The 144,179-nt window shown below is 40.5% G+C and overlaps 1 protein-coding gene and 1 long non-coding RNA gene across 13 annotated transcripts; both read left to right on the top strand.

Moving 5' to 3' along the window:
* The first annotated feature begins 34,817 nt into the window (after positions 1-34,817).
* LOC147138286 (uncharacterized) lies at positions 34,818-41,948 on the top strand. Its single transcript, XR_015088971.1, has 3 exons — positions 34,818-34,900; positions 41,738-41,801; positions 41,873-41,948. It is a non-coding gene; the product is annotated as an uncharacterized LOC147138286 (long non-coding RNA).
* Positions 41,949-58,953: 17,005 nt separating this feature from the next.
* On the top strand, positions 58,954-114,876 carry ephb3b (eph receptor B3b). 12 transcript variants are annotated; one of them, XM_086046396.1, is made up of 17 exons: positions 58,957-59,451; positions 59,524-59,730; positions 86,320-86,384; positions 90,795-91,467; positions 94,749-94,904; positions 95,776-96,111; positions 98,566-98,702; positions 99,322-99,484; positions 99,725-99,833; positions 101,364-101,416; positions 101,747-101,986; positions 104,253-104,500; positions 104,674-104,889; positions 105,588-105,773; positions 106,094-106,293; positions 110,350-110,505; positions 113,341-114,876. In XM_086046396.1, the coding sequence occupies exons 2-17, from the start codon at positions 59,667-59,669 to the stop codon at positions 113,447-113,449; spliced, it is 3,111 nt and encodes a 1,036-aa protein (XP_085902522.1). In that variant the 5' UTR covers positions 58,957-59,451; positions 59,524-59,666; the 3' UTR covers positions 113,450-114,876. The 12 variants fall into 12 exon arrangements, with proteins under 12 accessions (XP_085902531.1, XP_085902524.1, XP_085902522.1 ...); XM_086046398.1 differs by having other exon boundaries at positions 58,956-59,730; positions 101,759-101,986; XM_086046399.1 differs by having other exon boundaries at positions 58,957-59,730; positions 101,747-101,965.
* The last annotated feature ends 29,303 nt before the right edge of the window (positions 114,877-144,179 follow it).

Here is a 144,179-nt window from a genome sequence, read left to right as displayed (position 1 = left end):
TGACACATGAAATGATGAGGGTCTTGCATCATAGAACTGTGCAATAGATTTGGCAAGGTTTGCAAGTGTGTGTGCACACGTAGCGAGTGTTGCTTTTTTGTTAAGGTTCATTCAATGTTGCAAAGAGTTGCAAAGATGTTCACCGGACATTTCCAAACAGTTTTAATGGTTGCAAACAGTTTTTCGTGTCACCATCAAAGGTTGAAAAAACAGTTTGAAACCATTAAAATTGTTGGCAAACGTCTTTGCCACCATTTGCGACCTTGAATGAACCCTGACGGAAAAAAAAAAAACAGTCGCTAGGTGCAAACCTTCGCCGCTCATTGACATACGGCCGTAAGTAACATTTTATCATTCTTATCTGTAATAAAATGGTAAGCACATGATCATCAGTAAAATAAAACTACTTAGAAGTACCATTAGCTTTTCTGATACATGAAGCCAGCAGTGTGAAGCTTGCTAAAGATGAACCCGTTGCATTAATTTTTCATGTTGGTGTAAATAAGGATATAATTACAAGTGTGTGGGAAGTGAGTATCATCAAATTTAGACTAATCAAAGCAGCCTTTGAGTGTGCATTCCATTCTTTTATTATTGATAGTGACTAACAGTTTCTCAAGGTGTATTATACTGAGTAGCCAGGAAACACTTGTGTGTGCCATTTTTTTCCTCTTACAATCTCGTGGTACCCTAATAGGTAGTATCACACACACACACAAAAGAAAAATCGTGTGTGTGTGTGTGCGCGTGTGTGACTAAATTCATGTTGTGTGAGAACTTTGGTGATATCTACTTTGTTGGATAATAGCAACCTGGGGCTATTGGCTCAGTTTTTGAAAGGAAGGAAGGCTATGCCAAAGGATGTAATTGTGTGAGGGTCCTCTGGTTTTGTGCATTGCAATTAAATCTGGTTCCACTTCTTGCACATGTGCAAAACACATTTGCCTAAACAAAGCCAAGGGATGAAAGAAAGTAAGGCGAATGTCACTAATTTTGCAAAGAATTTTAAGCTGCAAGCAGAACATTAGAACAATGAACATGCAAGAAATTCACTATCTTTCTCACACAATTCCCATAGTCTTAAATATTCTTTGGTTGCACTAATCATCATTGACATTCAAAGACACTGCAGAGTTTTTATTAAACTGACAGTTCAGTTCTACTGTGCAGTAATATCTGCATTAACATTAAATTAATACTCCTGCCACTTAAATATCTTGTTCTTATACTTATTGCTCCAGCTCTTATATTGGATCTCATAGTATTGTCATATCATGTGCCTAATGTTTTGTCTGTGCATGTACAGTATGTAGTGCATAAAATTGTGGTCCATCCATCCACTCATCCATCCACTCATCCATCCACCCATCCATCCATTCATCCACCCATCCATCCATCCATCCATCCACCCATCCATCCATTTTTTGTCTTGCTCCCATCCTGTCAGGGTCGTGTCTGAGCTGGAGCCTGTCCCACCAGATTTTAAGTGATAGTTGGGATAAACCTGTACTGGATTGGTCACGAGTCAATTAAAGCATGTGGAGAACATGAGAACTACACACAGCTGATGTTCAAATCCACAATCTTTAACTGTGGGCTAACCACATTGCTGCCTTCTGGTACCCCAAGTGCCTAAATCTACAACTTGAAAAGGTCTTAAAGTGGGTTGTTGTTTGTTTTATACATGACTGTCATTATAAGGTACGCTAGTAGCTTTAGTAGCAGAAGAACCAATTTTTCTTTTGAAAAAGAAATGATAAAAAAGACTACATCAAATCAGTTCTCCCTTGTCTGTTACATGTGATGTTTAATGCTTTTGCATGTTTAATTGAATAATTCATATCTAAGTACATAAAAGAGAGACAATCCTTATTTTTTCAGCTACAGCCTGCAAAATGCAAAACATAATTTCAAAATGTGCTCTGTTTTGTGAACTTGTACACATATGTTGTAACTGTAGTTGCAATTTAAATTAAGTCACGTTTTATTTTGCAGTCTCTCCCCTTCTCGCTCACTCTCCTGCTGCACTGACTCTTGGGCATTGATGATGTGCTGGAAAAGTGACTGCACCTCCCAAAAAGAGTCCTGTGCATAAGGGTCTTGTTGGAAATAATTAAAAGGGGATTTTTGCTGGAGGAGGTTTTGGGGCTGTTATCACTGTGTTTGATTTATCACCTTAAGCTTGTGCAGTGCAGGGTCTCTGTTGCTGCTGTGAGTCAATCATGAATCCCATGTGGACCAGCACCCATCAACGTAAAAAGCAAAGTACACTTACATATCCTAGAAAGACAGTATTATATTAAGAAGTGATGGCACACCCTCAAACGTGCAGGATCTTAAATAAGTGCAGCACAGTGTGAGTGCAGGGAGAAGGGTAATAACACCAAAACCTGGTACAGTAAAAGTTACTCCATAGAAGTAAGCAAAGCCAAAAGAGAAAAGTTTTCGACGACTTCCAAAACTTTTCAATGTTTTAACCTTGGTGCATCCTGCAGTGCTTAACTTGAGTATGTTGAAAGTTTGCGCAACAAACACACCCTTGTATGAATTCACTTTTGCGTCACATTTAGGGGCCTTACATACCTGCTGTATGTATGTACTGTAACCCAACCCTAAACTTTGACCCAAAAACTGGATCTTTTACTTGTTTATTTTCTCCAGACTGAAGTTGATAATAGTTATATTTATGAATGCTCAGTTCATATATGAGTGTTGAAATGTTACTTGACAAAATAGTCTTGGTTATATTTTGTAAATTTCTACAGAAGAATTTTTTATTTTTTAATGTTCTATTAATTTTCAAAACATTTTTTTTCTGGGGTCCCCATGGAACCCTCTCCAGGAGTCCTAGCATGTGGACCTCTACGGACCTCACTGTTGGGTTTATAAGGTCATATTACTTTTAAATATGCATCTAATTAAAACAAAGTGGATGCTAACCTACCTGTTTATTCTCCCTTTTTCCCAAAAAATAAGTAAGAGAATTGATAAACAATTGAGTCGGTAGACAGAACTGAAAATGGAATCAGAATCATAAAAATCATATCAATTACCATCGCAACAAATTATGCAATGATTTTTCAAAACAAATATTCAGATGCTTAAACTACAGGTCATTGACAGTGTTTCAAAGAGAACCCATTCATCCATTATCTATACCGCTTGTCCTCACAAGGTTCGCGGGCGTGCTGGAGCCTATCCCAGTTGTCTTCGGGCAGTAGGCGGGGGACACCCTGAATTGGTTGCCAGCCAATCGCAGGGCACACAGAGACAAACATCCGCACTCACAATCACACCTAAGGGCAATTTAGAGTATCCAATCAACTTACCATGCATGTTTTTGGAATGTGGGAGGAAACCGGAGTTCCCAGAGAAAACCCACGCAGGCACGGGCAAAACATACAAACTCCACACAGGGAGACCGGAGCTGGGATCGAACCGACGACCTCTGAACTGTGAGGCGGACGTGCTAACCAGTCGCCCACCGTGCCGCCCTCAAAGAGAACCCCTTATACTAAAAAAAAACAAGTGTGGTGGAATCTGATATCTGACCATGCTTATCAAAGAGGAAGTCAAGTCCAAATTTTTGTTTACAATAATATGTTATATGCAGCCCGACTAATCTAAAAGTATTCTCATCATTATTGCATTTGTGGAATAGGAATTAAGCAGCAAAATCCCCACGTTTTTTAAATCCATCTCAGAGGGTGGCCATTTTGCCACTTGCTGTCGACTGAAAATGACATGAGGGCATTAGTTGCAATGCCCTGGCAGGCACCTGTTTAATAACTATGGTCTGATTCAGCCACAATGCTAACTCACATGAGTCAGTGCGAAGATATACGTACATATCCATAGCGACAGTGAAACGGTGGTATTGAAGGTCAAATGCTATTGAGAACACCTGAAAACCATAACAGCTTTATTTTAGACCAAAATAAGAGTTATCGGTTGTGTTGTCAAGATTGAATAAATAAAGAGTTCTTTGGTTAGGCTTCAGTTGACTAGTGAATGCTTTTCAAGAGAGATCTTTATTGTACTCCCTCGTGCAATCTCCTTAAAGGATTAAAAATTCTTCTTCTTCACTGATGGGATACTGGGGCAATGTTAAAACCCTTATAGTATGTATATGACTAGTTATATGACAAGAAAAGAAAGAATGGCTTTCCTGGCACAGTTGTTTATTAGGGCTAAACTCAATTATTCAAATTGAACTAACCGTAAATGCAGCAACAAGGAGTTATGTTGTAATACAGGTTATGTATTGAAGTACTTGGGGTCATTTACCGTCATATATCTAGGATGATGGGAAAGGGCTTTGTCCGTATGGCTGTTTAATTAATGCACGGCCCATTACACATTTAGGAAATTAAAACAAAGCTTTCCGTGTTAAAGGCCGTCAGCTAATTCTATGCAAAACATGGCTAATTTTTCATGTCTGTTCCCTTCTTTCTGGGATGAGAGTGAGAAAGAGGGGGTCTGTAAAGTTTTAATGTTCTTTGTGTGTATGCAAGTTTGTAGACAAGCATCAAAGCTAAGCCTCTCAAACCACACAATGACAGCACCCAATGAAGTCTCAGTAAACAGAGAAGCAGGCCTCATTATCACTCATGTGTGCTTTTGGATTTTCCTCACTTGCTCTCTAAGTCCTCTGCTGTTCCTCTGTCAATATTCATGTGACACATCGCAGTGCGAACGTTCATTTACATCCTCAGTCCAGAAGCTCTGAATACAAAGCCTTATATTTGTTAAGAGAAGACCTTGTTTGAAATGACTTATTGCTTGCCAGAAGCAGAAGATATTATACAATGTAGTGATATTCCAAACACTGAGGCCTTCATGTCTAAATAGAGTAAATATAAATAAAGAAAATGCACATTCAAATTAAATTGAAGATACATGCAAATTACAAACCCCAATTCCAATGAAATTGGGATGTTGTGTAAAACACAAGTAAAAACAGAATACCATGATTTGCAAATCCCCGAAAGGCTCACTTGCTCACAATCAACGACCAATTTGTAAGCAACTAGCCGAGCAAATAGGAGCACAGTTTAAGAACAACATTAAGTACAATGGCAAGCAATTTAGGTTTTTCGTCATCTACGGTCCATACTATCATCAAAAGATAAAGAGCAGTTACCTTACATTCCACTCTTTGGGCCATACCGCCACCGACTGGACAGGAACCACAAAGCGTTTCCATATATAGTGAATGCAGTCTGCTCAAAGGAACTACGGTGTATATTCACCCCGCGAATAAACACGCGAGTCAGGCGGGGCGTGCATAAGTTAGTCATCTGCGAAACGGGTCTCCGTTAGTGACGGACAGAGAAGGTCCGTCGGTACTTACTTGGTTAGTGATGATTACATTGACGGATGAAAGCGACTTCCGTCAGTGCTGAGTGCGTCCATTTTTTCAAAGTTTCACATTATTTGTCGGCAAAACGGGCATTCGTCAGTGATAGGTTGATGGAACTTCTGTCAGTACTGACGGAATTCACCCCTCTAAAAATAATCAGGAATTATCATCACATTGTAGTTGTCACTTTCTTTGTCAGATTTACATATGATTTGGGAGGTTAATAAATTCTCCTCCGAAAGCAGCTGGTTAACGCATATTCTTATCTGACTTTGTCAGTGCCAACTGCCAATTTTCAGTTTTCTTGAAAGGCAGGTGCAGATGTAGTCAGGTCAGATGCATTATACACACAAATCACAAGCAGATACTGTATGCAGACACACTTACACACACACACACACACACACACACTCTCTCTCCCTATCATTTTTATGGCATGTATAAAATAGCCTCCAACTCATTTGATCACCACCTCCAATGACTTAAGCTTCAGTCGCCATCCTGCTCATTAGCAACCACTGGGATATGTGGATACAGTAAACACTCCCGGTCATTAGACACTGCAAACAGCACACATGGAATGGCAAATGAGCACAGTAAAAGATTTTGAAGAGTGCAAGTGAACCTATTTAATTACTGCAGCTGCCTGTATGGACGTCTCCAACAAATCATCCAGGCTGTAGGTCTAATTTGTACAAAGACGACAACAACTTAAGTCATATATCGAGTGAGTGAATTGTCAGCTAAACAAGGGCAATTACACTCCCTTGTGATTTAGGCGGCTTAGTGATAATAATGGTTGTCAGGAATTGCAATGGGTTAATTCCTGTCTCTTACGTTTTTAACTCACCAAACAAAAATGTTTGGAAAATTGCATTTGGTAGATACTTTTTTTGTGCTTGCCAATAAGTAGGAAAGAAGCCTAAAAAGAACCCTTTCACCGAGTAGGCTGAGATGAAATTTCGCCGCCTCGCGAGCACCTTACACGCATGAGGGCCGATTAGTGGGCCAGACTAAAATCCACTTCTGGGCATGCTTAGTCCAGCACTTTTTTAAAAATTTGTCAGTCACCACCCCCCGCCCCAAAAATGGGCATCCGGCCGGGCCGCAGGGTTCGACCGGTCCGACCCAGGGACGGACTGCCCAGCTCTGCTTCAAACTATTTATTTTGAAAGGTAAAGTATTATGACTTTGAGCACAATTGACAATAAAGTGGATTGTGTTCTCATTATGGTTTAAACTACATGTATTGATATAGGCAATTATAAACATATGTAGATGGGGCACCAATTAAGTTTTTCAGTAATGGTGGCAGGGCTCGGTCGCTGTTCTACGTAAATGGTGGGACTTTAATGTGGTTCTATTTGTGGTAATAAAGGTGCCAACAATGCAGAAAATAATTTTGTTGTGACAAAAACTACATGAGGAAAAGAAACTATAATTGTTTTGTACAAAAGACAGGTCAAATGGGAAATGACCGCAAAAAAAATGTATAGTTTTAAGCAAACAAAAAAAACATTTTCTTTGTGTGAACCTTATATTGACGTAATTTGGTCACACAGGAAGCTCGACCAGACTATTTAACTTGGAACGGTGAGACCCTGCAAAATGGTCAGAGTCCTCTGGCAAACAGTTCTCAGCCTCACCCGGGATCCAATAAATTCTCACCCTCTACTCTTAACATTTTATTCACATTCAGTGAAGATTACTTTCCCAGCGCAGAACTGTTACTTAATTGGACAGTTTTGCAGGTGTAATGCCAAAGTCTAGCATAAAATACTAAAAACTGACTACTGTACAGGAGCCAGGACATCTGCCTCCAAAATCACTGAATGTCTCTATCTGCATTGTCACACACTACACCATTTATGCATTTCTAGTTTTTTTTGTGCTTTAATTTAAACAAGGGGGCAGTAAAACATGAGCAGTTTCTTACCATTCAAAAGTCTTTATAAAAGGCGTATTGCTTAAATCACTGGCGCTATGCTGGAAAAACAGGACACCCCATAAAACCCTGAAAAGGGGCCTTCTGTTTTAACATACTCCCGGGTAACTGAATCAAACACTTTGTGAAAAGAGCAATTGTGTCAGCCTGAAAGACAATTAAATGTGACAAGCACAAAGTTCACGGACATGTTGTCCTTTTCTGTCTTTTGTCAACCGAGAAGCTCAGTTGAAAGCAGACCCATGAGGGTATTTATGGTAAATGTTGTCCTGAGGCTGAAGACAAACTGAAGTCATCTCCTTTAGAAATATTGCTGCAGTGCTGAAGATAAAATGTGATAGCATATGGGGTCATTAAAGCTTAGACAATCTCTGAGTCAAACTGCAATTTGTTGATTGACAGATGGCCATTGTGTGACCTTTCGATCTTGTTACCAGTGATGGGGAGCCGGAAAGAGGTTGAAGAGGACGGTGAAAGTAGAAGTACATTAGGATGGACAAAATGACATCATTCAAAGGTTGAAGGACAGATCTTTATTATGAAAATCTCAGAGAATGCTTTTGATATTTCCCAGTTCATGACTATTTGTTGGATGCTTTTGTGTGATTTTGGCCTACTGGAAAATGAAGGATTAGACTTCAGATTATAAAGCAGGTGATTTTTTTCATAGGGAGGAAATACAGAGAAAGTGTCCAAGGACAGAGACATATGTTTCTAGCCTTCATAAATAGAATAAATACTGCACAACACGCAGATCCCACTCTTTGATTTTGACTTTTTGGACTCCCGGATGGGAAAAATGATTTATGCACTCGTGCAGACTCCCATAGCTAACATTTTCATAAAACTTGTTTGATTTGAGTTAAAAACGTCTGAAAACACATACCGGTAATTGTTTTATATTTGTAGTGATGGATGAACTAGTGCTCTCACCGCATTGCATTTTATTTTAGTTCATTGAACCACTTTAACAAGCACTGCAATTCCACTACAATATTGTTTGGAAGTGTAAACCCATTAAATACAACAACAAAGAGGAACATTACACAATGAGCAAAGGACCACAGTGGAGGACATCCAGCATTTTCGTGTTTATCCTCTTCTTACCATGTAGCCTTGTGATTGATGAGGGTCCAGTCCAGGGTGCAACCCACCTCTCACCCAAAGTCAGCTTGGATCGGCTTCATCCCACCCAAATGAGGACAAGCGCTATAGAAAATGGATGGATGAGTATACTATACAGAAATACTACAAAATATTTGCATCAAAGTTGGAAGGGCCTGCAATGAACCGCCTTTGCTCAGAGAACTACCGAAAGGCACAATATTGCCATAACTATGAGCTATTCTCCACACAGTGAGCCTGAACTTGAACAAGCCGATGCACACTGGCGTCAGTGCAAACATCTGGTGAGACATTAAGAATATTTTGACATTGCTTTCATTACTTTATTCTCCTCCACTCCAACACTCTCCATTTACACACGCATCAAAGGCTCCGAAGGTGGAATACCGGTCCAACAACTTTCTGTGTCCTTGCACTTTATACAGAATCCAGACGCAAAACAATCAGATAAATTCCAGGAAGTATTAAGTTGTTGTTTTTTTTTTATTAGAAAAAAAAAAGTATTTTAGTTAACTTGTCAAAAAAATTACAAAATTTTATCAAAATAGTATAATACCATTCACAACCAATGAAAATAAAATACAAATATTTGCAGATTTTGAAGGAGTGAAAATCACCTATAGAGCTTTGATAATATGTACTGACTGGTGAAGTGACCTCGGATTTCTGCAAATTTCAAAAGAGCAATGATGAAATGTGACCTGTGGGACAGTGGCAATAAACCTCATCAAAGGTTGTGGGGGCCAAATCCCTTTGTGATGAGCAGAAACCCCAGTAGAGTGCATGACAGTTCATGCTCCAGATCCACAAAAACTGAGTGTAATGAAAAAAGAATGCACAACACAATGTGAGCAACACTTCCCAAGCAATGTTTTATGACAGTATTCCAAACCATTCTACTCCCTTTGGTCTAGGCAGGACTTTGTTCAGCTGTGAGGAGCGGCACCAGACCCGCTGACAGAGACCAAATGCACGTCGCGATTGGGGATTCTGGTTTCATGTGGTAACGATAAAACTTGTGCTAAGCACCATAAACTATTTTGCTCTAAGTTTCACCCGCAGCATTTCCTGTGAAATGCTTAGCAAGGGACAATTACAAACGTGTTATGGCTGTGTGCAGAAGAGGGCTTGTTAGAAGTCAGCTTGCATGATTGTGATATATTGTGATTATTCTAGACACCAGTGGGATGCAATGCAAACTGAGGAAAGCTGTAATGTCTGTCAAGAGTACAGTATGACATAATTTAAAGATACAAAGTGTGGCATACAAATATGAATAAATAGACTGCATTGAAAGTAGCGCTGTGTTCAAAGTGTTCTCTCCTCACTTGAGCTTCAATGCAACTCACTGAGTGTACAACAAGGTCACACAAGATAATCTAATCACTCACTTATCATATTTCCTGACCAGAGGTTCATGCACAGATTATTGATTCCTGTGTGAAATGCAGAAAATCAATGTTTATACTGCTTGTTGACATTATCCTAAGTACATTGAAGAACCAAATACCCCCTCACAAGGATGATATGATTATTGTACATGTTACAGAGATGATTCCCTGGGCATGTTTCCTGGCAGTGGCCTGCAGGTCCCAAACTCACCAATGCTCATTAAGTTATCAGCCATATTTGGTCTTTATCTTATGCTTCATTTACACAATAACTGAGTAAAAACTACATGTGAGTGTTGGGGGTGGGTGTAAGATTCACTTACAGATGACATTATCAAAGTACTCTGTGTTTAATAATAATCTCAAACACTGGAATATACATGTTGGGCCTGTAATTAATTACACTAATTAGTAAGGAAACACCACGCACATGCACCCTAAAGTCTTTTGGACACCGTTGACCTGCAGATACAGTCAAGAATGAGATTATTCATACCCCAGGGGTATGAATAATTTTGGCCTTGAATGTATCTTGTCTATTTGAAACAGGGATAGGCCTACAGCCAAACCCTCAAGGGTATGAATAATTTTGAGCTTGACTGTAGGTGGGTTTAGAATTTTATTGTATTGATGCAACTCAACTGGACAAAGTAGTGGTTTAGCAAGTGTAACAATAAGCGGGAAGCGTCATAAATTTCAAAAGCATTGTGGTCCTCCATTTTTGTTTTGACCATGATGGACTTGGACATGTCCATGTGGCCATTTTCAGCATTTACATTAAAACACCAATGCAGCCATTTTTTTTTTTTAATTTCCATTTTGCGGCTTGTTTTCAAATGTTTCATCAAAATTCCAGACTGCAATATGCACTTGTCATGTAGAAATGAAATCTTATTTCACTTTCAGAAGCATGGCCAGCTGCTATCTTAACTGCTTACTCCATTCTCCATCTTGCCATTTCTATCTTATCATAAAGACACTTCGACCAAGTGTTTTCTCTAAAACAAAATTGAAAACACTTTTTTAACTGTAGGATGATGCGAGTATGCAAATCTATGAAATTTAACAAAGCGAAGTGCAAAGGTGACATTGTGTTCTGCCAATCTTTTTTTAATTTTTTTTATCAGAACCACATTTACAAAACTTACTGTCGTGTATAGAAACACACACTTTGTTCATTTTGAACAATATCTGGCACACTATACCAGAGGAAGTGTGCGCGCACACACACACACGCACACACACACGGACACAGGCTATTTCCATGATGCAGCAGATGCCCAGACTGTGGGAGAGTGCAGAGCCAGTGAGCTACAGAGGCAGCCATGACACTTTGCTTTATTTTTTCCAGCTTGGTCAATCCTGATGTGGCCTGTGAAGCTGTGTCCCAAGGGCCTGGCGGTGAAATAGTAATACGGACCATCTGACACCTGTCAAAACAGCCCTGTTAGTTGAGCGTCAAGCCCTGTCAGTTTGGAGAAGAAATTGCTATGCAGCCTCTCAATTCCCCCCTTTTCTCAACTTCCCTCACTCTTCCTCACTCCTCTTCCTCCAACCCACATTGGCTCCATCTGCATCAATTTCTTTTCACAATGTGATGTCACATTTTCTCTCCCTATTTTTGCCCATCTATCTCCATTTCCCATTTCTTCACACTGTGACAACCATTTATCTTCATCGTTTTCATCCTTTGAATGAAGTCGAAATAAATTGTGACTCTCACACATTACACCTTTTCATCTTCATTTTGTTCAGCCTTTTGTTTTTTGCCCAAGTCAAAATTAATGCTTTTCATGCTAAATTGTGAATTTCAGCTTATATCATTGTCATCTCATATCATTTGCCAACTGAGGCATGAAGCAATTTAGAAGCACTGGTATCCACCCTCAGCTTGTCTGTAAAAAAAATTCTTCCATCAAGCTTTGAACTATCATTCAAAGTTAGGAACAAATCAAAACATTTGTAGAGAGTGTAATCCAACTTTGGTGGTCTTAAAAGACAAATCATACAAGTTGTTTCCACAATTTAAAACAGTTGTGTCTTAATCAAGCTGAATTCATCCCTTGCACATCCTCCGTGTCTGCTTGGTCCTTGTGATGTAACTATTGTTATCCACCCCTGTGCGCGAGGGGTCACCCAAACTGTGTACAACACAGTTTTTGAGACCGCTGTCAGTCTGCTGCAGTACCAATGTCGAGTTTGTTGTATGGGTGGAGAAAGGGGTTTGATGAGGAAAGTGTCCTCTAATTATGGAAGCAAAGCCTAGAGTTGAATACACTTGTCACTTCATGTGCCAATCTGTGCATTTGGCGCATGGCGCAGACACATAGCAAAATAAAAATACACCTCATTGTGTTGACAACTCACACATATGCTAGTTACAAGAAGCGTGCACTTTCAGTTAACGCTAATCTGTGCAAACTCAATGCAACTGTGCTTACGTTTTGGTTTTGACAGTCCTACCAACACGATAGTGTTTCAGACAGTGTAGCCAAGCTGTGGCTTGAAAGTGGCAGCTCTTCACCCAGCCTAGTGTCCAGGTCATGGGTAGAGAAACTCGGTGTTTATTATATCAGTTAGTAGAAATAGACGGATACCAAAAGATTTACTTGTTTAATTTCACACTTGATTGGTGGACAGGCGCTCTGATTTTTATACAAGCAAGTCTTTTTTGTTCATATGTTCACTTTAAGTAGGAGTTAGGTGGGGAAATAGATAATTCATTGATCCTGAATCAAATTCTGTCTGAATATTTTCAGGGGGTGAAAAGTGATGTTGGAATTTAGCCCCATTTTTTGAAGAAAGCAAAATAAATATTACAATCCCCCACCCCGCCTCCCCATACAATCACTCCCCCCTCCACCCTTGTTTCTATGGGCAGCATGTATATGTGCATTTTTTGTTATTTGCACGCCGACACATATATTGTCCTTATTTAAAAAGCCATTGTCATTCAGCTGGTGATAAAGTGTGTGCTCACCCTCTATGTGGCCCCCCAAATAGTGCAGATAAAAAAAAAATGGCCACCTCCATTATTTATGTTACTGATCCCTGATTTACAATGTAAATCTTTCACACTTTTTCCCAGGACAGAAATGGAAACATTTGTTTTGTGAGTGACGGTGATCCAGATGCTTTTGAAGGATTTTTTAAAATGTACTATAGATAGAGATAAATCAGTAGAAGAGCAGCATGCTGCTATGTATTTGACGACAAAACTCTCAAAGATCAGACATTTTCCAACTCTCAACTGTGTGTTAAAGGTAAAGGTCAGTAAAACCTCTGACACAGTAGCGGCCTGGGACAATTCTTTCTGTTTATCACACCTTGGCCTGGTGCCAATGAGGACCAATACTTAACCTGCTTTCAGTCAGTATGTCTTCAAAAAGTCATTTTTTTTAAACATACTGACTCTTGGATCATATTTCATATCCCCACTGTTTCTACTGAAGTGGCACAGTGGGACTGCCAAAAGAAGAACTGAAGGAACATGCTTCCAGAGTAGAACCATTAGTATGTGCAATGAATCTGACTTGGCTGCATCCAATGTGTTTTGTACCTTTTTGAGTAGTCCTTCCAGGCCTGTGGTGATCAGACTCAGCAGTACAAAGCACACTGGACATTCATTTAAGCAGATTCTGTATTTGCACCAATTCCACCCAACAAAAGTGCTAGTATTATTGACCATATCTTGTTTGACCTATTCTGACTTTGGGAATAATATTATGGATTTCACTACTGATCATTACTCACATGAGGCAGGCACATTGGAGGTTTTCTAGAAAAAATTAAATGCTGCCTGAAGGAATAGCAGAAGATGTCCGAGGTCGGATGGGACAAAATCGGGCCCAAAAAAGTCTGATTGTCTTTATGTTTGTACCCTGCCATAGATGTGTTTATCCTCTGTGTGTTGGGAAATCAACAACAAATAAGCTCGGTGAAACAGTTTTTGTCAAGCAAAATTACACACGTTACACAAGTTACAAATTACACAAGTTAGTCTGTTGCTTTTGACTCGCAGGGGCATAACTAAATAAATTAAACTCCTAGGTTTGTTTTCATTATAGTTTTTGTGACATATTTTGTCTCTAAAATAGCTACAAGGGGCTTGATTTGCACAATAGTCATTCAACTGTGGTCATACTACCCTGAGAGCACTCAGTGGGGTCACCCTAATATAGTTTAGTCATAATGTTAGAAGAATGACCACTCTGACTGCAATCGGAGTGACCGCACTGAGCTTGTCAATTTGGGTTGACAGTCAGCTTTGAAGAAATAATACATCGATCACTATCTCGTCATAAAGTTGCTGGAACTTTGGGCTAGCCTAGGAGCAATAAAATTCTAATGTAAAATCAACCTCCGGGTTAGTCATCTCAGCTGTAAAACCACAACGATCCCATGAAATCCCAGCTCTATACATATTATCTTCTGAACGTCCCTAAACCAAATTATCAGCAAAGTAGGCTATTCTCATTTGCATATGTTTAGATGAGGCCACTAAAGTAAAAGAAATACTTAGTAGTTAGTTTGCCAACTTTGGAAAGAAGGTCCCTTCATTATAAGTAGCTGAAGCAGAACACAATAAAGGAAGGGAATTTTTGCTCTGTAGACCTCCAAACTTCCGTTGTCAACCATCATTGCTAATTAAGGGTCTAGTAAACTTTGGTCTAGCACCAGTGCTATGTTACTTCTCACCATCACAAGTCCTGCAAGCTCATAAGCGCTGGGGGGGGGGGGGGGGGGCGTTGCGGGCGTCCATTGTAGAACTGTGCAGCAGTGGAGCATCCTCTGACATATAGAGCTTCATTGTTTTGAAGCAACTGAGCTTTTTAGCTTTTTATCTGCCCTGACAAAAAGGGTCTGTTGGTCACACAAATTTAGGGTCAATTAAGGAATTTAAAAGACACACAAAGATGACTCCTGAAAATGAAACACTCTGGAGAGTTATTAAATCATTTCAAAAAGCGGCATTAGATTGACTTACTATGTTGTTCTCTTTTTCTGCATGAAATATACAGCTAATTGGGTTAATTGGAATTTTTATCAGATGATGACAAAAAGAAAAAAAACAAGAAAAAGTGGTTGTACTTTAATTATTTCTTACTTAGTGCTATGCCATTCACAGGCCAGTTGAACAATTTCTAGCCTCAGGCTACATACTGTAGATTAAAATTGAATTTGCCGTGAGTAATAAAAACTCATTGTATCCAAGCAGAGAAGTGGTGCACCTTCAAAACAATCAGAACAAACAACTCTCATTGTTTAAAACAGTGAGGCTGTCGGATGTTTAGGGATGGGTCTGACTGGATGGAGTAAGAGTCTTGGCTCATGTCATTTGTGTGCCGCTAACTTCCTGACTTCATGTGTTCATGCTTACCGTGAATGAAGCAGTGCATTCTAAGAAGCCAGCCAGGTCTATGTGCAGACATTCACACAATTGCAATTCCATGCGCATCTAAAACAGCTAATATTCCTCGTCTCTGTTCTATTCCCAGCAGTACACCCACCTGCTCTTTCCTATCACTGTCTCTTTAGAAAATAGCAAATGCACGTTATGGCTTTTAATTCCATCTGCAGTTTATTTTTTTAAGTGGTTCATTGTGAGATGACACATTTTCCTTGACGCTACAATTGTTGCCACTTTTCAGGCTGAAATTGAAATGCGTCAGAATCTCCCACAACTTCTGCCTCTGACACCCACAAAGCATATGTTGTACTTTCACATTCAGCAGATGCGCCCGGCCTCACAGTTCTGAGGTCGTGGGTTCAATTCCGGCTCCGGCCTTCCTGTGTTGAGTTTACATGTTCTCCCCGTGCCTGCGTGGGTTTTCTCCGATATATATATATATATATATATATATATATATATATATATATATATATATATATATATATATATATACACACATTGGATTAAATGTTTGAAGTTCGTGTATGTGAATTTGATTTGCATACTCTGTAATGTTTTCAATTGGCTCCTGTCACACCAGACATTCATTTGCAAGCTACGTTGGAAAAACACAACAGGGTAGAGGTTAGATTGGATACAGTGTGAGCCTCATTGCATGAGTTTGCTGAGAATGTTGTTGCCTTTGCGTGTGCAAAACGGTCTTGTGAATACACATTTTGCATGCTCCTCACAGACTCTCCTTACTAAACCTCTGAACTAAACTAGAATTATGGCTTGAAAAGGAATAAATAAGAGACAACTATTGTGATTTATAGGTTGAAATATAAATAATTCAAAGGCTACGATGAGAAATAGCAGAGAGGCTTCCTTAAACAGGTAACCTCTAACCCCCGGTGATATTTTATTGATTGGAATTTCACCATGACTTCTCGCCTGAACATAAATTAGCACTAGTTGATGTGCAGGCCTGATCCTGTTTTGGGATGAAAAACACACATGCTAAGTAACAACAGGACCACAGGAGCCATGTGGAGATGGTACTGTCATCAACACACTAATATTCAAGTGGCAATAGGGAGAGTGAAAGACCTCTAAGCGTTTCCACTTCGGTATTTGTATTGACTTACGGCATGCCTCACCCTCTTCTCAGTGCTATCCTGCGTCAGTGCGAAGAGAAGATCTGATAAGGTGACCCACTCAGGACAAGAAACACAATCCTCAGTTTAACTCATCCATCGACATCTGAGCGGGACAATCAACACAGAAAACAGTTATTTCCAACTATACATTGATATGCTGTCATAATATGAAGACATCTTCAGTCATAGAAAGAAGGTCAGCCACTTTTAAGGTGCTGACATGAATAGAGGGCTTGGAATAAAGATGTTAATGAGGACATCTCACAGACAGGGGATATTTCCAATGACAGGGACCTGTACACTCATCTGACATTAGGTAGACCTGAAAATGAGTTCTACTAACTTATTCAGCAACAGAAAAGTGTCAGACCAACTATAGTGTGCACGTGTACCTCATAATGTGTTCGGTCATTTTGTTAAATACCAAATGAACTTTTTTGCTGGGGCATCAAAGGTAGCAAGTGGATCCTCTAGTATGCCCCTCAACCCCACACCCCGTCCGCCTTAATGTCTGCATCACATGCCTATCCATCTCATTGACAGCTCAGTGGCGTCAAGAGCTGGGGGGGTGACATTGCTGACACAGAAGTGTGCTCGACACACACACACACGCATAGACGCATTAGACATTTCTGAAGTTCCAAGATGGCCCAGACGCACATCTGGAGGAGGGGGTTGGGTGTGGAGGGTGTTGAGGGCGGAACTCGATCTGTGTCCACAGCTTGGGGGGTCGTAACAGGAAGAAGCAAAAAGGCAGGGGAACTTTCACTGCCGCGAAGGGTCCACATACTGTAACTCTGTGGCACTTACATTCGTTTACGGCCGTACGTCACAATGTACACCTGCTTTGGTTGCACTGGCTCTGCAACGCAACTGATTGCATGTGGGCATGAAGTCCACAGCAAGTTGTGGTGTATTGATAAGTTTGTTTGTGCTTACGCAATGATTCAACTTTCATGTTTCCTGTAAAGCATCTGGGGATGTTTATTTACTCAACTACAGAGTGGCATTCGTCAACTAGGGCACGTCTTAGTTTGTAGAAAAATGGAGAACAATATTTGCAGCAATATTTATTTTTAGTAATAAAAATACGAATTAAAATGAAATCCGTAATAGTTGTTAGCAGGGGTCTAACGGTACGATAAATCACATTTCGGTTCGGTTCGTTTTTTTGGAAACTTCGGTTCGGTGTATTTTCGGCACAAAAAAATTATTATTATTATTTTTTAAATGTTTATTAGAAAAAGATGACAAGAAAACTGTACTTTTTTTTTCGAAAAAATAAAAGCGAACCATTCGGGTGATATTCTAAGAAATTACACCAGAATAAAAAATACACTAACAATAAAGATCTCTTAATTTTGTAAATTATTAAGACACTGAAATCTTTAAACACTAAGCAGCAACAGCCTATGACAGATCTAAGTATTCAAGTTAAAGCCAAGGCGTCATTACATTACATACATACACTTTTGTGATGAAAAAAATACATACAATAACAGTTACAATTATTGCTAACTATATTAAAACTATTTTTATAATGAAAACAATACAGTAACTTTAAAAAGTCTTTATGAAATTGTATACACTTTTTAGGAATTGAAATATTTTAATGTTCAACAGCATATTGTAACGAATTGGGTTATACTGTGTTGTGGTCGGATTTGTGTGTTGCTGAGTTGTGATGTTTCCGAGGTTCACGAATGCATCGTAGAGCAAGCGAGTGGAGCAACGGAGAAAGAAGAGCGCGAGCAGTTTTCAAACTACGTCTGAGGGCATGTTCCTGGAAGACGCTACAATATGATAAATCTCACTATTTAAGTTTGATGTTTTTGCTCCCTCGTCTAAGAAACATTCACAGTCGGATGATGCCGTACATGTTAGACGTGCTACCTGTCACCCATCTCATGTAGCAATGTCGGCACACAACTTTCGGACTTAACCACGTACATTTCCCCACCTACGATTTTAACAGGACACCCAGAATCTTTTCTGGCTCTCACTGTTATGCCGCCACTCTCGTCTCCCGCATGCAACTGTCAATAGCACCCGTGTGTAAGCTCGCGCTAATAAGTGGACCGAACCAAACGCAAGTGGACCGAACCGAACATGCCATACCGAAACGTATTAATATACCCACGTGTACCGTTTCACCCCAAGTTGTTAGTCTTCTGAATAATTTCTCATAAATAACACAACCGGCAATTAATTTGGGGCAAAGCCTTTATTAGAGTGGTGTACACAAGTTGAGGAAATAAGGTATCGGTGTCACAGTTTTTGTCCCATTCTTTGTAGTTAAGTACAGGGGTACCTTGATTTACGAGTTTAATTCAGTCAGTGACAAAGCTTGTAAGTCAGTTCACGCATGCATCAAATCAATTTTCCCTATTTAAATGAAATGACATGCAATTAATCCGTTCCAGCAACTCAAACATTTTTGTTTTGTTAAAGGTTTTTAATTAAAGATATAGTCCCATTGTATGAAATGTGATAAAAGCAATGTAATGAAATACATTGGTTTTAAAAAGTATAATAGCTGCATGTTGCAAAAAGCTGAAAATCACCGCTACCAGTGCAGTGTAGTATGTGTCCCTTTGACGGGTGTGGCCTCATGAATGCCGTCAGGAGCTAAAGTCGAGTTGACCGAATTTGGCTTGTGACTCGAGAAATACACAAGTTGGGGCATTTGTAATTCATGGCGTCACCATGAATACAAACTTCCTTTTCCCTTTGCAAAAACATTTTTCGATGGGACAGTTGATGTAAATATTCATGTCTGTGGGTGGCGGTGGAACCAGGAGGAGATCTTGTCAAGCCTCATCTATCCACGTCATGGGGATAGAGCTTCTTTGGCTTGACCCGGTGATGAAAATTGCAGATGGAGCTCAGCAGACATGGTCGATGTTGGCTTTTCATGCTGCTCATCCTGCACTGAAAGGCCACTCACACAAATGCAAAGCCCTTGGAGAAAAGAAATGACAAATGTTTCCCCCTCACCCGTTCCTCTCAGGAGATATAGTGACAGGCTGAAGTGTTTAAGCTCGCACTTCTCTCAAACAATGGTAACTTTTCATAGCACGTCTCTCTAAGCCATTAAAAGTCACCAGAATGCTATTCCAGCTATTGTTGCCCTGGATGTTAAGTTGCGCCACTTTGGACAAAGCCTACCTTTAGCCACACAACTTTTAAAGAAACACAGTGCTTTGTATAAGCATTATTTTAGAAATGTTCAACTATGACTGGTGATAATAATTAGGAATGCTGCAAGATTCATTGCTGACTTTACCTCATTCACTGCCAGACATTTTCAGAACCTCTTTTACCCTAACGTTTCAAAAAATTTGAAAAAAATATACAGTAAATAAATTCCTGGGATTGAATGGCTGGTCTGTGAAAAGACAAGTAAATTCATCAGTGGCTGTGAATGAGTTATTATCGATCAAACTTTGAACTCAACAAAAGCGTACTAAGAACTTTCATTGAACAAACACTTTCGGTTACAATGCTATATACAATTCTGCCGATCAACATTGTATTTTTAGAATACTTGGCAGCTTTTTTCTTCCTCCTCTCGCTCTGTGGTACATTACGCTGCTGGCAGTGGATGGTGATTACAGAATGGGATAGATCTTTAATAGATTTGTCTGGGACGGCACAATGGAGGGGGAATCGGTGTTAACATTATAAAATATCGATCGTTATGACTCCATTTCCCTGGGTCCTGTCAGACAGGAGCCATTACTCACAGCAGTCACGACACACACAAACACACGCACACACACACACACACTGACAGTTTCTGACAACACTTTTCATGTTGATTTCACCTACATAGTCCCTTTGTAACCTGCGCCTCCACAATTTGGTATAGCCCATACTTTCCTTCACCTGCTTCAACAGGTGCTTCTTGTGTGCAGCATTTGATGGATTCCTCTCTAAGCTGACTTCATGTATAAGCTTCTAGTCTGAATACCAGAAGTGGTTGGAGCTTTACTTGTGTAGATATTTAGAGAGGTGTGTAATAGTGAATTACAGGGGCCCAGCATACCGGTCAGCTTTCGTATTTTTATGAGGAAAAGATCACAAAGAATCATGACGCAACCACCAGCATTGGCCACCCATCTAAGTTTATAGTTTGATTCATCTAAAGCTTTTGGAGAATATTGGTGAAAGTTATCACCATACAGTGTACAGTATATATGCCTAGGTTGATATGACATTTATTTCACACAAAAGTCTCACTTGAAAGCTATGCAATAGGCTATAAAACAAGCTGTTAGAATTTAAAGTCACATTTTTAGCTCAAAACGCGATAAGTTAAACCACCTGTCGCTCACAATGCAGCCTATGTAAAGTATTTCCTCCATAAGGTTGGCAATCTTTCCTGGGTGTGTCTAGCGTCTCGCCCAAGTTAGAAACTGTGATCTTACAAATTGTTAAGTGCTATGAAAAATGGGTGAATTCCAAGTATTTTACAACTAATACAGCTGCTTTGGAAATAACTTAACATAGAACAGTTGCTGGGTGGCACTGGGAAAACGTGGTTTGGGAGTCAGAGATACAAGAATAGTGAAAATGATTTCTGGCATCCTCACAGTGTTTTCAGCAAAATGGTATAGGTGCCTTGAATATAATTAAATGTGGACTACCCCAACTTTTAAAAATAAAATCCTCTGGTGCATTAATGGTGGAGATTTGGCGCATTTAACGCCGCAGTCCAGGTTTGATTCGCACGGGGAAGAGCGCTTTGGGGATAGTCGTAGGTCATTTGTATGCTCTGGACTCCGATGCACCATTTCACATACTAGTGACAAAAGGTAACATTTGGAGGCAATGAGAAAAAAACAAAAAAAAATACTGGAGCACTTTTCAGGATGAAATGAGCAAATGATGGGGCTGCAGAAGGGTCACAGACTGCCCGCGCCATGAAAAGCGCATTTAAAGGAAAATACCATACCAAGATTTCTACCTAAGTTACGGGTTCATCACACCAGGTGAGATGATCGACTAGCTAATGAAGCTATGAAAATAAGATCAAAACTGCTTTGTCACACTCATACAGATATCCGTAATTTAAAAGGCATGCAATTGGAATGTTTTGAAAAGACAAATCTGAAAATGAAGGACGAAAACGCATATTGAGGGCCACCACTTCAACACATATGCAGGGCCCTTAGTGCAGACCTCATTCTTACTTGCTATACTGATGAAGCTAAGAAGGCCTTTACTTTGGGGGAATAATTGATTCTGCCTGCTACCAAGAACATTGTGTTTTTGGAGCGGCTGCAGAGGCAAAGACCCTTTTTCCGGCTCCATAACAAGAAGTATAACTGAAATAGTGGAGGAGTTTGAGGCACATTATTTACAGAGGATAAATGAGTCACGAGGCTACGCAAATCAGATGGATGAATCTACTGATGTTGACAACAAGGCAATATACAGCAGCTTGTTTTTGTGTGATGTATTTTTCAAAAGGATGGGCATGAGGATTTGTTACTGCACTATTTTTGCCAACCAACACCACCGCTGCCAAACTGTTTAATGTCATTGAACTTGTGTCAGTGTATGCACGAATGGAGCATCTGCAAGGACTAGGCAAATTTTGTGTCTGTCAGCCCGAATCAAGCTAGTTGCTTTTGAATGTGAATCTACACATCCATAGGGAAACACTGGAGAGCTGAAAACCATCACCTGAGCTTAACTGTGTTTCCCAAGATTGGGTTCAAGTTATTAATCATATCGAAGCAAATGCCCCTAATATACAGTACACCTGTTTGAGTAGCTCTGTGAAGAGATGGATTCTGAACATAGACGGTGCTCTTGTACACAGAAGTTAGATGGCTTTCAAGTGGTAAATTGCTGGCTAGAGTTATGAGAGTTCCTGCAGAGATTTCTTCTCATAAAACTGGGCACTGGCAGAGCCTTTCAGCTTCACTGATCTGCCTCAATATTTGCTTACTTGGGTGACATTTTTAACCTGGTCAAATAACTCAGTCTTTCACTTCAAGAGAAACAACTGTTTTCAAGTTGTCAGATAACATTGCTGCTTTCAAAGACAAACTTGAATTATGGAGACGGAAAGTGACAGGTTTTTTGACTCTGTATGTGTCACACAGAAGCTGGAATTATAGAACAGACTGAAGTCAGAACTTCATTCTCCTAGATGCTCCATGACCACTTGTCAAAACTTTCAAACAAGTTGTGAGCATTACTTTCCAATCACACGACCCCAAAGCTGGGAAAGATCCATAACCCAATTTTTAACAAGCCAGGTGAATATACTCTGTCTCTACTTGAAAAGATTGCTTGAGGGTGCAAATAATGTGAACCTATGATCCATTTCCATCCTCATCTTTGCGAGGCAGAGTTTTCTGCAGTGTCAGTCACCAAGACATGACTACAGGGAAGGTTGGATATATGGAACACAATTGGAGTACCACTGTCATCACCTCCATATGGGACCATCTACATATAGTTGCAGGGAAACCTTTATTTTATGTTGAGTATATTTTACTGTAGAATCATTATAATTGTCCAACATAAAGTCAATGTTTCAGATTACGTGCACTGAATCGTTTTTTTTTTGTTCCTGGAACCAGTGCAGATAATTTACATCTATGGAAAAGAGATTTTGCATGATCAGGACTTTTGGGGCCAATCATCAACCAGAGGTTTTAAAAATCCAAACTGTCCAATATAGCCGCTCAGATCTGTGGAAAGTGTGTCCCTGAAACAAAAGTAGTTGGAGACTGACGTATTATGCTTAAAATATGGCCATTATTTTTTACACATCCAACTTAATGTCCTACATTGTTTTACTAGTTTTTGCTGTCTCCAGCAAACAGCAGTTGATCCATCATGTCTGGTAAATCCTACTGACTTGACCTTTTCAATCTCACCCCATTTGGTGAACTGCTGATGCTTCGTGAGCAGAGAAATCCAGGGTCAGGGAAGACACTGTCTCTTCCCCACCACCATGACAATGAAAGGATGTCTATAATCTTCCAACTGAAACCTATCTTTCCTGTTTTACTGATTCCCCATGTTGAATGCTCGTACGGAAAATTAAAGATGAGGCCAGATACTTAAATATCCATTTTCCAGATGGTCACACATCATTTGCAGGTTATCCATCGTCTGTTCTTCTCAAGAAAATGTATACATTAAACCCTACCACCAAAATACCATATCACTGTTGGTTAGGACTTAATCTTGATTAAAAATACAAATAATAATGTTCAATTGTATCAATGTTAATTGACACCTGGCAAATCGACCATTATAGTTAAAATATTAGCGTTCCAGGCTAATAGCTAAAGAAATAATCTTGTACAACGCAACAAACAAAGTTTGCTGAAGCCCCCAAACACCAAAACCCATGACCAACCAAATAATTTTGGTTACTTGACCATGAAACAGCATCCAGTATTTAAATAATTGTGTATAATGGAGCTTTTGGGTAGTCAGAAAACCTCAGATAAAGACAGTGTTTACATGGAATTAGCAGGCAGTGCTTGAGAAGCAAAGAGCACTACACAACTAGCATTTTGACACATAAGTCTTGAATTAACACAGAAGTGATGTTTAGCTCCACCCACCACTCATGAATTTGACCGTATGCACATCTTTGACCAGTACAACAACAAAATATTGGAAACACCCCAAAATGTCTACTGTCAAAGTGAATGAAAACATATTTCTTCATTGTAATGGGATAGTATTGCACACTACCTTTCCAATCTATCACCCTCGCTGATCTTCCAGAGGAGGCTGCTATTGTCCTTGAACTTGGAGGGGGATGGGTGCCTTAAGAAATTAATTTGTTGTCTGATTTCCAAACTGCCCAGCCCAGTCAGTGGCCTTGACCCTGCACGGTCTGTGGTGAATTTTAATTAGGGGGAAAGCTGGCGTTAAATAATGGTGTGGGTTTGTATGTAAGTATGTGGCATAAATGACTGCCAAGACATGAAGGACAGTTAGTGACGGCTTTCGACCTTATACTGCCAGCTCTGACTGTATCAGAAGGAATAAGAGTGTGTGTACCCCTTTGAGGTTTGGGATATGTTAGAAGGGAGAGAGAAATGTTTTTTTTTTAATTGATTAGAATGTTTACAGTGTGCAATCCCCAAGAGGAAGGAAATTATAAAGCAACTCCTATGTGTTATGTTTGCAGAATTGCATGAGTTTAAGCCAGATGGTGTGTGAGTGTCTTTATACACTCATTGCCCATCAGAGCACTTTATCATGAATAAACAGTGAATAAAACCTCAAATAAAATGTTCATTACTTAAAGTCATTTTTGAGAGTCAGCCCTCCCCCTCGAGTACTGAGGACTGTCATTTAATCAGTGGCTAGCCGCGGCAATTGCGTGTTACTTTACTTTACTTTGTTCAGCATGTAGCTTGCAAGGAAAATATGATAAAAAGGCATTTTCCCTCAAGTGGTATGTGTTCTACCAAGCGACTAGCTAACTTGCTTACTCGGCGACTGGTAGACAGGTGGTGGGCCTGTCCAGTCACCACTGCCTCACTCCATGAACCACCCTGACACTTCAGGGAAAGTTAACTGTTTATTAAAGACAACGATACACACTATTCGAAATAGTCGCTCACACTGCAGACATACTGTATGTGACTACAGACATTTGAGCACATAGCGTGAGAATGTACTACTTGAGTGACTAACAATTGAGCGGTGCATGTTTCCAGCCTATTCAGCGGACACGCCCACAGCATTTGACAGCTGAGGGAATGTCTCAATTTTTCATCATTTTGAAGCCTGATTTCATATGCTTGGTGATTTTTTTTATTCATTCAAATGTGTCAGGATTCTTGGCTTTTCTCTGTGGTGTGTAAATTCATACACTTTTTTTTTTTTTTTTACTTCACAGGCTCTTTAAATGGGTAACATTATTTTTCAGAGCCCATTTGTCCGGCCTTGATGTCACTTATTTCACTTCCCGTGAGAAAGAATTGCAAGTAGGTTTTGGGAATGAAAATGTTTGTTAATTGGGCAAATTAACAAATTAAGCTTGCAAAAGGTATGGAAACACCTGATAAATTATCCCTTATAGTCACCTCCTTAGTTCCAAAGTACACCAAGCTTTTTCTTTTTCCATCCATTCAGTTTAGCCTCCACCCCCTAAACGCTACATCGGGGTTGTGCTTGAGTGAAGCATTATAATAGCTCAAGGAAATGGCCCTTCTTGAGAAACTTTCAGGGAGCTGTCGAAGGGAGAAGATTAATGCCTGCCCAGGCTCTCTCCAGGGGACTGGGACCCCCCTTTCTTCCCTCTCTTACCCTTTTCGTTTACCCCCGCCCCAACAGCCCACATCACCTCCACCCAAACCTTGCACCATCCCCACAAAGCCAACAATGATATGTCTCATGTAAACGCAAGATCCAGTAACAGAATGGCTCTAAATGCCAAGCATTTCGTTGATTCTCATTTTAGTGAAAGAACATTGTTATTTGGCTATTTTCTCCAGGGACAAGAAATTGCTTTAAAGACAAAGGAGCGTTGATAGTCTCATTATCATCTGCTTAATGTCCTCATATTCCTCAGGTTGACATGATGATGCGTGCAAACTTTCACTGGGCGCCATTTAAAAAAAACAACCCCCTTTTAATTGTCTAAAAGTCAGGTATTATGATTTGGAGTCTTACAAGACTATTTCTGCAGGGATAATCAATGTAATGTTCTCTCTCCTATTTAAGTCTGACAAAGTCACACCATTCACCCATTAATGACTCAGTTTCTGCCTTTTATCAAAACTTTACTTCCTAATTTGGGTAATGTTGACAAGGAGGCCTCTTCTCATTCTCTTGAATTGACTTGCCCTTTATTCAACCCTTATAGTGTCCCCCTTTCTGCTCTTTGTCTCCATTCATCCATCTATCCCCAAACTGTCTGTCTCTTGTCAGTTCTACCTATATACCTATTGTACTTGCCATTTGATCTGTTTCTTTCTTATGGCTCCATGTCTGCTTCCACTCCAAACCTCTTGAGACATTTTTTAACTTAAAACAGGTAGAAAAAAAAAGTAGGCTATTATTTTGCATGGCATGGTCACACAAACAAAACCGGGTTTCAAAGTGTACATTTTTCATGAAGCATAAACCTATGAAAAAGAGGATGATGTGAATATGGGTTAAGTGTGCAGTATATGCAGTGGCATTGCGTGGAATGTCAGTCAAGTGTTCACGCCCTCTCATTCATGGAACTGTAACTTTCCCTGTGTCCATCAGTCCAAGGAATTAACCTTTTCTTACATGTACGGGCCACCATAACTCCAGGAATGTGAATCAAGAAATGCCAGCGTCTTTTTCAAGCTATTTACATTGAAATAAATACATACAGTATTTTTGGGGCATTACACATTGTTCACACACATATACAACAGATATAATGTCAGCGTAAGATGTGGAAAAAATCTTCACCTATATCCTATACCTAAAGAGGCCTCACCTTGTTGTGTCATGATGACAGACACGTTTTGGTATGTAAAAAAAAGTTGTACATCAATTAACTCTTTTATATTAAGTTCATCTTTTATTAACTTCACATCATTGGACAGAAGACAATTTTAAACAAAAAAATGAGTTAAAATGCAACCTTATGTTCTTACACCTGAGCCATACTACTATATTTCTGCCTTTCTCCACCGCTTGGTGTCCTGTGTGCTTGAGGTACTGATGCAGGATGAGCGGGGGGCGGGGGTGGGGTGCTTAAAAAAAATGGTACCTTTTGACATGTTCCAAGGTATCACAGGTGTAACAGAGGTGTTACGCCATGAGTGCGTAAGGAGGCCTGTCCTGCTGCACAGCTGTTGAGAAGATGGGAAGATGATCGACTACTCGAGCATTCCTCTCCAGGCTTTTTTGTCACAAGTTCGCCCCCCCCCCCCCTTCTCCCCCCTTAGTTTATGGTTTTCAGATCCGCATGGGAAGGCTCAGTGGGTCGTCCTCCATCTCAGCTCTGTTGTGGAATCAGCCATACTCCTCTGGGAGTGCTCGTTTGAGCTTTCTCAATGAGAATTTGTAATGATTCTGAAAAAAATGCAGATACGGCCATCTGAGAGCTGCATGCATCAGACCACCATGGAGATGGGTGGGATCACACATACCGCAAAGAAAGTAATGATGTCTTATCCACAAAAGTGTGGCTGCATGTGTGACATGCTTTTACCCCTTCAGACCAGCATTTACATAATCAAAGCAGCATAAACCTGCATGTTTTTTGTGTGGCATTATCCCATCCACCCAACAACCCCTTCCATTGACTTCTCTGTGAATGAAGTGGGCCCATGGGCCGCTTGAAATTTTTCAGCTGTATACCCTTTGAATAAAGAAGGCAGACTGTTCCAACTAGGATTTTACAAGCCAAGATTTTTTTTTTAACTAATTTTCCTCTGAACATTTCTGTTGGTGCAGCTGCGGTAGCTGTGCAACAGAGATGACAGAGCTAATTACACAACTGGTAAATGTACACGAAAGAACGAAAACCGTCATGTTTTTGTGAACACAGTGATGAAACAGACAACCGGTGGCACTGACCCCAATATCACACAATATTTATTCGTCTACAAGAAACCAGCACCTCTGAGCTGAGTTTATGCCACGGGGGCTCGTCTGCATTTCTGAGTTCCTGCTGTTCTCAAGCTCTGCCAAGACAAACTTGAAACAAACAGCGTACTCCTATTTAAAGAATAGACTTAAAGGGATGGTTGGGCCGGGATGGCCATGTTTTCACTAACAAGTTCATTTTATGTATTTTTTGATCAGGAAAATAAAAAGAGTTGTCATTTTCTATTTTATCCATTCATTTTGGAGAAATTAGGAAATAAGTGACTCCATGAATAACACCTCTTGTTAATGAGGAGAATGGCAGCACCCCCTACCGTTCTATCCTTGTTTGGTCTGAGTCACTGGAGGAACCAATTACAAACTCTCCATTGGAAATCATTGTACTTTCATTGCTTATAACGTCCAAAAACGGTTATCCCTTGGCACCAAAATGTGTGTGGACATTCCTACTAATGATCACTTCAACATATCAAAAGGATTAACCTCTCCATGGTTGACTTATATGAGAATGAGGAAATGTGGAAGTGAGTAGAGCTACATAGATTTAGGCTGGGATGAGCGCACGCTGCTTCTTTGCTTGAAAAAAAAAAAAAAAAACTGCATCTTTGCTGATCACGGTTAGGACAAGCGCGGCATTTAACATCAGTCAGGATATTTACAGAGACTGAAGTGGGAACGAGGAGACATGTACATTTATTTGGATGAGGAATGGCCCCAGATTTTGACCGACAACACGTCGTCCAACGTAACCTAACAGCCGAAATGGTGCATTCCAATGCAGCCACACTCGGCGGTGGAGCCGGATGCGCACGTTCAAGACACCCCTGGTGTTCGATGAGGTCTTACCTCACTCTGACGCCGCTTCACTCTCGCGGCTGCAAGCGGTGTCGGACAACGCACGCGACTGCTTGGGAGGCAACCCCCGCGACATGAAGACGCGGGTTCATGATCACCTCCACACAGTGGGCGGACAGTAAGGAGCTAATGTTGTTGTGTCAACGCCTTTTGTCTTAACGGCCTGAAGCTTGTTGTTGCTATTAGCTGTACTGTTATTCTACTGTTAGCTGGGGAGGGAAGGGGGTGATGTATAAAGATCCATGCTTGCCTGATTGTTTGCCCGCTGCCAGTCGCCATCTTCAGATAGTCGGGGTTTCCTCCATTGTTAGGTTTAACAAAGACTCTAAATGTCCTTAGGGGTTATTGTGAGTATGAATGGTTGTGCCCTGCCATTGGCTGGCAGATATTCTAGGGTCTATCCTACCTCTTGTCCAGAGTCATTTGGGATAGGCTCTAGCCCGCATCCTAATTAAGTAATAAAAATGGATAGTAGGATGCTTTTAATTAAAGCATTTGTCATGCAGATCTTGCATTACTCTACATTCCATTAATTTTATATTGTACAAGTCTATCTAGTAGAGTTTTCCAGGGATGATACTACACAATGGTTCCTACACTGTTAAGACGCTAACTCATGTTTTACGTTGTACGTTTGGGTCGGTAATGGTCCAATAAAAGCATGTTTGTGACCGCAAAGGAGCCTATTTATGATTCATCAAACAAATTGAAGAAGAAGGCTCACCAGCTGTCTATGGCCTCTATGTTAATACTAAAACTAAACTGGCACCCCTCTATAATAATTTATCATCGCATCTGTGTGAAAAATAAAAAACAGAGATGTTGGTGCATTGAAAGGCAGAGCAGCATAAACCATTCATGTGCAGTGGCTTTTTTGTAATATTTGCAGATCCTTCTTTCTCTGTATTCATTTTTTTTTACTTTGGAAACCAGCTGAAGATAACTATGTTACTTTTCCAGCCTTACCGTGGCCTTCCTACCTGATCGCACCCTCCCTCCCCCACACCTTTGAGAACCTCTGGTTTAGCGTGGGTGTATCTTTTTTACATGAATGTGCACTTATCTGTCGTTGAATTCTTGAAGTGAAGTCAACCTATAAACATTTTTTTTCAATAATATGTTCTATGCAGACCCAGTAGTTAAAACAATACATTCTGAATAATATTGTGTTTGTGGGATATAATTTAAGAAGCAGAAACCACCCATTTTTTGCCATCTCAAGGAGGCAGCCATTTAGTCACTTCTGTCGACTGAAAATGACATCGAAGTGGCTCAGGGCTCTAGTAACAACCAATCACAGCCCATCTGTTTTCTGAAGCTGAGCCATGATTGGTTGTTGGTAACGACCAATCACAGCTCACCTGCTTTCTGAAGCTGAGCCATGATTGGTCATTATCTGAGCCCTGAGCATCTGTGATGTCATTTTCAGTCAACAGAAGTGTCAAAATGGCCGCCACCCGAGATGGCTAAAAATGGGTGGACTTTGCTACTTAACTCATATTCCACAATGCAATATTAATCAGAACGCCTTGTTTCAACTAGTGGGCCTACATAGAACATATTGTCGAAAACAAAGGTCGGGCACTCATTGTAACACGCGGACACTATTATCTTTAAGACAAATAAGCCTCATAGACTGTTTTCATGCACTTACAGGCTTGGTTCCATTTAAAGAATGATGGTTTCAATGTAAACAAACAGTAGTTTCACACTGCAATGTCTTTTAAAAATGTTGTTTCCACCAAGCAGAGTGGGGTCTGTTTGGTAGAATTTCTCTGTCCAACATTTCCATTTTGAAGTGTTCTAAAAATCACACTCCTTAACTGTATCAAGGAATTAAGCACGGTGTGCTTTACCTAGCAGTTTCAAATGTTAAAAGTGTGTGAATTGTTATCCACAGTAGCTCAGTCTGCTCTCCCCAACACAGCTGTGCCCCCATGAACAAACAGGGTCACAGCTTACCTCGCCTTGTGACCAATAGGGGTCACAGGGGAGAGGTTAAAAGATCAAGTCCACTTCCAGAGAAACCGATGTGTTGGGGATGGCGTGATTAATGCAGTTATAGGATTATGGCGCAAATGATCAAGCTGCTGTGCTGCTCTAAAAACAGTACATGGCAGTTTTTCAATATTTTCTTTCAATTCAGAGGTCCACATTTGAACTTTATTGTCATTCTACCAGATACAGTTTGTAGGGCTCTATATTTGTAGACACCGCGGGCGCACTCGAGCATAAAAACGGGCAGATCTTGATTTTAGTGCCAGTGTAAGCCTCATTTAATGTGTTTGGGAATTTGGCAGATGGCTCTGCGCCATGCTGGGCGTTCTGGCAGACTGAGGGTGTTTCCTTTGACATACCACTGGTGCACCTAACAATATGGTGGCTGAAAATAGACGAAACTTTATGCCTGCTGTAACCATGTCTACTATTGGCACAGGCAGTGTAAGGTAATTTTGGTGAATTTGATCGAGGCACAGGCAGAGAGATTCTGAGCTCCACGGATGTGTGATTGATGTCATTGTATTTCATTCACAAATATGACAAAAGCATGCATTGAACAGTTTGAATCATTGTAGAAATCAATTCATTGAATGTGTTATTTTTATTATGATACATTTTTAAATTCACCCCAGTGGCCGTGACAGAGCTGTGGGTGGACAGGGGTGCAAACCTCCCGTTTAACTGTGCCAAGCGGCATGTCTGAAAAAATACCAACAGTTGGTGTATCCTGCATTTCACACCAGACTTGCACTGGGCATAAATATAAAACTCATAGACTTAAATACAAGTTGTTTTATTTCTCACCTCAGTAATGATTGCAGGCAAACGGAATATCCTTTATCATTTACAGTTTGTTTGGGTGTTTCACTATATGGAATCTAAAGTGTTTGAGCAACAGCTGAGAAAATTGGTGTCAAAAAGGACACTTTGAATGACAATTGCTTGTGAGAACATCCCGGTGTAAACATTATTTTCGTAGACCAGGTGCAACAGGGTTCAAATACTCACATACACAAGGAAATTAGTGTTGAAGAAGAGGGTCATACAAGTGTGAACTTTCACTCTCTGTGAAATGTGTTTATTTATTACTTTTAGGGACAGTTCTTTATTTCTTGGCATAATAATGGCATAATGGAGTCTGGAAATGCAAACAATTGAAGAACAGAGAGGAAAAGAAGAATATTTAACTACAATTTCACACACAAATAGGCTATGTGCAATTGCCAAGAGCTGGCAAATATGTTATTCATGCTAATTTGAAAGCAAAATCTTGTTAAAGGAGTCAGCTGTTTCAAAGCTATTGACTATTTGAAGCTATTTGAAGTGCATGACGTGTTATTGAAATTGGTGTCTTTGCATGACACCACAGCTTTCTAACGTTGTCAATTTCAATGACATCCCTGATCTAAATGTGTCTGTGAGATTTTCTATTCTGAGCCACATCATGGCGAAATGAATTACACCTGTACTTGGAAAAATGTTCTATGAAAAATTCTTGAAAAACTCTTACTGCACTGGGGTAACAGACAATAATAATGAGATAATTTATAATCTCATTTTTCTGCAAACGTATTCTTATGATAGGAGTCATTGAATGAGAATCTCAGACATCTTTGGTGAGAGCATTTATCTCACTTTACATAAAAGTGGAGCAGTGACTGACTGTTGATGCCCTCAGGGCGGATGATAATGTATAGGTAATAATGAGGTTAGTTTATGAAAAATGCATTGAGGTTAAGTAAAGTGGGATCAGACACATCAGTTGTAACTGTCACCTCTGGCTGAACAAATACTGCAGCTGAGCAAACGCACACACGCACGCACACACTTCTGTTCTCCTGTACCTCTTGCCTTTCTGCCACCTCCTGACTTCCAGTCTCTGAGAATCCGTTATTTCCCCTGTCCCTCTAACCCAAACACACACTCGCTAATCTCCTTGCCTCACTGATGATCACTTGGTGTGACTTCTCACCCAAAAAAAGGAGGCTGCACACCACCTGTCCTCTACCCCCGCTGCCAACGGGCTACTCGGTCAATCTATATTCCTTACAAGCCCCCTATTGGGCATCCAGAATGCTACTCACATAGGGGCATGTGCTTAAATCAGAAATTACATGCTGCTGTAAAGCAGATTCTCCCATCGATTTAAGTGTGTCACTTACACACCTTCCTGAAATGTATGCAATCTGGGAGTGACCTAGAAACCAGGGCGTTTCCTGTTAAATTTTGCGTTGCGCTATTCTCCCAGAGACTTAAAGTGAAAGTCAACCCAAACATCTTTTTTTAAGAATATGTTCTATGCAGGCCCACTAGTTGAAACACAGCATTCTGATTAATATTGTGTTTATGGAATATGAGTTAAGCAACAAAATCCACCCGTTTTTAGCCATCTCTGGCGGCGGCCATTTTGTCACTTCTGTTGACTGCAAATGACATCACAAACGCTTAGGGCTCAGATAACGACCAATCATAGGTCAGCTTCAGAAAACAGGTGAGTCGTGAGATGGCTCAAAAAGGGTGGATTTTGCTGCTAAACTCATATTTCTTATCAATAAAATATTAATAAATATTGCCTTGTTTCAACTAGTGGGCCTGCATAGAACATATTCTTGAAAAAAATATGTTTGAATTGATTTTTGCCTTTAAGTATCTTTTCTATACCACACACAGAAGGTTGTACTAAGGTCTGACGCTTTTCGAAGGTGAAACATCATATTGCACGTTTTGATTCAACTGACTGCTTCTGTGCTCCATTGGTGACAGCCGCGTGACAGAGCAGCTATTGACTACTGGCGGCACTCCGCTCACAACAACTGCAGTCATTGTAATCGTAGCGACAGTGAGTTAGATTCTGAATCATTTTTAGAAATTTGACATATGCTAGTTGTGAAAGCCATAGAAGTGACGCATTCGTAGGCAGTGCCAAAACAATGGCCAGCTCACGCGCTTTTCTACTAATGGAATAGTTCCAAATATATATTCAGTCATGAGCACAGTCCTCTGCTTAAGTTACTTTTATTGTATTTAAATACAGAATGCTCCTTCAAAGTAGCCTGTTAGATGATCCACGCATGTCACCGAGTACAATCAGTATAACTTCCGGATCTACTCTGCAAGTTCATTTCACATTTCAAGTGTGACATACTTTCCACATGGATTTCTTTGGGAATTCCACAATCCAGAAATTAGGGCCACCCTCAGATTTAACCGAATCACATGGTGGGTGTGTCAGAAGACTATAGGGGAAACTGACGCACCTTGAAAGTGCGCTAGAAAGGTGCGTAAGAAAGTGACTTGAGCGCGAACGGGAGAATATTCCCCTTGTATGACAATCTGTGAAAAGTGTTAACTAGGTTGTGACAAATCAGGGCATCTGATCCTTTGTAATGCAAAGTGAGCATATGTTGTATGGCAGGTAATACAGTACATATCCTTTTTTTTTTTTTTTTACTTTTGCATGTAAATGTTGGTGTGACATTTGTCAAGGATTACTCTCGTAGCTCCAGTCATGAGATTGTTCTTAGTCTTGCCAGCCTAAAGGAATGGTGTGACTTTGAAGTGAGCGTGTACACAATTTCAGAAGCATTTCTGGAAATACTAAAAGAAAATCTATGAAGAAATACATGACTGATAAGTTTCAGTTTTTCATCAATCATACAGAAGATTTGAATGGAATAATCCTTAATCCCACTCATGCCTGGCCACATTTTTTTTTTTTTACACCAAGTCACCTTCACAGTATAAAAAAAATATGGCAGCATCCCACAGACCAAAAATCCCTTGTTGTAAACTTTCAAAGAATTTTTACACCCACAAACTGTGTCTGCAATGTGTAGCTTTGCTATGACAAATAAGCACAAATGGTCAGGGGTAGGAGGTTTTACAATAGCAGACATCCTTTGCTCTGTGAACCAGACAGAGAGAGTGTGTGGCCCTTTTAAAACTAAGGCGACAGATGACCCAGGAAGTGGGAGGGCATCCTGTGTGACTCATTGTCAAAGGGACATTGGCCAAGGTGTTTCTCAATGGTCACGCTGGAGAAAAACTGCTTTACCGCTTGAGAAACTTTGTGCTTTCAGTCTGGTGAGTTGCATGAGAAACAAAGTACCTGAGTATTATGAAAAAGCGTCATTAATAGATTTAATCACTTTCGTTGCAAGTAACAATCTCTCAACTGACTATATTAGCAGGCAAGGTGCTACTTGCAATTTGAGTTCACTTCCAGTCTTGAGCTAAAAATGATTTCACCCAAAATGGAGTTGCCCTTATTGTGATAAATTATTCAGTTTAACTCTTATCCCACACAACATTAATCAGAGTACCAGTGACTAGTGCTGGCACATACAATGTATTCTCGCTTTAAAACATGGGTGGTTCAGTTCCACTTTAACGCCTGTTCACCCGGCACTGTTAAGTGTTTTGTGGTTGCTGCTTTTCAATATCTGGTCCCCCCAGATACAGTTACAGGTCAGGTACATTAATTACTCAGCAAAATTCAGGGATGTAATCTGTAAGGCATCAAAAGACCCCTCACCAGAATCGAAACCCGGCTCTGACTCAAGCAGTCATGAGGCACATGCACATAAACATGAATAATGAATGACTGCATAGTGAATAAGTACATCTCCAATCCTGGCACGTCTGCTGAAAAAGCATTGGTTTTATTTGTTGGAAATCAAAATGTATGTTAATTTTCATCCCTTAGTATAGAGTGCTGCAAGGAAAATGGTTTGCATGTCAATGACAAAACCACACTGAGCCTCCACTTAGAAATTCAAATCTGTAGCTTGCATTTCATTTGGTGTCTTCATCTACTCTACCTGGGTTTGTCCATTTGACTGATATCCATTCTTAATGGAAGTGGTTTCATCACTGGGATGGGTGGACATTACACATAAAACCACTCCATGGTATTGACTTCTGACAATCCCAAAAATATGATACAATACTACATTGGACCCCATCAACTATTTACGTATATTTTACTTTAACGTAAGACGGTGATTGTTTTTTATATATATATATATATATATATATATATATATAATTATATATATTATATACATGCATACACATACGTATACATATACATATATACACATATTTATACATATACATACATACATACACATATATATACATATATATATATATATATATATATATATATATATATATATATATACACACACACACAGAGCGAGAGAGAGAGAGTATGTCGCTATTCACGGGCCAACCAGGTCCCTATACCATGCAGGCATCTTCTGTACACAGAGGCTGTATGACCCTAAACCATAACATTTAGGATTTATAAGTTAAAACTACCAGGAAAACTAATAGAAACACTATTGGCTCAAAATAACAATAGATTGCGACTATGTCCAATAAGTTAATGCAGGGCAGAGTAGTGATGTTATTATCTCTATAATTTCCACCATGTAGACCACACGTCTCTCTTGAACGAGGGGACTCACTTTCATTGGTCAGGAAACAAGCCGACTGTGTTCACTCCCATTACGGTGTAAACGCCTACCTGTGTGAGACTATGAAAATGCCAAAAGAAAGAAAACTCCACCCATGCACACCGTTAGATTGCACTTTGCTGTAGACTTGCATTGGGCCCGAGAATAGGGCCCAGTCGCCCGTAAATTTCGATTTAACATTTAGGTGTAAAATTATATCAAAGTTGACAAATATAGTAAATGTGGAAAAAAGGGACTCATAGAAATCATACCAGTTCTTTAAACTTTGTTTGATGCTATTCTCAACATGACCTGCTTTTCAAACAGCATCCCATTGTTGCATACCATTAAGATGGCCTGGATCAAGTCTTACCCCCTTGTGTTTTAAATGAGGTGAACCTCCACATTACTCCACGGGTCGCCGTCTACAATTATTTTCTTTCATTAGTAACAGACACAACTGTAATGCACATGTAATGCATTTACAACGGGTTTATTTGAGTTGTTCAGGCAGATGCTAGTGTATGTTCATACATCATCGCATATTTAAGAGATGTCAAGCTCATGTTGATGGGGTATTTCCTATCTGTCCATTTATGCTGCAGTTGCATTGACAGATAAAGATCACATTTGTATGCACATTTGGATGAGTCGAGAGTCTGATCTAAGGCTATTTAGACCCATGTTTTTCTTCTTTATGTTACCTTGGCACATAGCAGAATTGTGCCTCTAAACAAAAACAAAAGTAAGAGTTTCACTTGAACCATGCAGTGTAAATCTAGCCTAGATCTAAGCTTGCCACAGAGTATCGATATGAAGAGGTCGATGGGAAATTTTATTCATCTTGTGTTGGCTATGATATTCAGAAATGTGAGAAACTGCAACATTATGTGCCCTAAACCTGCATGATTTGGTGTCATTATAATGCCACTCTCCTAATGATATGTGGGAATCTCTTATTGTTTACTGGATGACCCACAGCAAAAGTATTTGCTGAATCATAAAACACACTACTTGAATCCCATTGTATCCAATTACATATTACACAACTTATTCAATGCAGAGGTGAAGAAAACAGAGTTTTGATCTTGGCTTTTCATGACAATGAACACTTAGTTCTCTATGTCTGATTTTGATATGATTGATTGACGTGAGAGAAGACCAAGACACCCCAAGGCTGATCTGAAGTTCAACAAAAATAATAATGACCACATACGGCTTGGTATTATTAACAACACTGAAGGTACTTTTAACTCTATATTTTCCCAACTCGAGAGTCAGGAAAATAATACCTGTCCAAAATGACACAAAAGAACATCACAGTCACAGTCATCATGCCCAAGCAATCGGTGGTGGTATAACGATCATACCAAATGCCACATTAGTCAAACCATTTGCAGAAAAGGCACCAGGGCTGCTGTGTTAAATTTGTTGATGAAAAAAGATTCACATTTTACTGTTACTGTAATTTGTTGACAAACCACCTCATGATACGGACAGGAAAATACAACACTGCATAGCACAAAGAAATAAACTAATAAAAAAGTAGAAATGTGAACAGAGGACCAAAAAAAGTAGACATTTGAACAGAGGACAATCTCCTTAGAAAAACAATGGGCATGATATACTGTAGGATTTACAGTGCAGTCTTTTACACGTCCTACTAGGAAACAAACAAAATAAATTCAAAGAAATTTAAGGTGTAATAAAAATGGCCTGTCAATTGTCATGGTATGACATGTACAATATATAAATCTGGTGAGTGGCATATGATCACACATGAATCTAAAATAAACACATGCAGTGAAACTGCTATTTATTTAAAGAAACACTCTACCGCATTGCAGTCAAATCAGCCACCCTACAATGATTAAGTGCATGCACATTCTGATCTGGGAGATAAAGAATGTTGGGAAATTAAGTGACTTGAAAGCAGAAATAGTGCAATATGAGAAGAGCCTTTCCAAACACTCTACTGGCCTGCTGCCATAGTGCCCACTGTGTGTTAGGTATTTTGTTAATAAGAATGGGATGGCTCTCGCCATTCACTCTAAGCTTTGGCCCACTCATGCAAGTTGCATTATGAACAAATTCATTCTGCTCAAGAACACATATTTGCGTGCTTGGACATATTGTCCGAGCACTACTATTCTAAATTAAATAGACCTTTTACATTTTGGGGGGGCAACACCAAAAAAGCTAGGTTTACATTTATCCCAGAGTATTTGCTATGGAAATTGTAAATTTGACCATGCGCTGACTTATAGACATTACCGGTGGTACCAAATCACTGTTTTTGGAAGCTGATGAGACCCATAAAGATGGACGGAGGTAAATAAGCCAAAAGAAAGGAATGAGGTCATTAAAGTACTGCTGATTTCTGCGATTAGATTTTGGCAGTTGGTCTTGTTTGTAAGGTAACTACAGGCAACACTCACCACATTTGCCAATGATCGATGTCATGGAATTTCACCTAGACCGCGACAACATGGGTTGCAGGTTTCCCAAAGAAAGATCTTTCAAACATTATCATCAATGTAATTGTGTGGAAAACATGAGCTTTGTACATGGGTCTGTTTTGCAGTCTAAGTTAGATACATAGCTTGATGGACAGAGGGCTAGATGTAACTACTGTGGCCATGCAAGTGGCATATAGGTATTTGTAGTCATAATGAATGATGATGAATAAAAGAAAAAAATATATATCTCAGATTTGTACATGGCCAATGTGTTCTTTAAAAAGGTAAGCAAACATGCTCCCCACCTTTCAAACAACACAAGTGATGATGATTAGATTAGGATAGATAGATAGATAGATAGATAGATAGATAGATAGATAGATAGATAGATAGATAGATAGATAGATAGATAGATAGATAGATAGATAGATAGATAGATAGATAGATAGATAGATAGATAGATAGATATTTTCATTTCTGAATGGGGGTTGACTGATAAAAATGAATTTGTACCTTCACAACTTCATCACATACAAGGCCTGCGTGTACATTACAACTTTAAACAAGGCGTGGAGGAAAGGAGATTGAATCAGAGGAGCCAAGAATTCATTTATTTTTCCACATTTGATGCATCAAAAGTCACATGCCACACCTGTACCCCCACAGATCTGTGAGAGTACCTTTCAATTTGCCAGATTACCTGACCCACAGTACCTCTGGTATGTTCTGGAGATATGCAAAGGGACTATAACCCAATAAAAACACTCCCCGTCTCCCAAGTCTTATTAAGCTAATTAACTCATCCACCTCTCCCCAATTCAATTCCATCAAATCTAGTTCCATCGACAATTTCAATCTTAATCATGTCGAAAGGTACTCACTCTCGTGTATGTTTGTGTGTGTGGGTATGTGTACTTTTCTGTGATGTATAATGTTTGTGTTTTTTGTGTACAGTCTGCGGAAACGAATTTCCCCACGGGGACCAATAAATCTAAATCTAAAATAAATGTAAAAATCACTGTAGAAACAGGAGAAAAAGAAAGGACTTAACTCTAAACAATGGCCTGCAAAAAGGCAAATAATAATAACATTATAGCTAGGATTGGCCCCAGCTCACCCCTGACCCCTATGAGAGCTCACCCCTTCTCACACACTCAGTGAAACAAATGGATACACAGGATATTTTTGTAAACGTGCGGTTTTATCCTTTGGCCCTGTGATTTACCTCACAATGGACAATGTCCCTGACATTGACGAACGCGATCAGCATGACTTTGGACTTCGACTGATTTGTCTTCTTCAGCCTAGGCAACGTTGGACTCTTCCTCTGAAGGCCCTGGTATTAGGTCTCAAGGTCATACTCGAATATAGCTAGTTCTGGTCTCATTGGTATCATCACACATTCTACTCATTGCTTGACAACCTGACACAGTGGTTATGCAAAGCATGGGGAAAAAAGCTCAATGGCTGCAGAAAGCTGAGGTCATAGTTATATACTCAAGGGAGATTTCATTGAAGGGGAACAACTCAGAGTTTGTAGTTTGTATCTTTTGTGACAGCTGGAACTTTCCTGGCACACCTCATCTGTCTAAATATTTCTGCTGTGTCCAGGAAAACACAACAGTTTTCAACCACCCGAAAAACAAGAACCTTAATTTAGCTGTTTTACAGTCCTTATTCTAAAACATATTATGGAATACAGCATGACTTAAGAAAAAACATCAAGCATGAGGTAGCTTTAATCTTGTCTGTCTCTTGTTGTACACTGACACATGAGCACACTGGGAGAAGAAAGCAACATTCACCTTCTTAGCAGCACGTGTCTCTCTACAGGAAAAGATGTGGCCTTTCCTTTTCAGGAAGGAACACACATCGTGATAAGAGATGTTTTATGACAGTGTTAGTCAAGGGAATCCACATGCCCTACTTTTAAACAACAATTGTGTTTTAGGGTTATTTACTGAAGATTTGCTGTGTTTTACATAAGATTAACAAATCAATACAACCATCTTCCATTTACTGGACTCAACAGAAAACAAGTTGTGTATGGTATAAAGGGGTAATTTACAAGACACCTTTTTCTTTTTTTTAAACTGAGACTCTTATGACTGTTCGTTTACATCAGAACTGCTTTTTGTGGCTGGAAAATGACATTTGGAAACAAATCTCAAAGCAGTGTTTGACAACAACCATTATGAAGTAGTCTCTGAAGTAGTCAAATACAGGCAGGTACATGCAGGAATGTCAACATTCAAGTAAAGTATCAAACAATTAAACATTTACATAACATATTTTAAATCCATCCATGCAACTATTTTCTATACCAAATATCCTGATCAGATCACAGGCAGCTGGAGCATATCCTGGCTAACTTTTGGTTAAAAAAAAAGGTAGACTAGACCCTGCAGTGAACTCCAGTCAATCTCTGAGTATACAGTATTTCATATAATGTCAATGTTTTATTTCGATGTCTATACCTGCTACTTCAGTATCAATTAACATAGTTTAGTGCAAATAATATAATAGAATATAAACATGATTCAAATTAGAAAAGTCAGAAGATTGGAATGGATCTTAGGCCCAGTTAAAAAAGGGATAATTTTGGGGTGTCTTTATGCTTTTGAAAACTTTCACGTAGACACACAACATGGTAAAAAAGATTCCGCTTAAACCGTGACCTGCAAAAATGCCCATGACACTGTAATTGGCATACTGTGTGTTATTGTTTTGAGTTATGTGAGTAATGCATCTCCACTAACAACAGTGAATGTTTACATCACTGGGGATTTTTTTAAATCAAGTTTATCCTTAGTGGTACACACAAATAACAGTGTTATTGTTATTTCTCTATGTGAAAGATTTGTCCTATAGTGCGCATCAAATGCTATTGCAGATGAGCATTTTTGGGCCAAGATATGGGTGTCAGATCGCTGGTGGTTTAAAAAAAATTGCACATGGAGATAAATTCGCTTGCTGAATTTTTTTTAATTTGTTTTTAGTGAATTACCGTCCAGTGAAAATGAAGTCCTTAAGGGTGGCCTAAGGATGTGGCAACAAGGAACGGTAAAAAGGTTTCCTGAATTTTTCCATCCTCCTCAAACCGCAAACTGTGATCATCTTCCCTATGTGAGCAGATTGGCCTGACCTTTGACCACGCTATGTTTTCAACATCAAGTGAAACAACAATGTCCTCTCTCAACTAAACCAACAGACCACCTCAAAAAACGAAACTCCACCCTTGGCACACATCCCTTGACTCATGACCAGTCATCCGGACCCCTGACTTTTCTTTTAACAACGTAAAGAGGTCCCATGATGAATTAAGAAGAGGCTGGAAAGAGACGGAAGGAAGGATGTTAAAGGCTCCCTGAGCGGCAGCTGACAGAAGCCACATTGTCAGTAGGGTGTGAAATTCCTGCTGGGATGAGACCTCTATCTGGTAAATGGCTTAAAGCACAACAAAACGGAGGAAACGCGTCAGCCTGTCTGCCCACACTTACCCCATGAGCCTTCCTTTGCTGCCCTGGGAGAGCAAGGAGGATTTTACCCTCCCCATTGACCTCTTATGGCGATCAGCAGCAGACCAATAACAAGGCAGCTAAGGGCACCAAACACACACAAACATTGTCTCATGTGTGGCCATAAAAAGTCATAAAAGCTGAGATGTCATGCTAATACAAAACTTCATTAATTACCTCAGAATTTCACTTGAAATTTAAGTTGACGCAATGTTAAGAAACATCATTTGTTGATAAAAGGAACTAGATGATCAAATGCGAATACACAGCTGCCGCCACAATATGGTAATGCAAAATAAAAGCACTCACAATGTAATCTGAATAACGCAATGGATGGATACATCATACAGTATAAAACAATAAAAAATAATAACAACAAAAAAACAATAGAGAAAATGCTTCACCTAGTTCACCCCTAGCTATTAGCAAGAATTGTGACCTTTTTGGACCAGGGTCGCTCTACTCTATATGACCTCGCCTCAAACTCGATGACACATTTCTCCAATTACAGCCCAGTAATTAGTTTAGTACATTACACAGTTCAGAGGTAGGACAATTCTTTGCCTGAAGCTGGTCACCCCCATCTCAGATGGATAGGTGCATGCAAATCTGTTTGTTTCATCAAGTGTGAATTCAATTTGCAATTTTCTTTTTAATCTAGAGCATCTTGGCCCCCAGCACATAGGAGGACACCACAGGGCTCCAAATTTGCCAAAGTTTTAAAGAACAACAGAGGAGGAAAGGGCAAAAGGATAAAAAGGGAAGTCAAAGCTTTCTAATAGCAGTCAAACATGCAATGTGCTTTAGGGTGAGAATTGGGAAGGCGTTGAGAAGTCTGTGAAGTTTGAAATGTTGCTAAGATTTAAATGTAGAAAATGTTTTCGACTAAATAATAAACTACAGTGATATTCAGTGGAGCAGAGACCGCTGGCAAGGTTGAATAATTAGCAGAAGTGGGAATACAAATATCTGTGTTTGTCCATTCATATGTAAGGTTAATAACGAACAACATTAGTAACTTTAAAAAAAACAACAACAACAACAACAACTGCAGCCATAAGAATGTTGCACAAAATAAAGAGCGACCATAAAACACAATAGGAAGAAGAAAAAGAATAAATAAAATATTATTTTCTAAATAAAATATACCCCTTTACAAATAAACCCCGTCACAGTCCTTATGTTAACTGATACAATAACACAGCAAATCAGTAAGACAAATCAGGTGCATTGAGGATGACAAGATGATAAGCATTTCTGACACATGATGTCCTCACATTAGAGCAAATTTTAACATAACTAATACCAATTGACTAATGACAACTAATAAAAGCAATTAAAGTAAGTGTACCTGATTTCTTCATGATAACGTTCTGCCATTCATGCAGATGGCTGTGTTATCAATAACACTTGTTCCGTTCACACAGGAATCACAACATAACATTCACAGTGACGTGAACCTATCATTATGGTGTCTTGCGAGTTTACACAACTTATCAACGGCAGTGTGTTGATAAATACAATGACTACATTACCAAAGCCGTATGGAATTTTGCAACAGAGGTGTTTCAACATGTTCATTGTTTTTGAGTGATTTGCTCAGATATTCCGGCTGCCCCACTTCTGCTTATTTCAACACAGCTTTATTACTATCTTGGTAGCCAGCTCATAAGCAGGACTCTTTGTGTAGTTTCCATAGAGAAGTCAGATACATTTATAGCCAAATAGCCTTCATCTAAAACAATTGTGTGGAAGTGACTTAAAAGGCCAAATAGTAAGTAATTTTGTAGTCACTCATTTGTGCTGTCAAACCACAAATGCACACACACAAACTACTGTACAAACAAATTGACTTACTCGGACTATTGATTTGGATGCTTGTGTATCATGGAATGTGTTTAGGAATCCAAAGGCGCTCTTGACTTTCAACCAATGATGCCTCAGTCAGGTTAGAGAGGGTGTGGGCCAGGAAGTGTCAGTGCGTGCTGATGACAGACGGCCAGTGTTCTCCGCTTCACTGTTAAGGATGAGGCATGCAGTAGCATGACAGACTGTTATCACATGAATGTGAATCAGCCCCAAAAGCAACAGACCACAAATCACAACACTGACGGCAACATGAGCACATTTTCCATTTTAGGGAGACATAAGGGTGATGAGTAAAAGGCTCCCTGGGCCAACTGGTGATGTTCTCTCTGGGATATTTTCTTATCTGCAATTCTGTGACAACAGTGATTACATTTATGAGTGTGCTTACAATAGCTGGGTTAGACCTCCTGAATTGACATTTTGGACAGTTCCATGCTACAATTTTGTGGGATCAAGGAGGAGGCCCTTTATTGACTGCCACAGTGCACAAAGCATGCTCGGATAGGTTAAATGTAGAACAACTTGATTGACCAACACAGAACCCCTCCACAAAGTGCATGGAAGCTGTTATAGTTACAAAGACCTCCAGTATTTTATCCCAGTTTCATTTAGATCTTGTAGTCAGGTGTCCCATTAGTCTAGATTTGTGTCTCATACTGCACCAAATAGCCTGCACACACTTAATAAGTACGCAGAATACTCTATGTCCTATTTCTGTCTTGGCAAGTAACACCCAAAAGACAATCAGCAATTATGGTATAACAGCGGACATTGTCCGTTGTGGTAAACCATTTGAGGCATGGTACAAAAATTGCTTGTTAGCCAGTTCAAATAAAAAGCAAGCATGTAAAATGGTTTAAAATCATCAAAAGGAGATGACTGAGTGGGTATGGGTGTCACTTTTTCTATAATAAATCATATCGTCGCTGTCATGGGAAAAACACTTATCTCCATTTTTTTTTCATTTTCTTATTTTTACATGAATCATGTTTCTGTGTTACAGACATTAATGTGACAATTTTAAAAGTTTCCAAAATTGGAGACACGTTTTTTTCACAGGACAGAGACGATATTTTCCATCAGAGAACAAAGCTCTGTCATATGTTCAGCGAAGAAAATGTATTGAACGATAAGTGGCAGTTATTCATATAGTATTAATAGTCCAAAGATGTAGAAATGAAAAAGAGAATGAAATGACAAGAATTTTATATGATATCAATTCATAATACACCTTAATCAACTTTTGATCGCAGCGTAGTATCCAGTTGTAAATTATAATTCATAAGCTGGTTGACACAACTGATACCATTCCATGACGCAATGTTTATTAAGTAGATGTGATTTTAACTTCCGATTAAAGAATAATATTATTGTTGGGATGTGTCATGATTGCATGGTAGAGGACCCAAATGCAAGGAGGCAGAAAAAGCAGGGCGTACTGAACAAAATATTAACAAAAAACAGCAAAAACAAGGTCCTGAAAAATCCAAAACTCAAAGTAACAAAGAAGCTTTAGGAAACAAAACACAACACTGGGAAACACAAAACAACATGACAACAATCCGATGAGGACTGAACGAAAACTAGGAACTTAAATACAGGCATACTGACGAGACAGTGAGAAACACCTGGATGAGACACACAAGGTAGGAGGGAGCTGATTGACTAACACTAGGGGTGGTGGACACAATAATCAATGAGACTGACAGAAATACTGAGAAAACAAAACTAGAGGAGCCCAAACAGTACAGGATGCACTGAATACATAAATCTTCAAAACTAGTTTTTTTTTCAAAGTAAAAGCTTGTTATTGTCAGGAGTAATAAATAATAAATGCTTAAATAATTTCACAAAGCAAAATTCTGTCAGAAATGACTTGATCATTTTACATCAGCATATACTTTTTTTCAATAACAAGTTGGACTTTTTAGTTTCACAATGGATACAACCTGTGATAAAATGTGTTACAACCCGTTTATTTCTCACATAATGAAGAGGAATGTTTGGGATCTGGCTCATCTCTGGCTAAATGTTCTGATGACAAAGCCCAAGCAGCCCACTGGAACAGGGACAGAAAGTCTTGACACATACCCAATGTAATGTAGTGCAGATGAATCACAGTGATCCTACCATATACCATTACATTTCATATAGACTAAACACTAGGCTAGGTGAGAGAATGACAAAGTGTTTGCTGTGTGTGTGTGCATACGTAGTGTGAATATACCAATGTTTCGATGGCGGGGCGTTCAAGTGCTTGTGTGAATGTGCGACATGTGCATGTGTGGGCCTGCTGGCCTGTCTCACCCGTATGTCCCCCACCCCTCCTCCTGTGATATGTTTGGTGGTGAAAAAGGGCGAGTGAGCAACAGCCTGTTTGTGTGGAAGTCTACATAATGCTGAACAGCTTTGTCCCCACCCCGACTTGAAAAAAAGTCCACTTTGAAATACCAGGTGCTCATTTGGCAAATACAGGCAACTGTGGTGTTTACATTTCAGCAACTGAGAGGGGAAAAAGACCAGATGCCCCCTTGTGCACCTCAGCAGCGTGCATACAGAGATCACTCACATCGCAATGGGTGACCGACCTGTGTGTGTGTGGGTGTGTGTGTGTGTGTGTGTGTCAGTCCGGAGGGATGTAGGCAACACTGGGTAAAGTCACTAAACACCCAATGATTTTTTTTTTTTAGCAGCATAGCTGGGCAGTCCGTCCCTGGGCCGGACCGGTCGGACCCTCCGGCCTGGCCGGATGCCCATTTTTGGGGCTTAGGGGTAGGGGCTGACAAATTTTAAAAAAGGGCTGGACTAAGCATGGCCTGAAGTGGATATTAGTCCGGCCCACTAATCGGCCCCCATGCGTGTGACGTGCGCGCGAGGTGACCAAATTTCATCTCAGCCTACTCGGTAAAAAAAGGCTTCTTTTTAGGCTTCCTTCTACTCCCGCCTCGGCGTAAACAAGAACTGCCGCATTGATTCACATGACCGACGCATTGTGCTGTTGGCGACAGGTCTGCAACACATCCCAGGCACACATCAGGAATTTTTGCTGCTCTGATCGGTTCATTATGTCACATGGTGCGATGACATACAGTTTCCCACACTGAGGAGAGAATGCACAACGCAGCTCGTTGGTGCTGCAAAGTAAAATAGTTTTGAAGCGTGACCAGCGGGTTGGAATTGTAAATTAGCCAGCTAATGATCTTTAAAAAGCCTCTGCTGTTTGCATCCCTCCCGCGGAGACGTCAATCACAGACGCTTTTTTTGGGTGGGGGGTCGGGGGCGGAACGGGGCAATGTTTATGAATATGGCCGGAGGGTCACGGCCGGAAGGGTACCCAGGTCAAGGGTGGAGGGTCGCGGCCGGACCGGCAAAAAAGGGTCAAGTGCCCAGCTCTGTTCAGCGGATTATCATGAAATAATGCAACAATAGTGAAAATTAGCGACTGGGGATGTTTGTTAAGTTGCACAGCGACAATGTTTTGTGCTACTAAAAATGTTTAAAATAACATGTATGCAATGTAACAACAACATATATTTGCTCTTCATACTATGGCTACATTGGTTTAAGAACAAATGAGCAAAAATAGCCATGTTTTTGTCATTCTGTATAGCACTCAAATAATGAGTTTGATTAAGCTTCACCAGTTATGTGTACATTTACTCCGACCACACCGAAACATGGCACTCCCAAAACTGAAATTTTTAACGTGAAAATATGCAGACTAAAGTATGAACGTATTTTTTGGAATATGTGAAAATATAGTAGGATAACCAACTGGTGGTCGGGCACCAACATTGCAGGCGTGCAAGTATGTTATTCAAATGACATTATATTCAGACAGCTGTCTAAAATGGAGATAATTTTTACAATGTTGTGGTCTGACAGATATTTTTCAAAAACTCAAAAGCGGCCTAAAAGTCTCCATGCCTTTTATTTCTTTTTTTCATGTCCTCCTCTGTTTGTGAATACACTATTGTCCTCACAGATGTTGACACAGACTTCAAGTGCTTGAATCGTCAGTTTAAAAAAAAAAAAATAATCTGGTTGGTACATCACACACATACAAACTCATATAAATGAAACGATTGTTCAGGGTGGCAGTACAGGCATTTTTATTGTTACCCGCACCAGAGGAGCTAGATTTGATTTGTTGCTTGTTTTTTTTTTTTGTTTTTTTTTTTCAAGAATTTGCAAAAACTACTCTGCTAACTTCTGCAAGACATAGTGGAGGGATGAGGTATGGGCCAAGGAAGAGCCCATTAAATTTAGATGCAGAAGCGGATGCAGGATTATATAAATGTTAATGGCAAAATGCAGGAGATGGGTATCTACAGTACATAGGTGATCATTGGAATTATTCGGACTTGGCTGCAAGACTGAGTGGCATCCTTGTTTGATTAGGTCTGCAACCACCTTAGCAATTGTAATGTACTATGCCTGATCAAATTCTTCCCATGTCATTCTCACAGAATACCATGAGAATAAATGTGTCTTTCCCTCTGAGTGGATCACGGCAAATTACTTGACACTGATATTTTGTAACACTGGTGATGTCATTTAGAAAGCACAGCAATTCTTGTTACCCTATGTGTGTTGCCGTCATATTCTTGCTGTACACTGTCACTTGTGAATGCGCGCACATGTGGCTGCCGTCATTCCAACTACCAAATGAACACTCATAAGCTTGTCCGGACATGACTGTGTGTTCTTGAATTATGTCCCTCTCTACCAAGGGTGCTGCATTGGGTTATCACGCTTCGCAAGGTTACAGAAATTGAGATGAATTGAGACGAAAAAGGAAAAAAAGAAATAGTCAAAATTTGTCATATTGAATATCAGCTTTTGGTCAGGTGCTTTTGCTTGTTCTCCTTGTGCTTGGATGGTTTACTTGGGGTGCTCTGTATCCTTCTCACATAGAAAAAAAAAACATGCATGATAGGTGAATTGAAGACTCAAAATTGTTCATAGCTGGAATGTAAGAGTTAATGATTGTTTGTCCATAAGTGATTATAGACATAGATAAGTGATTGACTGTGACCAGTCCAGGGTGTACCCCATCTATCGCCCAAAATCAGGTGGGATTGGCTCCAGTTCACTTGTGACCCAGAATAGTGAATGATACAGCAACTCTTTTGTCAACACTTTTATGAAGTTCTTTCACTTACCTGTAAATTCTGCTTGTATACATTTTTACAAGGTAAAGCAGAATTTTGCACTTGACTGTATCGTCAGGATCTTAACAGAAGGTAAACAAACATTCCCCCCACAACAGAGTAAGTGGAAATTAACCTCCAAACCTCTAGGTGGGGGTGGTCCGTATTCGTCAATCAGAAAAACAAGACCGAATGTGGCTGTTGGCCAACATACAAGCAAAGCAAACTTTGCCCGGCATTTTCACACTACGGACGTTCTCTAAAAATGGAAAAAGGCAAAGACCAAACAAGAACATGTCTGACCAAGTGATTGATTTATGTTTTCTGATTATTTTTACTGCATTACTTTTGTTTACATCTCAGGCCTTCCAAAGATAACAAAAGTTTGCTTGGTGCGTTGCAGTGTCTTGAATCTTAATGCAGGCAGAGTCCATTTCTGTTCGTCATGGTAAAATCAATACACAACCCACGGGACTAATTATCTGACTCCAGTGAAACTGCTTGTGCCATTTCATGGTTATAAAGTTACTCTTGCGCTCCAAAGATGTAATTGTTTAGTGTGTAATGTAGAAATTCATTCTTACCTTTTTTACAACCCAAGTGACAAAATATCGAACCCCTCCAGCAGATAGCCAAATTACAAATTAAGTTCCGCTGTGAGACCCAAACTTACAACATTCTGAAATCGAATTGAAATGTATCACCTATTTTTTTCTTAATCTTTAGATCGAATTAATTTTCCCGTCTACAAACAAGATGTTCATGTTTTTGATATTGTTTTTGTTTATATGCTTTGGACAATATTGCTATGGCTTCTGATGTAATTTGTTTTAGTGTGCTCATGTGTATGTGTGTAAATCACTATTTTTCATTTGAGCTGCTGATGTGTTGGGGCTGTGGAAGTGGGACATCAGTGTGTTCTATGCTTGCTATAGGCCCGTTGTAATTTTTTTTTTTATCTGTTCGGACCCCCTCGAAAATTCAATCCAGCATCTAATGGGGTTATTGTTAATGAAATTAAATTAAATGTATACAACATGAATTACCCCAACATACACGGTACATAAATTAAAAATAAAGTACAGTAGACATTAATGTATTCCCACAAATAGACATCAAAAAACCCTTTGCCAAGAATTTATGTTGATGACAAATAAAATAGCTTACAGAACTTAGCTGTAACTTTTAAAATGTACCGGCAACTCTGCCCCAAGGGAACAATGAACAACATTTCTGTTAACAAGAGCATTTAACAATAGGATTAACAGTTAATAACATTATTCTATAAAGTCAACATTGTTATTTTAAGCTAGTCATCTATAGATACCTTCACATCAATGCAGAGCAATAAAGTACATTGTTAAGTGAGTTGGTCCTAATTTCAATAGTTCTTCATTTTCTTTTTGTATTTTATGGGCTTTACTAACGAACGACGGCTGGGTAAATGCTGCATCTTTTTAATGTTTGGAAAAGTCCTGGTCTGGTTCCACTATATAAGCTTGTGATCACAGAGAGTCATCTGGTATCGAGGAAGAAACTAATAGGGACAACGCACACACACAACACAATTCCAAGGTAATAATAAACTCCTTGGCGCATTACACATACTCTTGGTAATAAAGACTTTGCATGCAAGCACACGGCTACACTGCACAGACCACTGCACACACTCACACACATATAAACACACGCATGCACGCACCCACACACACACGCATGTTGAATGACATCTTGCCAAGTGTGTGTGCACTCACACTGTGTTCACTTGCTGAATCATGTACTGTAACTATCTCATTTGGATGCCTTTGTTTTGGCTTTCACATCAGTAGTTAGCCATTCATCTTGGGATGCGCGAGACATTTCCATATATTTGTGCATATATTTGGGGCTGAATTAGGGGTACATTTACTCAGTTTCCAATTACACAGCATTTGGTTTATGCACCCCAAAGAGAATGGGCAGATGGGAGCCATGTTGAATGGTAGCCAGTGCTCAAATAAAACCATGTCATTTTAAGGTTAGCGGGTTTGCCACAAATCATCTCTGGGAGAATTGTTGGTGGTTGGGGACCTGAACTCATTTTAACCCGACTGACAGTATGGACAGAGACCATTTGTTGCCACAAATTCATCCACAAAAGAAGGGGAAACCAAAGCTTTGACCTGCACTTCACTGTGTGTCCTCAAATAAGTCGCCCATATGAGACAGGAGATTACCAATACACATAGTCTACAGTTGTTTCACCAGTTAATGTGTTTGCTTTTTTTGAAGGGATACTGACAGAGAACCTCAGTGACCTACAGTAAACAGCATGTGCCACCATTTGCCACTGTTGCCTGCCCTTGAGGTTATGCAGACTGCAGGGAGCGTTGTATTTTGCAGCTGAACATGCTGAATGGTCAAAGGCCAACATACGATTTCTGGGTGCAGAGCGCGAACAGAGGCCCCATGAGGGAGACACTCTGTTGACATTGTGTTTGAACACTTTGAGCAATGTTATCTCAGACAGTGTGAAGCTGAGGGACAATCAATCATTATGTTATTGGACCAGCGCCGGTGATTATTCATCCCAGACCTTTGATTCTGGGCGACGGCTTAAGGCATATTGCATGAACCTCTTTCCTTCACACTGGACTCCATCCGTCCATCCATTTTCTATACCGATTATCCTTTTCAGCGCCACAGGGAGAGCTGGACCCCATCCCAGATGAACCAGAACAAGAGGCAGACACGGACTAGTCCTCAATCAATCACAAGGTAGATAGCTGGAAGTTGCAGACTGATGCAAGGCCAGCTGTGCAAAAGGCAGCTTTGTTGTTCTATGTTTCTTCATAAGTGTATCAATTTAATTTAGAGGAAATAAGGCATTGTGGAATAAAGACATCATTCAAACTCGACTACAGAAGAAAGGCAAAGTGTTTAACTGTCAAAAAATACATTGATGAAACATAAACCTGATTTGGCTAGCGTTCCCACCAATGTGATATCCGCTAACACAGCATTGTGACAAAATGAATGTGGATTATTATTTTTCAGAATTATTCTTTGCTGTACAATTGAAAAGCTCCATTGTGTCACCCTTTAAGTAATACATTGCAGTAGGTAGTGTAGTGCTTGAACTACTTGTTGGATGTGAATCATATTAATTACAACCTGTATTTACAATGGCAGTGCTAGTTTAAACAGAATGCCTACAAGTGTGTTCCATAGTCTTGTATTGTGCAGATTGTCCTGGCTAGTACAGTATGTACTGTATCTGAACTTGACACCACCCAGTTTGCCACTCGATGTAGCCAAGAAAGTCGTGTTTCAAATATCTCCAATTAACAATCCCCTGTTCACCAAAGGCCTCCGCTTTCCATATCACACTTGTTTAAACGGAATATTGGATCATATTTGACATCTAAATTAGTTTGGATGTCATAGCTCTGCTTCATACACTTCAACTTTCCATCGGTTTTACTATTCTATAGTGCCAAACACCGTACATACATCATCGGCACAGTGAAGGTTTTTAACAAAGGAGGACTTCAAATGTTCACCTTCTTATTTTTCTTGTTCCGAACTTAACTGCAGCCCTCTTTATACACAGTTTAGTCTTTGCTGGAGTAATTCCCCTACAAATACATTATTTTTAATGGCATCAAAAATGGCCTGTTGACAAAGTAAAGAACAGGTTTTCAGTCTTCCAAAACCTCTGGAAAAAAAAAACGAAATCACAGTTGAACACTTCTTAGGAGGGTAATAACTACATGCCATTTGAGTTGGGAGCGAATGTAATCACTTGTCTGCCACCTCATCCGCAACACTCCCATTTCCCATCCAAGTAGCGTGCAGACAACTGCCTGTTTCTTCCAATGTTCCTATCGTAATCCTGTGGTAGTGATGAAAGATTGATTCATTCATTGCTGGTCCCCAGTATAGGTAATTACTTGGTGCACAGACTCCTCACCATGTATACAATATATGACTGACTATGAGTGTGCGTCTATCAGTCAGAGTGTCATTGTGACTGGACGATGAGTCATATAGTCACATTCAGTTTAGAAAATACATTTGTGGAGAAGGTGGTTATAAGGATTATTGTGTAAAGTTGGGCAAACGCTACACAATAGACTACAATACACGTCACAGAAGTAAATTGCTTGCAATGGAAAGTCAAAGCAACTTATGGAAGTGCTCACTATCCACAATAGACTGACACTGTCACTTACTGTAGACTGCATTGCATTGCTGTATATGTCTTGTATATGTCATTTTTTTTCTTAGCTGGGATATTATTAGTATTTCATTGCAACTGTTTTTTTCTGAAAATAGTAGTTTTTCATTATTCATTTTATTATTGTGTTTCTAGAATCAGTGATTTTTCAATTCAATTCAATTTATTTATTTATTTAATTTTTTGCTACTGCATGGTATGATTTTGTACATTTATTCACAGTTCAGGATGTGGGAGAGGCCCGTGCCCGCCCACCAAGATGCTTGTGCCCACCCAATTGAGGCACAGATTTCTAAAAATAAACAAACATCTTTCTTCATCATAGCAGCTATTCGTGTGCTTTGAAATGTTAATGTTGAGTTGTTTATCAGTACAAATACAAATATACAATTGTGTGATTTTGTTTGCTTGATGGCCAGTCTTATCTGCAGTAACCTATCACGGCCTGACTAAAAATGTGTTAGGCCACAGGTCTATAAGCAACGAATACGTCAATGTTGGCGTCCAAGAGTCCCGCTTATTATTCGAGGTGAACACGCAAGTTCTTTATGTGCCGTTGTGTAATGTGTCATGGCTGTAAAATGTGTACTGATTTGTAATAACAACAGCCGAGGACACTGAGGTGGACGGCACTCGGGACAGTCTAAAACACTTAAACATAAACTTAAGGAAACTTGAAAGTAGAAATATCAACATATATTTTGGTGATTGCATTTTTCGGCCACTGGGCAGACAGTACGGCAAGTGAGGAGGGACATTTTACACTGGGGTATTCAACTTAAGAGCCATTTCATGGGCGCCTCAAACCCTTTGGACATCTAAAATTAAGATCAATTTTCTTTTCCTTTTTTTTCACTTTATTTCTGTTGCAGACGTCACTTTGAGCCAGGTTGCTCGTTTGGTACAGTATACGTGAGTATGTCCGCCATATTGGATGTGGCCATCGAATTAGTAATAAAATCTGCTAATCCTATATTTGTAAAATTGAATTAGAATTACATAATACGATCAAAAGAAATGATTCAGTCCATTGAGTTCTGGCTTTATGATACCTATCCAAGGAGCACACTGACACACATGTCGTGGGTGCAAGGCAGTCTCCAATTGCCCACTTCACAGGCACGGCCGACTACATTAACCGCAAGTGGAGAGCTTGCAGTTTATGTGCCAATGTCATGCACACTGCTTGGAGTGCATTTACAAGTTAATAAGATGTAGATTCAAAATGACACCTTCATACTCAAGCGCAACCTTTTCAAGCAGTTATGTGCTCTTCTAGTGGGACCACAAAGAAGCAGTACCCAAATTGCCACTTGATGACAAAAAATAGAGATTGCAGCACAAACTCCATATGCATTATATTATGTATGTCCCTTTTGTTTTCATATTTGTTCATGCATTATTAGTGATTTGCACTATGTTGTGTTGGTATGATGTCAATATATTTACTTAGCTGACATACAACTATCACCACCGGTTGTGTAGTAGTATAGTCTATTGTGTTCCAAATTGTATTGTGGTAAACCAAAAGGAACTGTACCACTTGCAGGAAACATGGTTTTAGTCAACAGTGTCAGATGGTAGCTGCCCGCTGTAGACGGTGGGGTGTTGGAGAGGAAGAGGAACGTTGAGCAGTTAGCACAAAGGTGATGATTTGCAATTTGGTGACTGGAACTAGAGGTGAGACCTCGAAAGTGCACGCGGTGCTCGGTGTGTTTGTTTGCATGTGTTTTTGCGGTGCTGTGTTTAGAGGAGGCTGGTTGATGGCAGTCCTCAGGGGGATTCAGTTCGAACTGCATTTGTGATCCGGTGTTAAGTGCTCGGTCAGTGGTGAAGGCCTGAAGGATTAGGCTAACCCCCACCCTACCCCCAACTTCTGTGAGACCGCCCTCCCACCCCCGACACATGCACATATTGAGATTCTCCAGAGCCACCCACCACCCATTCCAACGACACCAGTACTCCTACCAGCAGCACTCAACGCGTGTTCACGTGCACACACATATGCACACACACACAAACACACGCACACACACACACACGTCAAAAGACACTCTAATATAACCAGCAGTACCATTCCCTTAATATTGCTGGAGTAAAGCGATCCGCTCACACTCACATCACATTAGTACTGCTATTAGACCAAATCCAGACATGAGAGCTACAGTGTGCGTGTGTGTCTGCAAAAGTTTTATACATGCTATAGAGGTTGGGATAATGTGTGTCTTTGAGTCCAGACATGTGATTTGTAAGGGCGGAAGAGAATTAAAAGTTTGCTGTGTGTCAGAAAAGGTCCATGGTCTGTGTGTGTGAGAGTGCGTGTGAAATAGAGAACGTACAGAGACACTGATATCTTGGCACAAGATGAGTGGGAGGAAGAACGGCTGAGGTTTGTGAGTGTCTGCTGAGGGCCCGTAGGTGTAAGCATGAAAAATTTCCATATGGCAGTAAAATGTCTACCACTTTGCAAACTGTGTTTCTAATATGTGCCAGGTGCCCTGAGACATTCCCTGGATCACATTATGAACTCTAATCGGTGCATGCGTGTCTATTCAGTATCTTCCTGTTTACGTACATAAGTTCACACAATAGAAAACAGATCAGACCAAAATTGATTTGTTATGGGGCTAATGCATTATTAAGGAACTTGTTGTTATTGTGGTTAGAAGATAGGATAAAGGGTACTGGATAATATAATATACTGTAATAATTTGCTTTCGTGCCCTCGGTAACAATGAACTTTTGATTTGTTATGGCCATCAACCAAGGGAAATGTAGAAACTTTTATTATTGAAATTTATATTAGGAACACCCTCAAACAGGCCCAGAATGATACACTCCATAAAAGGAAAAATACTCCTGCACCAACTGGAGTATTGTAAAGCTCAGGAAACATCAATTTGATAATGCGGATGTTCTTGGTGCTGGAAAATACGGAAACAGCCCAATATCTTATAGTGTTAATATATATATTTTTTTTTTTGCACTTGGGAATTGTGTTTGACGTCATGAAACATAACAGTGTATTACTGTCATATCATTGAAACAAATAACTAACAAAATCTCAGATAAAGGCTTGATATCTAAAGCTGCATTTTTGGAAAGCTGTCTAAGGTTATTTTGTTACGAGTCAGTGCAGTCAGAAGCTTGTTGAAATGACAGGGGTGGCACTTGTAATCCTGGCCTGTAATGGCGACCGGGCAGCCGAGACCGGGCTTCGGTGTCTTTAGATGGTGTGCTTTGAAGCGGCCACAGATCCTCTGACCAATAAGACGCTTTATGAACACAGTGTCTAATCTAATCATTACAAAGGAAAAGCCTTTTGAATGTATTTGCTCTTAATTGTTTTGTTTTTTTAAACTTGCAATGAGTTCAAAATGCATTAGTATAAATGAAAAAAAAAACTATTGTAATTGTTGTTGTTAATTTATTATTGGTAGTAGTAGCAAACAAAAATAAATGAACGTAATACATTCATAACTAAGTTTTTCTGGATTTTTAGAAACTTAACTTACCAGAGACTAAACAAACAACATCGGTGATAATAATGAGATCAAAACAGAGGAAAAACACCACATGAGAAATTATTCTTAGTAGTAACATTACTACTTAAAAAAAATATTCTGTGATGTTTGCATTTTGTTGGAGCATAAGAAAAGTAAACCCTCAAAATTCTAATATAGTATATATAGCATATATAAGTCTCATAGGTGTAAAAGTTGAATTGCCCAAATATTTATTGTGACTCTTTGACTATAGCATACACAACATACACAAATGTTAGTTGACCCTGAAAAATATTTTTCAGCAGTCCGTGTTAAGGCGTCCGAGTAAGAGACACACAACAGACCACATGGTTACGTCTGTCTGCTTGCACCTCCCAGGAAATGGCATCCAATCGCCTTTCAACTTTACACTAACTGCCTAGTCATTTGGCCTCACTGCAACATTTCACAGGTCTACTTTCCTTGCAAATGCCTGAACTCTTTATATTCATTTCTTGAAATTCTTCCAGCCAATGCATTCACTTGAATTGACATCAATGCAAGTTCATGTAAACAGAATAAAGTTAAAAAGTAAAGATGGCCTGCCTACTGTAGTTTGCTTGAATTAAAATTGACATAGCTTTATGAACAGAGATTATTAGCCTACTTTCAACTCATATTCTTATAATCACATAGAACAGAGAACACATTAATATTAAAAATAATGAGTAATGATGGCAGCTTGTGGAATTTAGCCGCTCATTATTAATGTGTCGATGCGAAGTTCAGCCGAGCGCTAAGAAGGCGAAATCATTCCAACTATGTCAATATTGATTAAATATTCTCTAAAAACAGGAACATGCCTAACTCATTCCATGTAGGTTTTTGTTTTATCGGCATTTCCATCTGCTAAAGTGTATGACAGAAGGGAGCAAATGCTACTTTAAGCATTATAAACATGATCATATCTCCTAATGACTGCAAAAAGAAAATAGAAGATAAATGTCCTGGGATATGGTTTAGCTCACTTTTGAGAAAGGACCCCAAGTACTTAGCGATACAAGAAAACAACTGTAGCGGAGAAAGGGAATGAGGAGAACGGCTGTAAAGTTCAGGCCGTGGCAGATACCCTCTCACCTCCTGCTGTCAGCTTCAGCCGAAAAGGAAAAACACTTTGCAGCTCTATGGGCCGAGGAAGGAAAAATAAAGATTTAGTTATGCCTATTGAGCCAAAGCACTCGCTGCATGCATCCGAGTGCAGTGGTGAATGTACATTGGATGTAGTTTTCAATAAATCGGAACAAAATCTGAGCATTCTGTGAAACTACTGTAAATAAAATGTGTTTAAATTATATTTTATGTCGTTGTGCTGTTTGTTCAGTGATGATCATGTTTGATTTAGTGATGTCCCTATCACACTCAGATGAACCCAAACAGTAACATTCCCTTCACGATGTGTTCATAATGATATAATTTTGTTTCAACAAAAACTCTCCCTTTCCTTCTGTCTCTCTCGTTCTCTCCCTATCTCTCTCGCCGAGGCGATCCGCAGGTGGCGCTGTGTGTCCATGCCTGTGCACAAGAGCGTTTGTGAGTGAGTGTTTGAATCTCATACAGTAAAGAAGGCAGCGCCACACTGCAAAACGTTAACAAAGGAGAACAACCACGTTACACGACATTAACATAAAAACCCCGTACTGACACTGGCATGTTGTTGTTATAATTCTCTAAAATGTTAATGCTTGGATTATAGCCTTTTGGTTTGTGTCAAGAGAAAACGGACCGTTGCTGTCCTGATTCTACATGCAGATTGGGTGCGTGACAACAGTTGTTGGTATCCAATGAGAAGAAGTCAACTTTAGTTTCATTTTAACAATAAACATGATGGTGAGATTGACATTTGTCAGTGCCGCCTAACCCCTCCCCTTCCCTCTCCCTCGCTCTCTTGTGCCTGTCTAGAGCTCTCTCCCTCTCTCCTTCTCCCTCTCCTTATTCCTACACGGCTGTTTGCCTCATTCCAGCGCACAGAGCGAGCCAGACGGTCCACAGCAGTAGCCAGCGCTCATCACTCCGCTCAGGGAATAAATACTGTACCATTTAAAACCAAGCTCCTGGAGTATCGCTTGTCCGTGGACACAGGCAGGCTCACACTTTTTTTTTTTTTTAATTTTTTTTATTTCTTGCTGTGGACTACACGCACTATGGTGGTGTCATAAGTGCGTCTTTCTCCTCTGTTGTGACCAAACAGAAAGTGTTTTTTTTTTTAGGATATTTCTCACAGAAGTCTGCGTTGTATGTTTTTGGGGGCTTCTCAGTGACTGTTCAGAAGGGAAATCCTGATTGTGGAACTACTGCGCCAATGGTGTGGTCCCGGACTGGACTACCTGCTCGCAGCTGAGGAGGACACCAGCGGAGTTCTGGTACCTTTTCCTTTCGTTCTATTAAAAGACGCATTGGCGATTTTTAAAAGTAAGAGAGAGAGAGAGAGAGAAGAAGGCTGCTGTGTTTTTTTCCACCATCCAATGGTGTCATTTCTTCCAGTAAACGCGCATCTTTTGGCGTTTTGGTGAATGGTTCCGTGGGTATAACAAGGTTGGGACTGGAAGGAGCGGACTGTGCGTGGAGTGTGACCAGCCCGGGATTGTACACTGTCCCCATCTTGGGTCTGTTTACATGAGCTCGTTATGACAATGGATTACATTCTGCTCTTGTGCAGCTTCTTGCTGCCCGCAGCCACTGCAGTTGAAGGTAAGGCATTCATCCATCCATCTATTTTCTAAAGCGCTCAAATTCAAGTTAATGCATTTTTTAAACTCGTTTCCAAATGGGTCAAAACCAACACCTCCACTGACTCCCAGTCATGCATTCCGATGGCAGTCTGCAATTAAAAGCAAGGTTGAATTTGAAAGAATGGACATCTGTTTAGAGCAGGAGGTGCAACTTTCAGTGCGCAGTTGTTTGCACCACAATGGGAGTTGTGTATTCTCCCTTTTTTTGCAACATTATCCATCGCCTGCTGTTGCTTTCTTGCTCTTTTAGAGGAAATTAGCGCCACACTGTATCTCACCGGGGAGCCGAGGTGCTGCCGGTGGTGGTCGTGAGGAAGCCCCCTCCACTCCCCTCCCGCCCCCCATTCCCACTTTAAAAACACTTTTCTTCTGAGGTTAACTGCATGTCTTTAAGGGTTGTGTGGCCTTTTGACATGTGGACCGTAACACATGCAAAGTAGGTCGATCGATTAACTATAGAAACATCTAAACTCAAAAAGCTTTAGAATCTTATAAACGTGTAATCACATTTGGTTTTCAAAGATTTGTTTTAGGCTATAATGTCATTTAGTTTTAATGAAAAAGCAACACAATACATAACTTTTCCAACACTTTTCACCATGTTTTTTTTTGGGGGGGGGGGGGGGGGGGGTTACCGATTAGTCGCCCTCCCTCCCTACTCTTTGGGAACAACAAAAATAAAAAAATAAAAAGGAAGGGATGAGCACTAAAGCGTACATCATGAATGACATGAATGCTGGAATTGAGGGTGCATGGCGGTGCTGTGAAAAGTGGGACATTAATTGGACCACTGGCTATAGAGCGCAATGCCTCATGCATGTGTGCCGTGCAATCGTCATTTGTCTTTTTAAATAAATAACCGCAAAAGGTTACAATTGTCTTCCCAATTGTTTATCCCATTTGTTTTAACCGAAAGAAATAACACAAATAAATCAATTACACAAACAAACAAAAAATAATTACAATTTAATGTGTTGGCCTATACAGTCCCGCCACATGTACCATTTTCCTCACGTATATTATTGTGCTGTTGTGCTGTGGTAAAGTAAAAAAGTGTGATTGCGCTTTTTTTGTACGGACGTTCTGAGGGTGAAATGTGTAACTCTTATCTGATACGCGTTGTTACTTTTATTGGTCTGTTGATAACAACGTTGTAATGTAGCAGTTACACGTTAAACTATCAAACTCATCAGAACACCCCAAAATACATTTTCAACGATTATTTTGAATCTAAGAGTATTTAAGATGATAAATGAGGCATACACAACTTCTATATTTTTGAAATAGTTGGTAATTAGTAGCAATAGACCATCCCATGACCGGGTGATACACTAATAAAAGTCAGTGGACACCAGTTGGACACCGGTGCTTTAAAACACATGGTTCGAATGGATGAATTGGGGCTCGCTGTGCTCAAGTTAGCTCCAGATGTAGACAGAACGAGGCTGAAAAGAGCTACAATTGTATTTTTTACCAGACACCAGCAACGAGTGGGTTGCGTCTCTGCTTTGCAAACGGATGGATTTCACTGAACAATATATTCGCCACAAAAGTGATGCCATAAATTGTGTCCCGCCGACCCGGCGTACCTAGAAGCTTTTAATACAGCACACTGATTTATGGTGAACACTCTGACTCTGTTTTGTTGTACTTTGAGGGGGAAAAAAAAAACAAAAAAAACTGAGCCTTGCGGGGGAAGTTCAGCCGGCCCCACTGCATGCGAGACTCCCCGGGTCCCGAGGTCACACAGCCCGGGGAATAATTAATGGATTCATCTCTCCCTCTTTTCGCTCACCCTCTCTTGCGTTCTCTCGTTCTTCTCGGGCCGTCTTCCATTTAAGGTTTTAAGTTTCAAGTTGTCTTGTGGGCTTCCCAGATAAACAATAATTTACATCCACTCTTAGATTCTGGCTCGTTCGGGGTGGCTAATTGTTAGTGACCCGTGTCAAAAAGAGAAGTGGGTTTGACATTTCATGCAAATACAAAATGAAATATATTCACGAATTGAGTTTAATGAGGCCCGAATTATAACAGTTATTGAAAGTTGCATTGAACTTGTTCTTTGACAAAATGTTTAGCAGAACAATTATTAGTATTGCTTGTGTTTGTGTGTGTGTGTGTGTGTTTGTGTGTGTGTTTGTGTGTGTGTGTGTTTTTTTAAGGTGATATATATTATTTGTAAATGTGGGGTCGGAATAATGTGTTTAATGTTCAGATCTGAGAGTTTTCGGTACAAATAATATACTTAAAAAAAACTAAATAAATATAGGTAAGTGTGGTGCAGGCCAGCTAAAAGTGAATCATAAGTGTCTCTTATGTGCGTGTAGACTCAAGAGTTTGCGGGATGAAGAAGCCATCCAACGTTTCAAGTCCTTCTAATTTACAGTAGCAGTGGTATTCATTTTCACGTTCATAATGGTCCATATAGATGCATATATCTCTTCTTCCAGGAAGCCTTTGACTAGATGCCAGCAATTATTCATTTTTGAAAATCACATCTCCACTTCAAATAAATAAGACAAATGAGCGTTCAATCGTCTTTTGTAATACTGAAGCTGTATTTATGACGCAATATGGAGTGATTGCGCACAAATGGGGAGCTTTGATACGCACGTTTATGTGTTTACGTGGGTGAGATCACACCTCCACGGGAGCCTTGCTGGGCCCGTTTACACTTGGCGAATGATTTATACTGTGTGTGAGTGTGTGTATGACAGCGGGGGTCCTTGTCAGTGTCATCATTTTTATGTTATTACAATTATCGCTGCTTGTGCCAAGCATGAGCAGTAGTTCTAAATCATATTCGTGACCAGTGGAATTAAATGGAAACTGTTTGAATGATGCAGCGCGATGTATTTTATGAAGTTATTACCATGTTTTTATTATTATTAATAATAATAATAATAATAATAATAATAATAATAATAATAATAATAATAAACTTAAATACAGTAAAAAAATAAATGAAGAAGTAAGTAAATTACTCGATGGCAGCTGTCCGAAGAGCTTTTCTTATGTTAAGAGCGATTCAAAGATAATTTCGTAGCGCCTCTCCAGAACAACGGAGGGCAAATTAAGAAACAAAATGTGCTTTGGATTTCCATTTAAATTACAAAATGAATGTATTAGTAATTCTTTGTGAGGCAATGCAAGGACAAAAGGGCGCTAATTTGCAATGAAAATATCTATCTATCTATCTATCTATCTATCTATCTATCTATCTATCTATCTATCTATCTATCTATCTATCTATCTATCTATCTCTCTCGTTATGAAAGAGCATATAAGCGTTGGCACGGGTGTAATTGTCACATGGAGACTTCTACAAAGTGTCAATTGATGTGCTCCGCATCGATTGAGTGGATCGATGTTGCTCAGCCTTTTAAAAATGCAGAATTAGATGCAGGGAGGGAGACTTTCTTGCAGTGCTCTTGCAAGGAGCAATTACCAATTCATAAGGCTATTTATCACTGATCCTGAATCAATTGGAGGGACGACTCTGCATCATTGTTCAGCAGCTCTCCCATATATATATATATATATATATATATATATATATATATATATATATATATATATATATATATATATATATATATATATATATATATATATATATATATTAGTTAATCTAATCTTAAAACCAAACAACAATGATACAAATGCATTCCTCTTTTTCTAATAATTTTTGTTTTTTTTGTTTGAGGCTGTATAAAAATAATAATAATTATTATTATTATTCTTAGTTTGTGGCTATTGTGTAGATAGTTTGCTATGGAGTTTACTGTTTGCATTGCACCTGTGCAAAAACTCCTCAACTAATTACACCAATAATCTGTAGAATTGGGAGGCACGAGCCAAGAAAGAATCCGTCTAGATCCTAACCTAAACTTTATGATTACAGTTGGCGATTGATCAGGATAAAGGCATGTCCACAATTTTTTTCCCATTATAACTATCAATTCTGACACTTTCTTTAATTTCTCAGTGAGTAAAATGAATCTTGATTTGATAAAATGTTGAAATTACGGGTGGGTATCTGTGAGGAACACAATTTAGTGCTGATCCAAATTAGGGTTGCCCGGCCTCCGAGAAGGGCTTGTCCTAAATTTAGGGCCATTACAGTTTTTATTATTCTATTGTTTATCTTCATGTGTTTCTATGATCCGATTAAATACCAGCCAGTATAGACGTAAGCAATATAGAGCTCAACCATAAGAGTGTGGGCCCTTGGTATTCAGGATATTCCGTCCGATATGTCGGTCATTTGTCTAACAGCAGCTCTATTGAACAGATGTACAGTGATTTAGATTTAAGACGCTCAGGAAAAAGGGCGGGAGTCAGACAGCAACGTGTCAGGATGGGTCGATGATATGAAGGGTATTGCGTGGTTGGGGTATGGTGACGCGGGGCGGACTCGAACCCGAAAGCACCGGAGTTGACATGCTTTATGCTATCTGGGTCTGCAGGAGTGCTCATGTGCACAGAGCTGTACTTCATGACTCAAATGGTGGCGTGGAAAGATTTACCGAGCTGGAATTTCACATGGAGGCAGGCAACGGCCATCTTTGGCCAGCTGGTGCCTTCACACACCATGCTGGAGGATACACAGAGCACACTTTATTTTTCTCCGCTACTATTTTCATGAGAAAGAAAACTCAAAACAGGTCATGCCAATTTGAACATTTACTTTGGTTGTCAATTAATCTGTTTTAGTATTATAGTTTAGGTGCTTGTAAAACGTGATGGAATATAAAAGTAGGCGCAATATGATGTGTGAGTGAGTATATTATTAAAACCCTGTGTGCCCACCACATGTAAAGTGGTTGTGTTTTGACATGACTTTGAAGAGATAAATGCCAGTGACTGTGCTGAATAGCACTAAATCTCCTAATTAACTGCTGAACGAGTTTAAAAAAAAAATCAGCTGTTTCTACTTTTTTGTAAATGAACACAAATGTTGTTTCTGAGGCATTATTATAAGATGAACGTCAACTTTGGCTAATAAAAAAAAAATCTATCAATTCATCCGGTTTCTATTGCGCTTGTCCTCATTAGGGTCATGAGTAAACTATTGTGAATTATTCAGTCCTCTATGAGAGAGAGAGAGACCATTTGTAATTAATTTGAAAAGTTGAGTGCGGGTCTAACTCCACAGTCATGGTTGAGAGCTATTGAAATAGTACCATGGCTGCAGAAAGATATGAACTATCAAAAAAAAAAAGGCAACAAGTTGGCCAAGACATTCATCTGATACTGTCTGATGAATACAATCCTAATCTTTGCTGATGGTATTTAAAAAGCCATCTCCTGACTTTCTTGATTATTGCATCTCATGTCAAGTTTGTGTGTTCATGTCACCAGACCACAGTTTGTAGTCAAAAAGGAAACCAAAATGGGTTCCTTACGGCATTGACAGGAAAGGTTTGCTGTGGATGCTCTTTTTCAAAGCACCCTATGCTATTTGTGTGCGTGTGTGCGTTGCCTTTTCTTGTGCTGGCACCACATGGAGCCCCGGGGCCTTGCGGGATGGCACATCTTTGACACCCACTGTTGAGCCCAAGCTAGGGAGGCCAAATGTGTCTGAGCCTGCCCACCACTGCTGCTGTCTCGAGTCAGCAGAGCAGAACGGGACACACACGCACACACAATTCAAGCGGGTGAAAAAGAGTGAGCACGAGCAAGCTGGGTGGCACAGAGTGTGTGTGGGGGGCTAAATAGTTGAGGGGGTGCCTGAGAGAGCAAATCAGTTTAGTTAGTTAGTTAGTTAGTCAGTTAGTTAAAGTGGAAATAATTAAAGAAAATACATTTTGTTTTCTTATGAGGTCAAAGAAACAGTCCAATTGTGAGTCTGCATTCATGATTGTTTCACTTGGCCGACCGAGCTCACCGTGATAGTTATATTCCCTTCTTTGACTGTACGATATGAGTGACTTTTCAAATACGGATGACAGACAGCTTTGACGTGGTAGTAAGTGGTCTTGATGTTTTGTAAGTGTTCATAAAAAGCATCCTTAATGACCACGTGTCAAAAAAAGATCCAATTTAGTAAAGGGTTAGTACCGGTACCTGCTGTGTGTTTCAACCACTCACTTCCCACATCCCAACGGAGGTCATCAGGTGTCCCTGTTTGGACCACTGTTAGAGGGGGAACTAAGTTCCCAAGGCTGGTTTAGTTTCTTTTTAAACGTACTTGTCAAGCTCCCGGGGCTATCATATTCCAGCCGTGAATAAAAATACAGTGAAAGAGGATGTGTATATTTAAATAGGCCGACTGTGCAACTTCCTGCAGCTTGATGATACATACCGTATACATAAAAAACAAACCAGCAACATGGATGATTGTCAGACACAGGAGTCTCTTTATCGTCCAAAAACAATGTTGTCACCTACAGTTTTAGTTTAAAGGCCAATTTTGCATGGGATTTTTTGGAACGCTAAGATAATATTGATGGTATGCTTACACAATGGATGTGCTAGCGTTGGAAATGAAGATTAAAGTGACATCATAGTTGAACTTGCCAATAATTTCAACAAAAAAGAAGAATGTAACTCAATGTTTGTCAGCAGAGGATACAAATGGCTCGTCACCTGTTGTCCTCTAGTAAAGACTGTCTCTGTCAGTCTATCAGTGCCAGATCCACCCTACCACTACAATAGTAGGTTCTGCAAATCTGCAACCAAAAATGTACAATTGTGTTACTGTTCTGCAAATCTGCGACCAAAAATGTACAATTGTGTTACTGTTAACCTTGAAACCTTTTGACACTGGAAAACAACAAAACATTTATAAAAACACAATAGATGAAACTGCCTTCTTTGATAGCAATGTATCTTTGCACACAATGTAGTCTTTGTGTGATTGAACTTTGCATACTATATGGAATTGGACCAGAAACATTTAAACACATGTGATGTCCATTATGTTTCTTCTAACTTCATGGACAGTTGAAGCATTGCAGGAGGTTGGCTGGGTGGAGTTAGACAGGAGGAAATTCACCTCCGGGCTCACTTCCACCGTTTCATTGCCACACTCAGACTTTTCTAACAAATTTAACCAATGATGCAGAGAAAAAAGGTCTTTGATTTATTGCATGTCTTTCAAACATGGACAGTTACAGCTGTCTGGAGAGTGGCCGTAGACATGTTACGGAGTGCCTTCAGGCGGACAAAAAGCCACTTTACCTGGTTTCAGTTTAGAAGGGCTTGTTAAAATATATTGTTGGGGTCGGGCCGGAACGTCCTATGTCACCATTTGGTAAGTTTATTTTTTTCCCCCACAATTCTATACTATTGGTCATTTCACACGTGTGTCTTATTTCTATTTTATTTGTTACAAGTAACACTTTTCAATAAATTAAAAAAATATATCTGAGATGCAAGTAAACATTTCCAGATGAATAATTTGCACTGATTTTGAATCTGCCCTAGCACATCAAGTTTTCACAATAATAAAGATAATAATTATAGTATCATAATATGTAATATAGTAATATTTCGTAATATATATGAATTAAGGGTTGGGTCAAAATAATTAAAAAAAGAGGATCTCGCTTATGTGTAAAATTGGATGCAGTCGAAAAACAGTAAGAGACATTTTTGAAATCACTGTTAAAAATACGTTTAGGGACACATAAAGCCATTTCTGATTAAAATTTGCTATTTGACCAGTTTTACCGACCAATTTTAAGACAATCCAAAACACCTTTTGTGTATTCTTAAAAAAAAAACAGTTGTTGTAAGCATAATTGAATGAACAACTTCTAGGAATAATGTGAGGTTAGCGTTAATTTGGTAGTAGTCAATATCCAATAATTAACCAGAATACATTTGGGAAGGCACAAGTGTGCATTTTATGCTTTAGTAAGCAAATCAGTACTCATGTTATTCTGTGAATTTACCTCGCTGGTTCCATTTATTGCACTTCTCATGCTTGCTGTCAAAAACATTCATCACCCGTACTTGAAAAAAGCTCACAGACTCAATGAGATCTCACTGTCTATTATATATTTATCCTTTCACTTTAGAGGACAAAAACAGCAGCAGTTTTAAACAGTCTGACGTTTTCGGCAGTGCAATGTGTTTACTAGCACATCTTGAACGCTCACTCCAGCACATTTCAGTTGAAGCGGGACCAATCACACGTGACCTTTTGTCGTGATATTTACATAATCCCCACGGTCCCATGGAGCTGCCTCCTGCAGACACTGCCAGCTGCGGCAGCATTTATTTAACCTTACTTCAAGATAGACCCGAGTCTCCCTGACACGCTGACTTTCATGTTTAAGGGAGTGCAATACCTAAGCGATGATAAAAAGACCAAATGCCCAGTTACATCACGCTCATATAGGGCAATTGAGCAAATGTGGAAGTGCCAACTTTTTTTTTTTTTCCTTTGGGTGTTTAATGACTCTGACAGTCATGACACCAATCCATTTGGTAACAGCAGGACAGTTGTTAAATGGAAGGTGTTACATGAGCTGTTTGGACATAAAAAAAAACATTTTTAATTGTCTAGGGTCCATGTCTAGATATTATGCTAAATTTAGGAATTAGAAAATCAAAAAATATGGGGAAAAAATGGTTGAAATAAAATATTACATCACCATTGCATTTTTCAGGGTATGAAAAGGTCACTGAGAGTTGGAATGAACATTTTAATTATTGCACTCTATTTGATTCTTACAATTTAAAATAATATGCTCTTAAGCCTGAGCAGTATATTTACTAATATTGGTATATTTATGCCATCAGCTCCACATAACTTCAGGCTGAGTTTCCATTTACTCAAAAATGTATGTTACTGAAGCATATTTCTGTTGCTCATTTCTATTCTTGTGACATGGGGGCTGTTAACACCAATTTTAACAGGGTTTCAACAATAAGTGCTGTGAAGCCTAATTGCAGTGCACCAGATAAAAGTGCTGCACAATACAGTCTGACCCCAGCCTCTGTGCCAAGCCAGGCTACAAAGAGCTTCCCTTTCTCCTCTCACACCCCTCTGAAATCCCTTCTAACCTCTCATTTCTTCCTCTCTCTCACATGCACACACACACACACACACACACACACACCCACACACACACGCATACACATGAAGTGGCAGTTGCTTAATAAGATGGCCATCCACATATGCACATTAGCGTCACTCAATGCACACGCAGCAGTCACTGTCCAAATTCACACCCACCTGCTTCTTTAGGGTCACACTCTGCATCCACCTCCACCCATTCCACCACTAATGAATCAATCAGCTGGTACCATTCGTTTCATTGCTGTCCGACCCCATCGATCAGCCCATTTCTCACACTCTCAGCAGAGCAGCAGGGGAGCTCAGAGATCGAGAGTGAAGAAGGGGTTTGAAATAGACAGACAGTTCAAAGAGTCAAGAGTTTCTTATCTGCTGTACTCCTCCTGAATTATGGCATTTGGATGTGGGTAGCAATGTGTGTGCATATTTGAAATTGACGAGAGTGAGGAAGGCAACTTGCTTCCTTCTGGAGTTTGTTTGTGGTATCTGAACTTGCATTTTTACCTTAGTAAAAGTTGTATTTTCAAACTTTCAACTTAATGGAAGACAAAAGAGAGCAGGAGGAACTCCTGTGACGGACTGGTCTGTCTATCCGCCTAAGACGGACGCCTTTAAAAAATAGGCGGACTCAGCATAGTCGGAAGCACATTTTTTTTCGATGTAATCATTTTTCGTCTATGCTTCAATGGTTTCCGTTTCCCGTTGGCCGCGGCCGAGGCTTCTGGGTCCTAAAAGGAGACGAATTTAGTCCGGCTGGGGTGAGGCTTCCATGCCATGTTGAGTCTTTCGTTTCAAATATAGCCCATCAGGGGGATAAAATGATAGGCGGACCTGCCAATAGGCGATTACTGTTTGGTCCGGTCGGACAAAAAGGCGGACAGACAGACTTGGTAACCCGGCTGCAGAAGGAAGGCGATAAACGGACTGAGAAATTTTTGTAAAATGCCCAGCTCTGGACATTTTTTTAATGCCATTTTTACTTTCTGCGTGAATACAAATAAAACTGGAATTGTATGACAAGGATTGCTTGTCGATTCAATAACTTAAATGCACAAAGTTGTTGAAAGTTACACATCTTGCAAGGATTTGACGTTTTGTACTAGTTTGTCTCAAACAATGTGTATATGGTATAAGCCTTATTTTATGTCAGTCGTTCAGTTAGAAAAGTGAATTTTGTGTCTGATATAGATTAACTAAACACAGAGAGTAATGAGCCATGATTTTATTTTTCAATTATTATGATTAATCGGCGCGTAACTAACAGCGAATTAAACTGCACAATTCACCTTCTTAAGAAATGTATTACATAAGAAATCATGAAAATTATGTTTAATTAATTTTACTTTTTACGATGTTATAATTGATTAAGGGCGGCACAGTGATCGACTGGTTAGCACGTCCGCCTCACAGTTCAGAGGTCGTGGGTTCGATCCCGGCCCCGGCCTCCCTGTGTGGAGTTTGCATGTTCTCCCCGTGCCTGCGTGGGTTTTCTCCGGGTACTCCGGTTTCCTCCCACATTCCAAAAACATGCATGGTAAATTGGTTGGACTCTCTAAATTGCCCCTAGGTGTGATTGTGAGTGCGGATGTTTGTCTCTGTGTGCCCTGCGATTGGCTGGCAACCAATTCAGGGTGTCCCCTGCCTACTGCCCAAAGACAGCTGGTATAGGCTCCAGCACGCCCCTCGACCCTTGTGAGGATAATGGATGGATGGATGGATAATTGATTAAGATGAGCCTGTATATACAAACTGATGAAATCATTATTTTTCTACATATACACCAAAAAAAACTCTGAATAAAAAAACATACATAACACCTTTATATTTCATTCTACTCACTATAGAATCAAGACGTTATGAGGGGTCTCCCCCTATCCACCAAGGCAGGGATGCACCACTGCACAGTTACCTGTCTGGCTCATTAACTGCCAACCTCTTCCTCTTTCTGGCACGTTCGCTCACAGCAGCCCTGGGTGAAAGTTCTGGCTGGCTTAGGTACTGTCTGGGAGCCTTTGTCTCTTTTTTCTTTTTTAATGACTTTTAATGACAGCGCAAGCCAGTGCTAATCAATGGCAACGTTGTGTGACAGTTTCCAAATGCAATCTGTGGGTGAGTATTTAAGAGGAAAATAACTGAAATTGAACAAATGTTTGGGAGAATTTGTGTAAACATGAATCTCATTTGAGCAGTGATTGCAAGCATCTCTGTATGTATCTTCTATTTAATATGCAAAATGCTCTATTTTCTTAAGATCAAAACCGTGTTCAGCAAAAGGTGAAAAACATGATTTTGTTTAATATGTGATTACATTTAATCGAGAGTGTTGCCCTTTGGGTGACGTCTGCACAGCCGACAAGCCTAAGATGTGCACCAGTAATAATACATCCAGAAAAAAAGCTTCCTTTTATTTGCTTCACCTTTCATTCATTTTATTTGGTTCTTTTTCTCCCAGTCTTGCCTCAAGCTTATAATGTCTCTTCTTGAAATGTCATTCTCCGTTTTTTTACTCAGCACTCTTCTGCTGCAACCGCTGGTCATTTTTGCCTCATCACAAATGCAGTGGGCCCTAATTACAGTATCATTGTCCTCTCCCTGTTATCTCATGCCTGTTTGATATAAAAATCTTAGTATCCACATGAGACAGATGCTACACTATTTACTGTTCACTGGTTAGAGGTGCCTACTCCTGATAAGGGGACTATGACTATAACTTCTTCCCCGATTGTGGATTGAGCGAGGAGAGACTGTGATTACAAAGTAAAAATAAATTAATTGCCTACATTTCCATTGAAATTGTTGCCTGCATCTCCTGAAGGCATCACAAATGCTTGTGTACACACAACTCAAATCAACTTACCGGTAAATACACTCTCTTCATAAGTGTGCTTTTTTTCAACTTGCTGCCCTTAACTTTTTTTCCCGTCATACATGTTTGACGTCTGTCAACACGAGCCATGGAAAGTTTGACTAAGTGAGTTGTAATACAAAAAGCATGCACCTCACCACAGCAGGATGCATTGCCAAGGGTGTCAATGAGTGAGTGGTATGAGGTGTCTAGTTTTGAAATGCCTATGAGAAAAAGTGTGAAAACAAGCAGAAGAAAGTTGGAAGTGTGAACGGGAACACACGCCCACAGGAGTCAGATAACCTCTAGCCAGATGAAATGGGGTCTGGGGGTCAAGTTGGGGGTGGTTTGGGGAGAGTTGTGGAGAATTATAATGTTAAAGCCTCTGGTGTCAGGAAGGGGATACAAAAGCATTACCTCCATTGCCACTTTTGGCCTCTCTCAATCCCTGGGGGGCGGGGACTAAGAGGGTGGTGATGATTACAGATTCAATTTGGCTTACCATCAATCAATGCCAAGAAGATAGACAGAATCGCTGCCGATATTCCGTCCCTGCAAGCAGAGTGGGTCAGCGCCTCTTGAGATTCATACACTTTTTTTTCCACACTTTGTTAATTAAGGGGCCACGCTGCCCTTGCAATTACTTATTTATGAATCTCTGCTTCGACCGAGACTGGAAATCTTTTGGCTTTCCCCTAATTAGTCCGTTACTAATGGTGCTTCTTTCAGACAATCCATACAGTCTCAGCAATGGCCGCTGACCCCTTTTATTTTCTATGTAAAGAGCCCCCTGCGTCCTTGATGTTACATAAAACACTTTCTGGCCTAATACTTAGTGCCCCACATAAGGAAACACTTTAAACATAGAAAATTATCTATACAACTCCTCACCTATTCATTAACCTAAGAATAGAGCAGCTCATGTTAGACTTGACAGCCATTAAAAATGGATGAAAACCTGGCTGAGTTGGTGTTTGTGAAATATTAACACTTTCCCACAGCAGCAAGAATGCTGAAGAAGTAACACCATGACATTTTCTAGTTTCTCTGTTACTCTTTATTTGGCACTTATTCTACCAGTAATTCAAACCTGTGGAAATTGCTGGAGACTGGAGTACATTAAGTGACTTCTCAATCAGCAGTCGCATTGCTCTATATACCCACTACTAAGGTTTGAGATTTGTAGCCTACTTAAAGGGGTTAAACAAGAATTGGATGCAAGGATGGAAACAACAGTGAGCTACACCAGCAGATAAACTAATACAGGTAACTTAATAAATGTAACTTTGAATCTACCAATACAAACATCATGCAAAAGCCATTTTCCTTGCTTTCAATGCTGATGTCAACACCCGGGGTCAGTTGGTCCAATCTGTTGTGGCCTTGGTGTCGCGAAAGAAGAATCCCATTAACAGCTGTCCCAAGTCAAATTTACAGAGCAGCATCCCTGGGGAGCCATTTTTAACCTCCCCACTTTGAATGGTTCAGTGTCAGGGCCAATGGCTATTCAGGTCAATGGTGATCCACACCCAGGTGTTGGAGCAATTGCAAACTCCACCAAACTTATCTAGAACCCAAGAGGTCAGGATAAAGCTGTGTCATATGGGATGTACGGCAAGAGAATTGATGAATGGAGACTCATATTTTTTCCTGTTCCACAAAGAGAGAGGCAAAAAAGGTTGTCGGTCATTTTCTTAGGATTGTCCCACTGAACACTTGTGCTAATGGGTCAGTTTAGGCATAAACAGGGAGATTGTTATATTCTAACTTGCTCAATGTGTGCTGAAAGGATCAAGCTATAGTGGCGGGGAGGTGAGGTAAACATCTTGGTGACTAACATAGTTAGTAAAGTTAATTACTTTCTCTGAACACATTTCCTTTTGTGCAAGGATTTGAACTTGGCGCCGATCATATCATCTGTAGGCTAACTAATTAATCATATTTTACAGATGATCCTGTTAAACATGTGAGTAAAACATTAAATAAATATGTAAAATGCAGATTAATTCATAAATAAATAAATTGCTTGAACATGTTATTAAAAGAAAAATGGGAGGGAGCGGCAGCACTGTACTATCAGTATAACCATTGTTGAAGTTTGCTAGTTCACTGCAGGACCTTCTACATCTATTTAACAATTCATGGACATCTGTGTTTTAACCATACAGGAAAACACCCGGGAATGACTCCCGCATGCGCACAAACATGCATTGTGGGCTCCATAAATCGATCAGTCAATGCCTGTTGGCCTAGCGTGTGTGTGCAGATAGATGAGGTGTGGGGGTGATGGGTGACATCCCTCTCCTTCCAAGTTGCCAGCTGTAGTAACACATCATTGGAGGGTGAATAATACATTAGCCTGCAGCATAGCCCACATAGTTCTCTTGCCTTGCCCAAAAAAGGATGGTGAGATACGGTAGATAGATGACGACATGAAAAAAGGTGGTGCGTCTTCAGGGCAACCTGGTTCAAAGATGAAAGGAATTCAACTCAAAGGTTAATAATTTTATCATCCCAAAGGTCCCATGGGAAAACAGGAAGTGAAGGATGTTGAAGATTCACAGTCTGGGATTTTTCATTCAAGGTGCGAAACTTCAACAAAGTTCACTTCCTGTTTAGTCCCTAAAGTCGCTCATATTTTCACAATGATGTACAACCAGATTTTTCTTGAGAGATTTATGCTACCTCAAGGGAGCTTTGAGGACAACAGGACACCTCCAGATGAAAGTGCCATAAAGCAGACAAACTCCTGGCCGCTTGGCTGGTTTAGTCTAATCGAGTCACCACACAGTACACTGAGAGGGTCCTTGTGCATGGGTCAGTGACAAAAGAGTTTCTGTAATCATGATGTGATTATTTGGACATCCATCTTGCTAGGATGATGACATTGTGAATTTGTTTGTTGAGAAAGATAGATTGCCCAGCTTCTAGGTGTGGAGTACGCAAAGCCAGTCTGTTTTTGTGCATGCAAATACACACATACTATGTACGTGTGTGGTTATGTGTGATTTATTGTATTTCTCTTCTGTTGCCAGGCCTTTTGTGTCTCATGCCAATGCACAGAGGTCTTTATGTAATTGAAGCAGGCCTCTGAAAGCCCTCTTGCCATATGGACCCCAGAAGAATTGGATGTCTGTCCATCCGTCAATTTCTTTTAATTGCCCAGAACATGTGCCTAGGCTATCTATCCAGTGGTTTCTCCATGGCTTAAATACATTAATATCTAATAGGCCTTGGGACCACACCATTCCCTGACCGTCAGACTGACCAGATAATGCGGTCAAACTCAGGATGCTACACATTGCACTGTCCTCCATTTACCTCACAATGTTCTTTTTATAAAATAGAGAGGTATTTGCGTATTAAAATTTAGGAATATGTATTTGATTGCAAGTCACGCTTTCAAAATAGAGATTGATGTCGGAGGGAATGACATCGTGTAACAATTTGAATTACTGGACAGGTATATTTTCACGTTCAACATCGCCTACCGTAGGGCAAAAGTTCATATTCCGGAAACAGAATAGGTGTGAGGAATCTTCTAAGATTTTGTGTGCCTGCTTTGTCCTGCTGCTCGTGTTTTAACAGGGAACTCAAGCTACATTTACACTCTGTTCTTGGTGGCCATCGGTGACAAACCGGAACAGTAGTGAGTCAACGCGGGGGGACTGGAAGGGCAAATGAGACAGGCCATAATTGCCGTGGATGCCTAGTGACATTTTTAAGCTGTCAACAAATTTGCCACAGCAGTCACAGTGCGGATGAAAAACCTCATCGGCCATAGTAAAACAAGGTGAATGAAACTAAACCTGTACATAATAAGGCGTATTGAAATACATAAGGCATAGGTATTGCCTAGGATCTCTAATCCCTAATCGCCGCCTACAACTTTAGTAAACCTAAGCCATGTGTTTAATTTACCCACAACGCCCGCCGTGACATCCCTCTTTGTACTCTTAATATAGAATGTGTGTATGGGTGTATGTGTGTCTGTGAGACAGCGAGAGAGAAAGTGTGAGTGCACTGTGCAGTGTGTATGGGAATAACAGGCTCTTATGCATGTTTTGATACAAGCAATGGATTAGTAAATTCGTTTTTGACAGAAAACTACAATCGTCAAACATTTATTGAACAGCAGTATGCAAATATCCACAAACATGCTCCGAAGCTACCCAGTGCCTACACTTTATCCGTAGGAAACCTTGAGAAATGTGAGAGGCTCCATCAGAACATGAGGGGCCAGGAGGGAACATATTGGCATATGTGGTAGACCGCAGGATGAATCGTAGTATGCCTCTGAGACTCCGGGACGCCCTGTCTCCCCCATGGCCATCACAGATACCCTGATAGAATTGAATTCGGAGGAAAAAAATGGGCCAAAAATTCCATGCCGCTTGAAATTGGAGGGCTGGCGTGGCTGCCCGGAACGTTGTGTAAACTTAGCGTGAGTTTATTGTGCAAGTTTTAGTGTCAATCACAACAGCAGTGATTCAGTTAATTGTGTGGTAAAATTACAAGACATAACACCTACAGTGGTTCATTTTTCTTTTGAGATATTATATATCTTTGCTCAGTTTAGAATTACATTGCCAAAATGTTTTTTAAATGTATATGAAAGGCCAAACATTAGCCTTGGCGTGACCATGTTGAATGTTTTTATTACTACACTCTCTCTCTCTCTCTCTCTCTCTCTCTCTCTCTCTCTCCCTCTGTCTCTCTATCCACACTGGTTCATTAGCGGCAGTTTTAGCTGCTCAAGAGGCGATTTCCATTCACACAGTAGAGGTCTAACAAGTCAAGTTATTACAGCAGCCAAGTGTGAGATTAATTAACTCGCTAGCGATTAAGAATCAGGGTCCAATAAGATCTTGCAGTAGAAGGAGAGTGCAAAGTCGGGGAGAGATACATAGTGTGTCAGCAACTCATATTTACTCAAACATTTAAGGGTAGGCTGGATCGAAAAACAAATGAGTCATATATAATGCTAATCTCTGTCATATGTCATTTAGTTAAAGTAATTTATTTCAAACAAAGCACATTTATTTACAACTACCTACTTCGGGAAAGGGAATCCAATCCCGGGATAAGTACATTAACCCCTTTTAGTTGCCATTTCTTTGTCATAATGGCCCATAAAGCTTTGTTAAAGTGGAATTAGCAAACACAAGCAGACTGAAGTTAGGCTTTACCCGTTTTATAAGTGGGGGATGGTGCTGCCAATGTTTTGTTGCAATGGCGCCTCCTTTACTCCAAAGCTTGGAAACAGAAGTATATTTTTGAAAACAGAAGAAAGGATTTTTGGGAGGGAAATTAAAGGACACGGATTACCTGCCCAGTGTTTTCTATAAATAGCTGCTATATAGGTGCATGCGTGCAGTTGTTCCTGTTTGCATCTGTAGTATTTGCCATCGGGATGTCCCAAAGGTTTAAGTGACTCACCGTTGCTTCTATGTACGTGGGAGTGTAAAGAAACAGATATCTGAACTTTAATATGATCTTGGCGGATGTGAATTTGCGTGCCTTTCATAGAAAAGGGTTTTGTGTGACGCCGCTTGTCAGTCACGCATGCACTCAGAGACCTGACCCGCCAGGTTACATTCCGTACTTCAACTGCCCTAACTTCCCTTTTGTTCCCGCAGTTTTTGACCTGACTGCCTAATAACTGGGCACACAGGTAAACTGTGACAAGACATCCGCCTTTTTTTTTAACGAGCCGCTGTGAGAAGCACAAGATCCCCACATTTCCTTATACTCGGTTTTCTCCCTTAAGTTGTTCTGTATGCATGATGGTAGTGAAAGTGGAGTGTAATTAATCATCTGCTAAAATTCCCCACCTGCATTTCCCCCCCTCATTTAAATTTCCTAAGTTTAGGTAACAAGGGCATACCTGGGAAATTAATGAGACATTAATAATGGAATTGATAATTACCGTACAGCATCTCAATGCATCCCCACATAATTAGTCAAGAGACATCTTATTTTCATGTCAAGTGCACGAATTGGTCCAATTTTAATTCTGTTCTTTGTTGATGCTGTCTATACATTTCCAACGAGAAGCCGAAAAGAAACAAGCAAATCTCAAAGACTTTTGGTTTTTACCACCGCAGTGTTTTTTAAACTGTGTTAAAGTAATTGGAAGCCACTGGTATGTGGAACATGCAGACCGCATTTGGTTTTGCCCCTTATTGCAGACTCGCAGGCAGCTGTTCCGGGTGTAACAGGAAGTGGAAATCTTTAATTAGATTCAACATGATCATTACTTGATGTTCTGGAAGTGTATTGGAAAGTGATCTGACACCATGGCAGATGACGGTATGAGGAAAAATTGCATGAAGGCGACTACATGAAAAAAGAAAGTAACTATTGAGACAAAGAGACGAAGCCCGGTGCTCAGCCTTTTTCTTGTGGTGTTCAGCCATTCAAAAAGCTGTGGCTTTCATTCAATAGCCCTGTTCCAGCTCTTTCTAGAGTTCAGCCTAATGAATAAACGGGATTTGTGTGTGTGCATGCGTGTATGTGTATGAGACAGAGAGCGAAAAAGAGAGAACCATACATGTTATTTTTCTCTTTCTTTCCACTTGTGATGGTGTTAATAATGTTTACATGAATAATGCACCGTGCATGGTGTGTGTGCATTAGCATTATGCAAGTGTACAATATAAGCTACACTTCTCATGTCATAGGGTCTCTTTGTTGGTCGGGACACTGCTGACACGCATTTTCTGAAATCGGCTATTGGAGCTGTGAGGCAACCACCCGCACACAATCTTCTTGAACGGGCTCACAACAGCCCACCCCCTGTTTTAAAAAGTATGTGAGGGTTTATGTGTGTATTGGCAAATGTTTATAACCACAGCGAGACAGTCCAATAACCATAGGCTTGGACAAAAGAACACACACTAATTTATTCGCATCCATTCTAGTGATTGGCTTCACACAAACACTGCAGCAAAGTGTTTATATTAAAATGCATGCAAGAAGACTTTGCTTGTTTCTCATTGCCCCTTTTGTTGCTGGATGTATAGGATTTTTTTTTCTGATTGTGGATACTGAGGTTGGCACAGCAATGGGGAGTAAACAAAAAAAGGCACATGTCGTAGAAGCAACCACAGGGAGGACGGTAGCGAAGTAGATGATGGCTCCCTGGGCTACAGTAATGCGATGAGAAAAAACAGGCACCAACAGGCTGCATGTGAGACACAGACACTTGAGGGAACACACAAGTCATTGTAAATGTCTGAGCACAAACAGCGTCTCTCTGAAGGCCTATCTATGTCAGTATGCCAAAAAGAGTGTGGCAATGACAGCAGAGCTGATGATTTAGGGAATATGAGAAAGCAGAACACCTCTTTCCTCTTCTTGTCTTGTCGCCTTTGTTACCTTTACACTCCCCGTCACCTTCCATGTCTATCTATTTCTCTGCATTGTTTGGCATTCTTTCTTTCTTTGTCTCTTGCTTAGAACATCTCTTTAAATGGTGATAAATGGTGGCATATGATAGGATGTCAAGCTGAAGTGGTACGGCACAATTCAGTTATGTTGGTAACTTTTAACACAGGAATCAAAAAATAAACTTGCTCTATGGAATTGTACTTCTTGGTGGAAAAGGGGCAGAGGTACCAGGTGATTTCTTTTTATTTTTTGGTCTCTCAAAGTCGTACACAAAATAGATGGATAGCCTTTACAGTGTCTTTTAAATAGGAACGGTTGAATGCTGGTAATGATAAAGTCGCGAGTTTGGATGAGTGTTGCCTGCTTGTTATTTTGGTTTGTTTCAAGTCTTTTTATAGAAGTTTGAGATTTGCTCTGCCTGTGCGTGCTTTGTGTTTGCCTCTCATCTGCGTGACAGTCTCATAAATCAATCAGAGCTTGCTGAGGTTGCACTTACTCCACTTTGGGGTTTAAATATGAGTCTTATACCAGGTAATACAGCCTTCCTCGGGGTCTGAGGTAAAATGGAATGAAATCAACAGCTGTAGATTTAAAACCCAACATGCACACAGACACACAAACACATTCACATACAGTCTAGATTACTCAGTCTCGCTTGCTTTCTCACGCTGACTAATACAAACGCACACACGCGAACGCCCGCAGAATTCGACAAGGAGATCGCTATTTCCATATGCAGATCCACAGGCTGAGGGCGAACGTGCTCCCTGCCCTCTTGTTTGCATTTTTCAGTCGCAGACGACTGAGTCATTCACCAGCAAATCAGATGATGGCATCAAGGCATCTCACGCAGAGGCAAACACTGTTCAAGTCACCCGGTGTTTGGTCACAGCAATCCAATTCCTAACTGAAACAGTATTTTCTGGCGTCTCTATAGTAAATATGAAACATCAAAAATAGGAGTGGAGAAATTACTTCAAGGGGAAAGACTGCTTCATTTTTGGCAGTGATTCCATGTAATGTCATGTAAACATCACATGCCCGCTGAGAAATCTGGCCCTGTGCCCATATCTCGGATGTGGTTATCGTGGTTAAATACAGACCTGATGCCCTTAACGTTCACAAATGGGTAAGGCACCTTTCCAAAGTATGATGTGAACTCTTTGATTCCTAGAAACAAAACACAGTATATCATTGGTAGGGTCTAATTTATCGTCCAGTGTGTATTGCCCTTATTGTTAAGTGAAATGAAAACAGAGGAGTACAGGTTTGTATTGACAAGAGCTGTACTTATGGATGATGTTAGCATCAGACATGTGACACTGTGATTAGCGTCAGAAATCCTAATTTTCCGTAACAAGATGACAACGCCAGACAACCTCTCATGAATCAGCACAGTGGGGATTACTCATTCTGACACACTTTTACAGTATAGCCTCAAAGCTTTGAACAAAATGTAAAACATCGTCATCCAGTGCATGAACACTCTTTTGTTAAGTAACGAGTTAGCAGTCTTGTGGGAGCGGCACACGCATGAAGATAATAGCGCACGTGTTCAATGAAGGGGCACACGGAGACAGGAAGATAAATGTGGAATGTTAAAGATAGAAAACGAAACCTTTCACATTACCTTATCAGATCTTAAATGTTATGCACTGTTCAATGCAACAACTAAAAAGTTGAAAGTTCGAAGCAATCAAATACATTCATCAACTGTAACAATATTTCATGTGCACTTGCACAATAATAGAACACTCCCAAATGGGACTATGCAGAAATAGATCACATGGACCCTATCTAGAGATGGATTGTGAAGAAGTATATCACCGGATCAATGAATGACGGCGAGTGCTGTAGCCATTAAAACAAGTGGCAATGCTTCACCTCCTGCTATGTTTTCAATGTTTGTGTACACATTATTTAAACTGTCACCAGTTTTTATTAGTGGTTCTGTGATTCATTCAAATATGGTCATTAATAGAACTGCTGGGACAATATACACATGTAAATTAACAGTTATAGGGAGCATGAAGCGATTGTTGGTTGACCAGCTTTTTCTCACAAGTATTTGGTAGGATTTCATGCAAACTATTTTGTAATTACATTACATTGATTTGAAAATCAACAGTTTCGGTTAATATTATTTCCTATTTCATTTTATTTGTGTATTATTATATCACATTAAACTAATATTACTCTTACCATCAACAAATGCATATATATATATATCTCCAAACAGCAAAAGGACAGCTTCTAATGAGTTAACCTAAGCGCACAGTCTTGCACATGGCACATCCGGACACGCATGCACTCACATATACATGGTGAGGCACACCTGGTTTACAGACAGCTGGCCCCGGGGCTACCTGTTCGTCAGATCCTCTTTGCTTTGTAATTAGGGGAGTTAGTGAGAGAAGGGGATGGGGAGGGCGACTAGCGGCTGGCTTAGGGGAACGAGATGAAAGATGGGGGAAGAGGCAAAGACAAAGAGGCCCATTCCATCGGTAATACAGGAACTAGGCTAGACTTCATTAGTCCTTGAAAAAGGCAATAGCCTGATTGGTTGCAATAACACAAACACACATATTAATGCAATTTGAAATGGGCAGTATGTCACCAATTACCTCTGTTAACTCAAACATTTAAATTCAAAATGAGAGGGATGCTGTTGCTACTCGAGCAGCGATGAGCTTGACGAGGGAGGAAATAATTGAGGGCAAGAGCCTTGTGACGAATGCAAAGGGCAAAGACAGTTCATCAGACATCTCCACTGAGAGCGATGATGCACGAGGAAGGCAGAGACAGCAAGGTAAGCAGAGAGCTTATTTGCTTGGCTTCAGGAGTGTAACCCTGTTAGCACAAATACACCGCAAACGTCTTGTGCGACAGCCATTGTGGCATGACTGACACCGAGTGCTAGTGGGGTGAAGTATGTGTGTGAGGGCGTGTGTATGTGTGTGTGTGGACAGACGAAGGGGGGCATTTGTCATGGGAGGCGAGTCTGTTCAGGAATTCCACAGAGGAATCACCTCCTTGGCCCGTCTATGTCACAGCAACCAATTACCGTCCGTGTGTGTGCGTGTGTGGGTGTGGGTGTTGTTGTGCTAAAGGGAAGGTTCTGCCAAAAAAAAAAGGGATTTCAGGGGGGTGGACTTCTCCTAATCATGGCTCTCTGGCCCCATACAAAGGCAAAAAGGCTGCTCGAACAATTTAAATTACAATAGCACCTCTTCTCCTGCTCTCTTTTTGTCCCTCCTCTTCCTCTTTCTGTGCCACAACTCCTCTGTGGATGACAAAAGGCGAGCCAACAAAGATAGCGCACAAAGCAATCAGGCTAATAGTGCTAATAAGTTGAGCGTGGGGTCCTCACACTCCATGTTGACACATTTCACTGTTTCTGTGGCTAAACAGAGGCTCAAGTGTTTGGCAACCAGGCGCCGCACTATTTTAATGGAGTGGCCACCCCATGCCAGGTTACCATGTGCTCGTCGTGTTTGACTGCGGAGCAGTGCAACAAAAGCAATCCGGAGAAAAAAAAGGTCAGGGGAAGATAATTAAGCTATGGAGGAAGAGGCCCAAAGGGAAAGATTTTAGGGAATCATTATGCACTTTAAAGGCCCGTTAATATGACTTTTTTTTAAAAATTATCTTGAAACCTTCATATTTTACTAATATGACAGCCGAAATGAGGATGAGCCATATTCTTGTGCACCCCAGAAAAACAAGCCAATGAGTAACATTTATGTAGCAGCTTGGCTTACAGGGATTATGTATTTCTAGAAGGCACTTATAGAGCACAGGCCCCCTCCACTTAGGCCAAACATTTCAGGGGATCATATTTGTGTTTATCTACCTGTTTGTTAGACTGCATGCTACTTCCTGGTTCATGGAGGATGACAAGCAAATGTGCAGAGACGTTCAAGCTAGCGTTCTCACCTGACCTCTGCTAAAACCATGCCACATTTCTCTCCCTCAATTATAGTCTTTCTATTTTTTACTTCTTTAGCGTGTTGTTTGAACAAATACATATTTTAAGAAGCTTTGTAACTCCTAGTGCTGTATGCCTGTGTGTTGAGTTTGTAGGGGGGGTGTGAGTGAGTGTGTGTAGATCTGGCCATAGGGATAAATGCTTCATTGCCCTCCCCGGTTATTAGTTCAGCCCTGTCATTACAGGATTAAAGGGAGGGTGAAGGGGTGCTTTGCATGTGCCTTACCTTCCCAGGTGCATTTGACCTCAATCATGAATAATGCTTTACTAAAGCGTTCCCCAGATTGTCCAAACATAGACGTGCTAATTGAATAGGCTCTGTGAGTAGTAGGAGCTTGAAAAACATTCTCTTGTATGCTTTAAGTCAGATCAATCACAGAAACACACCTTGACGAAGAAAGAACTTTTGAAAAGAGGTCATGTTAGAGAAAGTAAACAACAGGTGAGAAGAAATTTCGGAAACTGTGTGTGTGTGTGGCTATTACTACAGCCAACAGTTTGCATGATCATTCACCTGATTTACTTTGTTTGCTTTTCCAAGTCCTCTTAGCTACAATCACTCCACGTCTCAATTCGCACACCGCAGAATTGCAACAGGTTTAGTGAAATGATGTAAATTGAATATAGGGAAGCTAAAAGGTAAAGCCGAGCATGTTCTACTGGGGATGGTCTCATGTTTGCTCCCCCCCCCCACAACCTGTCCTACTGGTTCTTTAACTGAACCGACTATAAGCACACTGATAGTATGGTTTGAGAAGATTTAAAAAAAAAAGAAAGTCAACCAAACAACCCTTCTGGAATAGTGCAGGTGGCTTTCTTTTTGATGTAAAGTCATGAATATTACTAATAATATACACATGAGCTTCTTTTGTCTGATTTATCATTCAACCAACACAGAAAGATAATGTACACGCTGACTGGTGGGGAGTGGCCGGGTTAGAGAGTGGTCATCCAGGGTTTTGGCTTTGCCCCATTGAATCAGAATTGGTGCGCCACTTTTCGCACAATACAGGGCTTTGCACCAAACGCACACACACACGCACGCACATACAAATGCACACACATGTACACACTCTTGGATGCAAGCAAGCTCAGGCCTGGTCAGCTTCAACAATGCAGATGCATCGGGAAAGAGGGGATGGTGTGGGTGCGTGAGTGTGTTGGTGCTGCCTATTCCTGAATGATCCAAACCACAGTCAAAATGCACAGGTGTGTGCTTTGCATACCTCCCTTTCATTTCCACACCACTCATTCTTTCTCCCTCGTTGTTAACTTCCTTTTCGTACCATACTGTACCGCTGTGTATGTCATTCTCAACAAGGTCAGCTATAATGATAAGCCTGACGCAACATACAAACGGCTCAGTCATAATAATAATAAAACTCAACAGCCAGCGGAGGTGTATCATTTCCGCCACTCAGCTTACTTACTACCTGCATAGCTATCAGTAACAGGCCTCATATCAGTCAGTCATGTTATGAGTCATGGGAAATTCTGCAGCTAATATCCATTGACACACTTTGTGAGATGAGAACACACGTTTGCGCTTGTTAGGGATAAATGGTGCGGTCATACAAAGAGAGAGTATCAACAAAAGCAAACTGCTTTTGTAATTTTTTTTTTTTTTCTAAAGCATTTTCTGTATCAGCACGGAGGCACAGAATGGTTGACAAAGCAAGCAGGCTTTGACTTTGTACAGCTGCGTGTACATTCTATTCACTTCAGCTCCCGGAGCCACTCCCATAGAGAGTTGTTGGCTTCACAGTTCCAGGCCTGAGGCGGGGCAAGCTAAAGCTTCATACACAATCAGATTTTATGTTACTTTTTTTCTCATAAACTTTGTTAAGGCTTGTGCTCAGCAGTGTAACAGCAATGAATCCACAACCAAAAATTTCACTCAAAGCACACAGGGGCTGTAATTCACAAGGAATTCTCAGCCGCACGCACATGCTAAATTCACCGTCGTAATTCATAAGATAATCTTTGACTTGAATTATGTTTGTCACTTTCCTTGCTTTGCATTGTTGCAGCGGGCCAAGTAGTAATTGGAAGGTATGTTGACGGCCACGAAACATGCCTTTTTATTCTGCTGCACTTACTGGCTTGTTTGCGTAGGAAAATACACTATATGCATGAAAGACACCACTTAATCAATCTTTGATATTTTCCTGATTTTCATTCAATAGGCTCTTACTTGACCTATGCACCACCCATTCATAGAAATCATCAAGTAGTGTTTGTGTAATTGCGATATTACCCGTATCAAACACCTTTGGGTTAAACTCACCCCGGGTGTCCAAAATCAACGACCTTTGACCAGTGCATACTTTTATCCATATAGTGTAATTTGTTGGCCAGCAGTGTCACCCTATGAAGAAATAAAGGGAGAGAAAGAGAAGGCATTTTTTACATCTATCAATGACCAGAAGTAGCACAAGCCCAATGACCAGAAACGTCATTTCATCTTTTTATGCTATCTTTGTAGCACAGCACAGTGATAGAAATAATAACAGTGGCTTTGTGCCGTGCCTTGAGCTCCAGGTAATAAAAGACTCCACATTTATTTTCCTCCTTCCCTGCTGGCGCAACGCTGGCAGCATGGAAGAAGAAAAAGCAGAAGAAGCATGAGACCGGAAAATGACAGTGGAGAGTAGAAAAGAGGATTGGCAGCAGTGTGCGTTGCCCACCATATTGTGCTTGAAAAGCGTAGTGTTCATTTGCAAGTCAAGAGTTAAAGTATGTCGTTTTGTCAGAACGCGATATCAGTTGAAGCGTGTTGACCTTTGTTCCAGTCTAGAGCTATTCCTTTGTGTCACCCAACTTTATCACCCCTTATTCAAGCCTTCTGTCGGCTTATATATCATGTCAGGTTTTACAATCTGTTACTGTAAGTGTGCGTTTGTGTGACAACACCTTGTGGGAAGCAGAACACCCTTTTCTTCTTGGTGCTACCCAATTGTATTTGATTTTTGTATACAAGCACATATCTAATTAAGGCTAATTAGTTTAACAAGAAGGTGCAATAACATGGTCCACATCACTTCACTGATCAACCCCTGAGATCTCTGTCTGGAGATCTTCCGCTCAAGCTCCCAAACACATACAGTGCTTCTTTTTCTAATTCACAATGCTGCTCCATATCCACACTTTGTATCTTTTATTCGTGTTATCTCCAACAGTTTTTAACGCGGCAAATCTCTTTCAGTTTTATGACAATGGTTGTAAATCTAGTGAAATTTCTATTGAACTCATTGTTGTTTCTCTGACCTGGATATTCTGCTTCCGTTTCCAGAGACACTGATGGACACCAAGTGGGCCACTACAGAATTAGCCTGGACTTCGCACCCTGAGACTGGGGTAAGTTGATTGCAGAGATGGAGGACTCGAGTCATATGATTTTACTCGAGTCAGACTTGAGTTACTATTGTAAGTACTTGTGACAGGCTTGACTTGACCTGGGACTTGGTATCTAAGTGACTCGACTTGAACTAAACTTGAACTACATGACTTGGCAATTCATTTTGTTTATAGTTCGTCTGCATTTTACACAATTTGTCTTCAGGAAGGGAAGCAAGCAAGAAAGAAGAAAGTGTGTTTTTGTTTCATTTACGCCACGCTGGCAACCCAGTTAGCTTCATTTGATGGTGTGATGACATTTAGCTCAACTTACCTCAACATACTTAAAATGTAAAAATCCATTCATATGTCAAGATTAAACTGTTCCTTGGGTTTGACCCATTGCATGCACTGGAATCTGCCACACACAAAGTACCAGTAACAGTTTCATTTTATTTTCCCATGTGGTTTCCACAATGGCTTAAGGAGGAGGCCAAAAAAGAGTCTTGACCTTTCCTCAACCATACTTCAAAGCCTACCAGCACTCCTCCCATTGCCTTTGTGTGGCCCTCTCACTGTGGCCCTTGTGCTCTGAAAGGTGGGGCCCCCATTTTTATATTTTGTTTACAGCCCAACACTCTGACAGGGAAATTCCACCCCAGCTTTTCCAAGTCATCCACCCTTCTTTTTTTGCGTTTCCCTTTTACAATAAGTAACTGACCCTTAATGGAGCCAGATTACTGCAACAATCTGCAACAATCAAATGGCCAAACCCCCACCATAGTGTTTGCCTCCTCACTGCCGTCCATCTTCTTCTCCCGCTCTCTGACCCCCCTCCCCATCAATGCTTCAATGTGGCAGCAAAGGACCAGAGACATAGCATACAAATTCAAAAACACCTCCCTCAGCAACAGATGCTCCTTTTTAAATGATGGAGAGTCTCTAAAGAGCCTCCATATTTTCTAAATCACCATTACTAGAGCCTAGGAAATGTTTATTACATGCTTATCACCACCAAATGTCCATGTTTCTCTTATTGATATACCATATGCCTCTTTACGTTTTCTGCTTTTTATCATAGACTTGTGTTTTGGACAGTACAGTGGCTGAGATGACACACTGAAACACCGAGACCAGAAAGAAAGACAGAGAAACGTTGAATCTGGAACTCTTAAAAAGCCTCAATATAGACTCACTCACAGACTTCACTACCCTATCCCGAGAGGGTCTCCTGGCTTGTCTGAGTCACGACGTCTCTATCTTGTAATATAGTGTTGTACAAAATAACAACAAAAAGGCTACACTAAATTCCCTCTGCTCACTTTTGGCATTACAAATCCAATAAAAGCAGACGTATACAGGTATTCAGGGGGTCCTTGGTTTATGATGGAGTTCTGATCCTACGGTGGCTATGTTACCCACATTTTCTTTAAATTGAGTTAGAAAATCTTTGTAAGGGCAGCATTTCCAATACGCCGCTTATCGGATTGCATTAAATTTAGCACATTTATCCAATTTTGGAGGCAGTGAGTGTTTGTGGAGGCAGTGAGTGTTTGTGCCCAGTGTTTATAAGTAACAATGGCTAATAAATGTCATTGAAAGAATGTCAAATGTCCAGATGTGTTACACTTTATATGAGGTAGAAAATATAGTTATTTCCTTCTAAAATGTACAAAATGAAACACAATAAAAATGGTCAGTTGGTAAGAAGTAATTCATTTAATGATTCATGTTGGTATAACTATGGCACCAGTCCCAGATGGGGCAACGTCAAATCTTTTGACTCATCTCTGTGATAACCAACCAAAATTGTACACCAAAATGAGTTTGCTGTTAGTTAAATACTTTAGTGCAAGTAGTACTTTTTGTAGGGTCTTGCGTGCATGAAAATACATATCCTTTATTTTTAAAATGCTTTCGGTGCATCCATCTGTAATGTTTACATCAGCAATATTGTGATAGTACCGATAGCAGTGGGGCGGCACGGTGGTCGACTGGTTAGCACGTCCGCCTCACAGTTCAGAGGTCGTGGGTTTGATCCCGACTCCGGCCTCCCTGTGTGGAGTTTGCATGTTCTCCCCGTGCCTGCGTGGGTTTTCTCCGGGTCCTCCGGTTTCCTCCCACATTCCAAAAACATGCATGGTAGGTTGATTGGACTCTCTAAATTGTCCCTAGGTGTGATTGTTAGTCTCTGTGTGCCCTGCGATTGGCTGGCAACCAATTCAGGGTGTCCCCCCGCCTACTGCCCGAAGACAGCTGGGATAGGCTCCAGCACGCCCCGCGACCCTTGTGAGGATAAGCGGTATCGATAATGGATGATGAGAGAAAATTGATTTAACAACATTTATTTACAAAAAAATTAACTACCGTCAAAGTACAACAAAGGCGTAAACTACTAGGGTAAAATTAGCCAACACAAAACGCTTGTGATACAGCAAGGAGAACAAACAACAAAAAAATCACTTGTCACAAAAAAGACAAGGAAACTCCAATTAAAAGAAACCAAAGATGTACGAATAATCAAACGGAAAACTCTATACCTGACAAAAACACTCAGACAGAAAATCACTCAACTGAAAAAAAAAACCTAGGAAACAGGAACTATGGTGTCTAGAAAATCAATCTCTTTGAGCTATGGTTGCAAGCAACGATGAATAAGCCGACGAAGAGCTGTCGGGGTCGCAGTCCTTTTAAAGTCCTTGATTGCCAATGCGAGGCAGGTGCGGCACCGGAGGACAAGGCCTCCAATTCCACCGCAGACTGAAACAGAACACAATCATGACACCTATGTGAACGTCATTGAGAAGTGCTTTTCATTTAGTTGCATACCGTCGCTGTCCTGTGAAAAACACTAATGACCAATTTTTTGGGGAAAAAAAAAAAATCACACAGCGCGATGTCTGTAACGCAGAAACACCATTTACATAAAAATAAGAACATTTTAAAAACTGGACATAGGGCAGTGACGATATAAGACATTTCTTTATTAACATTTACAAGGCTTGAACAATAAAAAAAAACAACTTCTGCTTACAGAATGTCAAAGGCTGAATCTGATGCTTTAGATAATGTATAATGAGAGTAACATTCTTCATCTGTAAGGATTAACGACTAAACCATAACATTATTACATAAAACATTTGGAGTTTCCTTTGTGGTTTAAATGCGCAGTGCAAATAAACGACGGCTAAGATTACTAAATGAACACACACTGTTGTGTGGAAAGCAGAGCAGGTCCCCCAGCACATACACCCACACAGACACACTATACTCACAGGAATCGCCCTTTGAAGTGAGACCATTTAATTGTGGTGTCCTCATTCGCGACTGAAAATTGCATTCGATTACAGTGTCTTACACTAAAGCTTACAGCCTAGTTTGCGTTCCCTCATTTAATAAAGCTGGTCGTCAAAGTTAAGGAAATTTGAATCCAGTTTTGTCTTTAGTAATTCACCCCTGGGGTACCGTAGTTGCATTGAAAGATGTACAAAAAAAATCAAACAAAACAAGCATGAAGCTCACTCTCTTGATCCTGTCGGAGGATGTCAAAATAAGTGCACCTTAGTTAAAGTGTGATTGGTTATGAAGCAATGTCCTCCAAACAGCCAAACAATTGTTTGTGTTGAACATGAGATGGTCACTGTGGGTGAAGATGTCAGGCTGCTGTAATTTTGATGGTGAGCAATTCGTCCACTATCAGTCATTCGCCAGCGGCCCACCCGCCAGTCCGTAAGTCGCCAGTCCGTAAATATTTCCGTCAGTTCGTCATTATTTCAGGCCTGCCCAGTCTCTCATGCCGTCATCATTATTTTAACTGTGCGTCTGTCATCGCTAAATTAGCTTGTCACTGCTATTTCAGGACCGTCAGTAAAAAAAAATAAAAAAAAGTTTTACTGATGTACGTAAGATAGCTGTAATTTAGTGATTACGGAAGTGCGGTTAAAATAACGATGATTCCGTGATGTACTGACATCTGATGGACCTGAAATAATGACGGGCTGGCAGAAATAATTATGGACTGGGCTTTTGCCCATCATTACTTATGGGCAAAAGTAAGACACTACCAATGTTTTTATTATTGTAGCGTTTTGGAGAACTCCCGCCGTCAGTGTTTCAAATATTTAGCGCCTTTCCATTTGCTCTATATTACAACATATAACAATAATCTTGTGTCCGCTGATAGTGTAGTGGTACACACGCCTGAGTTGTGTGCGGGCAGCGTGGGATCGATTCCCGCTCAGTGACAGTGTCTATGTGTGCCCTGCGACTGGCTGGCGACCAGTTCGGGGTGTAGTCTGCCTTCGCCCATTGACGGCTGGGATAGGCTCCAGCAACTCCCCGCGACCCTATATAGGATAAGCGGTTTGGAAGATGACATGACATGACATGACAATAATCTTGTCTAACCTGTTTGTGTTTCTTTCTTTCTAGTGGGAGGAAGTGAGCGGCTATGATGATGCCATGAATCCCATCCGAACTTACCAAGTATGTAATGTAAGAGAACTCAACCAGAATAACTGGCTACGCAGTGACTTTATCCCAAGGAAGGATGTGCTGCGTGTATATGTGGAGATGAAATTCACAGTGCGTGATTGCAACAGCATCCCAAACATCCCAGGCTCCTGCAAAGAGACCTTCAACCTCTTCTACTATGAGTCCGACTCGGACTCAGCCACAGCAACCAGTCCGTTCTGGATGGAAAACCCATATGTGAAAGTGGACACCATTGCCCCAGATACAAGCTTTTCCAAGCTTGATTCCGGACTGGTTAACACTAAAGTCCGAAGTTTTGGGCCCTTGTCCAAAGCCGGGTTCTACTTGGCCTTCCAGGACCTTGGGGCTTGCATGTCACTCATCTCAGTGAGGGTTTTTTATAAGAAGTGCTCCACCACCATTGCAAACTTTGCAGTTTTTCCAGAAACAGCAACTGGAGCTGAAGCAACTTCTTTGGTGATTGCACCTGGAACTTGTGTCCCCAATGCCTTGGAGGTGTCTGTGCCACTCAAGCTGTACTGCAATGGAGATGGTGAATGGATGGTTCCTGTGGGTGCCTGCACCTGCTCGGCTGGTTTTGAACCAGCCATGAAGGATACGCAATGCCAAGGTGAGTATTTATATGACACGTAGCAAGATGACCAAATCTTACCAATTTGAACCTACTTGACCGGTCATTCATCGACGAAACACCCAAATCTGTGCATTCCAGTTCATAAACAGAAGTCATTACTAAACATGACTACATTTAAGTGTCTTTCCTATCGCTTAATGTGCAACACTGTTCTGTATAAAAGCTCTTATGGAAAAGCCTATTCATCAGCAGACGTTTGCAAAATCAAAGTACTGGCTGCTTTCTGACTCATGGGCTATTTAATGTTATGTGTATCTTCACTAGGGTTGTGGGGACGATAGTAACTCCACACACACACACACACACACACACACACACACACACACACATGCACCCCCCCCCCCACAGCCCCACCCACACACACACACACACACCCACCCCCACACCCCAACACACACACACACACACACGTGTATATGTGTGTATTATAATTTTGAATTGAATCCTGGTCACAAAGGACTGTATATGAATGATGCAACATCAAACCCATGTCGGCAAGACAGAACAATCCACTTTAAATGACACTGTCAGCAGGCGTTTGACCTTCTCACCTTGATTTAGCCAAGGCACCTGGTTGCTAAATAAATGGAAATGCAGGAGAGGCTGCCTATTTATGAAAGCAGGGAGGTCCCTGATGATACTTTCAAGGCTGATGGAGAACACAGCGAGTTCACAGAGGTTGGGAGCAAGGTGAATTTAGCCAAGCAAGGTCTCGTCTGAAATGGAGTGCAGGTGACAGCAGGAGAGAGAAGGATAAATGGAAAGTGTGTGTTGAGGGGTATGGGGGCGTAAAATTAGGCTCAGGTTGTGTAGGACAAATAGAGACAGCAGGATAAGATAAGGGGGGAGCTGGCAAAGTTATTGATGAGCAGAGGTGATGGAGACTTGCCTCTGTATGCACACTTTGTGCATTTTCAGCACAACCACCTTGCTGTAGGGCTTCTGAAGACTCTTTTTTGCAGAGACACAAGTGCTCAAGCGCTTTTCCTGCTCCACATTGAACAGTCACTAGTCAGCACATTAGGGACGCCTGTAAAATCGAATGAAATCCAATACTAGGGCTCTATCATAATTTCAGCTTTTTCAAACGGCACATATATACATTGCACAATTTTTATAGAAACAGTCAGAGAGGTATACATTTAAAAATATGTTTGTTACTGTGGCTGCAGTTTGCACTGGTGTGAAAGTCTCCTATGTTCCTCATAAACTTGTATGGCTCATTGAGCACCCGAAGGCAAAAATCAACTTATTTGGTCTGAAAATGTCTGAAAGTCTGGTCAAGACCAAAAAGCTCCCCAAATCAGACGGAGCTTTATATCCAATGATTCATTAAATTTCCAAACACTGCACTTGTGAACTAGCTCTTGTTTTGGATCTCATCTACTGAAAGAAGTGACCAGTTAGTGCTGCTATGTTGGACTGTAAATGTTTGGAAACTAATTTATTCCTGGCAACAGATGGTTTAGGCCCTGATGACTGGACCCTATTTATTTGAGTCCTTTTTTTTTGTGTCCTCAGATTTTATTTTACTCTATAATACACTTTCCTCCTATGATTTTTTTCCCCGTGTTTCTCATCTAAAGGACAGTATCTCCTTTAGCCCCCCAATTTTTCTCCCTCTCACTCTCTACTACCACCCCCCAACCTCATTTCATTCTAATCTGAAGGCCATTTCTCTCATTAATACACCATCCGACTTACAGTAAGGACGTGCACATTGCTATTAATCGATGAGCCTCTCCTTTCCCTTCCACTCATTTGCTTTGCTATTTCTTTTTCTCTTTGCGCCACACTTTCCAATTTCACCATTCATTTTAATCAGCTTCTTAAGCTCTATGTTCTGCATGAGAGGATAAGACACAGGAGAGTGAGGGAAGGGGGGAACGCTTGCGGGATTAACATTTTCACTGCCTCCACATCTTCTCCCTCTCCCTCCCTTTTTTTTCGAGCCCCCTTTCTCTTTTTCTCTTATTCTTTAGTTGGTTCCTTAGGGGAAAATGGATAAAAGGCAGAGGATGACCTCTTTACTCGCAAGAAGTGATTGATCAGCACTTTAAAACACGGGGAAAAAGCTTAATTTAATGGGGACGCTTCCTCAACCTCTTTGATATGGCTAACATGTTGAAAATCCTATACTTCTAACTCCCTGGAGTTGGGAAATTGCTTATGGTTTTCTTTGTATTGGGGTGAACTAAAATGAACCTGCATGGGATCAGCCAACTGGTGGCCATGCAAGAAGCTGCCTGCTATATGTCAAGGTCACTTTTATGTGTTTATCCAGCACTACTTCCTTTTAGCCAGTTGTGTGGATAACTTTGATTAATGGTTGAAGAACAAACACACTCAGTGCTAATGTACACGACTCAGCCAACTGGAGGCCATGTGCTAATATTGAGTTTTGGGGAAAAGGAACGCGGCAACAGAAGCAATAAGTGGTCCGCTGCTGCGACCTCCAACCTTTTAACAGGAAGCCTAAACCAAAATAAATCAAATTCTGAAGCCATGGTGAGAGACAATTTTATGCAGCTGGATCCATGACGGACATGAGCAACAATGAGCTACATTCATTTCTTGCTATATTACATATTATTTTGAAAAGCCATTCATATTTTAATGAGACATTCCCTCAAAGATATGATGCCCCTAAGTCCTACTAAAAGTTTACCTGCACAGTGTCATTGGTTTTATAGTTAGCCTTAAACAACTACACACACCACATCTGTTAATTGTATCCAGAATCAATCACCAAAGCTTCACTGGCGCAATTGTTAGTGCTGTTGGTCAAAGCTTAGTTCTTTTCTTCAAAAACTCAAGTCAAGTGGGATGGTGGTGAAAGAGATACACTGCATGGTTTGAAGTCAGGCTGAGGACAGGCTGTGTTAAAATACATATTAATATGTTTATATTAAAAATGCACATATTTAATTAGTGCTCATGTTTTGGATCAAAGACCTATGTGCTGAGTTTTTTTGGCTTAATTAGAAACACTCGTCGCAAGTCATGCAATCTCAGACAGTATTTCAAATGTAGGCCACATGATTGCAAAAGCATAGTTGGGGAATTAACTGTGTTGCAAATCCTTTCAAAATGTTGTTTTCATTCAAGGAAGATAGTGAGACATATTTCCTATTTGGAAAATGTGACATATGTTTGACCAAATATGATTGTACATAATCCTGTAATTCTTTTCGGAATCAGTAAATCAGGATTGGTCACACTTTTGCTTTCCATCTTTTTCTTCCTTTCCCCATTAGCTTGCAGCCCCGGCACCTTCAAATACAAGCAAGGGGAAGGCTTCTGCTTGCCTTGTCCCGCAAACAGCCGTGCCAGTGCTGGAGCGGCAAGCATTTGCTCCTGTCGGAACGGTTACTACCGCTCGGACACAGATACACCAGACTCCCCATGCACAAGTAAGTGATGATTGCTTGTGTTTTCATATATATCCCTCTGTCCTTTTCTTCATCACATGAACAGGCCTGTCAAATTTGAAACTGGGGTGAGAAGTGGTTGGACACCTCAATTAATTTTAAAGTCATGGTCATAATGCCTACAATTCCCTTATGGATTTTGGGCCATCAGTAAGTGTTATCACCACTCGGAACAGGAGTTTGTTCCCACCAGGGCACACAGAAGGCAAACACTTCTGCTTGTTTTCCCACTGTTATCAGAAACCTTATCATCCTGGCCCAGCTGCCTTCAAAAAGAAGACTATCTTTCCTCAGTGTTTTTTACAGACTAACCGTGCTGTTATTAAACGCATACATGTACACATAGGAGCTCACTGGAGACCTGGGAAGAATCTACATTTTACAAACGTCTGTTGCTGGTGTGGGGTGGTGTATGGGGATGAGTGTCCCCCAGTGCAATGAGAGATAAGGTTCTGGTAATTGGATAAGAATTGCCAATAGATTCTCTCATTCGCCCTCCATTCCAAATTACACACGCATATGAACACGCACACACACAGACACGCACACACAAACGCAAGGAGTGGAAGTCTTAACTGATCTGGTGGAACAGACTAAATAAGAGGAGGAAAAATACGTTACAATTAATGTGTGAAAACAATACCACGGCAAAAGTGAACATTTGGGGTTCACAAGTTGTTGATTGTAAATATGATTGAATACATTTTAAATTAAAGTGTAATGAAGCAATCTGAACTTTTATTTTCTCATACATGACTGCACTGTCAAAAAGACAAATTTGGATGCACCTATTATACACGGAGATTTAATTCGGACTCAACCTATTTTCCTCATACCATCACGTCTTTTGCAGCTGTTCCCTCCGCCCCACGTAATGTCATCTCGAGTGTGAATGAAACCTCACTTGTGCTGGAATGGAGTGAACCACGGGATCTTGGCGGCCGCGATGACACCTTCTACAACATCATCTGTAAGAAATGCCTGCCTGAACGGGGAATGTGTTCCCGCTGCGACGACAACGTGGATATCTCGCCACGCCACCTGGGTTTGACCCAGCGCAGAGTGGCGGTGCGCAACCTACAAGCTCATACCCAGTACAGCTTTGAGATCCAGGCTGTCAATGGAGTTTCCAACAAAAGCCCTTACACACCTCAGTTTTCTGCTGTGAACATCACCACTAATCAGGCCGGTAGGTGCAACTGTGCAGTTCTGACACAACTTGGTCTTGATATATCTTTGTGATGTATGGACACAATTTTATTTCCCAATATACGTCATTTTAGATCCCGATAACAATATGTATCCCAGTATAGTATTTTTTCACTTCAAATTACATAAAGGATACATAAAAGATACATTTATTGATAAAAAAAACACATTTTATTTAGAAAACACACAAAAAATAAAATATTACTAAAATTAAAATCTAAAACAAATAGCCAGTGTAAAAATAAATACAGTTAAAAATATCTATGTGTGTAACCATTTTTCAAGGCATGCAACAAAATGCAAAGAGTTCAAATAAAAATAACAATAACGTGGTGCTTCAAGTAACATTCAAGAATGTACCATTTAACCAGTAAAAGTACTAATAAACCAACTGTTTCAGCGGTTGAGTTTTGGGAACACAAGTTGCGTCATTTCAGACAAGTGTGTCTCTACGCAGTCCGTGGTAGCGTAAGCATAGCACTAAAGAAAATAAATTGAGCAAAAGGAAAGAAAATCTAGGTTTCACCGAGTAGAAAATCTAAAATGGCTATAGATATAGGGTTATATTGAATAATATGTTTTTAATATGCTGCAGTATGATATATAAAGTTACAATGCACAGCTCTACTACTTATATCTAGCCATACGTGATCTATATAAAACATGTGGGATTTCTTCAAGAAATACTTCATTTTTCAATACAACATTTTTCACACACCCAGAGCTTGCTTTGTTCGACCACTACCCCAAATATCAATAGGGATTGTGTTCATATTCAACATGTTGAATCCTCAATATTCTAGCAACCAACTGTTCCTAACCCACTGTTCCACCAGCCTACAGCAACACCAGTAACTAGGTCAATGTAATCAGCCGTGCTTTTTTGTTTGTTTGTTTGCAGAGAAGATTGTAGGATTATAAAATGCATTTGATGATAGTTATATTGAATGCATTATTTTATCGGTTATTATTAATATTCTATATAATTATTAAATAGTGCAATCTGTCTTGATATATTTAAGGTGAGAGTCTGTAGAGAAGGCTTTTGTAAAGGTTCTCTCTGGCCTCTTAAAAGCTCAGCTTTGGATATATTTGGTCGCTTTGGTAAATTTGCTCTTTCCGTAGGCTTAGACAACATAAGGGTTTATTTGTTCTCCCATCCCCCTATCATCTTCTCTCTGTGGTCTTGTCCTTTACCCTTGAGCCTCTGCTCTCAAAGATGCTATGGGAATTCCTTCTTTTTTTGTGTGTATGGAACCCGAGAGTTCCATAGCCTCTTATGATAGGCCCTCATTGTTTTAGGAGGGGTGCCGCACTACAAGGACAGAACCCAGTGTCTATTCATGGTAGCCTACGTCAGATCAGAGCAGGAGGAGAGGAAAAGAAGGGCATAAGTGCATCATCTGTGATTAGATTATTACCGGTGTAGACCCACGACCTTCCTCACATGTGCATTCAATTTTATGAACCAAAATAAATACAAGGGTGGTGATAAGCCACGGAGGCCACCTCCATGGTTACTTCTACATCTGCTCCTGCAGGACACAGCCTAATCCCTCAGCAGGAGTAAGCAGGGGATCTACCCTGGAAGCATTGTCTTTTGAGAAAGAAAGAGGTGTGGTAGAGGTCTGGGATAGGGTGGGCTTGCCAGGGAGGGAGACAGAAAGACAGAAAAAAGGCTTTGGGGAGCAAAGGAGGGGAGAGGAGGAACAGAAGGATTCCTGGCCCCAGACACAAGATGGATTTAGAGTAGAAAAATGCAAGGGGTGGGGGATCAAAGAACAAAAACTGGGGTTTGCATCCCCTGTTTTAACAAGAATGGGGAGCCTGAAGCGTTTGTGTGTTGGTGAGGAAAGGGAGAGCATTTAAGACAAAGGGGTGATACAATGCTGTAATGCTTATAAAAAGTTAAGACTGACAGACTGCAAAAGGTCAAAGGAAGGTTTTAAGTGCGGAAAAGGGGAGAAGTTTTAAAGCTCATAGTGAGACAATTCAAGTTATGAAACAAAGTTCTAAATGTAGGAGAGAGTGAGTCAGATGTACAGATCAGGCCTGAACTGAGAAGAGTGGGAAGGGAGACCGAGATAGAGATCACTTCACTCGAAAAGGCAAATAAAGCCTGAAAAGTCAGGTGGGTGGTATACCTTCATGTTATATTCATTTTCTGTGTTTATTTGACAATGTATAGTTAGTATATCATTATGCTCAGATCATGGTCCATGAAGTGTCCAGATTTCTGTGTGGTTTTATATTTTACATTTGGCACCCTCTCCCTACCTCTATAAGGCCTCTACATTTTCATCAATAATGGTGATCGATTTTACGAGATGCAACGCTTTGCTTCTTTGAGTAAGCAATAGCCTAGGACTTGAATTCTCCCAATAAAAAACATCTGAAATAGTGTGTTTTGTCTTGCTCATTTTGCCTTTTGTAGCTCCATCTGCAGTACCCACAGTTCACCTGATGGCAGCCACAGCGAGTACTATGAGCCTGTCCTGGCTCCCTCCAGAAAAACCCAATGGAATCATTTTGGATTATGAGATTAAGTACCATGAGAAGGTAAGCACAAATGTAAGTCCTCTAATTCAATCCAATTTCACTGACACTCATGGTCACCGTGTCATCTGTGCATTTGTAAATGAGGGAAACAATGCCACCGCTGATAAACACATGGTTGCAGCGAAGCAAGTCACCATTTTCAATCTTTGTTTGCGTAATCCTCCCTAAATTATTCCCCTCTTTCATTCGCTCCCTGCCTGAGTATTTACTATATCGCCATTCTACTCTGCATTTCTGTGCACCCCTTCTTCTTCTCCCTCTTTGCCTTCCATATTACCCCTAGTCTTCTCCCCATCCTTCCATTAGAAATTATTTTTCAGGGGTGCACAGAACTGTGACTGGAAGTGCCTCAGGGAGTAAACAAAGGCATTCAGTGTATATCTGCTGTTTGTTGTCTTGCCCCCGTCCCAATGGATTAGCAAGACAGCTATAACATGCCTCACTATTTCTGCTTCTTACTTTTTCATTCCCTTCAGTTTTCACCAGTTAACAAAGTGAAATTGGTCAGCCGTGCTAGGAACAGTAGCTCATCGGAGTGGGATGAGGATTAATGATACAACCGAGGGATCGTGTATGGCATTTCTTATGGTGTTTTTCACTCGTTTTCATCATTGGCTATGTCTCTCTACAGGATCAGGGTGAAGCCATTGCTCATACAATGACAGCGCAACGGAGCAATGCCCGCGTTGAAGGTCTTAAGGCTGGCACGCCTTATGTGGTGCAGGTCCGTGCACGAACAGTGGCTGGTTATGGCCGTTATAGCAGCCCAGCTGACTTCAGTACCAACCTGCAAAGTATGTCACTCTCATACCCGTTTTGTCATTCTGGGTTATATAGATTGTAGCAGCAAAACCTCCATAATGGTGACAATATTCCCTAACTGTGGTGGCTTTAAGGCATATATAGCTTGATGGTACTACACCCATTTTGCATACAAAAAGAACCTTCAATGAAGTGGCAAACTGTATAACGGTAACCATTCATAAATTTCACCCCATTGTGATTACAACTTTTCTTTCTCCTTGACCGTCTAGCTGATCCACCAAAATTGTGGCAGGAGCAACTACCCCTCATCGTAGGATCAGCCACTGCAGTCTTTGTCTTCATCATTGCCGTTGTGGTCATCGCCATTGTCTGCCTCAGGTATAAATATGATTCACATATAGTCAGAGCTGGGCACTTGCCCCTTATTTGCCCGTCCGGCCGCGACCCTCTACCCTTGACCTGGGTACACTTCCGGCCACGACCCCCCGGCCATATTCATGAACGCTGTCGGCCCCCGCCCCGTTCCGAACCCCCCTTTTTTGAGTAGCATTACAGTTAGAGGAAAATCACTTAAAAAAAAAAAACGTGGTCCTTTGGAACATGTCCTAATAGTGGGACATTTTGCAGAGGATATTTTCAGTTCAACTTGAATGAACAGAGATAGCTTCAAATGTCATCTTTGTTTATACTGTATGTCCTCCAATCCATCCGAGGGCAGCCTCAGTGAATTACTTGTTGTGTGCCACCTATAAGGCCACTGAATACTAGACAGTCTTGTCAGTCTGTGAATAGTAAACATATTTGATTTAACATGATTTTACACACTGTACACGGTGTGATGGAGTGTCTTTTTGCCCTGGTAGACTTGCAGTGCAGTTTTCTGACCACCCTGAACCCAGATGGAGCCTCCTCTGCAGTGTCTTTTTACAGTATTTGGAGAATAAATGCTGCTCTTCACACCTTTCACAAAGTGGAACATCACTTGGGTTTAAACATATTTGTTTGTCCTTAAACAACTTATTTGTCAAGCAGACTGCCACATGTGTGCGAATATACGTGTGAAAGGTTGGCACCAACCACCGACAGGCGCCCACTCAGTTCCCTTCTCAAGCCTGCTCAGGCAGTGGCTGACAAGCGTGGGCATCGGTCACGCTACAATGAATAATAATCTCCCCGGCTCCCCCTCCACTCACCCCTCCCGCCGCTCCACACTCCTCTATTTTCACACCGTTTCATTGTGTCTCTCGCAGGGTCTCAGCTTAACTACTGCTTCGACTGCCATAAAAGAACACAGAGAAAATAATAACACCAAAACACTCTGTATATTCCGGAACCAAATTAGAATTTGAAACAAGATGTAAATCACCACCGGGAATTATTTCCCTGGTTACTAGTTACACAACAAAGGAAGTACAGAAAGATGTCATTTAAAAAGCCCTGCCCCCTCGCTACGCCATCGTAATTGTAGTCACCGTCCAACCTCCCCAAATACAGATGGGGTAAAATGGAAAATAGGTGCAAACAGAAGGAGAGAAAGGGGTAGGTTGAAAAATAATACAGTGAACTGGATTCAAAACACAGCAAGAGAGCAAGAATCTGATGAGAAACTAAGGCAATTATACAGTTTGGTGAAAGTGAAAGGAAGGCAAACAGTATGTGTCTGTATCTCTAAGTTGCTCATGTTGAAGTTGCAAAGACTGAAATGTTGCTGTTCCAGACAATGTTGTGACACCAGCCAGCACAGATGCAATCCGTATCAATTGTATTCTGTTTCCAAAGCAGTGTGGTTATGCTGTTCCAGACTTCAAAAGTGATCTGTATCCACACTGTCACCATATTTTCACCTTGTTGTTGCGCACACGATTACTGACCTATTATTTTGATATTGTTATTTATGTATTTTTACAGAAAGCAAAGGAATGGTTCAGAGTCAGAATACACAGAGAAACTACAGCAATACAGTAAGTATCTTTGCTGCCATATTTTTCCTTTTTGTGTCATCAATTTAAATAAAAATCATTTTTCCCACTGAGAAATTACTAAGCATCTCTACTCTAAAAAGATGTCTTTTGATGTTTTTATGACCATCAAAAAATCATTGCTACCAAATCCACACCTCAGCTCAGTTCTGTACTGTTTACTAAAGTTGGATGGATTGCCAAAATAACTGACTCATATCATGCCATTGAGAATTGTACCCAGCTGAATTGATCAGTGCTGCTGGATCTCAACATGTGCACCTATTGAACTGAACTTGGCAACGTAGATTCACTCTCCTGTTCTTGCCACTGAATCCCCAATAGTCACTCCGGGAATGAAGGTCTACATTGACCCGTTCACCTACGAGGACCCCAACGAAGCCGTGAGGGAGTTTGCCAAAGAGATTGATGTCTCCTGCGTGAAGATCGAGGAGGTCATCGGCGCAGGTAACCCACCAAAGCTCCTGAGCTACAGGGGGAAGACTGCTAGTCACCTCCAGGCCATACCGTTAGAGGACTTCACACCAAGCGGTACTTTCACTCAATTCATCGGTATGCCCTTACCCCCTTCCCCATCTGACTTGTCACCTCTTAGAAATTCCTCTCTAGTCTCATAGATTTCTCCATATAAATCTGATTCTTTTAATTAGATGTGATTCTCAGAGGCACTCCGATTCCCAGTTTTTTCCCCTCCCAGGGCAGATGTAACACCTTTGTATTAGATGATTGTTTAACTTGTGTTGGGAAAGTTGAGCCCAGTCCTTGGACTGGTTTCACAAAGTGCTTTCATATACATCAATCTCTTTCAAGTTGATTATAAAGCTTTAAACTGCTATATAGCAAAAACAATGTTCCAATTACATTTGATATGTCCATGCAAGCCCTATGCAAGGATGACATCACGGACTACACACGAAGCTATTATTCTGAAGCCAGTAATTCTATTTTTGTGGGGTTTTTTTTTTGGTTTTTTTTGGGGGGGTTGTCATAAAGTTGAGGAAAAGGCAAAACAGCCTACATAGCATGTCCTGAAAACATTTAAAGTCACCTGAACATTGGACTGTGACCCTTCTATCTGGTTATCCTATTTCAGAAATATATACTTTTTTTTTATTTTTGTTCCAAAAAAAAAAAGTGAAAGATTAAAAATCATGCAATATTTACAATAAGTGACCCCACGGTTATTTTACAACTATCATGGAAGATGTACAGTAGATATTTATCTTCTCTGTGATACAGTTGTGAGTTTCATTCAGTCTAGTTTGAAATCAACTGAAATAGTCACTGAGTTTTATGGAACCCTCATTTATGTAACATATTTCTATGATCTAGTCTAAAGTTAATCTTTGTGAAACCATTCCAGGGAACCAGAGAGTAGCTGTGCAAGGACAAGAATATACATATTTTTGTAGAGGGGTATTGCATGGCAAAACATTTCAACAGTCTCTTGACTCAAAGTAAACCAGAGGTTATGCTATATGTGACTGTAATCTCACACTACTTTCAGTTTTGGGTTTCATTTTAAATGCTTTTAAAGTGAGGGGTAAAATGTCAAAAAACACCTTCAGTCAGATGCTTCTAGTTGTGTAACATTTTGTCAGTTTTTCTATGAAGCATCTCCTGGGGCAAATGTGGGCTTTAATACAATTACCATAACTTGTTTAGTTACAGAGTAGCATTGACTTACATTACCCCCAGATTCCCCTGGAGTAAAAGATATTTTTGAAAGGGGCAGGATATAATAGTGACCCCATTGCCAAAATTGGGTGGATTCCGCTAAAGTAATTTGAGACTTAATTCGGCCAAGCTAGTTTTGACTTTCACACACAATCCTTGCACATAATACTTCTTCTGGTTAGTTCCCTCCGTGAAGAGCCTTCCCTGACCCATGTTATGTTGTGGTTGTTTAAGTGGTCAAAATGTTCAATGCATTTGATATACCATATTTTATAGTTATGTCTCTGCTCAGAGTACTGCAGGATTATGCCAAGTGAGCTTGATTTTTCTTATCGTTGTATCTGAGCCAAACTAGAGGGCGTTGTGATGGCAGAGAAGGGATTTCCTACTACTGCTTCTGCTACTACCATTACTACTGCTACTGCTACAACTACTGCGACAGTTCTCCTGCTGCTGAGGCTACTACTTGAAACCCGTTGCTTCCCAGCATTCGCAGTGACAACCCCGTCTTCCATGTCCCCCTCCTCTCCTTTATTCCCCTCTTCCATCCTTACATTTCTGCCTCCGTTGCCCACAACTCCCTTGACTGTGCCACCTTTTGACATGCATTACTGTGGCCATCACGCTTGGTGTAGAATCGAAACGTAAAGCATCCACTGCCCCCAGAACCCCGAAACTTCTATCTCCACCTATCTCTTCTTCCTGTGCTTACTTCTCTGACCCTTCCAAAGCATAGCTCCACCCCCCAGCCCCATAAATGAAACCCTTTCTAATCACTCCCCAATCCACTCCTATCGCCATCACGTACCATTGTTTGTTTCTGCATCAGCTCACATTTCGCATCAAACGCTTTAGGTTACTGGCATATAATCATTATATGCTCCTCCATCATCACCGTCCTTTGACTATGGCCTCGAGTCCTGACTTTCTTGTGCAGTTGCCCCTGTCCCACACCCGCTGCCCTTCCCTGGCTCCTTGGTTCTAACCAGTTGATTGTCCCCTCTGCCCTCTTCTCCCCCACTCTCCTCCACTCTTCCATCATACATCCCTCCCCACCCTTTGTCTCTCTCTCTCTCTGTTTCCATCATTCCTCTCCTGCTTTGCTATTTTGTTCTGGCTGTCACCACCTGGGCTCTCGCAGGAGAGTTTGGTGAGGTATGCCGCGGTCGCCTCAAACTTCCCGGCCGCCGTGAGATCATTGTTGCCATCAAGACTCTCAAAGTGGGCTACACTGACCGACAAAGGAGAGACTTCCTCTCAGAGGCATCTATCATGGGCCAGTTTGACCACCCCAATATTATCCGCTTGGAAGGGGTGGTCACCAAGAGTCGACCAGTGATGATTGTGACTGAGTTCATGGAAAATGGAGCACTGGATTCGTTCCTAAGGGTGAGGACAAATGATGTATTTTGTTTCGGATTCATCAGATATTCATTTTCTTAGACCCTACTCTGTAAATCTTTTCACTAAAAAGAGGAATGATGAATAAAGAAAAGACAAGTATATTGACTTTGTTCTGCAATCCGGTTCAGTTTATGGTAATTTCTCTTTTCGTTTGCCAGCTCAATGACGGGCAGTTCACGGTGATTCAGCTCGTTGGCATGCTGCGTGGCATCGCAGCAGGCATGAAGTACCTGTCAGATATGAATTACGTGCACAGAGACTTGGCTGCCCGTAACATCCTGGTCAACAGTAACCTGGTGTGCAAGGTGTCTGACTTTGGCCTCTCTCGTTTCCTTGAGGATGACCCGACAGACCCTACCTACACAAGCTCACTGGTAAGCTTCTATAATGTGTGTGTGTGTACGTGTAATGCATCTAACATTTTTTACTTCAATAAATCATTTATTCATAAATAAATGATATATCTGAGCCCAACTCACTTTGTCTGTTTCTAACACCAACAGTAACCTGTTTAATGACAGTTAGCAACATCAACCTCTACTTTACTTGAGGGGTGACTTTGGCTCATTTGGTAGAATGGGTTGTTCACTGACTGAAGGGTCAGTGGTTGAAATCCCGGATCCAACTCTCTGCTGTCGAAGTGTCCTTGGCAAAGACATTGAAACCTGAATTGCCTCCTGTTTGGCATTGTCAATGAGAAACAGTTCTCAACTGCCTGGTTGAACAAAGAATGAATGAACTAATGAATTAATTTTAAAAATCATTTATTGTTGATTTTATTGAATAAAAAAAGTAATAAATGCAGTAATAGCAATAAAAACTGTAGCATGTTCAGCTAATCAGTAAACATTATTTGCCATACATTCCATTTGACATACATGTACTGTACATATTGTTGTTATCCAAACTTCATATGTTCTTACATGTCATTGTTTTGTGGCCATGCTACTAACCTTGTGTGTTGTACGCCTTGCACCCGTGTGTTTGTGCATAAATGTTTCCTTGCATTTATCTCACACTCTCTTTTCCTCTTGTATGTGTGTGACTCTGTGTTTGTGCTCCATCCCTCCAGTATTTCATGCTCACCTACTCATTCGCATATCCACAGGGAGGGAAGATTCCTATTCGATGGACTGCACCGGAGGCAATTGCCTACAGGAAGTTCACCTCAGCAAGTGATGTGTGGAGCTATGGCATTGTCATGTGGGAAGTGATGTCATATGGAGAGCGGCCGTATTGGGACATGAGCAATCAAGATGTAAGCTCATAAAATGACATGTGCAAATGTATTTCTTAAGATGGTCAAAGGTTTCTGTTTAACTACATTGCATACTTGGAATACTTTGTTATCTTTCGGTATCACTATTCTGGATTTTCTGCCTTCTGAACACTTTTTCTATATCAACCTACCCACAACTAACATTCTATCTACTTCTTTAACCACAAGCCTTTCCTGATTATATTTTCTGTTATTTTTCTCATTTCAGTTTTTTTTTTTTTTTTTCTGCTTTCCCTTACCGCCACAAAGTATTTGGCAAGTGGAGGTCACTGTTGTTTTACTTTATGATTATTCCACAGGTGATCAATGCAGTCGAGCAGGACTACCGACTGCCTCCGCCGATGGACTGCCCCACAGCACTACATCAGCTCATGTTAGACTGCTGGGTGAAAGAGCGCAACCTACGGCCAAAATTCACCCAGATAGTTGCCACCCTGGATAAGCTAATCCGCAATGCCGCCAGCCTCAAAGTGGTCACTAACAGCACACAGTCTACTGGGTAAGTAGGAAGATTGGTTCAGAAATATCAGGAATTAATGTTCGCTTTTATAGGTTCCTTAAAATAAAAATTCCTAGCTGTTTTCTCGATCAGACTTAGATGACATCATGGCTTCAGTCATGCAACTACTTAAGACACTATGTATTACTTACACATAACCCAGAGCTACCGCAATAGTGTATTCTATTGTGCAAACACTCAAAGGGTCACCATTTTCCGGTATGTGGGCCAGTATGTGTATCTAAATCAGTCACTTAAAGAAATGCATTTGCTAACGAAGAGCTCATTTGTGCTCTTTTTGCAGTCCGTAGCACTGCCGTTATTCACTAGCTGTTTCTTGGAAAGAGTTCGAAGGATAGACGGTGGTAGAGTTTGAGTGATTGGGATTGGGGTGGGGGTGACCTACCTATCTGTCCCTGCATTAGGGTCTTTATGTCCTGAGGGGGGTCTGCAGACAATCCTGGGTTGTGCTCATGGGGGAAACTAGGGTCTCGGTTGGCCACTGTAATGCCGTTCTTAGAAGATTAAGCTTGCGGTTAATTAGCTCGATTAAGGCGATGCAAAAAGAAGATGGGAGCGCCTTTTAATTAGCCACTAACAAGATTTAAAACGGGCCAGCAGAGAGGTGGCCTCCTGCCGACAAATCTGCAAGTGGGAGAGACTATCGTCCTGTTTGGCATTGAAGGCTAGCTTGGGGCTACCTAACATAGTTGGGCAAAAAGTTCTTAGTATCGTGTACTTTGTAAAATCGGCATGTTTGACATCATTACAGACTGCGCCATAGGGTGTCAGAGTAATGAGCAATACTATTTGTAATAGTGTTATGTGTACTTAGTGTTATGGCTCACATTGCATTTGGCTATTTATGTATTTTTCTTTCAACTGTTGCTTCTCTCTTAAGATTTACAAACAGAAATTGGAAACAGCCACTGCTTTGCAGTCCTAAAAAAAATAATGACCTAAGTTTGGAGAAACTGTCACAGTTCTAAGCGTTTTAGTTGTAGCCAGTCTCATCACCATTGGAGAGACTCGGACATTACCCTGCGTTCCAACTGTGCTCCTACTGGTCTATTGCATGTGGCCAGCAACATACTGGATCTTTTTGAAGCTAACTTTAGAGAAGGAACACCAACAATACCCCATTAAAGAAGAGCCCTGGTCTGGCTTTAATGACAGCCTGAGGCCTTGAGCACCGAAGCATAGCTCTTATTAAAAATCACTCAATCTACACCACTCAATGGAGCCTCTGTATCACAGTTATTAGCTACAGTTCTTTGCCTGTTCTCTTTTTTTCCACCGTTCTTCATTCCTCTTTTAATTGTTAATGAATCAAATGCCATCAAAAAGGATGACAGGAATCAACAGAGCAGAGAGAAGGGGAGACAGTAGCACTCTTTCTCTCTGGGTCCTCCAAGTTCTTTCTCCCTGCAAACTCTTTCCCTCAACAACCCCCCCCCCCCCCCGCCCCTACTCTTCTCTCCCACCTTTTTTCATCCGCTCCACTTTTCTCTGAGTTGTTACAGTTTTATTAAACTTCCAAGGTGGGCAGTCTATCTGGAGCAGTCATCAGCAAAGGGGCTTGAGTTGCTCTTTAAAAAGGGGACCTCCTTTGGCCTGTTGTGGAATACTGTATGGGTAAAGAATTGTGCAAACAATTGCAGGGATAAATCAGCACAGTATATCAACATGAATATACACAATATAGTCACTCATAATTATCCATTAGTGGCAATCAGGTAATGCATACTGACCTATATAATGCTAAACCTTGTTTGATTGAAAAAAAAAAATCGCACATAATGTTAACCCAGATTGGTGCCTAAATACAACCCTTCAAATGGTACTTCATGCAGTAAATACATTCACAAAGACAAAATTAGAATAAGTCTACCCACCACATATTTCCAGGTTTTTGCAGTGAGTTGTTTCCCGCTATCTCATGAATACCCACCGATTTCACTAGCGCTCACCAAAATTGAAAGCTGTTACTTTTTTCACTAGCGCTCTCCAAAATTGAAAGCTGTTACTGAAAATGTTGCTTTCCATTTTCATTCATAGATTTTTTTTGGTGGATTTGAATTCTCATTTCAAAGCAGAGGTGGGCATTCCATCAGACTGACAGACCGGCCCGTTAGTCCGTCATGACGGATGCCTGTTTTGCTGGCGATTGATGAATGACGGGACACTTTTTAAAAATGACGGACAGACGCACTGACAGAAGTGGATTTTCGTCCGTTCTTGTAATCATCACCAACCGTGTCCACCAGTGACGGATCTCTCAGTCATCACTGACGGACGTCTATTTTGATTACATTTTTTTGGGGTGGGGGGTGAGGGGCGGTAAGGACAGGTTGACGAATGAAGGACGGGTAGCACAACAGCTGATGGATGACAAATGACAAACCATTCAAACTTAGTAAAATGTCCACCTCTGTTTAAATGGTTTTCCATACTCGCCCAGCCTTTTATCATTCCAATGTTGTCTGGACCCAAAGGATATTTCCCCCAGTGTAACAGCATTTTATGCTAAAGACCTAAAAACACCTTTTTTTACTGCCTGTTGTCCAACATTTGTCACTCTTAAATAGGGTTGGGCATCGTTTGAATTTGGACGATTCCGGTTCCGATTCCGGTTCTTTGATTCGATTCCGGTTTCTAACAAAACAAAAAAAAGTTATTCAGAGTTATTTTTTGGACAAATCACATGAACTTCACCGTTCTTCAATTTCATGAACTTTTTACTATTTGTGAAATTTACCATGGATTATTCAAAGGGATGTTTTTACCTGTATATTTATTTTAATACATTTTTTGTATTATTATTTATTTTTCACAACAGCTTTATTTTTGAGAAGTTCAAGACAATACAATAATGCAGCTGTTACTGAAAACATGCTACAGAACATCAACTGATTGGCTAACCTTGTCATGCTTTGGAGAGAAAATATTTATGACAAACACAACGCTGCATTTTATGGGCAAGCAAAGAAAGTCTATCTACTCCAACCAGTCAATCTAAACATATGACGTATATGAATGTACAGTGTTTATGTATATGCTGCAGCTGCGTATGCTATAAGCTAAATATTAGCTGGATATGTGCATTTGTGTTTTGAACTTGTTGGTTCAATGTTGCCATTAGACATACTTAGCTGATTCTGACTTTTGGGTTATAAGCTGCATTGCGTCAGTTCCATGGCTAGGCGTCAGACGAATGAGCCTGCCGGGCCGGCCCGGGCAGGATCACCGACCCCGCAAAGGGCGACTGCTGCCACCGTGGCGGCTGCTGGGGAGATCCGTGGGCAGGGCCGGGCGAACGGCCAGAGTCGCCGGCACCGCGGCCCGCGCTTGCCGGCCGGTACGAAGCGAGCGGAGCTGCTGACCGAGAGGACCACGGCAGCTCGAGTGGAGGCGAACTTCAGTGCTATTGCGACGCAGCTTCGGCGGCAGGAGCGCACACACTTTTTTTTTTTTAATCGGTTGTACTTTGTTCGTAGCTCTTCCGCGCGGCTAACTAGGAATCGAAACTTAGCACAGACATTCTAAAATCTGAATGGTTTCGGGAGAACTGGAGTGATGGATCCGGTTCCACTCGATGCCCGATTCTCAGTGCCCAACCCTACTCTTAAATATACACAGTGGGACAGTTGTCGTGCCAGTATTCTGACTTAATATTTGCAAAGACCAAATGCTACATCTACTGTCTGACTATTTTTTGGTAATTCCATTCCAAAAGTACTTGTTATATTCATCATATATCTAAGATCATTTGTGAACATACACCTCCCCTCACCAGCTGCAGCGCCAGCATCCACCAACCAAACCTCCAGCCAGTCTCTCCACTCATTAAAGTGACATCCACCTAACTCTATCCCCTCACACACATGCACAACAATATGTGGCGGGGAGGAGAGAAGAGAGGAGGAGAGGTGGTGAGGTGGCGCTCAGCAGGGAGGCATTTTGGGGGGTGTTAGGTTGGCCGATAGAGGCAATGGAGTAACCACCTTAACCCTCTCTCTCTTTCTCTCTCCTCCTTACCTGCCTTCCACCACGCAGGGTATCCCAACCTTTGCTTGACCGCTGCGTACCAGACTATACAACTTTCACCACTGTGGGAGACTGGCTGGACGCCATCAAGATGAGCCGCTACCATGACAATTTCATCAATGCCGGATTTGCTTCCTTTGACCTGGTTGCCCAGATGACAGCAGAGTGAGTGGAGTCAATTCAGCTAATCAGGCCTAAAGTGATTGATCTGAGGTTGAGAGCAAAATGTGTGGAATGCAGCTTGACCTTGCCAGAATTTTAAAAAGGCTCATGGCGAAATTAAACATGATGAGGTGGTGATGATAGTGAAGAAGCATTCATGGTGTAAGTTTAGCGCATGAATAGCGATAACAAATGATGGAAATATGGCACGACTCACACAGTAACACATTATGAATTGCTTTACTGTGCTCCATTTTCAAATATACAGTATCATTTAACCCATTAAAGCCTGAAGCCCCTCATGAGACATCGCTCTAAAACCTACGGTAATCTTGGAGTCACCCTTGAAAACCTGACATTTTCGCCACGTACAAAATATTGTCTCAGGCCTTGTAGCAGATAAGCACAGGGGCTGAGATAATAGTACATAATTCCCCCCAAAAATGAGAGCTTAGACATGTGGCTTTTACACAGGGCCGAGTTTATTCAACTTGACTGTTTCAATCGAAGATGCAAGTGAAGCACTATTTAAAAACAAACAAAAAAATCGAGTGGTAATTACCGTGCTGCATTCTCTTACAAAGCCATTGAAGTCGTCATTGTCTACGAACATATATCTTAACCATACATCACGTTTCAATGGTTTCATGGCTTTAAAGTCCGCGAGCGTGCCGTCTATACATAATTTATATATAACTATATATAACTTGTTTACTTTTTGTTTTTCACCACTACCACTTCCTGTTTTATGTTATTCATCATACCGTGACTTATATCAGACCCCCTGCGATCGACTCTGCCTCCATTACTCCTCGAAAAAATTCTGGATATCCTCTGACAACTCACGATACCGTCACATGTATATTCTGATGCATTTCATTGGCTAAGAGACTGAGAATTGGATTAAAAAAAGAAAATGATGTATACACTCTCCCATCTTTAAAGGGAGAAAACATGCAACAGCGCTCCCGGCTTTAGTGGTAGAAACGCGGGTATGCAGTCCTAAATGGGTTTAACTCAGACTCATATTGTCTGTTTTTTCCCCCCAGCAACTGATTGTTGACCTTGAAAATTCACCTGCCTCCTGCTGCTGTTTACAAAGAGGAAATTATGTAATGGAACTCATGAAACTAGGAGGCCGGTGATGATCAAGTAAATGAATTAGGATTGTAATGATAAATAAATCTTCCTCATTAGCCGCGTAATAGGCACTAGAGGTGGGGGTAATTTGTTTCAATTTGGTCAGGCTGACAGGTGTGGTGTACTGTGGCTCTATGTTGCCCCAAATGGCCAGTAATTCCTTTAATGGCACCCATTTATTTTCATTTCATCCTCTGTCACTGTGCTGATGGGGATGACAAACTATGAAAAAACACAAACCTTACTGTATTTGTGCGTAGTTGAAGTGATACGCCCTCAGTTAGCTTTGGAGAGGATGAACAAGTGGTGTGAATATGTGTTCGCGTATGGGCACACTGTATTTGCATCTTTGTGTTCCGGGTTGGGCTCACATATAAAGCCAAAAGTCAAGCACAGTGTTAGGTATCTGAGTATATAATATTAGATTATCTACTATTTGTGTGTGATTGAACGGAGGGAACTAAGTCTGTGGCAGAGCCCAACAGTAAACTAATCGTTGCCCCAGAGGGATTGGATTAGACCCTCTTAAGTAATGATGATGCTCTCTCCCAGGCCTTGAAATGAGTGTATTTACCTGCATAGAAACCTCAAACAAACAAAAAAAAAAGGTCTCTAAAACCATGCCTTCATCAAGCAGTAAAGTGGATCACAAAATGTAGATTTGAAATTAAGGGTTGTGTAGGCAGAGTCGTGATGTTGTCTCTTCTAAATGGGACCTGCACAGACATTTTGCACGGCATAAACTCAAATGAGAAAAATAGCGCTTCTTGTAATTTATTCATAAATGAATCATAGGATGTACTTTCTCACTTTTCTGATTTACTTTTTGTAAAAATATGTCAAATGTAGCAAAAAAATGTCCTTCATTTTCTGTATACTGGTACGTTGTGCTGCAGACAGAATTAAAATCAAGTGTATGTATATGTATATTTGTGTGTGTATATACACTCTAAAAACAGTTGGTTTAAAAATAACACAATTTTGGGTCAAACATGGACCAATCAACTACTTGGGTCAATTTGATCCAACTCCCTGGGTTGTTTTTGCTGAAAACTGCCCGCTTTGGGTCCAATTGGACTGTTTTGTAAAACACAACGCAAGAAAGTGGGTCAAATTGACCCAAATAGTGGATCGGTTCATTATTTTATTTTATTTTTTTTCAATAACTTTTTCTTCTTTTTTCTTTTTTGGAAGATCCTTGGTTACAATCCATGGTGTTTTGTCTTTTTTGTTTTAATTATTGTGCATGATGATTCTCTTCTCCACTTTTCATACCCTTTACAACTTTTACCCAATGAAAACATAAAATCTCTTGGATGGTACGTGTACTTTTTAGAAACTTACGGTAAGCTTTCGCGCATGTCAGACGGCTCTAACGTTCAGCTGCCTAACAGTAGCTGCACTTGCGATTTAATCATTAGCTGTAACTTTCTGGCAGTTTAACTCATGCCCTTTTGCTCACCTGCCAAGCAACAGCAGCATGTTCCCGCATTTCCCGTTTTGTTGACTTAAACTGAAGGAGGCATTTTATGGGTGCTGACCAAGCCGGTGGATCATTCTGCCTGTGTTTACTTGTGACTGAAATTAGATTTACAGTTCAATATTGGAAATGTGATGTTTGGTTGATTTTATTGTTTTATGACCAAACCACCTGCACTCACTCTCCCTTCTTCCTCTTTTACTCTTTCCACCATTCAGGGACTTGCTGCGGATAGGAGTTACATTGGCTGGCCACCAGAAGAAGATTCTAGGTAGCATTCAGGACATGAGATTACAGATGAACCAAACACTTCCTGTCCAGGTGTGAGGAAACAGACACCCGCAGCGGTGCAGTTGCAAGACGGCCAGTTTGAGGAAGAAAAGGGGAAGGAACCGTGCCAGATCGAGCCATTGGAAAATTCCAAGCTGCCTGACCCATCTCTCCCAATTAGACACTACAAAACTGACTTGCAGTGCCTCAAACTTGTTTACTTTTTGTTTTTCACCACTACCACTTCCCGTTTTATGTTATTCATCATGTACTTGTTTCTATTCAATCACAATTTATGTGTGTTCTGAAAGAGGGGTCAGTTTACCCATCCTGTTTGAGCCTCACCAGCTCTGGTGTAGGCTTGACTTTGCATGATTGTGTGATTTAGGGAGCTTGGCTTTGGTAAGTGAAATGTCACAGTGATCCTGATGTGAGAGCCCCCTTCCCTCTGCCCCGCAATGCAGCTTTGATGGACAAAATCCAATAGCAAAGAATGAACATGCTGGAAGACAAAAACTAAAAGGAGACACAGGACAATTCTTTCCCTGACGTTGTTTCACTGTGCATGTGTTGTCCTCCATCTTCATATTGAAGGTGAGTTATCTAAAAGGGCACTTGCTGAAGAATGGTGAGGTACTATGATTGACTGAAGTCAAACACCGGGTTAATCGTGGAGCATTGGCAAATGCTTGTTTAAGGACAGTTGGACTCTTGTTGACCTGAAGGAGGGGTTTGACAAGATCAGGATCACTTGCTCATCAACTGTTTATTTTTTTAGTCCACATCAAACTTTTTCCATTCTTTTTGACTTTCTTACATTTTGGGAGATTTGTGGTTTCAAAATGGCTGGTCAAACTGAAATACCCCAAGTGGACTCTTTCTGTGAACCGGGGACACAAGGACTGTGGCAACACAATAGACAGACCACTAGGCCTTTTTAGTGTGTGTGTGTGTGCGCGTGTGTCTGCGTGCGTGTGTGTACGTATGTGTAATTAAGTGTGCTTGGATGTGCAGGTGTGTCACGTTGCACACAAGTATACTGTACAATACAGCTTCCGCTATTTGCCACTGTGGAGAATTAACGCATGAACTGAACCATGACAAGGAGCAATTATATCTGGAACAATTATGCTATATTCTGTGGACAACTGTTAAAAACATCCTTTTTTTATGGAATCACAAGGTCAACTTTGGAGAAATATATAGATGCATATAAGGTATGCAGAGAAACCTATTGTGGACAACTTTCTACTTACTAGTACCTGGATTCAGAAATAATCAAAATTATTGTTTTAATTTGTTGACATCCTTCCCTATGTATTTATTTGTGCCCCACCCCCTCTCCCACACTTCCCTACCACTACTTACCAGATGGATCACAAGACCATTTGGGAAAGTGGACTAGAAACAATCAGATGGAAACGCAAAGAGGATTCAGCTGATGAATTGATGATGATTAAACAAAATAAATGACATATACAGTACATTGCCTATTGTATTTTTGTTGTTGTTCCAAAACGCAAGTACATGTTTTGTCAGGACCATTGGATAAGTAACTATAAAATAACAGATTCCTTGGCAATGTGAAATGAGCTGAAGGCATAGGGATGAAGAGAAAGAAGCGTAAGGGTGCTCTAGTCACAGGAAATAGTTAAAACTACAAACCTCATGTTGATCCTTAGAGAAAATTCACCTACCTTCGAAACCCCTTTTCAAAGTACTTGTTTGTAATCAACTTATTTTAGCATGCTTAGCATACAGTAAGAGTTAGGTCAAGCTTAAGTACATTCATCAACTACCCATGAGAAGAGTTCCATGCAAAGATCTTCAATAAACTTCAATAGAGAATCTCGAGCTGTCAGAAGACAAACCCATTGGTCCTGTCTGTCCGGTCCATTAATGCTTCTAACCAGTCTGACTTTGCTGGGACACAGTGAACACAGACATATGGCACGCTGACCTATCATTATCTCTCTTCATTTCCTGTCTGGCCTGCAATCATCCTGTCTCAGCTCAGCCGTCTGCAGATCAACAGCCCTGGCATGAACACTATCAAAACCTGCAGGCTTCACCGTACTAAATAATTGCATCAATCTCATACAGACCATTTGTGGAGTCACGGCTGTTAACTTCCAGACAGTGTGCTTTTTAAGTTTAGAGAGTGAATGCATTTATACGTGAATGTTACAGTAGATGCGATACTGTGTTGTTACTGGCCAAGCATATGTCTCTTCCGTATAGATTCTTGTTATTAATAGCCTTAGGGGAAATCATGCAAATCAACCATGTGGTTCCTATTTTACAATGCACATATTTTTCCACAGACTGCCACACTAGTACACTTCAGGTCCTATTCGCCTTTTAGAATGATGTTACACCACAAAATGATTTTGTCAGTTGACAATATAGCGCCACTCAATTAGGTTCAACATTGCAAATATAAATCCAGTATACCAATTTTCAGCTTGTGCTTCCATTTTCAAAATGGTACCAAATTATTGCTCCAGCTCATGCCACTGTTTGGCATCATCATGCTCACTGCAATGGTGAAGTACCCAAAGGAGGCAAGACAAATACAATCCATCGATTGGGTGAAAGAGATTTGTCATTCTCAAATGACAACGGGAATAAAATGAGATCCCAAAATCCGCCTTTTGTTTTCAAACAGCCACATACCAAGATGAAAGAACACAAAATGCTGGATATCCTCCATACAGTTTTGTCCTTAGTTTTACTTTTGTGTACCTCTTTGTTGCACTTGAATGAAAGCCTTCACACTATGCTGTTACAGTATAATAAAGGAAAAAAAGGATTTAAAATTTTAAATTGTTCTGTAGCAAGCTGAACTTTACTGTGGTGGAAACATGACTATGTATGTATAACCTAACAAGACAAAGTGGGCAATAATTAAGGGAGGCGAAAACATGTGTATATATACACAGCAGCAGACCTACCCACTAAAAGAAAAACAGTGCTTTGGAGTTTGCATGAACATTAAATTGCCTCCACTTCCACCACACAGACCATTTGGAGTTGTTAGTTCCCATGGGCAGTGCATGTAAGATTGAACATTTACACAACAGAAAATACTTTTGAATTTTTGGTCACCGTCATGGCTGCTTAAAAAAGGCTGGGTTCTTATGCCTGTGTATAATTTAATACTTGAACATGATTTAATATTTTTAGCGTAGCCTGTGTTTAGATTCTGACAAGATGTCCTTTCTTTAAGTCTGGTATATCATTTTATACATACTGCTACAATATCTCAAACCTTACCACAGTCCACTTTGCTGTCTTTGCTTCAGTTTTCAGTTTTAACAGACGGATATGCTTCGACTTTGTTCTTTCTCGACCTCATTTCACATCTGTTTTTCTTTTTGAATTGCAATATAAATGTTCGGTACACACCATAGGACGATGGGATTTATTATAAAGTGTTGGAGATAAAATTCTTCTTTGAAATGTATTGAGATTACTTAGATGTTGCAGGCAACACATGAAAAAAAAGATGACACACATTTATAGAAATATTTTTTAAATTGCTCTTTTGTAATTAAATAATTTAAGAAACATGATCCGCTATCCTGACTATGCTTGTGAAACGGGTGCTATTTTTTTCCCTGTGTTTTTTACAAGTATGATTTGAATTGGTGGTAAATGGTCCATGTAAGAACATATATACAGAATACTTCAACCATGCTACATGTACCTTTTGAGTGGATATTTATTCTTGGTATAAGAAACAACTGAAGACGGCTGGCTGGCTGGCTGGCTGGACAGATGGATGAATGGATATATGGATGAATGGATGGATGGATGGATGGATGGATGGATGGATGGATGGATGGACGGACGGATTGATGGATGGATGATGGATGTACGGATGGATGGACTAGCAAAAATCCAAAGTTACTCTTTGAAGATGGCAAAAACACGCCTTTTCAGGCTGTTGCAATAAAGTAAAAAAAAATGAAATCCACAGTGTGCCAACAAGGTGCAACACAGGCTTTCCTTGTATTGTATTTCCTACCCACCAATTAATATGAGTTCGTCTCCGAGGGCACTGAGCCAACGGTTTTGTTTCTCAGCTAATAAGAGAAAGATGCTCTGATCATAGATTCTTCCTCATCCAACCCTCGCCTTGTCCCCAGGCTCCTGTCTTCTTCCTATCCCTGTCCAATTACAGAAAATATAGAGCATTGCATCTGTAGCCTCAGTGTCTGGATAGCTGCAGATATTTGCAACACATTTTACCCCTTGATGTACAACGCAAAGCTGCAACAGATATTTATTGTGTTGCATTTGGCAGAAAGAAAAATATCTTATATTTGAGACGGTTTCAGTTTCACAATGTGCTGTATTGTACTGCTTTAGAGGAATTAAACTATAGCTTTCAAGTTGCCACAATTTTTCAGAAGCATTATTTTGGCAACTACTATATTGTATCCTGAAACACAGACCATATCATGCACATTGAGCTGTTTGTGAAGCGCTCCATCCGTGCTTTCTAATATGTCACGTTGCAGTGAACATATTGCAAGATGCACTGGTGCAGTGTAAACATTCCTTCATCTATTGATATTGTGTCACAATACTCCAAGATGGACATTATTGATTGTGTGCAGACGTGTTTCATCAAAATATGTCATATACTGTAATGTAAGGTAAAACGATTGGGATGTCAATAAAGTTAAATTTCTAATCCTTACTCTGGACAGTATTAGCATAAATATCAGTGTGCATTAACATGCCTTAGCCACATGTCGGTCGGGATGACCGACATGATCAATGCGAAACACAGACTCATGCAGGAGAAATGCACAACAATACATACTCCTAATCATCTCTCAACTGACTATGCCTCATCCTCCCCCATTACAAGTTTCACACAACAAGCTACTTTTTCTTCCCCCCTTTGCGCTTTTGCAGTAATCCATGTCTTTCATTCGAGTTGGGCACAGCTAATTGGTCACGTCTGTACGGTGACACAGGGACCCGACATAATTGCTGGACAAATAGCAAGGTGTTTAGCGTCGGACCTCTCTCAGCTGAGCTGTGCACAGACTCCAGTCAACTGGAAAACCCAATTACCGCTCCAACTGCACAATTTGCTAATTGGCAGGAAGTCCCAACAAAGATTTACTCAGGGTGCATATCTTTGTTTTCATCCATTATTAAAGCACTCCAGCATTGCAAAAACGAAAATATAAAAGAATTTATTACCATGAAAAACAATGCTAAACAGATGCATCTTAGCCTGATAGCTCACGCCAATATGCTTTCAAACTTGAGAAATGCAATAAATAATAATTTACTAACACACACACACACACGCCCCCCCCCACACACACACAGGCATACAATAATGTAATGTGAAAATGTCACAAAGACATTTAACACATTTATTAACCACAACAACAAAAAAAAAGTTACGAACCCCCCAAAATAAATGTATCTGCGTTTGTTAGCCTTAATTGTTGCCAGAAAAAATGTTGACATCAGTATATTTAAATGACTGGAACTGCTCACTAATTTAATTTAACGGCCCCACTTTGGGGTTGAAAGCATTTGGATTTAATATTCAGAAACAAAAGTGAAGAATGTTGAATCTTTGTGGGGAAAAAAAGCCCAAATACTTTTTAGCCACCAGTCACTACACCTTTTCCCCATGAGCTTAAATAGTGTGTTTTGTCCTCTCACGTTTTTACTGCATACATTATTTTACAAATAGCAACAATGTGAAAATAAATGTGAGGTGCAATTTAAAAAAAATCATTACATATATGTACATATACATGTTTGGAGGGAAAACTATTAAACTAGCATAAATTGCAACAGGCCTTTGCTGGCCCACATAAGCCTCCTATTGTTGATTGTTTGGGTGCAGCTGCATATAGGGTGCATCAAAATACACAACTTCAAAAAATCAATTTGTGGTGGTGCCAGAAATGTTCCATTAGGCCCAGAAATATAGCATGCACGTTTTTTCCACAATCAATCAATATTTAGACGTGCATCCACAAGTCTGAATGGGGATGTAGGGCCGGATGGGAACGGGCCGTCCGCTCCTCCGTCGCTACCAATGCCCAGTGGAGGGCAAACACAATCTATTGCTTCTGACGGATATCTGGTCCACGTGTTTCCGGCGACAGTGCACCAGTGACACCGAATGTTAGTGAGAGTCTGGAATTGCCAGCGCCCAACAGTCAGCGCCGGTGAGCCGATTTGCCGTTGAAAGAATACTGTACAGCATTGTGAGGGCAACCGATCAGTTTGTTGTCAGCTAACATGCGGTTATTTACTCTATACGACGTAAACCACCAGAAGACTAGGGAGGTGAGTGTTTACTCTATTCAAGTGACAGATTATTTATTGGTTATATAGTGTTTAGTGATTGCCTGCTCATTTTTATAGCTTGTCTTGCGCTGCCAATGTTTGCATTGCTGCTTTGAATATTGCTTTAACTTTCGATGTATTCATTTTTTTTTTACATTGCTATGATGCACTTGTGACAACCAATGCCGGATACCTATAGTTTCTTCACGGTGTATAAGCCTAGCATAATTTTGACTGGACCTTATGTCGCGATGAAAAATGTGGCACCAGAGTTCAGGGCGCCCGATACCAAAGGAAAATCTGATCATTAGAAAAGGCTTAAATATCCCTTTCAATATATTCGGATCATCCAAAGTCAATATATCATTTTGTAGTCAAGCTACTCCCTGACCACGAGTCTTGGAGGTGTTCAACTAAAATTTCAGGGAAGATATCAACAGCGGCTGCTTAGTGCTGAAGTTCGAATATATGCAATATTCCTTTCTTCGCAGATTTAATGGCAAGAAATTGGCCTTATGTGATCAAAGAAGAGCATCCCTCAGCACCATTGCCCGCTACAGGATCTCATGTCTTCCAAAGAATGCTTCTAGTTGGCTCAGGGCGCAGGCAAAGCTTTGGTCTGGGCACCAGTATCACAGAAGGAGATGCGATCATTATTGGTGCTAAACGGCCAAGTGGTCGACAGATCCTACGCTGCTTGATGTACCATTGCGACGCACAAATGAACACAACGAGACCCAGTATGCTGGGATACTTTCCGCGCTTCCAGAACGCCAAAAAAATTCCTGGAGCAGGTACGGCCATTCTACACCAAAGCCAATATCCAATATGACAAAATGGTGGCGCTACTTGACAAAAACAAAAAGCTGCGCCGCATTCCGCAGGCCAGACGCTTCACGGATGCTGCAGCTCAGTGGGTGCCACGTTTCTGCTGTGGGCTCCAAATGCTGAAGATCTCATTGACAACCCAGAAAACCTGGCCTTTTTGAAGGGAGACGGGGTGATTACATTTGGTGCACAAGCCAGATGACCTTCAAATGCAAGCCCCAAGAGAGCGATTCGGCACTGACTTCGGGAATCCAAAGTTCCCAGTACTCTCGCCTTCCCTCCGATTGACAGACCTCGCCAACGCTGATTGCTGGTTTGGCATGCAGCACCTGCACATCAATCCAGCGTTCCTTACTCTCAAAGTCGAGGACCGGGCCACAACTGCAACATTTCAGACTAGGTTGCCAAACGTGAATGCCATCACTACCGTCAACGACTGTGTTGAGCGCGGTATAAAACTTGTATCCGACTACCTGGGACCTGCCAGAGCGAGCAGCACCTGCACAATGTGCTGAAGGCTGTGGAGCATGACCGCTCTCTAAAGCCAAACCTCCGCCGTCACAAACGTAAGGCGGCCAAGGTCTAGCGGCTAGAACTGACAGGGTATGGGGCACAGCTGTGGCCAGTTTGTACAAGTACATGCTGATAGCAGGCTGATTGCTGAATGTCGTGCTAAATACAGCGTCTTCGTGGCTTATGGCATTGGCAATAATGGTGCCGTAAACGCAAAAACAGGCGTTTTCTCTATATATGTCGGCGTCGGATGCAGGTCTAAATATTTATGAAACACTACAAAACTCCATAAGATATCATTTTTTTATTTGATTTTAATTTTTTACCTTATAATTTGATGCGCCCTAAGCTTCATGTTCTTTCCGCGATATGGTTGATCATGTCTGCCAAAGCAGGGGGACAACAGTCAACACGGTCTCAAGCACATACCAAGCTGGTGACCTGAAGTTCATGGTCAAAACTCGACAGGTGGTGAGAATGTGTCACATGTAAGAGGTACGATAGCCTCCAGGTACAATGGGGCCGTTCAACAAGCACATTAAAGTGCTGCTGTGAGGAGATAAGACATCCTTGGGGCCCACTATTAAGATTAGAGTCTTAATTTACAGTAAACGGGGCGTAAAAGAAATACCAAGCATGACTAATAAATCACATGGCCTAACAGGAAAACTCATTGACAAAGGACAATTACCATGCATTTTACTTGCTGAACTAATGCTTTGTTTTATTTTCAAAGGATTTAATGCATAATTACATGATTACTGTGCAATTTATCTGAGTGAAATAGGAAATATATCATCCAGGTCGACATATCAATCTGTTTCTTCTGGAGTTTATTAATTTCAGACTCTACACTCTATGAGAATAAAAGAAGGGGATGCATTCAATATTTGGGAGTCAAATAATGACCACCAGTTAATATGACCCTTGTAGGCATTTGTTTGGCAAGGAACCACATTTGACTACGTATTGGGGATTGGTTGCACCTCACTATAAGGCATGTGTTTTCTCTCAGCCAATCAAAACTGGAAAAAATGACAGATTCCAAATGAAATCTAACCAAACACAGTAACCATTTTTAAAACAATGATGAGGAGAAAAAAAAAACTACAACTATATAGTAAGTACTGTACAGATTGTCTTTATGTTTGAGAAAGTTTTAATTTACTGTGACTGCCGAGTAAAGGGTTAAGCTTTTTGTGCAGTAATTTAAAAGAAATCATTTTTAGTGAGAGAAATATAAAAACTCAAAATTTGAGTTGGATAATCTATCTTAAATGATCCAAATAAAAATCGCACAAGCTGCTCACATTTCGAAAAAACAGTGGGGACATTGCCATCTCAAGGTCAGTTTTCCTCTCCATTGGTGCCATTGGTAGGCATGAAGGTAAGGGCCTTGTTCCTGCTTGACATCTCATTAACTGCTCGTCGATATTTATCAGTCTTAATCAGAGCTGTGGCAGCTCCGCTGTGATTACTTCCTGGGTGGGAAAGCAATCATACCTCGTCCTCCCTGCTGTCCTTGATTTGTGGTGTGTTAAACAGTCCAGCATGGTTGAAGGAGTTTGTGAGCCCTATGCAAAAACAGAGTGGTTTTGAAAAGACAGTATTATGAGGACTTTAAGATCCATTACATCTATGATAGATAGATAGATAGATAGATAGATAGATAGATAGATAGATAGATAGATAGATAGATAGATAGATAGATAGATAGATAGATAGATAGATAGATAGATAGATAGATAGATACTCTACATACATTTATACATACATACTAGTAGCCATTTAAAAAAAATAAGCGGTGAAAATGATGTTCACACATAAACTAGCCAAGCATGTCTTTCGTCATGTGTCCAGTTTTACCCCTTGACCTCACTAAAAACCTCTAACAAGGCCAAAGAAAAGCAGCCTAATGTCAAGTGGCATCCTAACAAAGGTGCGTCCATGGGGGGCATTGGCTAATGTGTTAACATTCTTCTGGGTTTCACAGCTGTGTGGGCTCTGCGGCCAGAGTGGTGGTTTTTTTTTTTTTTTGAACCAGGTGTCAGCTCATTATAGTCTCAACCTCACTTTCCAACCCTGCCATTGACCCACAAACAGTCATCGCCTGGAGATGTCATGAAACGAAAGCAGAGGTTAAAATGAGGCAAACAATGTCAGAAAACCAAATCTTTCTGTAGGTAAAGAAAATACATTGCGAAAAGTAGGGCATTGTTCGATTTCTCAAGTATTTCCCCCCCCCCCATAGACTGTCTGCACTGGCTCTCGTGCACTCAGTCCAATCAGACCATTGGGGTCAGACACTGGACCACTCACAGCCATTTGCTCACAGCAGACGCTTCGGATTGGATAAAACTGTGACCCTGCCCGTGGCCAGACACTGGCAACATGGTGGATGGGGTCATACACGGGCCACATCGTGATGCATCTTGGGTAAAGTCCTCTTTTTTCCAGGAAGGATGAGAGCAGTTGTGAAATAAAAAAAAGTAGGACAGCTGGTAAACAGAGACGCCATCATTCTGTTGAAATGAGGCACAAATCTGAATAATCTAATTAGACGTTCACACTTTAATGGTAGTTGTTGGCCTCATGTTACACCAGTGAGTTTTGTATTTAATCGCTGTAGCGAGACGAGCCTAAACACACAGAGCTCACATAGCGCACATTAGCAAAGATTTGCATCAAGCCTAATTTAGCAGAGTGCACTATCAGGATGCTAATGGTGTCCAATAAAGAACAATAAAGGCTTGGATAGTTGTGTACTTAGAGCCAACAATTACCTCTCATTACATAGATCGTTAGACCCATCATATTAAACACATGGAAAGTGCAGAACAAGATATATGCACCACACATATATATGTGCCTAAATATGTTTTAACATTCACTCTTGACAGTAACAACTATGATGAGATGGTTGATACAAGATAAAGAACTGATTGGACAGGTAAAGAATTTTTTTTTTGAATAGAATATCTAGACATCAATAGAATATCAAGATATCTTGGTATGTGGTATAATTCAGGGTTACATTTACAGGTAATTTATTTAGGCTAATTTAAGCATAAAATCGTGCTGTTTTATTGTGAAATAGTTTTTGTGCAGAGCTGGGCAGTCCATCCCTGGGCCAGACCGGTCGGATCCTCCGGCTCGGCTGGATGCCCATTTTTGGTGTGGAGGGGCTGGGGGGGGGTGACAATTTCTTTTTAAAATGGCTGGACTAAGCATGGCCAGAAGTGGATTTTAGTCTGGCCCACTAATCGGCCCTCATGCGTGTGACGTGCTCTTGAGGCGGCCAAATTTGGCACATCATGCACTTTGCTACTTCTGGAAATACGCCGTAGCAAAACTGCGGGGGGCGGGGGCGACAATGGTTATGAATACAGTCGGGGGGTCGCAGCCGGAAGGGTACCCAGGTCAAGGGTGAAGAGTCGTAATTTTGGGGGGTAAATTCTAAAATTCCTTCTGCTAATGCATTCACCCAAACTGCCTCAAATGGTGGAAAGAGCAGTTCAGCCTCCTCCTGCAGCATGGTACCACAATGGCTGATCTCACCATACTGCTGCAAATGCTGCAGCCCTTAGCAATGCCTGCAGTACAGATCCTGTCACACCCGAGGAATTCAAAGCTGTTCTGAAAAAACTCAACAGGAAAGCCCACGGCATCTGTGCAATAACTGCTAAGATGCTAAAGTCTGGCGTTGATAGCATTGTTGAGTGGCTCACCCACATATTAAATCAGGCGTAGGAGACAGAGAGGCCCCCCAGCGACCGGACCAGAAGAGTCATCCTACCCCTCTGGAAACCAAAGGGTGACAAGCTAGTCTGCGGCAACCACAGAAGCTTCACTCTTTTGTCCATCCCCGTCAAGATATTCACCAGGATCTTCCTTACCCGTGCTCTCCCAGCCATCAGAAGCGGTCGCCATCCCCAGCAGGCTACCTAACTGTTCCACAACAGACCACATATCTGCCGTCCGTCTAGTGATTGAGAAGACTTCTGCAAAGTTCAGCATCTCTGTATCGGCTCATAGATGTGAAGGCTGCCACCCTTCACTGTGTAGTTTCCTACAAAACCTTGGAGCACCACCTAAGATTGTTGCCCTGCTCAAGCTGCATTACAGCAATGCAGAGAGCTGTGTCCGTATTAACAGAGGAGACTCTGACTGGTTCCCCATCTCCGGTGGCGTTCGCCAGGCCTGCGTGGCCATTCCCTACCTCTTCAACTGCATCATGGACTTGTGTCCTTCGACAGCTACCACATGACAGACCTGGAGTATACTGATGACACCATCCTGCTCAGCAAATCCTTAAATCAGCTGAGAGATGCGCTACGCATATACAGTGAAGAGGCAGAGAAGATTAACTTTTACGTCGGTGATGGACCGGATCCACCTCCCCTGCAGCTTGACAACGGCATCGTAGAGCCTGTCAAGAGCTTTGTGTATCTGAGGTCCATAGTGACAGACAATGGAGACCTAAAACCAGAAAACTGGAAAAAAATGGTTCATCTGCTGGGCTCAACGCACTGGAATGGAACAGCTGTGTTGTAAACCTTATATTGGGTGGTGGTCTAAGCTCCTACTACATAAGATCCATTGCCTGTGATGAAAGCAACCACATAGTATACGCTGAGAGGCAGCGTGGCCCTTGACCAAATTGGGGCCTGATACAAAAATGTATTTGGATGACCCTCCAACCCCAACTCTCCCCATCCAAAATGTGTCATAGGTACAAAATGACCATACCATAAAATGCCATTTGACAACCTTCATTAACAGTAAACAGTTATGAGAGGTAATAAAATAAAAATAATTCAAATTAAATTATAGAAATATTAAATAAAAATAACTTCAAACTAAAATTAATAAATAAACAAATCTAAAGGCTATTACAGAGAAACATGTCTGCGTGTTCTGGATTCAAAGTCATCAATAGGGTCATTGCATGACAACTGCTGTGCAACAATATAAGTGATGCTTACAATCACCAAGCCTATTAAGTTATCTTATGAACAGAGCTAAGTCTTAATGAGCTTCAGTTTGGAAGGATTTACAGGGAGAATTAATGCAATGCAGAGGGCAATCCAGAGAGTTGGATAATGTACAGTGAAACATTGGAACGAACGACCCTGTTTACGAACAATTTGGGTTACGCAAAAAAATTGGGAGAAAATTTACTTGTGTTTACTATTTTTGGTCGACAAATGTCCTTGGTATGGACGTGGAAATGGCTTAATGTTATGCTTCTTCCCGAGCTGCGTAGCCATCATTGGCTACTACTTGTATCATTCAGCGGCGTAAGGTGGAAAGCATTTGCGTATGCAGGCGGAAGTTCCGCTTCCGTGTTATGGATCATCCAATCACAAATGTAATAGCTGTTGCATTTGTGATTGTCTTGGTGAAAGAAGTCTGAAAATCATTTCATTTTCATGATCATCAGGTTTTCATAATAATAATATTAATAGTAATAATGATGAAGTAACAGTAACCAATATTGTCATCTATGTAGTCAATATTCATCAATTTAAGGTCGAAATGGTGAAAAAATAAAAAGATACTTTGTGATATTGTGACAAAAACATTAAATGTCAGATTTTTGTTGCATTTCATTTTTCAACTGACAACATATTTGTTTTTTATACAATCATGTTTTTTTGTACTGTCTGCCTAACCTTAGACTAGGCCGTAACAATGGCAAACTTTTGAAACCGGATCAAAAGGTGGTGGAGGTTTTTAAAAGTAGCTGCGTTATCAAGGACGTGCTCATATTTGTTACATTCATCCATTCATGTAAAGTTCAAAGTAGCAAAAACTCAAGTTTTACATTATGTAAAGGTTGCCCTTAGTTTGAAAGAAAAACGCAATACACACATTTAATCCATGCTGTGCCCTATTGTGTTCAAGTGCACCTATATCCCACTTAAAGGGTCACATCTCATACCTCAAGGGCAGATAAATAGTATTGACATGGTAAGTTTATAGAGAGAAACAGACATCTGACATACCTTCCTGTTTAGATCTCCTAAATTGGTTTGAACTGCCGACCCTCTGGTCAACAGCTCAATTCTATCACTCTTAACTTGCCGCCATGTTTAGTTGCCATCATGTGGTTGTATTTACTGGCTGGGGTGCTTTTCTTTTCTCTGGACATACATCCTCTCGCTGGGCTAGTGATTATCTTCAGACTTTATTGACTTTGCCAGTGAACATGGTTGTTTCACACATGCGCACACACGCAAATGTGCACATATTTACAACATCCTTTAACATGAGATGTGCACAAAAAAATGTGTTCCTCGCCGCGCTCTCCGTGGCCATCGAAGCCTCGCCATGAAAAATAGACAAAAGATGGACTACAGACGAAAGACGGATTACATACATGGACTTCCGACTATGTTTAGTCCGTCTATTTAAAATTGTGTCCCGTTATTCGTCAATTGTCAGCAAAACAGGCGTCTGTGTTGGCGGATAGATGGACCGGTCCATCACATAGACGGCATGCCCAGCTGTGGAAAATACCAACCAGTAGTGCAAACGATGATTAGTAAATGATGGGAGGTGTCAAATATATACCTCAAACAACAATATTCTGGTCATATTTGTATTTATTCATTTTCAAAATAGGCTTTGATGCTCTTCCCACGTTGACTGAGATGTTGCACCAAAGGGAGGAGAAATCTGACTGTGATGAATAGCTTTCAATCAAGCTGCAAAATGGGTTCACACACCTCTTGGAGGGGACTTAGTCAGATAATTGCCATTAGCAAGAAAGGGTACTCAGATTTCTTTGTAAGGAAATAATTTCAATCTAATAGGATTTGTCTGTCCTACTCATAAAAAACATTTAACCTTGTAAAAGATTAAATGTCTCTTTGAACATATTTAAAAATGATTTATGTTCACCGGAGACTTTAGCGGAAGCTCAGCTTAATTTGCGTGAGATTCCAAAGTTGTTGGGGTTACTGAGTGTTGCTGACTAAGAATTTGGCAACAAGGACATTTAACATCAATCTATGGAATTTAATCAAAGTAAAATGATACCACAGGACAGTTTATTTTATTACACCATTGTATCAAGAATCAATAACATTTATGAGTCATTGGTGTCATTTTGAACAGCGTTGTCTGGATTTACAGAAAGACAACAAATCAGTAAACAGCAATTTGTGAGCAATATTCCAGTGCAAACAATCCATATGCAATCTATCACCCTCTCTCAATGAATGCACAAGAGGAATCATCTGCTTTGTTTAAAGTGCCTCCTATGCACTTACATTATCTTGTCACAAGGTGCTTGCAATTAGCACAAGTGTTTCAAAGGAACATCTAGCACAGAACACAAAACCATTCAGCAATCAGGAGAACAATGTTCCTGGGAAATTACCTAGCATATGTTTGCTTTCAGTCAATGCGTCAGCAAGCATGTGCTCACCTGAGTTGAACATGGTACACGATCTGGCTGATAGCCGGGGTATTTAACAATTGCCTGGAAATGTCATACTGTGCTAAAGGGGGAGTGTGCAACTTACTTGTGGTACATGAGACCATGTTCTTCTCCTGCTTCTTACCAGTAATCAAACAAGACCCAGGGCCTCTCTGCAAAACCAATGATTTTTTTTTTCTTTGATTTACAGTGGCCAGGATTGATGACTTGTGTTTATAAAGAAAATAATCTATGGATTTCGGCTAGTAACAAATTAAATAAATAATAATCGGAAACACAGAATGAGCAAGTCCTGGTTTTACAAGAGTCAACAATAATGTTCAAAAAGAGATCAAATCATCATGCTCTACTGGGAAGGACCATCACCAGGAGTTGTTAATGAAATCCATGTATTAATGATAACAGTTTATTCAGAAATAAGCCACAAAATCAGGAAAGTTGCAGTGTCATTGTTTCATATCACAACATGATGACATATATTGTACGTAAATGGGACACATAATTGTTGTCTAGTGCAGTTTAGTTGGGGGCAAAGGTCATAATATGTGTTTGGATCTGAGTATTCTGAGCTCTATGTGAGATTTGGTGCTTATGTAAAATGATTATCTTTATTGTGATGATATTGGTATGAATAAATACCCACAAGTGAAGGCTTAATTTCTTTTACCATATCATGTCAAAGCAAATACGATATGGAAATAGGGTTACACAAAATCAGCATCTACTTTATGTATCACAAAGAATAAAACAATATTTATGCAGCACATATGAAAATGTACTTCGGGCTATCGGTGTGTCTTTCAAGGTGTCTGGGTTCAGTATGAGAGTAAATTTAAGCGATAAATCAATGGTTTTAATATGATTGCATAATGATCTATTCCACCTTTGAAACTCAATAGTGCATGGAACTCAATTTTGTGTCACTCGCTTTGCACAAACACTGGAGCATAATCCATACTAGCCTCCTTGCAATTGAAGCTTACTTTGCCCCAAAGTGGAATAAAACACGATTAATGATTTCAATTACTTTGACCCAGCATGCCATTTACAGTGCCTAGAGTCTCGGCAGAAGGAGACTTACAGCATAAAAAAAGGCAGTGGTGAAGGACATTTCCTGGGAGAATGATTCAGAGCGGAGGCTGGCCATTTGTGCTGGCTCATCAATGGGGGAACAGACCTTCTCTTTGTATTTGGGCTTTCCCATTAAGCTTGGGAAACACATTCCAGGTTTGAACTATTGATGCTGCTGCCTGCCATGCTCTCATGGAGGTCTCAGGTAATAGCATATTGACTTAAAATGTAAATAATATGCCTTGAGCATTTAAAACAAGAATCATATATTTCTCAAATTAATGATAGGCCATACATGTAGGCACCAGACATTATTTCAGTTGAACATTGAGGTTTTGTACTCTTTGTCACTTTACTTACAATTGGAAAGGAGGGGAAAAAATTCAAACACAGTTTAATACACACATTTACACTGAACATATCTTGTAAATCAGGAATGCCCAAGTCTGGTCCTCAAGAGCACCTATTCAGCCCGTTTTAGACATCTCCCTCTTCCAACACACCTGATTCAAATGATAAGATCATCAGCAAGCTGTGAGAAGTCTCAGAACGATACTGATGTCATGAAAAGTTTTTCAAGAAAAATATTATTTTGGGACATATTGTTAAAGGAATATGCAGTTTCCTATATAGGGCTGCAAAACTGTGTCCATATTGTACAAACCTATATGGAAACAACTTTTTTTTGCTATGCTAACAGTAGAAAAGTTATAATTATAATAATAATAATGGTGACAAAAAGAAAAACTGACAAAACTGATATACTTTTAAGCCTTAAAGCCACATTGGGTGTATTTAGTCAGATAACCTCATAGACCTATAAGACACATGGCTTGACACTAAGTAAACATTGAGTGTTTGGAGAATTCGCTTCACAAGAACCACACTTACATTAACCCTTTCTCACAAGGCTTAAGAATCCTCATTATATATGCATATAGGTATAGGCAATGCATATGTGATTAGATATCTGATCCTATTTAAACAATATTTATAGATCACCAAGTCTACATTAGCTAAATAAGAATCATGTGCAAATATTGTGCAGTTCCATTTTCATACTTAGACATTGTCAGACCGAGTTGCAGACGGTATGGAGGTCTACTCTCCTGACTTCTTTGCAGGCAGCATGGATTCAATTTCCACTTTGTAATAGTGTGTGTTTGAATGTTTGTCTGTCGCTATGTGCCCTGTGATTGACCGGTGACCGTTTGAGGGTGTAATCCACCTTTTGCCCAGAAGTCGCTGGGATAGGCTCAAGCCCCCTGTGACCCTGAACAGGATAAGCGGTATAGAAAAAGGATGGATGGATTTTGTGACCAACACAAATCCCAGATTGCAAGCTTGGCTCAGGCACAGGTGTTGAGTATAAGTGTGACGAACGTTTTTTAACAAGGAGAACGACACAGGTGTTGCTCGTCACGCTAAACTTCAAAGCACTGCTGCAGCCTTTGATGTCAAGGCGTGCCGATACCTGAGTGTGACACACGGGCACAAATCCCATTTACCAATAATCCCTCCTTTTCATACATCCGACATCAAGCAAATATGAGGAGAAGAAAAGATAGAAATACAAAACAAAATGTGTTAAGTGGATTCTTTCGTCGCCTGTAATCTCCCCCTCTGCCCGTGGAAATCAGCAGTGAGGTCGGACAGTAACAATGCCCTTTTCAGCAACCGATGAAAGCGTTTCAAGTCATTCCCTATTCTGTGGGGGCCTTTGTGTTACTTATCCACTTATTCAAATCTATATAAATGTCAACGTGTCCTATTAACAAGCTGAGAAAAGGAACTGAAAATGCTTTGATATGTATGCTAACAAAAGTAAAAAGATGAGCAGTGAAGGCATTGTGAACACTGAACATCGCCAGTCTTCGTGACCTGCTCTTCTTTGAGGTAATCTATACAATGTTCCATGTAGCTGTCTTGATTAGCGTGTAAGAAATTATGTGATGCTTTTAGGTTAAACCCACACATTAGGTATTCAAGTATAACTGAGATCAGTGGAATAAAAAAAAATGTCTGTTAACACCAAAACATGCTAACGCAACTGATGGTACATTCGCCTGACTTTGGTGTGGGCAGTGTGGGTTTGATTCCATCTAAGTGACAGTGTGAACGTGAGTCTGAACGGTTATCTGTCCCTACGGTATAGTATATGTGCCTTACGACTGACAGGCAACCAGTTCAAGGTGTAGTCCACCTTTCAGCCAAAGTCAGCTGGGATACTCCTCAGCACGCAACGGCCACAGAACAGAATGAGCAGAATGAGAACAGGTGAATGGCTGGAACTGGTGACGCAATAAGCGCCAACTGTGAAGTTGATTGAGCGCATCAGAAAAAGTAATTCCTCAAAAAGGCCAATAATTACTAACAACTGAAACAAGGAAACCTATTGATATGGGATTGAAGTCATTCTGTGTTTGATAAAGCTGAGAAAAATGAAAATGAGGGGCCAAACTGCGTTCAAATGTCATTAAAAGTTGTAAATCCTACTTGCGAACCCGGGCTAAATTGATGCCCCTGGAATCACAGAAGAAAACGTTTCCATCATCCATCATTTTCCTCCCACATTGCAAAAACATACGTTAGGTTGATTGAATGCTCTACATTGTCCCAAGGTATGAATATGAATAATTGACCTTCTATGTGTCCTTTGATTGGCTGACGACTAGTTCTGTGTGTTGATCACCCAAGTCAGCTGAGAAAGGCTGATGCTCGCCCATAACGGGTGGATATTATTTTATTATATTTATTTTTATTCATTCGTTAAGATACACTTTATCAGCAGTTTTCACCACCCACTCTAAATGAAAATTGGTATGTGGACGTATCACTCACTATAGGATCCTGGCATGAAGGATGGAGGATCACGGCATAAATTGTAAAGTGTTAAATCTTATACACCTGTACGTGTTATTAGCTAAATCAAATATAATGGACTTCACGTGCCACACTACATGCTTATTGAGGTTTGCATTAGACTGGAACACTTTGAGGTCAAATTGTGAAGGTTCCAAGTGAGTTCCAGAGCTGGGCACTTGACCCTTTTTTGCCGGTCCGACCCTCCACCCTTGACCTGGGTACCCTTCCGGCCTCGCCCTCCCACCCTTATTCATAAAAATTATCACCCGCCCCATTCCGGCAATCGCCCCCCCCCCATCCCCCCCCCCCCCAAAAAAAAAAAAACGCACATGACGCCGCTGTGGGAGGGATGCTAACGGCAGAGGTTTATTCAAAGATGATTAGCTGGCTAATTTACTATTCAAACTATTCAAAGCTGTGGACACACTTCAAATGCGCCACTAGTACTGACCAAACTGCACGTGATTACTTCCATTGCGAGCCCCGGGGTTGGTTTTGTCATATAATTATTTGGGTCCAATAGACAACATGAAGTCGCAGTCAACAAGTTACTTATTTATTTTCCATACTTCCCCTCCTTTACACGTCCCGGCTTTCAAAATAAAAGCATTCCAGCAAACCACTACACAGCAGGTTTGCTATGGCGTATTTCCAGAAGTAGAAGACGCCAGAAGAAATGCATGAACTCCACCTTGATGTGCCAGTGTCATCCTTGAGTACTGCGCGCAGCTTGACTATACTCGTGGAGACAAGTTGTTTTGAAACAGTTACGTTCCAAGTTGGGGGGGTGTTGCTTCAAAAAGACAGCGACAACAATGGATATCATGCCTGCTACAACCATAAAGGGATCGAGATGACTATACGATGCATTTAATTGTATTGCGAAAACGATCTGGAAGGTGGCTGCAAAGGGGGAACGTGGGTGAGTAGCTTCTTTACACACCCATACGTGACATAACACCCATGCCTCTGCCAAACTAGTTTGCTTTGCAGCAGCAACGAGCTGCGTGGTGCATCCTCTCCTCTGTGGGAAACTGTATGTCATCGCAACATGTTACATAATAGACCGATCAGAGCAGCAACAATTCCTGATGTGTGCGTGGCATGTGTTGCAGACCTGTCGACAACAGCACATTGCGTCTGTCATGTGTATCAATGCGGCAGTTGTTTGTGTAAGAAGAGACGTGGGACAGCAGCGTGCATTCATGCTTGTCTGTATTTCCTTATTGTCACACCAGGTAACCCGCGCCTTCCACCTGCTACTGGGGCATACCAATACAAGAGGGGGGTCAATACCACAATCCCTATAACAGCAGTTGTCGCTTGCGCTGACGCAGGAGTAGAAAGAAGCCTAAAAAGAAGCCTTTAACCGAGTAGGATGAGATGAAATTCGGCCGCGACCAGTCACACGCATGAGGGCCGATTAGTGGGCTGGAACAAAATCCATTTCCGGCCATGCTTAGTCCAGCCATTTTTTAAAAATTGTCAGCCACCACACTCCACCCCAAAAATGGGCATCCGGCCAGGCCAGAGGGTCCGACCGGTCCGGCCCCAGGACAGACTGCCCAGCTCTGGATAGTTCTTACTTCTCAACATTATCTGACTGCATTAGCCCAGAATAAAGTCACCAATAAGCCACCAATAGCACACAAAATACCCCTGACTGAAAAAGAACAAAAATGTTAATCAAGGTTTTTCCACTACACAAATCTATGAAAAATGTTCTGAAATTTTGACCTAAAAGGCCAAACTGCATTGAAAAAAATATATTTTACTGGAAAAAAAAAAGTGCATGAGTACATGGACATGCCACAATGGCACCTGTCAAACACATACACCTTCGTCCAGATAAAAGGGAAGGAATTCCTGCAGTATCAGCGAGTAAGACAGTAGCTCGATTTGACATGGTGGATGTAGAGTGACAGATGATATGAGAAGAGAGTAAGGCTGACCCACCCGGTGGGAGGGCAGCATCAGGAGTCTGAGCATGTCAGCACCATATCTATCATCCCCCACATATTAGTGAATGCAAAAACTATGAAGTATAATTGCTAATTAGGCGAGGGCATGAACCCGCCTTGAAAGAAAATCTGAACATTCCTTGGTCCTCCCGATGGTGCCCTTCCACCCACGCCATCAGGCCCAATCTCTCCTTTGACACCACTGAAGATAACTGCCTTCACCAACAGCCATGCTGTTCTATCATTTGGAAAAAAAAAAAAAAAAACAAAGGCGAGGGAATAAGGGAGGGTATGGCGTTTGAATTGAGAGTTGGGGCTAAGCCATTCGGAGATCTTAGAATGTAGCTAAACAAGATTAGAATTGGTCAGCATAGGGGTAAAAAGTAGCATGCTACATGGGGGGTGGGGGGTGGGGGGGTGGGGGGGGGGGACAATGGGATGGAGTTTGCTTGGAGGGACTAGGAAAGGAAGACAATAGTTAGATTAGCCATCTGTGGGGCTTCTGGTGCCTGCTATCATTAACTGGCTTAGGGCACCACAGTAACACCAGACGCCCTCCTCCCCACCCCTACTTTAAGCTTTGTGAAACTTGTGCACGGCTGCTTGTGTGTGACATGTTGTGGCAGGATGACGTTTGATGGAATTGAAGATAGCGTATCGAAACATCCAGGCATAAGTACCCATGCTTAGAAACATTTGTATTTTATGTGCAGCCCTTGTATAGTTGCCAGTCAACACACACCAATTTTGCATAACCTCCCCATGACACCAATATCCCCCCGCCACCTCCGGCATCACTAGTCCCAATTCAGGGACACACAGTTTGACGTGTTCTTTGTCTGCCTTTTTTGTTAAGAAGATCAGGAATTTTGCATATCACTGAACGCCAGTTGGAGGAGACACATGGCCAACACTGGGATCTAATTCAAGTATGTTAGCAGTTCTCTGTGTTAGGAGAGGGGAGGTAGGAGAACAAAGAGGGCAATGTATTCAGTTCACATGGGGCACTAATGCTGTTTTGATTTTTCATGGGGGTAAATGATGAGGAACCACACTGTACATTATCATGGTCAAGTAGCTACCACGCTGGCTTTATTAACTATTCTGTACAACACCAATTTCTCAAGTCTTGGTTTGGACTACAAAAACATATTTTCATGAGAGTTGTGTCAAATTGTTTATGAATGGATTTTCAACATTAAGTGCAAAATGGCAATACACGTTCCATAACAGTTAATTTTACATGACGTGTGCAACAGCTTTCCCTGTCAGGTGTTTATAATATGCATGTGAAATAAATGTCATGATAGAAGGTGAAAATGAATCCATTGCAGTTGTACCATTATTTTGTGAAGTAACTTTAAAAAGACTAATGATTATTGGTACTATTTTGTCAACATATCAAGAAGCTGTAAGGGCCAAACCAAAGAGGTAAACAAAACAAAAAAGAAATATTGTAGTATTATATACAATATAGTAATATAATATACAAAATTGTATTTGTTTTTCAAGAAGAAAAATCATAAACTTATTAAAAAAAAAGTGTCATATATGAATTGGGTATAAATATTTATAAAAAATACACTTCTTGTTGGACGAACCAAAACAAATGAGTTGATTGTAAAACTTATACGCAAGTGTAACTTGGTAAGATACTTGACAGTCGCCATCTTAACGCAAGTTCATGCTTATGAATGTGAGTGTGAGATTTTATTCTTGTAACCTTACACAGTTTTGGGGAATACAAATATAAATACAAATTTATGCTTGTAACATTAAGACATTTTGTTATAACAATTGTATTATCAAATTAGAGTATTTTCCTTTCATCCGACCTCAGATAAGAGGAAAATTAGAGGGATGGATGGAATATTTTCTTTTCTTTTGTGGGTCTTCCAAACACTTTTTAAAGCAAATATGGCTTGTGTTCAGGAGAATTTTATTGAAATTAAATTTAAAGTTATACTTAAAAAAAAAATTGTGGGAATATTTAATGATCATGATGGATTTAATTTAAATTGTTGCCACAAAGATTTTTTGCTTTAATTAGACATGACTTTGTTTAATAAAAAAAAAAAAACATATTGGGTTGTACCAATGAGGCATATTCCGGTTTCAGGGTATACTGTAGATATAAAATGTCATGGTTTTAAACCCGTTAAGACTACATCAGAAGAGCCTTTTTTTTCTTTTTTTTTTTGGAGTCATCAGTGCATGCAAAGTGACATGACCCCTTTCCACTCCCACTGTTGGTGCGAGTGAGGCGCTGCAGCTTGGTAGAAAAGAATATGCCATTTACGAAAGCACCACCCATCACTCACCCATCACGTGGCAAATTCAAGGTAGCCTTTATATATTACCATAAAGCTGTCTTGAAATGAATGTTTGCAACCAGCTTCAACTGAGGCAGAAAACATGACTAATTGTCATGGCTAGCCTCAATTTCTCTCCGCTGTGATGTTACTTCACAAAGCAGAGAAGAGCAGAGAAAAAGCTGCTCATTTTCTGAAAAATAAATAATTTTATTATTTCACAACATTGACATTATATAATACATTTTAGAGCTGTGATTTACATTGCATTGGAACCACAATATTTGTGTTCATTGTTAACATATACCGTCAGAGTCTGATACTGACGAATGCCGTAGCAGTGTAATTTAAATGTACTTTTCACAGAAACGAACATAAATGAGTTTTCGTCTAACAAGTCCTTTCAAATTAACTTTAACTTGAACAATTCTGTGCTGTAGCCGAGGAGATTAATATCTTGATAAAGGCGTAATCATCATTCAACCACAGTTTCTTCCGCTTTACATCAATAGTCCCGATGCAGTCATCTTTGCACCATCTTACCATCTGCCATTTTATTTGGCTGAGAGTTACGTCGTAAAGGTCAAAGATGACTGAGCATGTATTGGGTGTGTTTTAGCAACAATGTACCAATATGTTCATGTTTCATTATGTTGCTTGTAGCATTGTGACGTCACCATGTAAGTCTCTCTGGCATCTAAATGGTTACCTCTGTTTAAGTGGTCTAATTGTCACTATGCCAATCACCAGGAGATGCATTTACAAGATTTACATTTATATACAAATGGAAAGGGCACCTGAGCATTACTCCTACTGGAGCATGGAAGAAAAAAATGCCTCTTCAACATTGTAGTCTCTAGGATTTTTTCATCCCGAGGGGCATTTGTGAAGTCAGAGGTCATTAATGTTTGATGCTTTGTGCCCTTCTACATACTGTAGATGAGGTGGAACTTGCCTTCTGCAGCTGAAAACAATGTACCATTTATTATGACTATGGGTCGGGTGCAATGCTTCTCTTCTCTTAATTGATTATCTGGAACATCCATATCTGACACTGGAAGCATAAAGCCTAATGCATTATACAACTATGTGGTTTGGTAACATAAAAATGTATTCCGTGAAAAAAAATGATTAAATGATTTAAAAAGCCTAGCAGGGTCTTCAAATGTTGTAAAACAGTGGTCCCCAACCTTGTTTCCGCCATGGACCACTTCATACAAGTCCATAAATTTCACAAACCGGTTCATACAAGTCCATAACTTCCCCGGACCGGCAATCGCGGGGCCTGGGATGGGGGCTGACTAATAAAATGCTACAATAACAAATACGAATTCACTGTGTTTTTTATGTACCCTAATATGGTCACAAATGTCAAGCAACAGCCACTAATTATAAAATGCATGAACGAGCAACACAAAAAATTGGATATTTTTACAGATATAACAATAAACGTGAGGCCACATTTTTATGTGACTATATTAGTGGCAACCTCCTGAAATGTGCCAATTTAAGGCACTACAGAACAAATATAAACTTATAAACACTATATAAATACTATAACTTATAAACAAATGCTTTATCAAGAGCTGTTCAGTGCTTATTGTGCAGAGCGAGCTTCGTACATGGTCTGTATTTTACTTATCTTGCTTGCTTGTGGGTTTAAAATTAGTGTAACACGACCAAGACAATTGGCATCTTGACATGTGTCAAGAGTCTGTCATAGACGGGTTTTACATAGAGAATCACTTTCGAAAATGAAATATTTTTCCTTCTTCAGTCCAAAGTGACCGGTCCGCGGCTCGTTGGTTGGTCACCACTGTTCTAAAATATATGCTGTAGCCATTTCTCATTGTCTTTGACCCCTGAATGCAAAAAACATTTTCAAGATAAAACTATCCATGGCACTGCGAGGTAATAAAATATTTTATGCTGTCACCTAATTGGCTATTACTTAACAGATTGTCTACTGGTGAATTCACACCTGCTTTTGCCTGATTAATGCCATTGTCTCATTAGAACTTCTGATGGCGCCGCAGAGATTCAAGCGGCACTTTGTGATGGCGGCCGTGTGCAAACTAGAGCCAGATTAATGGATCATGGAATTGTTTATTAGCGCTCCAACTGCCTGAGTGGTACTTTAAAAATGCTAATTGCTTGTTGTTTCCCCCCCACCCCACCATCACCTTTTGAGTGCTCTTTGAAGTGCTGCCGCACTATTGCAACGCTAACATTTGGGTACGAGAACTGCATTTGGGGTGGAGATGCAGCTCAGATCCACTTCCACAGAAAGGTCCTTGTTCCAATAAAAACAGACTCCCCACTCTGCCTCTGACCAGTCACTTTAACAGATGTTTAAACCAAAGGAATGTGTTTTGATGTCCTTCAGAAGAAGCCAATTGAGTTATTATACGTCTGTCCTTGCCCAACATATCTGATTCGGTATTGGAGGCATGACTAAACAAGCTTCATATTCAGACAAATGTATTATTTATTGTTACACTACCTCCACACCCTCTCCAGCCCACATCCTTACGTAAAAGGCAAGGTTATGGGTCAAGGGCACACTTTTGAACTTCGACTGAGCTATGAACAGGAAACTGCTGAACAACCACAATTAGAGACCTTTGTGGAAAAAGCAACATCTTCTGAATGGGTTACTACAGCTGCAACAACATTAAATCACATCAAAAAAAAAAACCTCTGTAAGAAACATATCCACATGTATCCTGCATTACAGAAGACTACTAGTCTACATCTCAAAAACATGAAATATTAATTTATTCATTTTATTTACAGTCTGGTCAGTCAAGCAGAAATGTCATTGCAGTGTAATTGTAATTGTAGAGAATGCATGCTATAGAGCAAAACAGGAAAACAAAAGTACACATTATGTAGCTATCCCTGTATCTTATCTCTGGATGTTGCATTATTACATTAGTCCACAGTCACCACTCTGCTGCAGCAGAGTGGTTTCTCAAATTCTTTTGTCATACAATCTCTTTACAATGGCCAGCATGGCCAACAGACAAAGCAAGAGGTAAATACAGGAGAAGTTGTTTATCGGTGTACTGTTTATAAGTGGGAATGCTAACTGGTCAAACCGAGGGGGATAACGCTTGTATTGTGCATGAGTTATTTAGTGATATAGTCCATTGAAATCGCTGTAGTATGAATAATGTAAGAGTTAGTTACTTAGTCTTAATATAGGGTTGGGTTTTGGGTTGGGGTCATATTTTATGGTCAGTCATTAAAGAGGCAAAATCCTTGAATAAATTGCCAAATAAAAAAAGATTTATAAATTGCCACTTTTGAAAAGGTAAGACTTCTTGCTGTGTTTAGAATGCAATATGCACAGTCACACTTAATGAATGCATGCATCCAGTCTAAATTTTTTAACGATTTTCTGCACTCATCTTGTCATAGCAGCGCTTCAGGAATTATTGCTATCTATCTGAGAGTGATGGCTACGGATCTGTGGGAGATTGTGAAGATTAGGTGTCCTCCTAGATTAGGGTTGACAGGGCGCCTCAGCTCATCCTCTCTCTCCCCTGGGTATTTACAGAGCACTTGCCTTGCCCACAGGTGGCTAATATGCGGTTAGCTGGGCCTCTGTCACCCTCTGAATGGCTTGTGTGCACATGTGTAAGCTGGGGTGGGCGTGCAGAGTAGCAAGCGATAGATGTGGTAGTGTAAAGGTGCTGAAAGGCAGCTGGGTAATCAATCAAACAGCTAAACCTCTTGTGTGTGCACATTGCAAGCTTACACAATGGAATGCAGCTCATACACGTGTTCACTTTCAATAAAATCTGACAGGTTTCCTTTATTTGTTGTATGCACGGTGATTTAAGGCTTCACAGACTTATTTTCCAAGTGTCTGCAGATGGCGTTCAACTACGCTCTACATATACAGCGTTTAAATCGGTACAGAGAGCAAGTTTCAAAAGAAAGTATGACCAATTCAGATTTGCTCAAAATCCAATATAGTTTGGCTGTAAATATAGAAAAAATATTTTCCTGCTGCAATTTAAGTCCAAGTAAATGGAACTTCAGCGTACTCTGCCTCTCTCCCAACGTCAGCTAGGGGAGGCTCCAGCCCACCCGTGACCCTAACGAGGGCAAGCAGTATAGAGAGTGGATGGATGAATGAGACCGAGCAGGCCATTGGTCGTGTAGTGGTGTGCATACAGCTGAATGCCATGCAGGTTCCATTGGATTTATTCTTACTTGAACATCGCAGCACAGAGCTTCCATAGCAGCTAAACGGAGAGCTACAGCAGTGCACCACTAAAATTAAGACTGCCATCAATGTCACCCATCAGTGTTTAGCAAGACATGTATAATCAGATGACCTGCAATAAGAGAATATAAAATCTGTGTAATAAATAAATTAAAAAAATAACACCTGGCAAGATCAGATCTTAGAGCGGCAATTCTTTATGAAGTATATTTCAAGTATTTGGAGAATCAAAAGGTGAGAGCAGAACAGAAAATTCCGACCTCAGACTGTTGACAGTAGGACACAATGCTGTGACTGTAGACAATAGAAACATGGATTTCTCTAGTTGATATAATTAGGGACATAGGTAGGAATAAAACATATGCTCTGAAAATTAAAAAAAACACGTGGGATTTTCACTCCCCAGCATTTACTTCAGCTTCTCCCATCAAGGAATAACTTTTAAGGGACATCACAATGTCTTTGCCGATGCAAGTAGACACTACATCATGCATGCGTATAAACCAGCAAAAATGAATGTCCGCTCCGTGATACATAGTACGCATGACATCACATGGTTTTACACTGAAGCAATGAATATTGTTAATTTAGGAAGTCAACAAAAGTTTGTGAAAAATGTTCTTTGACACCTCGGAACCTGTCACTATTTTCAAAGGATCTTACAACTTTACATGATACTTCATCAAACTAGCCCCCAAATACTTTAATATCCAATCAACATCAAATCAAATCCACCATCAAATCCATTTTACCACACACATACAAACATGGACAGCACCTTTTCCTTCTTCTTCCCTCTTCACACCAAAACCACCGGACATTCCAATAGCTCCATACACCCGTTTAAACAATAGACTAGTTTGACCACACATTCTGCCATAATTTTGCACACCTCTGCTGTATCTGTATAACTGTACCAAATTTGTTATCTGCACTTTTATCATCTTTTTGCAGACTTCTGTTGTGTTAATATTGGTGCACTATTGAACACGTGTATTTCTTTGTGGTTTTCTGTATTATGTATGTTTGTGTGACATAGCTTCTTCTTGAGATTTTACTAATGCAATTCAGCAAAAGCAGCACAAATATTTTTTATCTTGAATCAAAGGGTACAGAGCAATGTGTTCCTCCATTCTATTGAAGAAGTATTATAATAACATAACAAATAAGACAATAAGATAATAAGAATATCATTATGCTTTCGTTGACCTTCCAGTTTGGTTGGTGTCGCTGAATGGATAATTGTATAAAATAATTATACAGCTAAAATCAGTCACAAGATATTTTACAAATATGGTATGTCAAAGGAAGAAACCTACAGTACGCCTGGAATGATGATTAATTACAATAATGATGGCCAGATCCATACAGGTGTGCCAGTTTTAGGGCATTGCTTTTGTGCTTGTTCACTGACTGACACGCTTTGCAGCACCACTTAATGGACTTGGGGCCCATCATTAGGATTATTATTTTCACCTGTGTGTTTTATGCCCATGACAAGCCAAAATGTCTGCTGTAAAAAAAAAAAAAAAAAAGAAAGAATTCTACTTTGCTGGGATCGTGGCACACAGCCAAGTTGAAATAGCATCTAGGCACCGTAACCGGAGACCCCACAAGCTGAGACGTTGACGGAGCGAGACAGACACAGCAAATAGCGTGAGAGCAGGCAATTGAGAACAACTGAATGGCAGGGGTAATGGAGCAAATGCCAATATATAAAACCGAGTACTTGTAAATATTTTCTTTAAAAACGACTGGAAAAAGATCTGTTTTGACAAATCCCCAGTTTCGTCGCAAAATGTTTTTGCATTCACATGCATACCGAATAACCCTTTTAATTATGAAAACATTTATATTTCATGTTGTCTATTTGCACATGAAAGAAATCCGCATGTATCTGTAGGTACACCATTAAGGATGAAACCATAACTAGCATACCGGTATGTTTCATGCTACCAACATGGCCCAAATATTGGATTGCACTGTTCCTTTGGGTACTTTAGCATTGATCATATATGCAGTCATTTCAATTCTCATGTTTATATCGTGTACAACATTCTCATCTAGAGAAGCTTTACCTGGTGCCTGCAGAAAAGATTTTCTGTAAGTAAATGGAAAGGAAAGCCTTGACGGCTGTTTACATAGTCATGCAGTGGACAACGATGCAGATGGGAATCTCATCAGTTCTTTCAAACTTCAATTACAAAACATGTCTCTTGGGATGAAAGCAATGTAAAGTTATCCTGCTCAAATCAGTAAAAGTGGTGGTAAAAGCTCTCTAACCAACTGCAGGTATTTGGGATAATGTAGCATGCAAGGGGCAAAAGAACACATAACAAATATAATGAATTAGGTTTGTACCAGTACCAAAAATTCATTTTCAAAGATACAGGATTTAGGGATGTCTTCACCTGAGCACCCTTTAGTTCAATCCACTTGGCAAATTTGAAACGGCATAAGTGACATTTGCAACAACAGACAAAATTGTTAAGTTACAGAACACATCATTGGAGCACTTCTTTTCACCGAGTGAGGAATAATTGTCGCAACATCCACGTCAAGTGCACTTTGCTAGTCAATCGCTGCTTGCTAGATTGACTTGCCACACAATCGCTATGCTTCATGTTGCATTTATTACGGCTGTTTCCTGTTTACATCATCATTATTTTTACAATCCCGTTTCCTCAAAATCCTACTTGAGGATTATTATCCAACAAGCGAAGCAACTCAACACATACTGTAAGTAGTAATATTAAACATTTAGTTTACCTTTTCAACCCCTTGTGTACTCACATACTGTGATGAAAAGCATCGCTCATATCACTCTCCACTCGATTATAGTTTCGATATAATAAGACAGCAAATATTGAAGCCAAAATGTACTAACAATTATGATTATTACAAATTACATTGGTTTCTGGAAAAGACAATTTGGGCCGATTTGTGACATAAAACGTGGCATAATCCTTAACTAATTTTTACAAACTAAGGCTAGTTGTATTCATGTCACAGATCTCTATGCAATTTTTGTAACATACCTATGTCATGTACCTTTTTATGATCTCGGGATTTGGACAGGTGTGATACTGGTTTGGCTGCCGTAAACATGTCTAATGTTGCTCACCGTTGTCCAAGAAATGCTCAGGGTGTTTGTGTGAATGCTCAGATCCATGGAAAATTAGGGGGAACATTGGTTTGAATCATAAATGTTAAACCT

Source organism: Filicampus tigris, chromosome 12, assembly GCF_054856515.1.
Source record: "Filicampus tigris isolate MCC_2025a chromosome 12, RoL_Ftig_1.0, whole genome shotgun sequence".
Taxonomy (NCBI): domain Eukaryota; kingdom Metazoa; phylum Chordata; class Actinopteri; order Syngnathiformes; family Syngnathidae; genus Filicampus; species Filicampus tigris.
This window is presented reverse-complemented; position numbering and strand designations above follow the sequence as displayed.

Excerpts from the sequence above, each read along its gene's own strand:
- ephb3b (XM_086046396.1), top strand. The coding sequence starts at position 59,667 with ATGACAATGGATTACATTCTGCTCTTGTGCAGCTTCTTGCTGCCCGCA. Across the intron at positions 98,703-99,321 it reads ATGAGAAGGTAAGCACAAAT|GATCAGGGTGAAGCCATTGC; the intron begins GTAAGTCCTCTA and ends GTCTCTCTACAG. Across the intron at positions 105,774-106,093 it reads GGGACATGAGCAATCAAGAT|GTGATCAATGCAGTCGAGCA; the intron begins GTAAGCTCATAA and ends ATTATTCCACAG.